Below are 144,179 nucleotides of genomic sequence, written 5' to 3' on the forward strand. Positions count from 1 at the left end.
TAACTTTATACTATAAAACGTAATACGCTATAACGTTATACCCTATAACATATTACGTTATAACGTTATACCATATAACGTATTACGTTATAACGTTATACCATATAATGTAATTCGTTATGACGTTATACCATATAACGTTATAGTATATAACGTAATACCGTATAACGTTATACCATATAACGTTAGACTATAAAACGTAATACGTTATAACGTTATACCAAATAACGTGTTACGTTATGACGTTATACCATATAACGTTATACCATATATCGTTATACTACATAACGTAGTACGTTGTAACGATATACCAAATAATGCATTATGTAATAACGTCATACCATATAACGTTATACCATATAATGTAATACGTTATAACCATTATACCATATAACGAGTTACGTTATAAGGTTATACCATATAACGTTATACTATATAACGTAATACCTTATAACGTTATACCATATTTCGTTATACTACATAACGTAATACGTTATAACGTTATACCATATAACGTATTATGTTATAACGTTATACCATATAACGTTATAGTGTATATCGTCTTACGTTATAACGTTATACCATATAACGTTATACTATAAAACGTAATACGTTATAACGTTATACCATATAACGTAATACGTTATGACGTTATACCATATTACGTTATACGATATAACGTAGTACCTTAGAACGTTATACCATATAACGTTATACTACATAACGTAATAAGTTATAACGTTATACCAGATATCGTATTACGTTATAACGTAATACGTTCTAACGTTGTACTGTATAATGTATTACGTTATAACGTTATACCATATAACGTATTACGTTATAACATTATTCCATATAACGTTATACTATGTAACGTAATACGCTATAACGTTATACCATATAACGTATTACGTTATAACGTTATACCATATAACGTTATAGTGTATAACGTCTTACGTTATAACGTTATACCATATAAAGTTATACTATAAAACGTAATACGTTATAACGTTATACCATATAACGTAATACGTTATGACGTTACACCATACTACGTTATACTATATAACGTAGTACTTTATAACGTTATACCATATAACGTTATACTACATAACGTAATACGTTATAACGTTATACCACATATCGTATTACGTTATAACGTAATACGTTCTAACGTTGTACTATATAATGTATTACGTTATAACGTTATACCACATATCGTATTACGTTATAACGTAATACGTTCTAACGTTGTTCTATGTAATGTATTACGTTATAACGTTATACCATATATCGTATTACTTTATAACGTTATACCATATAGACGTTATACTATATAACGTAATACCTCATAACGTTATACCATATAACGTTATACTACATAACGTAATACGTTATAACGTTATACCAGATATCGTATTACGTTATAACGTAATACGTTCTAACGTTGTACTGTACAATGTATTACGTTATAACGTTATACCATATAACGTATTACGTTATAACGATATTCCATATAACGTTATACTATGTAACGTAATTCCTTATAACGTTATACCATATAACGTTATACTACATAACGTAATACGCTATAACGTTATACCATATAACGTATTATGTTATAACGTTATACCATATAACGTTATAGTGTATAACGTCTTACGTTATAACGTTATACCATATAACGTTATACTATAAAACGTAATACGTTATAACGTTATACCATATAACGTTATACTACATAACGTTATACGTTATAACGTTATACCAGATATCGTATTACGATATAACGTAATACGTTCTAACGTTGTACTATATAATGTATTACGTTATAACGTTATACCACATATCGTATTACGTTATAACGTTATACCGTATAACGTAATACTACATAACGTAATATGTTATAAAGATATACCATATAACGTTATACTATACAACGTTATACGTTATAACGTTATACCATATAACGTGTTACGTTAATACGTTATACCATATAACGCTATACTATATAACGTAATACGTTATAACGTTATACCATATAACGTTATACTATATAACGTTATACGTTATAACGTTATACCATATAACGTGTTACGTTATAACGTTTTACCATATAACGTGTTACGTTATAACGTTATACCATATAACGTATTACGTTATAACGTTATACCATATAGCGTAATACCTTATAACGTTATTCCATATAACTTTATACTATATAACGTAATACGTTACAACGATAAACCATATAACGTATTACGTTATAACGTTATACCGTATAAAGTTATAATATATAACGTAATACGTTATAACGTTATACCATATAACGTTATACCATATAACGTAATACTAAATAACGTAATACGTTACAACGATATACCATATAACGTATTACGTTATAACGTTATACCGTATAACGTATTACGTTATAACGTTATACTATATAACGTAATACGTTATGACGTTATACCATATTACGTTATACTATATAAAGTAGTACCTGCTAACGTTATACCATATAACGTAATACGTTATGACGTTATACCCTATAACATATTACGTTATGACGTTATACAATATAACGTATTACGTTATAGCGTTATACCATATAACGTATAACGTTATAACGTTATACCATATAACGTTATACTACTTAACGTAATACGTTATAACGTTATACCACATAACGTAGTACGTTAATACGTTATACCATATAACGTTATACTATATAACGTAATACCACATAACGTTATACCATATAACTTTATACTACATAACGTAATACGTTATAACGTTATACCAGATATCGCATTACGTTATAACGTAATACCATCTAACGTTGTACTATATAATGTATTACGTTATAACGTTATACCATATATCGTATTACGTTATAACGTTTTAGCATATAACGTTATACTATATAACGTAGTACCTTATAACGTTATACCATATAACGTAATTCGTTATGACGTTATACCATATAACGTAATACTACATAACGTAATACGTTATAACGATATACCATATAACGTATTACGTTATAACGTTATACCATATAACGTATTACGTTAATACGTTATACCATATAACGTAATACTACATAACGTAATACGTTATAAAGATATACCATATAACGTCTTACCTTATAACGTCATACCATATAACGTTATACCATATAACGTAATACTAGATAACGTAATACGTTACAACGATATACCATATAATGTATTACGTTATAACGTTATACCGTATAACGTATTACGTTATAGCGTTATACTATATAACGTATTACATTATAACGTTATACCATATAGCGTTGTACTATATAACGTAATACGTTATGACGTTATACCATATTAGGTTATACTATATAACGTAGTACCTTATAACGTTATACCATATAACGTAATACGTTATGACGTTGTACCCTATAACATATTACGTTATAACGTTATACCATATAACGTAATACCTTATAACGTTATTCCATATAACTTTATACTATATAACGTAATACGTTACAACGATAAACCATATAACGTATTACGTTATAACGTTATACCGTATAAAGTTATAATATATAACGTAATACGTTATAACGTTATACCATATAACGTTATACCATATAACGTAATACTAAATAACGTAATACGTTACAACGATATACCATATAACGTATTACGTTATAACGTTATACCGTATAACGTATTACGTTATAACGTTATACTATATAACGTAATACGTTATGACGTTATACCATATTACGTTATACTATATAAAGTAGTACCTGATAACGTTATACCATATAACGTAATACGTTATGACGTTATACCCTATAACATATTACGTTATGACGTTATACAATATAACGTATTACGTTATAGCGTTCTACCATATAACGTATAACGTTATAACGTTATACCATATAACGTTATACTACTTAACGTAATACGTTATAACGTTATACCACATAACGTAGTACGTTAATACGTTATACCATATAACGTTATACTATATAACGTAATACCTCATAACGTTATACCATATAACTTTATACTACATAACGTAATTCGTTATAACGTTATACCAGATATCGCATTACGTTATAACGTAATACCATCTAACGTTGTACTATATAATGTATTACGTTATAACGTTATACCATATATCGTATTACGTTATAACGTTTTAGCATATAACGTTATACTATATAACGTAGTACCTTATAACGTTATACCATATAACGTAATTCGTTATGACGTTATACCATATAACGTAATACTACATAACGTAATACGTTATAACGATATACCATATAACGTATTACGTTATAACGTTATACCATATAACGTATTACGTTAATACGTTATACCATATAACGTAATACTACATAACGTAATACGTTATAAAGATATACCATATAACGTCTTACCTTATAACGTCATACCATATAACGTTATACCATATAACGTAATACTAGATAACGTAATACGTTACAACGATATACCATATAATGTATTACGTTATAACGTTATACCGTATAACGTATTACGTTATAGCGTTATACTATATAACGTATTACATTATAACGTTATACCATATAGCGTTGTACTATATAACGTAATACGTTATGACGTTATACCATATTACGTTATACTATATAACGTAGTACCTTATAACGTTATACCATATAACGTAATACGTTATGACGTTGTACCCTATAACATATTACGTTATAACGTTATACCATATAACGCATTACGTTATAACGTTATACCATATAACGTTATACTACATAACGTAATACGTTAAAGCGTTATACCATATAACGTTATACTATATAACGTAATACGTTATAACGTTATACCATATAACGTAATACCTTATAACGTTATTCCATATAACTTTATACTATATAACGTAATACGCTAGAACGTTATACCCTATAACATATTACGTTATAACGTTATACCATATAACGTATTACGTTATAACGTTATACCATATTACGTTATACTACATAACGTAATACGTTATAGCGTTATACCATATAACGTTATACTATATAACGTAATACGTTATAACGTTATACCATATAACGTGTTACGTTATAACGTTATACCATATAACGTAATACGTTATGACGTTATACCATATAACGTTATACTATATAACGTAATACGTTATAACGTTATACCATATAACGTAATACCTTATAACGTTATTCCATATAAGTTTATACTATATAACATAATACGCTATAACGTTATACCCTATAACATATTACGTTATAACGTTATTCCATATAACGTATTACGTTATAACGTTATACCATATAACGTTATACTACATAACGTAATACGTTATAGCGTTATACCATATAACGTAATACGTTATGACGTTATACCATATAACGTTATACTATATAACGTAATACCTTATAACGTTATTCCATATAACTTTATACTGTATAACGTAATACGCTATAACGTTATACCCTATAACATATTACGTTATAACGTTATACCATATAACGCATTACGTTATAACGTTATACCTTATAACGTTACACTACATAACGTAATACGTTATAGCGTTATTCCATATAACTTTATACTATATAACGTAATACGCTATAACGTTATACCCTATAACATATTACGTTATAACGTTATACCATATAACGTATTACGTTATAACGTTATACCATATAACGTATTACGTTATAACGTTATACCATATAACGTTATACTATATAACGTATTACGTTATAACGTTATACCATATAGCGTTATACTATATAACGTAATACGTTTTGACGTTTTACCATATTACGTTATACTATATAACGTAGTACCTTATAACGTTATACCATATAACGTAATACGTTGTGACGTTGTACCCTATAACATATTACGTTATAACGTTATACCATATAACGCATTACGTTATAATGTTATACCCTATAACATATTACGTTATAACGTTATACCATATAACGTTATACTATACAACGTTATACGTTATAACGTTATACCATATAACGTGTTACGTTAATACGTTATACCATATAAAGCTATACTATATAACGTAATACGTTATAACGTTATGCCATATAACGTTATACTATATAACGTTATACGTTATAACGTTATACCATATAACGTGTTACGTTATAACGTTATACCATATAACGTATTACGTTATTACGTTATACCATATAACGTAATTCCTTATAACGCTTTCCCATATAACTTTATACTATAAAACGTAATACGCTATAACGTTATACCCTATAACATATTACGTTATAACGTTATACCATATAACGTATTACGTTATAACGTTATACCATATAATGTAATTCGTTATGACGTTATACCATATAACGTTATAGTATATAACGTAATACCGTATAACGTTATACCATATAACGTTAGACTATAAAACGTAATACGTTATAACGTTATACCAAATAACGTGTTACGTTATGACGTTATACCATATAACGTTATACCATATATCGTTATACTACATAACGTAGTACGTTGTAATGTTATACCAAATAATGCATTACGTAATAACGTCATACCATATAACGTTATACCATATAATGTAATACGTTATAACCATTATACCATATAACGAGTTATGTTATGACGTTATACCATATAACGTTATACTATATAACGTAATACCTTATAACGTTATACCATATAACGTTATACTACATAACGTAATACGTTATAACGTTATACCATATAACGTATTATGTTATAACGTTATACCATATAACGTTATAGTGTATAACGTCTTACGTTATAACGTTATACCATATAAAGTTATACTATAAAACGTAATACGTTATAACGTTATACCATATAACGTAATACGTTATGACGTTACACCATACTACGTTATACTATATAACGAAGTACTTTATAACGTTATACCATATAACGTTATACTACATAACGTAATACGTTATAACGTTATACCACATATCGTATTACGTTATAACGTAATACGTTCTAACGTTGTACTATATAATGTATTACGTTATAACGTTATACCACATATCGTATTACGTTATAACGTAATACGTTCTAACGTTGTTCTATGTAATGTATTACGTTATAATGTTATACCATATATCGTATTACTTTATAACGTTATACCATATAACGTTATACTATATAACGTAATACCTCATAACGTTATACCATATAACGTTATACTACATAACGTAATACGTTATAACGTTATTCCATATAACTTTAGACTATATAACGTAATACGCTATAACGTTATACCCTATAACGTATTATGTTATAACGTTATACCATATTACGTTATACCATATAACGTTATACTATATAACGTTATACGTTATAACGTTATACCATATAACGTGTTACGTTATAACGTTATACCATATAACGTTATACTATATAACGTATTACGTTATAACGTTATACCATATAGCGTTATACTATATAACGTAATACGTTATAGCGTTATACCATATAACGTATTACGTTAATACGTTATACCGAATAACGTTATATTATATAACGTAATACGTTATAACGTTATACCATATAACGTTATACTATATAACGTAATACGTTATAACGTTATACCATATAACGTGTTACGTTATAACGGTATACCATATAACGTAATACGTTATGACGTTATACCATATAACGTTATACTATATAACGTAATACCTTATAACGTTATTCCATATAACTTTAGACTATATAACGTAATACGCTATAACGTTATACCCTATAACATATTACGTTGTAACGTTATACCATATAACGCATTACGTTATAACGTTATACCATATAACGTTACACTACATAACGTAATACGTTATAGCGTTATTCCATATAACTTTATACTATATAACGTAATACGCTATAACGTTATACCCTATAACATATTACGTTATAACGTTATACCATATAACGTATTACGTTATAACGATATACCATATAACGTTATACTATATAACGTATTACGTTATAACGTTATACCATATAGCGTTATACTATATAACGTTATACGTTATAACGTTATACCATATAACGTAATACGTTATAACGTTATACCATATAACGTTATACTATATAACGTTATACGTTATAACGTTATACCATATAACGTGTCACGTTATATCATTATACCATATTACGTTAAACCATATTACGTTATACTATATAATGTAGTACCTTATAACGTTATACCATATAACGTAATACGTTATAACGTTGTACCCTATAACTTATTACGTTATAACGTTATACCATATAACGCATTACGATTATAACGTTATACCATATAACGTTACATTACATAACGTAATACGTTATAGCGTTATTCCATATAACTTTATACTATATAACGTGATACGCTATAACGTTATACCCTATAACGTATTATGTTATAACGTTATACCATATTACGTTATACCATATAACGTTATACTATATAACGTTATACGTTATAACGTTATACCATATAATGTGTTACGTTATAACGTTATACCATATAACGTTATACTATATAACGTAATAACTTATAACGTTATACCATATAACGTTATACTATATAGCGTAATACGTTATAACGTTATACCATATAACGTTATACTATATAACGTAATACCTTATAACGTTATACCATATAACGTAATACGTTGTGACGTTACACCGTATAACGTTATATCATATAGCGTGTTACGTTGTAACGTTATAGCATATAACGTATTACGTTATAACGTTATATCGTTATACCGTATAACGTATTACGTTACAACGTTATACCATATAACGTATTACGTTATAACGTTATACCATATAACGTATTACGTTATAACGTTGTAACGTTATACCGTATAACGTATTACGTTATAACGTTATACCATATAACGTATTACGTTATAACGTTATAACGTTATACCGTATAACGTATTACGTTATAACGTTATACCATATTACGTTATACCATATAACGTTATACTATATAACGTAATAACTTATAACGTTATACCATATAACGTTATACTATATAGCGTAATACGTTATAACGTTATACCATATAACGTTATACTATATAACGTAATACCTTATAACGTTATACCATATAACGTTATACTACATAACCTAATACATTATAACGTTATACCACATATCGTATTACGTTATAACGTTATACCATATATCGTTATACTACATAACGTAATACGTTATAATGTTATACCATATAACGTATTACGTAATAACGTCATACCATATAACGTTTTACCATATAGCGGAATACGTTATAACGTTATACCATATAACGAGTTACGTTATAACGTTATACCATATGACGTAATACTAGATACCGTAATACGTTATAACGATATACCATATAACGTATTACGTTATATCGTTATACCGTATAACGTATTACGTTATAACGTTATACCATATAACGTATTACGTTATAACGTTATACCCTATAACGTAATACGTTGTGACGTTATACCATATTACGTTATATTATATAACGTAGTACCTTATAACGTTATACCATATAGCGTTATACTATATAACGTAATACGTTATGACATTATACCATATTACGTGTTACGTTATAACGTTATACCATATAACGTAATACGTTATGATGTTATACCACTTTACGTTATAATATGTAACGTAGTTCCTTATAACGTTATACCATATAACGTAATACGTTGTGACGTTACACCGCATAACGTTATACCATATAACGTGTTACGTTCATACGTTATACCATATTACGTTATACTATATAACGTAGTACCTTATGACGTTATACCATATAACGTAATACGTTATGACGTAATACCGTATAACTTTATAATGTATAACGTAATACGTTATAACGATATACCATATAACGTATTGCGTTAATACGTTATAACATATAACGTAATACTACATAACGTAATACGTTATAACGATATACCATATAACGTCTTGCCTTATAACTTCATACCACATAACGTTATACCATATAACGTAATACTAGATAACGTAATACGTTACAACGATATACCATATAACGTATTACGCTGTAACGTTATACCGTATAACGTATTACGTTATAACGTTATACCATATAACGTTATACCACATAACGTTATACTATACAACGTTATACGTTATAACGTTTTACCATATAACGTGTTGCGTTAATACGTTATACCATATAACGCTTTACTATATAACGTAATACGTTATAACGTTATACCATATAACGTTATACCATATTACGTGTTACGTTATAACGTTATACCATATAACGTGTTACGTTATAACGTTATACCACATAACGTAATACCTTATAACGTTATTCCATATAACTTTATACTATATAACGTAATACGCTATAACGTTATACCGTATAGCGTATTACGTTATAACGTTATACCATATAACGTAATACCTTATAACGTTATTCCATATAACTTTATACTATAAAACGTAATACGCTATAACGTTATACCCTATAACATATTACGTTATAACGTTATACCATATAACGTTATAATACATAACGTAATACGTTATAACGTTATATCATATAACGTGTTACGTTATAACGTTATACCATATAAAGTGTTACGTTATAACGTTATACCATATAACGTATTTCGTTTTAACGTTATACCATATAACGTTAGAATACATAACGTAATACGTTCTAACGTTATACCATATAACGTAATACCGTATAACGTTATTCCATATAACTTTATACTATATAACGTAATACGCTATAACGTTATACCCTATAACATATTACGTTATAACGTTATACCATATAACGTATTACGTTATAACGTTATACCATATTACGTTATACTACATAACGTAATACGTTATAGCGTTATACCATATAACGTATTACGTTAATACGTTATACCGAATAACGTTATATTATATAACGTAATACGTTATCACGTTATAGCATATAACGTTATACTATATAACGTTATACGTTATAACGTTATACCATATAACGTGTCACGTTATAACGTTATACTATATAACGTAATACCTTAAACGTTATACCATATAACGTTATACTATATAGCGTAATACTATATAGCGGAATACGTTATGACGCTATACCATATAACATAATACTACATAACGTAATACGTTATAACGATATACCATATAACGTATTATGTTATCACGTTATACGTTATAACGTTATACCATATAACGTGTTACGTTATAACGTTATACCATATAACGTAATACGTTATGACGTTTTACCATATAACGTTATACTATATAACGTAATACCTTAAATGTTATACCATATAACGTTATACTATATAGCGTAATACGTTATGACGTTATACCATATAACGTAATACTACATAACGTAATACGTTATAACGATATACCATATAACGTATTACGTTATCACGTTATACGTTATAACGTTATACCATATAACGTGTAACGTTATAACGTTATACCATATAACGTTGTACTACATAACGTTACACCTTATAACGTTATACCATATAACGTTATACTATATAGCGTAATACGTTATAACGTTATACCATATAACGTTATACTATATAACGTTACACCTTATAACATTATACCATATAACGTTATACTACATAACCTAATACGTTATAACGTTATACCACATATCGTATTACGTTATAACGTTATACCATATAACGTTATACTACATAACGTAATACGTTATAACGTTATACCACATCTCGTATTACGTTATAACGTAATACGTTCTAACGTTGTACTATATAATGTATTACGTTATAACGTTATACTATATAACGTATTACGTTATAACGTTATGCCATATAACGTAATACCTTACAACGTTATTCCATATAACTTTATACTATATAACGTAATACGCTATAACGTTATACCATATAACGTTATAGTGTACAACGTCTTACGTTATAACGTTATACCGTATAACGTTATACCACATTACGTTATACTATATAACGTAATACGTTATGACGTTATACCATATTACGTTATACTATATAACGTAGTACCATATAACGTTATACCATATAACGTTATACTATATAACGTAGTACGTTGTAACGTTATACCAAATAATGCATTACGTAATAACGTCATACCATATAACGTTATACCATATAATGTAATACGTTATAATGTTATACCATATAACGTATTACGTTATAACGTTATTCCATATAAGGTTATACTATGTAACGTAATACCTTAGAACGTTATACCATATAACGTTATACTATAAAACGTAATACGTTATAACGTTATACCATATAACGTTATACTATACAACGTTATACGTTATAACGTTATACCATATAACGTTATACTATATAACGTAATACCGTATAACTTTATACCATGTAACGTTAGACTATAAGACGTAATACGTTATAACGTCATACCATATAACGTATTACGTTATAACGTTATACCATGTAACGTTATACTATATAACGTAATACGTTATGACGTTATACCATATAACGTTATACTATATAACGTAATACCGTATAACTTTATACCATGTAACGTTAGACTATAAGACGTAATACGTTATAACGTCATACCATATAACGTATTACGTTATAACGTTATACCATGTAACGTTATACTATATAACGTAATACGTTATGACGTTATACCATATAACGTTATACTATATAACGTAATACCTTATAACGTTATACCAAATAACGTATTACGTTATAACGTAACACTACATAACGTAATACGTTATAACGTTATACCATATAACGTAATACCTTATAACGTTATTCCATATAACTTTATACTATATAACGTAATACGCTATAACGTTATACTCTATGACATATTACGTTATAACGTTATACCATATAACGTATTACGTTATAACGTTATACCATATAACGTATTACGTTATAACGTTATACCATATAACGTATTACGTTATAACGTTATACTATATAACGTTATACTACATAATGTAATACGTTATAGCGTTATACCATATAACGTAATACGTTATAACGTTATACCATATAACGTTATACTATATAACGTAATACCGTATAACTTTATACCATGTAACGTTAGAGTATAAGACGTAATACGTTATAACGTTATACCATATAACGTATTACGTTATAACGTTATACTATATAACGTTATACTACATAATGTAATACGTTATAGCGTTATACCATATAACGTATTACGTTAATACGTTATACCGTATAACGTTATACTACATAACGTAATACGTTATAACGTTATACCATATAACGTTATACTATATAACGTAATACCGTATAACTTTATACCATGTAACGTTAGACTATAAGACGTAATACGTTATAACGTTATACCATATAACGTATTACGTTATAACGTTATACCATGTAACGTTATACTATATAACGTAATACGTTATGACGTTATACCATATAACGTTATACTATATAACGTAATACCTTATAACGTTATACCATATAACGTGTTACGTTATAACGTTATACCATATAACGTAATACGTTATGACGTTATACCATATAACGTTATACTATATAACGTAATACCATATAACGTTATACCATATAACGTTAGACTATAAAACGTAATACGTTATAACGTTATACCAAATAACGTATTACGTTATAACGTTATACTACATAACGTAATACGTTATAACGTTATACCATATAACGTAATACCTTATAACGTTATTCCATATAACTTTATACTATATAACGTAATACGCTATAACGTTATACTCTATAACATATTACGTTATAACGTTATACAATATAACGTGTTACGTTATAACGTTATACCATATAGCGTTATACTATATAACGTTATACGTTATAACGTATATACGTTATACCATATAACGTGTTACGTTATAACGTTATACTATATAACGTAATACGTTATAACGTTATATCATATAACGTGTTACGTTATAACGTTATACCTTGTAACGTTATACTATATAACGTAATACCTTATAACGTTATACCATATAACGTTATACCCTATAACATATTACGTTATAACGTTATACCATATAACGTATTACGTTATAACGTTATACCATATAACGTATTACGTTATAACGTTATACTATATAACGTTATACAACATAATGTAATACGTTATAGCGTTATACCATATAACATATTACGTTAATACGTTATACCGTATAACGTTATACTATATAACGTAATACGTTATAACGTTATACCATATAACGTTATACTATATAACGTAATACCGTATAACTTTATACCATGTAACGTTAGACTATAAGACGTAATACGTTATAACGTCATACCATATAACGTATTACGTTATAACGTTATACCATGTAACGTTATACTATATAACGTAATACGTTATGACGTTATACCATATAACGTTATACTATATAACGTAATACCTTATAACGTTATACCAAATAACGTATTACGTTATAACGTAACACTACATAACGTAATACGTTATAACGTTATACCATATAACGTAATACCTTATAACGTTATTCCATATAACTTTTTACTATATAACGTAATGCGCTATAACGTTATACTCTATGACATATTACGTTATAACGTTATACCATATAACGTATTACGTTATAACGTTATACCATATAACGTATTACGTTATAACGTTATACCATATAACGTACTACGTTATAACGTTATACCATATAACGTATTACGTTATAACGTTATACTATATAACGTTATACTACATAATTTAATACGTTATAGCGTTATACCATATAACGTAATACGTTATAACGTTATACCATATAACGTTATACTATATAACGTAATACCGTATAACTTTATACCATGTAACGTTAGAGTATAAGACGTAATACGTTATAACGTTATACCATATAACGTATTACGTTATAACGTTATACTATATAACGTTATACTACATAATGTAATACGTTATAGCGTTATACCATATAACGTATTACGTTAATACGTTATACCGTATAACGTTATACTACATAACGTAATACGTTATAACGTTATACCATATAACGTTATACTATATAACGTAATACCGTATAACTTTATACCATGTAACGTTAGACTATAAGACGTAATACGTTATAACGTTATACCATATAACGTATTACGTTATAACGTTATACTATATATCGTTATACTACATAATGTAATACGTTATAGCGTTATACCATATAACGTATTACGTTAATACGTTATACCGTATAACGTTATACTTCATAACGTAATACGTTATAACGTTATACCATATAACGTTATACTATATAACGTAATACCGTATAACTTTATACCATGTAACGTTATATTATATAACGTAATACGTTATAACGTTATACCATATAACGTTATACCATATAACGTTATACGTTATAACGTTATACCATATAACGTGTTACGTTATAAGGTTATACCATGTAACGTGTTACGTTATAACGTTATATGTTATGACGTTATACCATATAACGTTTTACTATATAACGTAATACGTTATAACGTTATACCAAATAACGTATTACGTTCTAACGATATACCATATAACGTATTACGTTATAACGTTATACCGTATAACGTAATACGTTATAACGTTATACTATATAACGTATTATGTTATAACGTTACACCATGTAACGTTATACTATATAACGTAATACGTTATGACGTTATTCCATATAACTTTATACTATATAACGTAATACGCTATAGCGTTGCACCCTATAACATATTACGTTACAACGTTATACGATATAACGTATTACGATATAACGTTATACTATATAACGTTATACTACATAACGTAATACGTTATAGCGTTATACCATATAACGCATTACGTTAATACGTTATACCGTATAACGTTATATTATATAACGTAATACGCTATAACGTTATGCCATATAACGTGTTACGTTATAACGTTATACTATATAACGTAATACGATATAACGTTATACCATATAACGTGTTACGTTATAACGTTATACCATGTAACGTTATACTATATAACGTAATACCTTATAACGTTATACCATATAACGTTATACTATATAACGTAATACGTTATAGCGTTATACCATATAACGTGTTACGTTGTAACGTTATACCATGTAACGTTATACTATATAACGTAATTCGTTATGACGTTATACCATATAACGTTATACTATATAACGTAATACCTTATAACGTTATATCATATATCGTGTTACGTTATAACGTTATACCATATAACGTAATACGCTATAACGTTATACCATATAACGTGTTACGTTATAACGTTATACTATATAACGTAATACGTTATAACGTTATACCATATAACGTAATACCTTATAACGTTATACCATATAGCGTCATACTATATAACGTAATACGTTATGACGTTATACCATATAACGTTATACTATATAACGTAATACCTTATAACGTTATACCATATAACGTGTTACGTTATAACGTTATACCATGTAACGTTATACTATGTAACGTAATACGTTATGACGTTATACCATATAACGTTATACTATATAACGTAATACCTTATAACGTTATACCATATAACGTGTTACGTTATAACGTTATACCATATAACGTAATACCTTATAACGTTATTCCATATAACTTTATACTATATAACGTAATACGCTATAACGTTATACTCTATAACATATTACGTTATAACGTTATACAATATAACGTGTTACGTTATAACGTTATACCATATAGCGTTATACTATATAGCGTTATACGTTATAACGTATATACGTTATACCATATAACGTGTTACGTTATAGCGTTATACTATATAACGTAATACGTTATAACGTTATATCATATAACGTGTTACGTTATAACGTTATACCTTGTAACGTTATACTATATAACGTAATACCTTATAACGTTATACCATATAACGTTATACCCTATAACATATTACGTTATAACGTTATACCATATAACGTATTACGTTATAACGTTATACCATATAACGTATTACGTTATAACGTTATACTATATAACGTTATACTACATAATGTAATACGTTATAGCGTTATACCATATAACATATTACGTTAATACGTTATACCGTATAACGTTATACTATATAACGTAATACGTTATAACGTTATACCATATAACGTTATACTATATAACGTAATACCGTATAACTTTATACCATGTAACGTTAGACTATAAGACGTAATACGTTATAACGTCATACCATATTACGTATTACGTTATAACGTTATACCATGTAACGTTATACTATATAACGTAATACGTTATGACGTTATACCATATAACGTTATACTATATAACGTAATACCTTATAACGTTATACCAAATAACGTATTACGTTATAACGTAACACTACATAACGTAATACGTTATAACGTTATACCATATAACGTAATACCTTATAACGTTATTCCATATAACTTTATACTATATAACGTAATACGCTATAACGTTATACTCTATGACATATTACGTTATAACGTTATACCATATAACGTATTACGTTATAACGTTATACCATATAACGTATTACGTTATAACGTTATACCATATAACGTAATACGTTATAACGTTATACCATATAACGTATTACGTTATAACGTTATACTATATAACGTTATACTACATAATGTAATACGTTATAGCGTTATACCATATAACGTATTACGTTAATACGTTATACCGTATAACGTTATACTACATAACGTAATACGTTATAACGTTATACCATATAACGTTATACTATATAACGTAATACCGTATAACTTTATACCATGTAACGTTAGACTATAAGACGTAATACGTTATAACGTTATACCATATAACGTATTACGTTATAACGTTATACTATATAACGTTATACTACATAATGTAATACGTTATAGCGTTATACCATATAACGTATTACGTTAATACGTTATACCGTATAACGTTATACTACATAACGTAATACGTTATAACGTTATACCATGTAACGTTATACTATATAACGTAATACCGTATAACTTTATACCATGTAACGTTATATTATATAACGTAATACGTTATAACGTTATACCATATAACGTTATACCATATAACGTTATACGTTATAACGTTATACCATATAACGTGTTACGTTATAAGGTTATACCATGTAACGTGTTACGTTATAACGTTATATGTTATGACGTTATACCATATAACGTTATACTATATAACGTAATACGTTATAACGTTATACCAAATAACGTATTACGTTCTAACGGTATACCATATAACGTATTACGATATAACGTTATACCGTATAACGTAATACGTTATAACGTTATACTATATAACGTATTATGTTATAACGTTACACCATGTAACGTTATACTATATAACGTAATACGTTATGACGTTATTCCATATAACTTTATACTATATAACGTAATACGCTATAGCGTTGCACCCTATAACATATTACGTTAGAACGTTATACGATATAACGTATTACGATATAACGTTATACTATATAACGTTATACTACATAACGTAATACGTTATAGCGTTATACCATATAACGTATTACGTTAATACGTTATACCTTATAACGTTATATTATATAACGTAATACGCTATAACGTTATACCATATAACGTGTTACGTTATAACGTTATACTATATAACGTAATACGATATAACGTTATACCATATAACGTGTTACGTTATAACGTTATACCATGTAACGTTATACTATATAACGTAATACATTATAACGTTATACCATATAACGTTATACTATATAACGTAATACGTTATAACGTTATACCATATAACGTGTTACGTTATAACGTTATACCATGTAACGTTATACTATATAACGTAATTCGTTATGACGTTATACCATATAACGTTATACTATATAACGTAATACCTTATAAAGTTATATCATATATCGTGTTACGTTATAACGTTATACCATATAACGTGTTACGTTATAACGTTATACCATATAACGTATTACGTTATAACGTTATACCATATAACGTTATACTACAAAATGTAATACGTTATAACGTTATACCATATAACGTAATACCTTATAACGTTATACCATATAGCGTTATACTATATAACGTAATACGTTATGACGTTATACCATATAACGTTATACTATATAACGTAATACCTTATAACGTTATACCATATAACGTGTTACGTTATAACGTTATATCATGTAACGTTATACTATGTAACGTAATACGTTATGACGTTATACCATATAACTTTATACTATATAACGTAATACCTTATAACGTTATACCATATAACGTGTTACGTTATAACGTTATACCATATAACGTAATACCTTATAACATTATTCCATATAACTTTATACTATATAACGTAATACGCTATAACGTTATACCCTATAACATATTACGTTATAACGTTATAACATATAACGTATTACGTTATAACGTTATACCATATAACGTATTACGTTATAACGTTATACTATATAACGTTATACTACATAATGTAATACGTTATAGCGTTATACCATATAAGGTATTACGTTAATACGTTATACCGTACAACGTTATTTTATATAACGTAATACGTAATAACGTTATACCATATAACGTCATACTATATAACGTTATACTACATAATGTAATACGTTATAGCGTTATACCATATAACGTATTACGTTAATACGTTATACCGTATAACGTTATACTATATAACGTAATACGTTATAACGTTATACCATATAACGTTATACTATATAACGTAATACCGTATAACGTTATACCATATAACGTTAGACTATAAAACGTAATACGTTATAACGTTATACCAAATAACGTATTACGTTATAACGTTATACCATATAACGTTATACTACATAACGTAATACGTTATAACGTTATACCATATAACGTAATACCTTATAACGTTATTCCATATAACATATTACGTTATAACGTTATACCATATAACGTATTACGTTATAACGTTATACTATATAACGTTATACTACATAACGTAATACGTTATAGCGTTATACCATATAAGGTATTACGTTAATACGTTATACCGGATAACGTTATACCATATAACGTTATACTATATAACGTTATACGTTATAACGTTATACCATATAACGTGTTACGTTATAACGTTATACTATATAACGTAATACGTTATAACGTTATACCATATAACGTGTTACGTGATAACGTTATACCATGTAACGTTATACTATATAACGTAATACCTTATAACGTTATACCATATAACGTTATACTATATAACGTAATACGTTATAACGTTATACCATATAACGTGTTACGTTATAACGTTATACTATATAACGTTATACTAGATAACGTAATACGTTATAGCGTTATACCATATAACGTATTACGTTAATACGTTATACCGTATAACGTTATATTATATAACGTAATACGTTATAACGTTATACCATATAACGTGTTACGTTATAACGTTATACCATGTAACGTTATACTATATAACGTTATACCATATAACGTGTTACGTTATAACGTTATACCATATAACGTAATACGTTATGACGTTATACCATATAACGTTATACTATATAACGTAATACCTTATAACGTTATACCATATAACGTTATACTACATAACGTAATACGTTATAACGTTATACCATATAACGCAATACCTTATAACGTTATTCCATATAACTTTATACTATATAACGTAATACGCTATAACGTTATACCCTATAACATATTACGTTATAACGTTATACCATATAACGTATTACGTTATAACGTTATACTATATAACGTTATACTAGATAACGTAATACGTTATAGCGTTATACCATATAACGTATTACGTTAATACGTTATACCGTATAACGTTATATTATATAACGTAATACGTTATGACGTTATACCATATAACGTTATACTATATAACGTAAAACCTTATAACGTTATACCATATAACGTGTTACGTAATAACGTTATACCATATAACGTGTTACGTTATAACGTTATACCGTATAACGTAATACGTTATAACGTTATACTATATAACGTATTATGTTATAACGTTACACCATGTAACGTTATACTATATAACGTAATACGTTATGACGTTATTCCATATAACTTTATACTATATAACGTAATACGCTATAGCGTTACACCCTATAACATATTACGTTACAACGTTATACGATATAACGTATTACGATATAACGTTATACTATATAACGTTATACTACATAACGTAATACGTTATAGCGTTATACCATATAACGTATTACGTTAATACGTTATACCGTATAACGTTATATTATATAACGTAATACGCTATAACGTTATACCATATAACGTGTTACGTTATAACGTTATACTATATAACGTAATACGATATAACGTTATACCATATAACGTGTTACGTTATAACGTTATACCATATAACGTTATACTATATAACGTAATACCTTATAACGTTATACCATATAACGTTATACTATATAACGTAATACGTTATAACGTTATACTATACAACGTATTATGTTATAACGTTACACCATGTAACGTTATACTATATAACGTAATACGTTATGACGTTATTCCATATAACTTTATACTATATAACGTAATACGCTATAGCGTTACACCCTATAACATATTACGTTACAACGTTATACGATATAACGTATTACGATATAACGTTATACTATATAACGTTATACTACATAACGTAATACGTTATAGCGTTATACCATATAACGTATTACGTTAATACGTTATACCGTATAACGTTATATTATATAACGTAATACGCTATAACGTTATACCATATAACGTGTTACGTTATAACGTTATACTATATAACGTAATACGATATAACGTTATACCATATAACGTGTTACGTTATAACGTTATACCATATAACGTTATACTATATAACGTAATACCTTATAACGTTATACCATATATCGTTATACTATATAACGTAATACGATATAACGTTATACCATATAACGTGTTACGTTATAACGTTATACCATATAACGTTATACTATATAACGTAATACCTTATAACGTTATACCATATATCGTTATACTATATAACGTAATACGTTATAACGTTATACCATATAACGTGTTACGTTATAACGTTATACCATATAACGTTATACTATATAACGTAATACCTTATAACGTTATACCATATCTCGTTATACTATATAACGTTATACTTTATAACGTTATACCATATAACGTGTTACGTTATAACATTATACCATATAACGTTATACTATATAACGTAATACCTTATAACGTTAATCCATATAACGTTATACTATATAACGTTATACGTTATATCGTTATACCATATAACGTGTTACGTTATAACGTTATACCATATAGCGTGTTACGTTATAACGTTATACCATATAACGTTATACTATATAACGTAATACCTTATAACGTTATACCATATAACGTTATACTACATAACGTAATACTTTATAACGTTATACCACATATCGTATTACATTATAACATAATACGTTCTGACGTTGTACTATATAATGTATTACATTATAACGTTATACCATGTAACGTATTACGTTATAACGTTATGCCATATAACGTTATACCATATAACGTAATACCTTATAACGTTATACCATATAACGTTATACTACATATCGTAATACGTTATAACGATATACCATATAACGTAATACGTTATGACGTTATACCATATAACGTTATACTATATAACGTAATACGTTATAACGTTATACCAAATAACGTATTACGTTCTAACGATATACCATATAACGTATTACGTTATAACGTTATACCGTATAACGTAATACGTTATAACGTTATACTATATAACGTATTATGTTATAACGTTACACCATGTAACGTTATACTATATAACGTAATACGTTATGACGTTATTCCATATAACTTTATACTATATAACGTAATACGCTATAGCGTTACACCCTATATCATATTACGTTACAACGTTATACGATATAACGTATTACGATATAACTTTATACTATATAACGTTATACTACATAACGTAATACGTTATAGCGTTATACCATATAACGTATTACGTTAATACGTTATACCGTATAACGTTATATTATATAACGTAATACGCTATAACGTTATACCATATAACGTGTTACGTTATAACGTTATACTATATAACGTAATACGATATAACGTTATACCATATAACGTGTTACGTTATAACGTTATACCATATAACGTTATACTATATAACGTAATACCTTATAACGTTATACCATATAACGTTATACTATATAACGTAATACGTTATAACGTTATACCATATAACGTGTTACGTTATAACGTTATACCATATAGCGTTATACTATATAAATAATACGTTATGACGTTATACCATATAACGTTATACTATATAACGTAAAACCTTATAACGTTATACCATATAACGTGTTACGTAATAACGTTATACCATATAACGTGTTACGTTATAACGTTATACCATATAACGTTATACTATATAACGTAATACCTTATAACGTTATACCATATCTCGTTATACTATATAACGTTATACGTTATAACGTTATACCATATAACGTGTTACGTTATAACATTATACCATATAACGTTATACTATATAACGTAATACCTTATAACGTTAATCCATATAACGTTATACTATATAACGTTATACGTTATATCGTTATACCATATAACGTGTTACGTTATAACGTTATACCATATAGCGTGTTACCTTATAACGTTATAGCATATAACGTTATACTATATAACGTAATACCTTATAACGTTATACCATATAACGTTATACTACATAACGTAATACTTTATAACGTTATACCACATATCGTATTACATTATAACATAATACGTTCTGACGTTGTACTATATAATGTATTACATTATAACGTTATACCATGTAACGTATTACGTTATAACGTTATGCCATATAACGTTATACCATATAACGTAATACCTTATAACGTTATACCATATAACGTTATACTACATATCGTAATACGTTACAACGATATACCATATAACGTAATACGTTATGACGTTATACCATATAACGTTATACTATATAACGTAATACCGTATAACGTTATACCATATAAAGTTAGACTATAAAACGTAATACGTAATAACGTTATACCATATAACGTATTACGTTTTAACGTTATGCCATATAACGTTATACTATTTAACGTAATACCTTATAACGTTATACCATATAACGTTATACTACATAACCTAATACGTTATAACGTTATACCACATATCGTATTACGTTATAACGTTATACCATATAACGTAATTCCTTATAACGTTATTCCATATAACTTTATACTATATAACGTAATACGCTATAACGTTATACCCTATAACATATTACGTTATAACGTTATACCATATAACGTATTACGTTATAACGTTATACTATATAACGTTATACTAGATAACGTAATACGTTATAGCGTTATACCATATAACGTATTACGTTAATACGTTATACCGTATAACGTTATATTATATAACGTAATACGTTATAACGTTATACCATATAACGTTATACTATATAACGTTATACGTTATAACGTTATACCATATAACGTGTTACGTTATAAGGTTATACCATGTAACGTGTTACGTTATAACGTTATATGTTATGACGTTATACCATATAACGTTATACTATATAACGTAATACGTTATAACGTTATACCAAATAACGTATTACGTTCTAACGATATACCATATAACGTATTACGTTATAACGTTATACCGTATAACGTAATACGTTATAACGTTATGCTATATAACGTATTATGTTATAACGTTACACCATGTAACGTTATACTATATAACGTAATACGTTATGACGTTATTCCATATAACTTTATACTATATAACGTAATACGCTATAGCGTTACACCCTATAACATATTACGTTACAACGTTATACGATATAACGTATTACGATATAACGTTATACTATATAACGTTATACTACATAACGTAATACGTTATAGCGTTATACAATATAACGTATTACGTTAATACGTTATACCGTATAACGTTATATTATATAACGTAATACGCTATAACGTTATACCATATAACGTGTTACGTTATAACGTTATACTATATAACGTAATACGATATAACGTTATACCATATAACGTGTTACGTTATAACGTTATACCATATAACGTTATACTATATAACGTAATACCTTATAACGTTATACCATATAACGTTATACTATATAACGTTATACGTTATAACGTTATACCATATAACGTGTTACGTTATAACGTTATACTATATAACGTAATACGTTATAACGTTATATCATATAACGTGTTACGTTATAACGTTATAGCATGTAACGTTATACTATATAACGTAATACGCTATAACGTTATACCCTATATCATATTACGTTATAACGTTATACCATATAACGTATTACGTTGTAACGTTATACTATATAACGTTATACTACATAACGTAATACGTTATAACGTTATACCATATAACGTAATACCTTATAACGTTATTCCATAAAACTTTATACTATATAACGTAATACGCTATAACGTTATACCCTATAACATATTACGTTATAACATTATACCATATAACGTATTACGTTCTAACGTTATACTATATAACGTTATACTACATAACGTAATACGTTATAGCGTTACACCATATAACGTGTTACGTTATAACGTTATACCATATAACGTGTTACGTTATAACGTTATACCATATAACGTTATACTATATAACGTAATACCTTATAACGTTATACCATATAACGTTATACTATATAACGTTATACGTTATAACGTTATACCATATAACGTGTTACGTTATAACGTTATACCATATAACGTTATACTATATAACGTAATACCTTATAACGTTATACCATATAACGTTATACTATATAACGTTATACCATATAACGATAGACTATAAAACGTAATACGTTATAACGTTATACCAATTAACGTATTACGTTATAACGTTATACTACATAACGTAATACGTTATAACGTTATACCATATAACGTAATACCTTATAACGTTATTCCATATAACTTTATACTATATAACGTAATACGCTATAACGTTATACTCTATAACATATTACGTTATAACGTTATACCATATAACGTGTTACGTTATAACGTTATACCATATAACGTTATACTATATAACGTAATACCTTATAACGTTATACCCTATAACATATTACGTTATAACGTTATACCATATAACGTGTTACGTTATAACGTTATACCATATAACGTAATACGTTATGACGTTATACCATATAACGTTATACTATATAACGTAATACGTTATAACGTTATACCATATAACTTTATACTATATTACGTAATACGCTATAACGTTATACCCAATAACATATTACGTTATACCGTTATACCATATAACGTATTACGTTATAGCGTTATACTATATAACGTATTACGTTATAACGTTATACCATGTAACGTTATACTATATAACGTTATAGCATATAACGTTAGACTATAAAACGTAATACGTTATAACGTTATACCAATTAACGTATTACGTTATAACGTTATACTACATAACGTAATACGTTATAACGTTATACCATATAACGTAATACCTTATAACGTTATTCCATATAACTTTATACTATATAACGTAATACGCTATAACGTTATACTCTATAACATATTACGTTATAACGTTATACCATATAACGTGTTACGTTATAACGTTATACCATATAACGTTATACTATATAACGTAATACGCTATAACGTTATACTCTATAACATATTACGTTATAACGTTATACCATATAACGTGTTACGTTATAACGTTATACCATATAACGTTATACTATATAACGTAATACCTTATAACGTTATACCCTATAACATATTACGTTATAACGTTATACCATATAACGTAATACGTTATGACGTTATACCATATAACGTTATACTATATAACGTAATACCTTATAACGATATACCATATAACGTTATACTATATAACGTCATACGTTATAACGTTATACCATATAACGTGTTACGTTATGACGTTATACCATATAACGTTATACTATATAACGTTATAGCATATAACGTTAGACTATAAAACGTAATACGTTATAACGTTATACCAATTAACGTATTACGTTATAACGTTATACTACATAACGTAATACGTTATAACGTTATACCATATAACGTAATACCTTATAACGTTATTCCATATAACTTTATACTATATAACGTAATACGCTATAACGTTATACTCTATAATATATTACGTTATAACGTTATACCATATAACGTGTTACGTTATAACGTTATACCATATAACGTAATACGTTATGACGTTATACCATATAACGTTATACTATATAACGTAATACGTTATAACGTTATACCATATAACTTTATACTATATTACGTAATACGCTATAACGTTATACCCAATAACATATTACGTTATAACGTTATACCATATAACGTATTACGTTATAGCGTTATACTATATAACGTATTACGTTATAACGTTATACCATGTAACGTTATACTATATAACGTAATACATTATAACGTTATACCATATAACGTTATACTATATAACGTAATACGTTATAACGTTATACCATATAACGTGTTACGTTATAACGTTATACCATGTAACGTTATACTATATAACGTAATTCGTTATGACGTTATACCATATAACGTTATACTATATAACGTAATACCTTATAAAGTTATATCATATATCGTGTTACGTTATAACGTTATACCATATAACGTGTTACGTTATAACGTTATACCATATAACGTATTACGTTATAACGTTATACCATATAACGTTATACTACAAAATGTAATACGTTATAACGTTATACCATATAACGTAATACCTTATAACGTTATACCATATAGCGTTATACTATATAACGTAATACGTTATGACGTTATACCATATAACGTTATACTATATAACGTAATACCTTATAACGTTATACCATATAACGTGTTACGTTATAACGTTATATCATGTAACGTTATACTATGTAACGTAATACGTTATGACGTTATACCATATAACTTTATACTATATAACGTAATACCTTATAACGTTATACCATATAACGTGTTACGTTATAACGTTATACCATATAACGTAATACCTTATAACATTATTCCATATAACTTTATACTATATAACGTAATACGCTATAACGTTATACCCTATAACATATTACGTTATAACGTTATAACATATAACGTATTACGTTATAACGTTATACCATATAACGTATTACGTTATAACGTTATACTATATAACGTTATACTACATAATGTAATACGTTATAGCGTTATACCATATAAGGTATTACGTTAATACGTTATACCGTACAACGTTATTTTATATAACGTAATACGTAATAACGTTATACCATATAACGTCATACTATATAACGTTATACTACATAATGTAATACGTTATAGCGTTATACCATATAACGTATTACGTTAATACGTTATACCGTATAACGTTATACTATATAACGTAATACGTTATAACGTTATACCATATAACGTTATACTATATAACGTAATACCGTATAACGTTATACCATATAACGTTAGACTATAAAACGTAATACGTTATAACGTTATACCAAATAACGTATTACGTTATAACGTTATACCATATAACGTTATACTACATAACGTAATACGTTATAACGTTATACCATATAACGTAATACCTTATAACGTTATTCCATATAACATATTACGTTATAACGTTATACCATATAACGTATTACGTTATAACGTTATACTATATAACGTTATACTACATAACGTAATACGTTATAGCGTTATACCATATAAGGTATTACGTTAATACGTTATACCGGATAACGTTATACCATATAACGTTATACTATATAACGTTATACGTTATAACGTTATACCATATAACGTGTTACGTTATAACGTTATACTATATAACGTAATACGTTATAACGTTATACCATATAACGTGTTACGTGATAACGTTATACCATGTAACGTTATACTATATAACGTAATACCTTATAACGTTATACCATATAACGTTATACTATATAACGTAATACGTTATAACGTTATACCATATAACGTGTTACGTTATAACGTTATACTATATAACGTTATACTAGATAACGTAATACGTTATAGCGTTATACCATATAACGTATTACGTTAATACGTTATACCGTATAACGTTATATTATATAACGTAATACGTTATAACGTTATACCATATAACGTGTTACGTTATAACGTTATACCATGTAACGTTATACTATATAACGTTATACCATATAACGTGTTACGTTATAACGTTATACCATATAACGTAATACGTTATGACGTTATACCATATAACGTTATACTATATAACGTAATACCTTATAACGTTATACCATATAACGTTATACTACATAACGTAATACGTTATAACGTTATACCATATAACGCAATACCTTATAACGTTATTCCATATAACTTTATACTATATAACGTAATACGCTATAACGTTATACCCTATAACATATTACGTTATAACGTTATACCATATAACGTATTACGTTATAACGTTATACTATATAACGTTATACTAGATAACGTAATACGTTATAGCGTTATACCATATAACGTATTACGTTAATACGTTATACCGTATAACGTTATATTATATAACGTAATACGTTATGACGTTATACCATATAACGTTATACTATATAACGTAAAACCTTATAACGTTATACCATATAACGTGTTACGTAATAACGTTATACCATATAACGTGTTACGTTATAACGTTATACCGTATAACGTAATACGTTATAACGTTATACTATATAACGTATTATGTTATAACGTTACACCATGTAACGTTATACTATATAACGTAATACGTTATGACGTTATTCCATATAACTTTATACTATATAACGTAATACGCTATAGCGTTACACCCTATAACATATTACGTTACAACGTTATACGATATAACGTATTACGATATAACGTTATACTATATAACGTTATACTACATAACGTAATACGTTATAGCGTTATACCATATAACGTATTACGTTAATACGTTATACCGTATAACGTTATATTATATAACGTAATACGCTATAACGTTATACCATATAACGTGTTACGTTATAACGTTATACTATATAACGTAATACGATATAACGTTATACCATATAACGTGTTACGTTATAACGTTATACCATATAACGTTATACTATATAACGTAATACCTTATAACGTTATACCATATAACGTTATACTATATAACGTAATACGTTATAACGTTATACTATACAACGTATTATGTTATAACGTTACACCATGTAACGTTATACTATATAACGTAATACGTTATGACGTTATTCCATATAACTTTATACTATATAACGTAATACGCTATAGCGTTACACCCTATAACATATTACGTTACAACGTTATACGATATAACGTATTACGATATAACGTTATACTATATAACGTTATACTACATAACGTAATACGTTATAGCGTTATACCATATAACGTATTACGTTAATACGTTATACCGTATAACGTTATATTATATAACGTAATACGCTATAACGTTATACCATATAACGTGTTACGTTATAACGTTATACTATATAACGTAATACGATATAACGTTATACCATATAACGTGTTACGTTATAACGTTATACCATATAACGTTATACTATATAACGTAATACCTTATAACGTTATACCATATATCGTTATACTATATAACGTAATACGATATAACGTTATACCATATAACGTGTTACGTTATAACGTTATACCATATAACGTTATACTATATAACGTAATACCTTATAACGTTATACCATATATCGTTATACTATATAACGTAATACGTTATAACGTTATACCATATAACGTGTTACGTTATAACGTTATACCATATAACGTTATACTATATAACGTAATACCTTATAACGTTATACCATATCTCGTTATACTATATAACGTTATACGTTATAACGTTATACCATATAACGTGTTACGTTATAACATTATACCATATAACGTTATACTATATAACGTAATACCTTATAACGTTAATCCATATAACGTTATACTATATAACGTTATACGTTATATCGTTATACCATATAACGTGTTACGTTATAACGTTATACCATATAGCGTGTTACGTTATAACGTTATACCATATAACGTTATACTATATAACGTAATACCTTATAACGTTATACCATATAACGTTATACTACATAACGTAATACTTTATAACGTTATACCACATATCGTATTACATTATAACATAATACGTTCTGACGTTGTACTATATAATGTATTACATTATAACGTTATACCATGTAACGTATTACGTTATAACGTTATGCCATATAACGTTATACCATATAACGTAATACCTTATAACGTTATACCATATAACGTTATACTACATATCGTAATACGTTATAACGATATACCATATAACGTAATACGTTATGACGTTATACCATATAACGTTATACTATATAACGTAATACGTTATAACGTTATACCAAATAACGTATTACGTTCTAACGATATACCATATAACGTATTACGTTATAACGTTATACCGTATAACGTAATACGTTATAACGTTATACTATATAACGTATTATGTTATAACGTTACACCATGTAACGTTATACTATATAACGTAATACGTTATGACGTTATTCCATATAACTTTATACTATATAACGTAATACGCTATAGCGTTACACCCTATATCATATTACGTTACAACGTTATACGATATAACGTATTACGATATAACTTTATACTATATAACGTTATACTACATAACGTAATACGTTATAGCGTTATACCATATAACGTATTACGTTAATACGTTATACCGTATAACGTTATATTATATAACGTAATACGCTATAACGTTATACCATATAACGTGTTACGTTATAACGTTATACTATATAACGTAATACGATATAACGTTATACCATATAACGTGTTACGTTATAACGTTATACCATATAACGTTATACTATATAACGTAATACCTTATAACGTTATACCATATAACGTTATACTATATAACGTAATACGTTATAACGTTATACCATATAACGTGTTACGTTATAACGTTATACCATATAGCGTTATACTATATAAATAATACGTTATGACGTTATACCATATAACGTTATACTATATAACGTAAAACCTTATAACGTTATACCATATAACGTGTTACGTAATAACGTTATACCATATAACGTGTTACGTTATAACGTTATACCATATAACGTTATACTATATAACGTAATACCTTATAACGTTATACCATATCTCGTTATACTATATAACGTTATACGTTATAACGTTATACCATATAACGTGTTACGTTATAACATTATACCATATAACGTTATACTATATAACGTAATACCTTATAACGTTAATCCATATAACGTTATACTATATAACGTTATACGTTATATCGTTATACCATATAACGTGTTACGTTATAACGTTATACCATATAGCGTGTTACCTTATAACGTTATAGCATATAACGTTATACTATATAACGTAATACCTTATAACGTTATACCATATAACGTTATACTACATAACGTAATACTTTATAACGTTATACCACATATCGTATTACATTATAACATAATACGTTCTGACGTTGTACTATATAATGTATTACATTATAACGTTATACCATGTAACGTATTACGTTATAACGTTATGCCATATAACGTTATACCATATAACGTAATACCTTATAACGTTATACCATATAACGTTATACTACATATCGTAATACGTTACAACGATATACCATATAACGTAATACGTTATGACGTTATACCATATAACGTTATACTATATAACGTAATACCGTATAACGTTATACCATATAAAGTTAGACTATAAAACGTAATACGTAATAACGTTATACCATATAACGTATTACGTTTTAACGTTATGCCATATAACGTTATACTATTTAACGTAATACCTTATAACGTTATACCATATAACGTTATACTACATAACCTAATACGTTATAACGTTATACCACATATCGTATTACGTTATAACGTTATACCATATAACGTAATTCCTTATAACGTTATTCCATATAACTTTATACTATATAACGTAATACGCTATAACGTTATACCCTATAACATATTACGTTATAACGTTATACCATATAACGTATTACGTTATAACGTTATACTATATAACGTTATACTAGATAACGTAATACGTTATAGCGTTATACCATATAACGTATTACGTTAATACGTTATACCGTATAACGTTATATTATATAACGTAATACGTTATAACGTTATACCATATAACGTTATACTATATAACGTTATACGTTATAACGTTATACCATATAACGTGTTACGTTATAAGGTTATACCATGTAACGTGTTACGTTATAACGTTATATGTTATGACGTTATACCATATAACGTTATACTATATAACGTAATACGTTATAACGTTATACCAAATAACGTATTACGTTCTAACGATATACCATATAACGTATTACGTTATAACGTTATACCGTATAACGTAATACGTTATAACGTTATACTATATAACGTATTATGTTATAACGTTACACCATGTAACGTTATACTATATAACGTAATACGTTATGACGTTATTCCATATAACTTTATACTATATAACGTAATACGCTATAGCGTTACACCCTATAACATATTACGTTACAACGTTATACGATATAACGTATTACGATATAACGTTATACTATATAACGTTATACTACATAACGTAATACGTTATAGCGTTATACAATATAACGTATTACGTTAATACGTTATACCGTATAACGTTATATTATATAACGTAATACGCTATAACGTTATACCATATAACGTGTTACGTTATAACGTTATACTATATAACGTAATACGATATAACGTTATACCATATAACGTGTTACGTTATAACGTTATACCATATAACGTTATACTATATAACGTAATACCTTATAACGTTATACCATATAACGTTATACTATATAACGTTATACGTTATAACGTTATACCATATAACGTGTTACGTTATAACGTTATACTATATAACGTAATACGTTATAACGTTATATCATATAACGTGTTACGTTATAACGTTATAGCATGTAACGTTATACTATATAACGTAATACGCTATAACGTTATACCCTATATCATATTACGTTATAACGTTATACCATATAACGTATTACGTTGTAACGTTATACTATATAACGTTATACTACATAACGTAATACGTTATAACGTTATACCATATAACGTAATACCTTATAACGTTATTCCATAAAACTTTATACTATATAACGTAATACGCTATAACGTTATACCCTATAACATATTACGTTATAACATTATACCATATAACGTATTACGTTCTAACGTTATACTATATAACGTTATACTACATAACGTAATACGTTATAGCGTTACACCATATAACGTGTTACGTTATAACGTTATACCATATAACGTGTTACGTTATAACGTTATACCATATAACGTTATACTATATAACGTAATACCTTATAACGTTATACCATATAACGTTATACTATATAACGTTATACGTTATAACGTTATACCATATAACGTGTTACGTTATAACGTTATACCATATAACGTTATACTATATAACGTAATACCTTATAACGTTATACCATATAACGTTATACTATATAACGTTATACCATATAACGATAGACTATAAAACGTAATACGTTATAACGTTATACCAATTAACGTATTACGTTATAACGTTATACTACATAACGTAATACGTTATAACGTTATACCATATAACGTAATACCTTATAACGTTATTCCATATAACTTTATACTATATAACGTAATACGCTATAACGTTATACTCTATAACATATTACGTTATAACGTTATACCATATAACGTGTTACGTTATAACGTTATACCATATAACGTTATACTATATAACGTAATACCTTATAACGTTATACCCTATAACATATTACGTTATAACGTTATACCATATAACGTGTTACGTTATAACGTTATACCATATAACGTAATACGTTATGACGTTATACCATATAACGTTATACTATATAACGTAATACGTTATAACGTTATACCATATAACTTTATACTATATTACGTAATACGCTATAACGTTATACCCAATAACATATTACGTTATAACGTTATACCATATAACGTATTACGTTATAGCGTTATACTATATAACGTATTACGTTATAACGTTATACTATATAACGTTATACTACATAATGTAATACGTTATAGCGTTATACCATATAGCGTATTACGTTAATACGTTATACCGTATAACGTTATACTATATAACGTAATACGTTGTAACGTTATACCTTATAACGTTATACTATATAACGTAATACCGTATAACTTTATACCATGTAACGTTAGACTATAAGACGTAATACGCTATAACGTTATACCATATAACGTATTACGTTATAACGTTATGCCATATTACCTTTGTACCATATAACGTTATACCGTATAACGTTATACCATATAACGTTATACTATATAACATAATACGTTACAACGTTATACCAAATAACGTATTACGTTATAACGTTATACCATATAACGTGTTACGTTATAACGTTATACCATGTAACGTTATACTATATAACGTAATACGTTATGACGTTATACCATATAACGTTATACTATATAACATAATACGTTATAACGTTATACCAAATAACGTATTACGTTATAACGTTATACCATATAACGTGTTACGTTATAACGTTATACCATATAACGTTATACTACATAACGTAATACGTTATGACGTTATACCATATAACGTAATACCTTATAACGTTATTCCATATAACGTTATACTATATAACGTAATACCTTATAACGATATACCATATAACGTTATACTATATAACGTCATACGTTATAACGTTATACCATATAACGTGTTACGTTATGACGTTATACCATATAACGTTATACTATATAACGTTATAGCATATAACGTTAGACTATAAAACGTAATACGTTATAACGTTATACCAATTAACGTATTACGTTATAACGTTATACTACATAACGTAATACGTTATAACGTTATACCATATAACGTAATACCTTATAACGTTATTCCATATAACTTTATACTATATAACGTAATACGCTATAACGTTATACTCTATAACATATTACGTTATAACGTTATACCATATAACGTGTTACGTTATAACGTTATACCATATAACGTTATACTATATAACGTAATACCTTATAACGTTATACCCTATAACATATTACGTTATAACGTTATACCATATAACGTGTTACGTTATAACGTTATACCATATAACGTAATACGTTATGACGTTATACCATATAACGTTATACTATATAACGTAATACGTTATAACGTTATACCATATAACTTTATACTATATTACGTAATACGCTATAACGTTATACCCAATAACATATTACGTTATAACGTTATACCATATAACGTATTACGTTATAGCGTTATACTATATAACGTATTACGTTATAACGTTATACTATATAACGTTATACTACATAATGTAATACGTTATAGCGTTATACCATATAACGTATTACGTTAATACGTTATACCGTATAACGTTATACTATATAACGTAATACGTTGTAACGTTATACCTTATAACGTTATACTATATAACGTAATACCGTATAACTTTATACCATGTAACGTTAGACTATAAGACGTAATACGCTATAACGTTATACCATATAACGTATTACGTTATAACGTTATGCCATATTACCTTTGTACCATATAACGTTATACCGTATAACGTTATACCATATAACGTTATACTATATAACATAATACGTTACAACGTTATACCAAATAACGTATTACGTTATAACGTTATACCATATAACGTGTTACGTTATAACGTTATACCATGTAACGTTATACTATATAACGTAATACGTTATGACGTTATACCATATAACGTTATACTATATAACATAATACGTTATAACGTTATACCAAATAACGTATTACGTTATAACGTTATACCATATAACGTGTTACGTTATAACGTTATACCATATAACGTTATACTACATAACGTAATACGTTATGACGTTATACCATATAACGTAATACCTTATAACGTTATTCCATATAACGTTATACTATATAACGTAATACCTTATAACGATATACCATATAACGTTATACTATATAACGTCATACGTTATAACGTTATACCATATAACGTGTTACGTTATAACGTTAAACCATATAGCGTTATACTATATAACGTAATACGTTATGACGTTATACCATATAACGTTATACTATATAACGTTATAGCATATAACGTTAGACTATAAAACGTAATACGTTATAACGTTATACCAAATAACGTATTACGTTATAACGTTATACCTTATAACGTTATACCATATCTCGTTATACTATATAACGTTATACGTTATAACGTTATACCATATCTCGTTATACTATATAACGTTATACGTTATAACGTTATACTATATAACGTATTATGTTATAACGTTACACCATGTAACGTTATACTATATAACGTAATACGTTATGACTTTATTCCATATAACTTTATACTATATAACGTAATACGCTATAGCGTTACACCCTATAACATATTACGTTACAACGTTATACGATATAACGTATTACGATATAACGTTATACTATATAACGTTATACTACATAACGTAATACGTTATAGCGTTATACCATATAGCGTATTACGTTAATACGTTATACCGTATAACGTTATATTATATAACGTAATACGCTATAACGTTATACCATATAAGGTGTTACGTTATAACGTTATACTATATAACGTAATACGATATAACGTTATACCATATAACGTGTTACGTTATAACGTTATACCATGTAACGTTATACTATATAACGTAATACCTTATAACGTTATACCATATAACGTTATACTATATAACGTAATACGTTATAACGTTATACCATATAACGTGTTACGTTATAACGTTATACCATATAGCGTTATACTGTATAACGTAATACGTTATGACGTTATACCATATAACGTTATACTATATAACGTAATACCGTATAACTTTATACCATGTAACGTTAGACTATAAGACGTAATACGCTATAACGTTATACCATATAACGTATTACGTTATAACGTTATGCCATATTACCTTTGTACCATATAACGTTATACCGTATAACGTTATACCATATAACGTTATACTATATAACATAATACGTTACAACGTTATACCAAATAACGTATTACGTTATAACGTTATACCATATAACGTGTTACGTTATAACGTTATACCATATAACGTAATACGTTATGACGTTATACCATATAACGTTATACTATATAACGTAATACGTTATAACGTTATACCATATAACTTTATACTATATTACGTAATACGCTATAACGTTATACCCAATAACATATTACGTTATAACGTTATACCATATAACGTATTACGTTATAGCGTTATACTATATAACGTATTACGTTATAACGTTATACTATATAACGTTATACTACATAATGTAATACGTTATAGCGTTATACCATATAACGTATTACGTTAATACGTTATACCGTATAACGTTATACTATATAACGTAATACGTTGTAACGTTATACCTTATAACGTTATACTATATAACGTAATACCGTATAACTTTATACCATGTAACGTTAGACTATAAGACGTAATACGCTATAACGTTATACCATATAACGTATTACGTTATAACGTTATGCCATATTACCTTTGTACCATATAACGTTATACCGTATAACGTTATACCATATAACGTTATACTATATAACATAATACGTTACAACGTTATACCAAATAACGTATTACGTTATAACGTTATACCATATAACGTGTTACGTTATAACGTTATACCATGTAACGTTATACTATATAACGTAATACGTTATGACGTTATACCATATAACGTTATACTATATAACATAATACGTTATAACGTTATACCAAATAACGTATTACGTTATAACGTTATACCATATAACGTGTTACGTTATAAGGTTATACCATGTAACGTGTTACGTTATAACGTTATACGTTATGACGTTATACCATATAACGTTATACTATATAACGTAATACGTTATAACGTTATACCAAATAACGTATTACGTTCTAACGATATACCATATAACGTATTACGTTATAACGTTATACCGTATAACGTAATACGTTATAACGTTATACTATATAACGTATTATGTTATAACGTTACACCATGTAACGTTATACTATATAACGTAATACGTTATGACTTTATTCCATATAACTTTATACTATATAACGTAATACGCTATAGCGTTACACCCTATAACATATTACGTTACAACGTTATACGATATAACGTATTACGATATAACGTTATACTATATAACGTTATACTACATAACGTAATACGTTATAGCGTTATACCATATAGCGTATTACGTTAATACGTTATACCGTATAACGTTATATTATATAACGTAATACGCTATAACGTTATACCATATAAGGTGTTACGTTATAACGTTACACTATATAACGTAATACGATATAACGTTATACCATATAACGTGTTACGTTATAACGTTATACCATGTAACGTTATACTATATAACGTAATACCTTATAACGTTATACCATATAACGTTATACTATATAACGTAATACGTTATAACGTTATACCATATAACGTGTTACGTTATAACGTTATACCATATAGCGTTATACTGTATAACGTAATACGTTATGACGTTATACCATATAACGTTATACTATATAACGTAAAACCTTATAACGTTATACCATATAACGTGTTACGTTATAACGTTATACCATATAACGTGTTACGGTATAACGTTATACCATATAACGTTATACTATATAACGTAATACCTTATAACGTTATACCATATCTCGTTATACTATATAACGTTATACGTTATAACGTTATACCATATAACGTGTTACGTTATAACGTTATACCATATAACGTTATACTATATAACGTAATACCTTATAACGTTATACCATATAACGTTATACTACATATCGTAATACGTTATAACGATATACCATATAACGTAATACGTTATGACGTTATACCATATAACGTTATACTATATAACGTAATACCGTATAACGTTATACCATATAAAGTTAGACTATAAAACGTAATACGTAATAACGTTATACCATATAACGTATTACGTTTTTAACGTTATGCCATATAACGTTATACTATTTAACGTAATACCTTATAACGTTATACCATATAACGTTATACTACATAACCTAATACGTTATAACGTTATACCACATATCGTATTACGTTATAACGTTATACCATATAACGTTATACTACATAACGTAATACGTTATAACGTTATACCACATATCGTATTACGTTATAACGTAATACGTTCTAACGTTATACTACATAACGTAATACGTTATAACGTTATACCACATATCGTATTACGTTATAACGCAATACGTTCTAACGTTGTACTATATAATGTATTACGTTATAACGTCATACCATATAACGTTATACTATATAACGTTATACGTTATAACGTTATACCATATAACGTGATACGTTGAAACGTTATACCATATAACGTTATACTATATAACGTAATACCTTATAACGATATACCATATAACGTTATACTATATAACGTTATACGTTATAACGTTATACCATATAACGTGTTACGTTATAACGTTAAACCATATAGCGTTATACTATATAACGTAATACGTTATGACGTTATACAATATAACGTTATACTATATAACGTTATAGCATATAACGTTAGACTATAAAACGTAATACGTTATAACGTTATACCAAATAACGTATTACGTTATAACGTTATACCTTATAACGTTATACTACATAACGTAATACGTTATAACGTTATACCATATACCGTAATACCTCATAACGTTATTCCATATAACTTTATACTATATAACGTAATACGCTATAACGTTATACCCTATAACATATTACGTTATAACGTTATACCATATAACATATTACGTTATAACGCTATACTATATAACGTTATACTACATAACGTAATACGTTATAGCGTTATACCATATAACGTATTACGTTAATACGTTATACCGTATAACGTTATATTATGTAACGTAATACGTTATAACGTTATACCATATAACGTTATACTATATAACGTTATACGTTATATCGTTATACCATATAACGTGTTACGTTATAACGTTATACCATGTAACGTTATACTATATAACGTAATACGCTATAACGTTATACCCTATATCATATTACGTTATAACGTTATACCATATAACGTATTACGTTGTAACGTTATACTATATAACGTTATACTACATAACGTAATACGTTATAGCGTTATACCATATAACGTCTTACGTTATAACGTTATACCATATAACGTTATACTACATAACGTAATACGTTATAGCGTTATACCATATAACGTGTTACGTTGTAACGTTATACCATATAACATTATACTATATAACGTAATACCTTATAACGATATACCATATAACGTTATACCATATAACGTGTTACGTTATAACGTTATACCATATAACGTTATACTATATAACGTAATACCATATAACGTTATACCATATAACGTTATACTATATAACGTTATACGTTATAACGTTATACCATATAACGTTATACTATATAACGTAATACCTTATAACGATATACCATATAACGTTATACTATATAACGTTTTACGTTACAACGTTATACTATATAACGTGTTACGTTATAACGTTATACCATATAGCGTTATACTATATAACGTAATACGTTATGACGTTATACCATATAACGTTATACTATATAACGTTATACCATATAACGATAGACTATAAAACGTAATACGTTAGAACGTTATACCATATAACGTAATACCTTATAACGTTATTCCATATAACTTTATACTATATAACGTAATACGCTATAACGTTATACTCTATAACATATTACGTTATAACGTTATACCATATAACGTGTTACGTTATAACGTTATACCATATAACGTTATACTTTATAACGTAATACCTTATAACGTTATACCCTATAACATATTACGTTATAACGTTATACCATATAACGTATTACGTTAATACGTTATACCGTATAACGTTATACCATATAACGTTATACTATATAACGTTATACGTTATAACGTTATACCATATAACGTGTTACGTTATAACGTTATACTATATAACGTAATACGTTATAACGTTATACCATATAACGTTTTACGTTATAACGTTATACCATGTAACGTTATACTATATAACGTAATACCTTATAACGTTATACCATATAACGTTATACTATATAACGTTATAGCATATAACGTTAGACTATAAAACGTAATACGTTATAACGTTATACCAAATAACGTATTACGTTATAACGTTATACCTTATAACGTTATACTACATAACGTAATACGTTATAACGTTATACCATATACCGTAATACCTCATAACGTTATTCCATATAACTTTATACTATATAACGTAATACGCTATAACGTTATACCCTATAACATATTACGTTATAACGTTATACCATATAACATATTACGTTATAACGCTATACTATATAACGTTATACTACATAACGTAATACGTTATAGCGTTATACCATATAACGTATTACGTTAATACGTTATACCGTATAACGTTATATTATGTAACGTAATACGTTATAACGTTATACCATATAACGTTATACTATATAACGTTATACGTTATATCGTTATACCATATAACGTGTTACGTTATAACGTTATACCATGTAACGTTATACTATATAACGTAATACGCTATAACGTTATACCCTATATCATATTACGTTATAACGTTATACCATATAACGTATTACGTTGTAACGTTATACTATATAACGTTATACTACATAACGTAATACGTTATAGCGTTATACCATATAACGTCTTACGTTATAACGTTATACCATATAACGTTATACTACATAACGTAATACGTTATAGCGTTATACCATATAACGTGTTACGTTGTAACGTTATACCATATAACATTATACTATATAACGTAATACCTTATAACGATATACCATATAACGTTATACCATATAACGTGTTACGTTATAACGTTATACCATATAACGTTATACTATATAACGTAATACCATATAACGTTATACCATATAACGTTATACTATATAACGTTATACGTTATAACGTTATACCATATAACGTTATACTATATAACGTAATACCTTATAACGATATACCATATAACGTTATACTATATAACGTTTTACGTTACAACGTTATACTATATAACGTGTTACGTTATAACGTTATACCATATAGCGTTATACTATATAACGTAATACGTTATGACGTTATACCATATAACGTTATACTATATAACGTTATACCATATAACGATAGACTATAAAACGTAATACGTTAGAACGTTATACCATATAACGTAATACCTTATAACGTTATTCCATATAACTTTATACTATATAACGTAATACGCTATAACGTTATACTCTATAACATATTACGTTATAACGTTATACCATATAACGTGTTACGTTATAACGTTATACCATATAACGTTATACTTTATAACGTAATACCTTATAACGTTATACCCTATAACATATTACGTTATAACGTTATACCATATAACGTATTACGTTAATACGTTATACCGTATAACGTTATACCATATAACGTTATACTATATAACGTTATACGTTATAACGTTATACCATATAACGTGTTACGTTATAACGTTATACTATATAACGTAATACGTTATAACGTTATACCATATAACGTTTTACGTTATAACGTTATACCATGTAACGTTATACTATATAACGTAATACCTTATAACGTTATACCATATAACGTTATACTATATAACGTAATACGTTATAACGTTATACCATATAACGTGTTACGTTATAACGTTATACCATATAACGTAATACGTTATGACGTTATACCATATAACGTTATACTATATAACATAATAAGTTATATCGTTATACCATATAACGTTATACTTTATAACGTAATACCTTATAACGTTATACCCTATAACATATTACGTTATAACGTTATACCATATAACGTATTACGTTAATACGTTATACCGTATAACGTTATACCATATAACGTTATACTATATAACGTTATACGTTATAACGTTATACCATATAACGTGTTACGTTATAACGTTATACTATATAACGTAATACGTTATAACGTTATACCATATAACGTTTTACGTTATAACGTTATACCATGTAACGTTATACTATATAACGTAATACCTTATAACGTTATACCATATAACGTTATACTATATAACGTAATACGTTATAACGTTATACCATATAACGTGTTACGTTATAACGTTATACCATATAACGTAATACGTTATGACGTTATACCATATAACGTTATACTATATAACATAATACGTTATAACGTTATACCAAATAACGTATTACGTTATAACGTTATACCATATAACGTGTTACGTTATAACGTTATACTATATAACGTAATACGTTATGACGTTATACCATATAACGTTATACTATATATCGTAATACGTTATAACGTTATACCAAATAACGTATTACGTTATAACGTTATACCATATAACGTTATACTACATAACGTAATACGTTATAACGTTATACCATATAAAGTAATACCTTATAACGTTATTCCATATAACTTTATACTATATAACGTAATACGCTATAACGTTACACCCTATAACATATTACGTTACAACGTTATACGATATAACGTATTACGTTATAACGTTATACTATATAACGTTATACTACATAACGTAATACGTTATAGCGTTATACCGTATAACGTATTACGTTAATACGTTATACCGTATAACGTTATATTATATAACGTAATACGCTATAACGTTATACCACATAACGTGTTACGTTATAACGTTATACTATATAACGTAATACGTTATAGCGTTATACCATATAACGTGTTACGTTATAACGTTATTGCATGTAACGTTATACTATATAACGTAATACCTTATAACGTTATAGCATATAACGTTGTACTATATAACGTAATACGTTATAACGTTATACCATATAACGTGTTACGTTATAACGTTATACCATATAGCGTTATACTATATAACGTAATACGCTATGACGTTATACCATATAACGTTATACTATATAACGTAATACCTTATAACGTTATACCATATAACGTGTTACGTTATAACATTATACCATATAACGTGTTACGTTATTACGTTATACCATATAACGTTATACTATATAACGTAATACCTTATAACGTTATACCATATAACGTTATACTATATAACGTTATACGTTATAACGTTATACCATATAACGTGTTACGTTGTAACGTTATACCATATAACGTTATACTATATAACGTAATACCTTATAACGATATACCATATAACGTTATACTATATAACGTTATACGTTATAACGTTATACCATATAACGTGTTACGTTATAACGTTAAACCATATAGCGTTATACTATATAACGTAATACGATATGACGTTATACCATATAACGTTATACTATATAACGTTATAGCATATAACGTTAGACTATAAAACGTAATACGTTATAACGTTATACCAAATAACGTATTACGTTATAACGTTATACCTTATAACGTTATACTACATAACGTAATACGTTATAACGTTATACCATATAACGTAATACCTTATAACGTTATTCCATATAACTTTATACTATATAACGTAATACGCTATAACGTTATACCCTATAACATATTACGTTATAACGTTATACCATATAACGTATTACGTTATAACGTTAGACTATACAACGTTATACTACATAACGTAATACGTTATAACGTTATACCACATATCGTATTACGTTATAACGTAATACGTTCTAACGTTATATTACATAACGTAATACGTTATAACGTTATACCATATAACGTAATACCTTATAACGTTATTCCATATAACTTTATACTATATAACGTAATACGCTATAACGTTATACACTATAACATATTACGTTATAACGTTATACCATATAACGTGTTACGTTATAACGTTATACCATATAACGTTATACTATATAACGTAATACCTTTTAACGTTATACCCTATAACATATTACGTTATAACGTTATACCATATAACGTATTACGTTAATACGTTATACCGTATAACGTTATACCATATAACGTTATACTATATAACGTTATACGTTATAACGTTATACCATATAACGTGTTACGTTATAACGTTATACTATATAACGTAATACATTATAACGTTATACCATATAACGTGTTACGTTATAACGTTATACCATATAACGTAATACGTTATGACGTTATACCATATAACGTTATACTATATAACGTAATACCTTATAACGTTATACCATATAACGTTATACTACATAACGTAATACTTTATAACGTTATACCACATATCGTATTACGTTATAACATAATACGTTCTGACGTTGTACTATATAATGTATTACATTATAACGTTATACCATGTAACGTATTACGTTATAACGTTATGCCATATAACGTTATATCATATAACGTAATACCTTATAACGTTATACCATATAACGTTATACTACATATCGTAATACGTTATAACGATATACCATATAACGTAATACGTTATGACGTTATACCATATAACGTTATACTATATAACGTAATACCGTATAACGTTATACCATATAAAGTTAGACTATAAAACGTAATACGTAATAACGTTATACCATATAACGTATTACGTTATAACGTTATGCCATATAACGTTATACTATTTAACGTAATACCTTATAACGTTATACCATATAACGTTATACTACATAACCTAATACGTTATAACGTTATACCACATATCGTATTACGTTATAACGTTATACCATATAACGTTATACTACATAACGTAATACGTTATAACGTTATACCACATATCGTATTACGTTATAACGTAATACGTTCTAACGTTATATTACATAACGTAATACGTTATAACGTTATACCACATATCGTATTACGTTATAACGTAATACGTTCTAACGTTGTACTATATAATGTATTACGTTATAACGTCATACCATATAACGTTATACTACATAACGTAATACGTTATAACGTTATACCATATAACGTAATACCATATAACGTTATTCCATATAACTTTATACTATATAACGTAATACGTTATAACTTTATACCACATATCGCATTACGTTATAACGTTATACCATATAACGTTATACTACATAACGTAATACGTTATAACGTTATACCACATATCGTATTACGTTATAACGTAATACGTTCTAACGTTATACTACATAACGTAATACTTTATAACGTTATACCACATATCGTATTACGTTATAACATAATACGTTCTGACGTTGTACTATATAATGTATTACATTATAATGTTATACCATGTAACGTATTACGTTATAACGTTATGCCATATAACGTTATACCATATAACGTAATACCTTATAACGTTATACCATATAACGTTATACTACATATCGTAATACGTTATAACGATATACCATATAACGTAATACGTTATGACGTTATACCATATAACGTTATACTATATAACGTAATACCGTATAACGTTATACCATATAAAGTTAGACTATAAAACGTAATACGTAATAACGTTATACCACATATCGTATTACGTTATAACGTAATACGTTCTAACGTTATACTACATAACGTAATACTTTATAACGTTATACCACATATCGTATTACGTTATAACATAATACGTTCTGACGTTGTACTATATAATGTATTACATTATAACGTTATACCATGTAACGTATTACGTTATAACGTTATGCCATATAACGTTATACCATATAACGTAATACCTTATAACGTTATACCATATAACGTTATACTACATATCGTAATACGTTATAACGATATACCATATAACGTAATACGTTATGACGTTATACCATATAACGTTATACTATATAACGTAATACCGTATAACGTTATACCATATAACGTGTTACGTTATAACATTATACCATATAACGTGTTACGTTATTACGTTATACCATATAACGTTATACTACATAACGTAATACGCTACAACGTTATACCATATAACGTTATACTATATAACGTTATACGTTATAACGTTATACCATATAACGTGTTACGTTGTAACGTTATACCATATAACGTTATACTATATAACGTAATACCTTATAACGATATACCATATAACGTTATACTATATAACGTTATACGTTATAACGTTATACCATATAACGTGTTACGTTATAACGTTAAACCATATAGCGTTATACTATATAACGTAATACGTTATGACGTTATACCATATAACGTTATACTATATAACGTTATAGCATATAACGTTAGACTATAAAACGTAATACGTTATAACGTCATACCAAATAACGTATTACGTTATAACGTTATACCTTATAACGTTATACTACATAACGTAATACGTTGTAACGTTATACCATATAACGTAATACCTTATAACGTTATTCCATATAACTTTATACTATATAACGTAATACGCTATAACGTTATACCCTATAACATATTACGTTATAACGTTATACCATATAACGTAATACCTTATAACGTTATTCCATATAACGTTATACTATATAACGTAATACGTTATGACGTTATACCATATAACGTTATACTATATAACGTTATAGCATATAACGTTAGACTATAAAACGTAATACGTTATAACGTTATACCAAATAACGTATTACGTTATAACGTTATACCTTATAACGTTATACCATATCTCGTTATACTATATAACGTAATACGCTATAACGTTATACTCTATAACATATTACGTTATAACGTTATACCATATAACGTGTTACGTTATAACGTTATACCATATAACGTTATACTTTATAACGTAATACCTTATAACGTTATACCCTATAACATATTACGTTATAACGTTATACCATATAACGTATTACGTTAATACGTTATACCGTATAACGTTATACCATATAACGTTATACTATATAACGTTATACGTTATAACGTTATACCATATAACGTGTTACGTTATAACGTTATACTATATAACGTAATACGTTATAACGTTATACCATATAACGTTTTACGTTATAACGTTATACCATGTAACGTTATACTATATAACGTAATACCTTATAACGTTATACCATATAACGTTATACTATATAACGTAATACGTTATAACGTTATACCATATAACGTGTTACGTTATAACGTTATACCATATAACGTAATACGTTATGACGTTATACCATATAACGTTATACTATATAACATAATACGTTATATCGTTATACCATATAACGTTATACTTTATAACGTAATACCTTATAACGTTATACCCTATAACATATTACGTTATAACGTTATACCATATAACGTATTACGTTAATACGTTATACCGTATAACGTTATACCATATAACGTTATACTATATAACGTTATACGTTATAACGTTATACCATATAACGTGTTACGTTATAACGTTATACTATATAACGTAATACGTTATAACGTTATACCATATAACGTTTTACGTTATAACGTTATACCATGTAACGTTATACTATATAACGTAATACCTTATAACGTTATACCATATAACGTTATACTATATAACGTAATACGTTATAACGTTATACCATATAACGTGTTACGTTATAACGTTATACCATATAACGTAATACGTTATGACGTTATACCATATAACGTTATACTATATAACATAATACGTTATAACGTTATACCAAATAACGTATTACGTTATAACGTTATACCATATAACGTGTTACGTTATAACGTTATACTATATAACGTAATACGTTATGACGTTATACCATATAACGTTATACTATATATCGTAATACGTTATAACGTTATACCAAATAACGTATTACGTTATAACGTTATACCATATAACGTTATACTACATAACGTAATACGTTATAACGTTATACCATATAAAGTAATACCTTATAACGTTATTCCATATAACTTTATACTATATAACGTAATACGCTATAACGTTACACCCTATAACATATTACGTTACAACGTTATACGATATAACGTATTACGTTATAACGTTATACTATATAACGTTATACTACATAACGTAATACGTTATAGCGTTATACCGTATAACGTATTACGTTCATACGTTATACCGTATAACGTTGTATTATATAACGTAATACGCTATAACGTTATACCACATAACGTGTTACGTTATAACGTTATACTATATAACGTAATACGTTATAGCGTTATACCATATAACGTGTTACGTTATAACGTTATTGCATGTAACGTTATACTATATAACGTAATACCTTATAACGTTATAGCATATAACGTTGTACTATATAACGTAATACGTTATAACGTTATACCATATAACGTGTTACGTTATAACGTTATACCATATAGCGTTATACTATATAACGTAATACGTTATGACGTTATACCATATAACGTTATACTATATAACGTAATACCTTATAACGTTATACCATATAACGTGTTACGTTATAACATTATACCATATAACGTGTTACGTTATTACGTTATACCATATAACGTTATACTATATAACGTAATACCTTATAACGTTATACCATATAACGTTATACTATATAACGTTATACGTTATAACGTTATACCATATAACGTGTTACGTTGCAACGTTATACCATATAACGTTATACTATATAACGTAATACCTTATAACGATATACCATATAACGTTATACTATATAACGTTATACGTTATAACGTTATACCATATAACGTGTTACGTTATAACGTTAAACCATATAGCGTTATACTATATAACGTAATACGATATGACGTTATACCATATAACGTTATACTATATAACGTTATAGCATATAACGTTAGACTATAAAACGTAATACGTTATAACGTTATACCAAATAACGTATTACGTTATAACGTTATACCTTATAACGTTATACTACATAACGTAATACGTTATAACGTTATACCATATAACGTAATACCTTATAACGTTATTCCATATAACTTTATACTATATAACGTAATACGCTGTAACGTTATACCCTATAACATATTACGTTATAACGTTATACCATATAACGTATTACGTTATAACGTTAGACTATATAACGTTATACTACATAACGTAATACGTTATGGCGTTATACCATATAACGTATTACGTTAATACGTTATACCGTATAACGTTATATTATATAACGTAATACGTTATAACGTTATACCATATAACGTTATACTATATAACGTTATACGTTATATCGTTATACCATATAACGTGTTACGTTATAACGTTATACTATATAACGTAATACGTTATAACGTTATATCATATAACGTGTTACGTTATAACGTTATACCATGTAACGTTATACTATATAACGTAATACGCTATAACGTTATACCCTATATCATATTACGTTATAACGTTATACCATATAACGTATTACGTTGTAACGTTATACTATATAACGTTATACTACATAACGTAATACGTTATAGCGTTATACCATATAACGTCTTACGTTATAACGTTATACCATATAACGTGTTACGTTATAACGTTATACCATATAACGTTATACTATATAACGTAATACCTTATAACGTTATTCCATATGACGTTATACTATATAACGTTATACGTTATAACGTTATATCATATAACGTGTTACGTTATAACGTTATACCATATAACGTTATACTATATAACGTAATACCTTATAACGATATACCATATAACGTTATACTATATAACGTTTTACGTTATAACGTTATACTATATAACGTGTTACGTTATAACGTTATACCATATAGCGTTATACTATATAACGTAATACGTTATGACGTTATACCATATAACGTTATACTATATAACGTTATACCATATAACGTGTTACGTTGTAACGTTATACCATATAACGTTATACTATATAACGTAATACCTTATAACGATATACCATATAACGTTATACTATATAACGTTATACGTTATAACGTTATACCATATAACGTGTTACGTTATAACGTTAAACCATATAGCGTTATACTATATAACGTAATACGATATGACGTTATACCATATAACGTTATACTATATAACGTTATAGCATATAACGTTAGACTATAAAACGTAATACGTTATAACGTTATACCAAATAACGTATTACGTTATAACGTTATACCTTATAACGTTATACTACATAACGTAATACGTTATAACGTTATACCATATAACGTAATACCTTATAACGTTATTCCATATAACTTTATACTATATAACGTAATACGCTATAACGTTATACCCTATAACATATTACGTTATAACGTTATACCATATAACGTATTACGTTATAACGTTAGACTATATAACGTTATACTACATAACGAAATACGTTATAACGTTATACCACATATCGTATTACGTTATAACGTAATACGTTCTAACGTTATATTACATAACGTAATACGTTATAACGTTATACCATATAACGTAGTACCTTATAACGTTATTCCATATAACTTTATACTATATAACGTAATACGCTATAACGTTATACACTATAACATATTACGTTATAACGTTATACCATATAACGTGTTACGTTATAACGTTATACCATATAACGTTATACTATATAACGTAATACCTTATAACGTTATACCCTATAACATATTACGTTATAACGTTATACCATATAACGTATTACGTTAATACGTTATACCGTATAACGTTATACCATATAACGTTATACTATATAACGTTATACGTTATAACGTTATACCATATAACGTGTTACGTTATAACGTTATACTATATAACGTAATACATTATAACGTTATACCATATAACGTGTTACGTTATAACGTTATACCATATAACGTAATACGTTATGACGTTATACCATATAACGTTATACTATATAACGTAATACCTTATAACGTTATACCATATAACGTTATACTACATAACGTAATACTTTATAACGTTATACCACATATCGTATTACGTTATAACATAATACGTTCTGACGTTGTACTATATAATGTATTACATTATAACGTTATACCATGTAACGTATTACGTTATAACGTTATGCCATATAACGTTATACCATATAACGTAATACCTTATAACGTTATACCATATAACGTTATACTACATATCGTAATACGTTATAACGATATACCATATAACGTAATACGTTATGACGTTATACCATATAACGTTATACTATATAACGTAATACCGTATAACGTTATACCATATAAAGTTAGACTATAAAACGTAATACGTAATAACGTTATACCATATAACGTATTACGTTATAACGTTATGCCATATAACGTTATACTATTTAACGTAATACCTTATAACGTTATACTACATAACCTAATACGTTATAACGTTATACCACATATCGTATTACGTTATAACGTTATACCATATAACGTTATACTACATAACGTAATACGTTATAACGTTATACCACATATCGTATTACGTTATAACGTAATACGTTCTAACGTTATATTACATAACGTAATACGTTATAACGTTATACCACATATCGTATTACGTTATAACGTAATACGTTATAACGTTATACCAAATAACGTATTACGTTATAACGTTATACCTTATAACGTTATACTACATAACGTAATACGTTATAGCGTTATACCGTATAACGTATTACGTTAATACGTTATACCGTATAACGTTATACCCTATAACATATTACGTTATAACGTTATACCATATAACGTATTACGTTAATACGTTATACCGTATAACGTTATACCATATAACGTTATACTATATAACGTTATACGTTATAACGTTATACCATATAACGTGTTACGTTATAACGTTATACTATATAACGTAATACGTTATAACGTTATACCATATAACGTTTTACGTTATAACGTTATACCATGTAACGTTATACTATATAACGTAATACCTTATAACGTTATACCATATAACGTTATACTATATAACGTAATACGTTATAACGTTATACCATATAACGTGTTACGTTATAACGTTATACCATATAACGTAATACGTTATGACGTTATACCATATAACGTTATACTATATAACATAATACGTTATAACGTTATACCAAATAACGTATTACGTTATAACGTTATACCATATAACGTGTTACGTTATAACGTTATACTATATAACGTAATACGTTATGACGTTATACCATATAACGTTATACTATATATCGTAATACGTTATAACGTTATACCAAATAACGTATTACGTTATAACGTTATACCATATAACGTTATACTACATAACGTAATACGTTATAACGTTATACCATATAAAGTAATACCTTATAACGTTATTCCATATAACTTTATACTATATAACGTAATACGCTATAACGTTACACCCTATAACATATTACGTTACAACGTTATACGATATAACGTATTACGTTATAACGTTATACTATATAACGTTATACTACATAACGTAATACGTTATAGCGTTATACCGTATAACGTATTACGTTCATACGTTATACCGTATAACGTTATATTATATAACGTAATACGCTATAACGTTATACCACATAACGTGTTACGTTATAACGTTATACTATATAACGTAATACGTTATAGCGTTATACCATATAACGTGTTACGTTATAACGTTATTGCATGTAACGTTATACTATATAACGTAATACCTTATAACGTTATAGCATATAACGTTGTACTATATAACGTAATACGTTATAACGTTATACCATATAACGTGTTACGTTATAACGTTATACCATATAGCGTTATACTATATAACGTAATACGTTATGACGTTATACCATATAACGTTATACTATATAACGTAATACCTTATAACGTTATACCATATAACGTGTTACGTTATAACATTATACCATATAACGTGTTACGTTATTACGTTATACCATATAACGTTATACTATATAACGTAATACCTTATAACGTTATACCATATAACGTTATACTATATAACGTTATACGTTATAACGTTATACCATATAACGTGTTACGTTGCAACGTTATACCATATAACGTTATACTATATAACGTAATACCTTATAACGATATACCATATAACGTTATACTATATAACGTTATACGTTATAACGTTATACCATATAACGTGTTACGTTATAACGTTAAACCATATAGCGTTATACTATATAACGTAATACGATATGACGTTATACCATATAACGTTATACTATATAACGTTATAGCATATAACGTTAGACTATAAAACGTAATACGTTATAACGTTATACCAAATAACGTATTACGTTATAACGTTATACCTTATAACGTTATACTACATAACGTAATACGTTATAACGTTATACCATATAACGTAATACCTTATAACGTTATTCCATATAACTTTATACTATATAACGTAATACGCTGTAACGTTATACCCTATAACATATTACGTTATAACGTTATACCATATAACGTATTACGTTATAACGTTAGACTATATAACGTTATACTACATAACGTAATACGTTATGGCGTTATACCATATAACGTATTACGTTAATACGTTATACCGTATAACGTTATATTATATAACGTAATACGTTATAACGTTATACCATATAACGTTATACTATATAACGTTATACGTTATATCGTTATACCATATAACGTGTTACGTTATAACGTTATACTATATAACGTAATACGTTATAACGTTATATCATATAACGTGTTACGTTATAACGTTATACCATGTAACGTTATACTATATAACGTAATACGCTATAACGTTATACCCTATATCATATTACGTTATAACGTTATACCATATAACGTATTACGTTGTAACGTTATACTATATAACGTTATACTACATAACGTAATACGTTATAGCGTTATACCATATAACGTCTTACGTTATAACGTTATACCATATAACGTGTTACGTTATAACGTTATACCATATAACGTTATACTATATAACGTAATACCTTATAACGTTATTCCATATGACGTTATACTATATAACGTTATACGTTATAACGTTATATCATATAACGTGTTACGTTATAACGTTATACCATATAACGTTATACTATATAACGTAATACCTTATAACGATATACCATATAACGTTATACTATATAACGTTTTACGTTATAACGTTATACTATATAACGTGTTACGTTATAACGTTATACCATATAGCGTTATACTATATAACGTAATACGTTATGACGTTATACCATATAACGTTATACTATATAACGTTATACCATATAACGTGTTACGTTGTAACGTTATACCATATAACGTTATACTATATAACGTAATACCTTATAACGATATACCATATAACGTTATACTATATAACGTTATACGTTATAACGTTATACCATATAACGTGTTACGTTATAACGTTAAACCATATAGCGTTATACTATATAACGTAATACGATATGACGTTATACCATATAACGTTATACTATATAACGTTATAGCATATAACGTTAGACTATAAAACGTAATACGTTATAACGTTATACCAAATAACGTATTACGTTATAACGTTATACCTTATAACGTTATACTACATAACGTAATACGTTATAACGTTATACCATATAACGTAATACCTTATAACGTTATTCCATATAACTTTATACTATATAACGTAATACGCTATAACGTTATACCCTATAACATATTACGTTATAACGTTATACCATATAACGTATTACGTTATAACGTTAGACTATATAACGTTATACTACATAACGAAATACGTTATAACGTTATACCACATATCGTATTACGTTATAACGTAATACGTTCTAACGTTATATTACATAACGTAATACGTTATAACGTTATACCATATAACGTAGTACCTTATAACGTTATTCCATATAACTTTATACTATATAACGTAATACGCTATAACGTTATACACTATAACATATTACGTTATAACGTTATACCATATAACGTGTTACGTTATAACGTTATACCATATAACGTTATACTATATAACGTAATACCTTATAACGTTATACCCTATAACATATTACGTTATAACGTTATACCATATAACGTATTACGTTAATACGTTATACCGTATAACGTTATACCATATAACGTTATACTATATAACGTTATACGTTATAACGTTATACCATATAACGTGTTACGTTATAACGTTATACTATATAACGTAATACATTATAACGTTATACCATATAACGTGTTACGTTATAACGTTATACCATATAACGTAATACGTTATGACGTTATACCATATAACGTTATACTATATAACGTAATACCTTATAACGTTATACCATATAACGTTATACTACATAACGTAATACTTTATAACGTTATACCACATATCGTATTACGTTATAACATAATACGTTCTGACGTTGTACTATATAATGTATTACATTATAACGTTATACCATGTAACGTATTACGTTATAACGTTATGCCATATAACGTTATACCATATAACGTAATACCTTATAACGTTATACCATATAACGTTATACTACATATCGTAATACGTTATAACGATATACCATATAACGTAATACGTTATGACGTTATACCATATAACGTTATACTATATAACGTAATACCGTATAACGTTATACCATATAAAGTTAGACTATAAAACGTAATACGTAATAACGTTATACCATATAACGTATTACGTTATAACGTTATGCCATATAACGTTATACTATTTAACGTAATACCTTATAACGTTATACTACATAACCTAATACGTTATAACGTTATACCACATATCGTATTACGTTATAACGTTATACCATATAACGTTATACTACATAACGTAATACGTTATAACGTTATACCACATATCGTATTACGTTATAACGTAATACGTTCTAACGTTATATTACATAACGTAATACGTTATAACGTTATACCACATATCGTATTACGTTATAACGTAATACGTTATAACGTTATACCAAATAACGTATTACGTTATAACGTTATACCTTATAACGTTATACTACATAACGTAATACGTTATAGCGTTATACCGTATAACGTATTACGTTAATACGTTATACCGTATAACGTTATACCCTATAACATATTACGTTATAACGTTATACCATATAACGTATTACGTTAATACGTTATACCGTATAACGTTATACCATATAACGTTATACTATATAACGTTATACGTTATAACGTTATACCATATAACGTGTTACGTTATAACGTTATACTATATAACGTAATACGTTATAACGTTATACCATATAACGTTTTACGTTATAACGTTATACCATGTAACGTTATACTATATAACGTAATACCTTATAACGTTATACCATATAACGTTATACTATATAACGTAATACGTTATAACGTTATACCATATAACGTGTTACGTTATAACGTTATACCATATAACGTAATACGTTATGACGTTATACCATATAACGTTATACTATATAACATAATACGTTATATCGTTATACCATATAACGTTATACTTTATAACGTAATACCTTATAACGTTATACCCTATAACATATTACGTTATAACGTTATACCATATAACGTATTACGTTAATACGTTATACCGTATAACGTTATACCATATAACGTTATACTATATAACGTTATACGTTATAACGTTATACCATATAACGTGTTACGTTATAACGTTATACTATATAACGTAATACGTTATAACGTTATACCATATAACGTTTTACGTTATAACGTTATACCATGTAACGTTATACTATATAACGTAATACCTTATAACGTTATACCATATAACGTTATACTATATAACGTAATACGTTATAACGTTATACCATATAACGTGTTACGTTATAACGTTATACCATATAACGTAATACGTTATGACGTTATACCATATAACGTTATACTATATAACATAATACGTTATAACGTTATACCAAATAACGTATTACGTTATAACGTTATACCATATAACGTGTTACGTTATAACGTTATACTATATAACGTAATACGTTATGACGTTATACCATATAACGTTATACTATATATCGTAATACGTTATAACGTTATACCAAATAACGTATTACGTTATAACGTTATACCATATAACGTTATACTACATAACGTAATACGTTATAACGTTATACCATATAAAGTAATACCTTATAACGTTATTCCATATAACTTTATACTATATAACGTAATACGCTATAACGTTACACCCTATAACATATTACGTTACAACGTTATACGATATAACGTATTACGTTATAACGTTATACTATATAACGTTATACTACATAACGTAATACGTTATAGCGTTATACCGTATAACGTATTACGTTAATACGTTATACCGTATAACGTTATATTATATAACGTAATACGCTATAACGTTATACCACATAACGTGTTACGTTATAACGTTATACTATATAACGTAATACGTTATAGCGTTATACCATATAACGTGTTACGTTATAACGTTATTGCATGTAACGTTATACTATATAACGTAATACCTTATAACGTTATAGCATATAACGTTGTACTATATAACGTAATACGTTATAACGTTATACCATATAACGTGTTACGTCATAACGTTATACCATATAGCGTTATACTATATAACGTAATACGTTATGACGTTATACCATATAACGTTATACTATATAACGTAATACCTTATAACGTTATACCATATAACGTGTTACGTTATAACATTATACCATATAACGTGTTACGTTATTACGTTATACCATATAACGTTATACTATATAACGTAATACCTTATAACGTTATACCATATAACGTTATACTATATAACGTTATACGTTATAACGTTATACCATATAACGTGTTACGTTGTAACGTTATACCATATAACGTTATACTATATAACGTAATACCTTATAACGATATACCATATAACGTTATACTATATAACGTTATACGTTATAGCGTTATACCATATAACGTGTTACGTTATAACGTTAAACCATATAGCGTTATACTATATAACGTAATACGATATGACGTTATACCATATAACGTTATACTATATAACGTTATAGCATATAACGTTAGACTATAAAACGTAATACGTTATAACGTTATACCAAATAACGTATTACGTTATAACGTTATACCTTATAACGTTATACTACATAACGTAATACGTTATAACGTTATACCATATAACGTAATACCTTATAACGTTATTCCATATAACTTTATACTATATAACGTAATACGCTGTAACGTTATACCCTATAACATATTACGTTATAACGTTATACCATATAACGTATTACGTTATAACGTTAGACTATATAACGTTATACTACATAACGTAATACGTTATAGCGTTATACCATATAACGTATTACGTTAATACGTTATACCGTATAACGTTATATTATATAACGTAATACGTTATAACGTTATACCATATAACGTTATACTATATAACGTTATACGTTATATCGTTATACCATATAACGTGTTACGTTATAACGTTATACTATATAACGTTATACTATATAACGTAATACCTTATAACGTTATTCCATATGACGTTATACTATATAACGTTATACGTTATAACGTTATATCATATAACGTGTTACGTTATAACGTTATACCATATAACGTTATACTATATAACGTAATACCTTATAACGATATACCATATAACGTTATACTATATAACGTTTTACGTTATAACGTTATACTATATAACGTGTTACGTTATAACGTTATACCATATAGCGTTATACTATATAACGTAATACCTTATAACGTTATTCCATATGACGTTATACTATATAACGTTATACGTTATAACGTTATATCATATAACGTGTTACGTTATAACGTTATACCATATAGCGTGTTACGTTATAACGTTATACCATGTAACGTTATACTATATAACGTAATACGCTATAACGTTATACCCTATATCATATTACGTTATAACGTTATACCATATAACGTATTACGTTGTAACGTTATACTATATAACGTTATACTACATAACGTAATACGTTATAGCGTTATACCATATAACGTCTTACCTTATAACGTTATACCATATAACGTCTTACGTTATAACGTTATACCATATAACGTGTTACGTTATAACGTTATACCATATAACGTTATACTATATAACGTAATACCTTATAACGTTATTCCATATGACGTTATACTATATAACGTTATACGTTATAACGTTATATCATATAACGTGTTACGTTATAACGTTATACCATATAGCGTTATACTATATAACGTAATACGTTATGACGTTATACCATATAACGTTATACTATATAACGTTATACCATATAACGATAGACTATAAAACGTAATACGTTATAACGTTATACCAATTAACGTATTACGTTATAACGTTATACTACATAACGTAATACGTTATAACGTTATACCATATAACTTAATACCTTATAACGTTATTCCATATAACTTTATACTATATAACGTAATACGCTATAACGTTATACACTATAACATATTACGTTATAACGTTATACCATATAACGTGTTACGTTATAACGTTATACCATATAACGTTATACTATATAACGTTATACGTTATAACGTTATACCATATAACGTGTTACGTTGTAACGTTATACCATATAACGTTATACTACATAACGTAATACCTTATAACGATATACCATATAACGTTATACTATATAACGTTATACGTTATAACGTTATACCATATAACGTGTTACGTTATAACGTTAAACCATATAGCGTTATACTATATAACGTAATACGATATGACGTTATACCATATAACGTTATACTATATAACGTTATAGCATATAACGTTAGACTATAAAACGTAATACGTTATAACGTTATACCAAATAACGTATTACGTTATAACGTTATACCTTATAACGTTATACTACATAACGTAATACGTTATAACGTTATACCATATAACGTAATACCTTATAACGTTATTCCATATAACTTTATACTATATAACGTAATACGCTATAACGTTATACCCTATAACATATTACGTTATAACGTTATACCATATAACGTATTACGTTATAACGTTAGACTATATAACGTTATACTACATAACGTAATAGGTTATAGCGTTATACCATATAACGTATTACGTTAATACGTTATACCGTATAACGTTATATTATATAACGTAATACGTTATAACGTTATACCATATAACGTTATACTATATAACGTTATACGTTATATCGTTATACCATATAACGTGTTACGTTATAACGTTATACTATATAACGTAATACGTTATAACGTTATATCATATAACGTGTTACGTTATAACGTTATACCATGTAACGTTATACTATATAACGTAATACGCTATAACGTTATACCCTATATCATATTACGTTATAACGTTATACCATATAACGTATTACGTTGTAACGTTATACTATATAACGTTATACTACATAACGTAATACGTTATAGCGTTATACCATATAACGTCTTACGTTATAACGTTATACCATATAACGTTATACTATATAACGTAATACCTTATAACGTTATTCCATATGACGTTATACTATATAACGTTATACGTTATAACGTTATATCATATAACGTGTTACGTTATAACGTTATACCATATAACGTTATACTATATAACGTAATACCTTATAACGATATACCATATAACGTTATACTATATAACGTTTTACGTTATAACGTTATACTATATAACGTGTTACGTTATAACGTTATACCATATAGCGTTATACTATATAACGTAATACGTTATGACGTTATACCATATAACGTTATACTATATAACGTTATACCATATAACGATAGACTATAAAACGTAATACGTTATAACGTTATACCAATTAACGTATTACGTTATAACGTTATACTACATAACGTAATACGTTATAACGTTATACCATATAACGTAATACCTTATAACGTTATTCCATATAACTTTGTACTATATAACGTAATACGCTATAACGTTATACACTATAACATATTACGTTATAACGTTATACCATATAACGTGTTACGTTATAACGTTATACCATATAACGTTATACTATATAACGTAATACCTTATAACGTTATACCCTATAACATATTACGTTATAACGTTATACCATATAACGTATTACGTTAATACGTTATACCGTATAACGTTATACCATATAACGTTATACTATATAACGTTATACGTTATAACGTTATACCATATAACGTGTTACGTTATAACGTTATACTATATAACGTAATACATTATAACGTTATACCATATAACGTGTTACGTTATAACGTTATACCATATAACGTAATACGTTATGACGTTATACCATATAACGTTATACTATATAACGTAATACCTTATAACGTTATACCATATAACGTTATACTACATAACGTAATACTTTATAACGTTATACCACATATCGTATTACGTTATAACATAATACGTTCTGACGTTGTACTATATAATGTATTACATTATAACGTTATACCATGTAACGTATTACGTTATAACGTTATACCATATAACGTTATACCATATAACGTAATACCTTATAACGTTATACCATATAACGTTATACTACATATCGTAATACGTTATAACGATATACCATATAACGTAATACGTTATGACGTTATACCATATAACGTTATACTATATAACGTAATACCGTATAACGTTATACCATATAACGTTATACTACATAACCTAATACGTTATAACGTTATACCACATATCGTATTACGTTATAACGTTATACCATATAACGTTATACTACATAACGTAATACGTTATAACGTTATACCACATATCGTATTACGTTATAACGTAATACGTTCTAACGTTATATTACATAACGTAATACGTTATAACGTTATACCACATATCGTATTACGTTATAACGTAATACGTTCTAACGTTGTACTATATAATGTATTACGTTATAACGTCATACCATATAACGTTATACTACATAACGTAATACGTTATAACGTTATACCATATAACGTAATACCTTATAACGTTATTCCATATAACTTTATACTATATAACGTAATACGTTATAACTTTATACCACATATCGCATTACGTTATAACGTTATACCATATAACGTTATACTACATAACGTAATACGTTATAACGTTATACCACATATCGTATTACGTTATAACGTAATACGTTCTAACGTTATACTACATAACGTAATACTTTATAACGTTATACCACATATCGTATTACGTTATAACATAATACGTTCTGACGTTGTACTATATAATGTATTACATTATAATGTTATACCATGTAACGTATTACGTTATAACGTTATGCCATATAACGTTATACCATATAACGTAATACCTTATAACGTTATACCATATAACGTTATACTACATATCGTAATACGTTATAACGATATACCATATAACGTAATACGTTATGACGTTATACCATATAACGTTATACTATATAACGTAATACCGTATAACGTTATACCATATAAAGTTAGACTATAAAACGTAATACGTAATAACGTTATACCACATATCGTATTACGTTATAACGTAATACGTTCTAACGTTATACTACATAACGTAATACTTTATAACGTTATACCACATATCGTATTACGTTATAACATAATACGTTCTGACGTTGTACTATATAATGTATTACATTATAACGTTATACCATGTAACGTATTACGTTATAACGTTATGCCATATAACGTTATACCATATAACGTAATACCTTATAACGTTATACCATATAACGTTATACTACATATCGTAATACGTTATAACGATATACCATATAACGTAATACGTTATGACGTTATACCATATAACGTTATACTATATAACGTAATACCGTATAACGTTATACCATATAACGTGTTACGTTATAACATTATACCATATAACGTGTTACGTTATTACGTTATACCATATAACGTTATACTACATAACGTAATACGCTATAACGTTATACCATATAACGTTATACTATATAACGTTATACGTTATAACGTTATACCATATAACGTGTTACGTTGTAACGTTATACCATATAACGTTATACTATATAACGTAATACCTTATAACGATATACCATATAACGTTATACTATATAACGTTATACGTTATAACGTTATACCATATAACGTGTTACGTTATAACGTTAAACCATATAGCGTTATACTATATAACGTAATACGTTATGACGTTATACCATATAACGTTATACTATTTAACGTTATAGCATATAACGTTAGACTATAAAACGTAATACGTTATAACGTTATACCAAATAACGTATTACGTTATAACGTTATACCTTATAACGTTATACTACATAACGTAATACGTTATAACGTTATACCATATAACGTAATACCTTATAACGTTATTCCATATAACTTTATACTATATAACGTAATACGCTATAACGTTATACCCTATAATATATTACGTTATAACGTTATACCATATAACGTAATACCTTATAACGTTATTCCATATAACGTTATACTATATAATGTAATACGTTATGACGTTATACCATATAACGTTATACTATATAACGTTATAGCATATAACGTTAGACTATAAAACGTAATACGTTATAACGTTATACCAAATAACGTATTACGTTATAACGTTATACCTTATAACGTTATACCATATCTCGTTTTACTATATAACGTTATACGTTATAACGTTATACCATATAACGTAATACCTTATAACGTTATTCCATATAACGTTATACTATATAACGTAATACGTTATGACGTTATACCATATAACGTTATACTATATAACGTTATAGCATATAACGTTAGACTATAAAACGTAATACGTTATAACGTTATACCATATAACGTATTACGTTATAACGTTAGACTATATAACGTTATACTACATATCGTAATACGTTATAACGATATACCATATAACGTAATACGTTATGACGTTATACCATATAACGTTATACTATATAACGTAATACCGTATAACGTTATACCATATAAAGTTAGACTATAAAACGTAATACGTAATAACGTTATACCACATATCGTATTACGTTATAACGTAATACGTTCTAACGTTATACTACATAACGTAATACTTTATAACGTTATACCACATATCGTATTACGTTATAACATAATACGTTCTGACGTTGTACTATATAATGTATTACATTATAACGTTATACCATGTAACGTATTACGTTATAACGTTATGCCATATAACGTTATACCATATAACGTAATACCTTATAACGTTATACCATATAACGTTATACTACATATCGTAATACGTTATAACGATATACCATATAACGTAATACGTTATGACGTTATACCATATAACGTTATACTATATAACGTAATACCGTATAACGTTATACCATATAAAGTTAGACTATAAAACGTAATACGTAATAACGTTATACAACATATAGTATTACGTTATAACATAATACGTTCTGACGTTGTACTATATAATGTATTACATTATAATGTTATACCATGTAACGTATTACGTTATAACGTTATGCCATATAACGTTATACCATATAACGTAATACCTTATAACGTTATACCATATAACGTTATACTACATATCGTAATACGTTACAACGATATACCGTATAACGTAATACGTTATGACGTTATACCATATAACGTTATACTATATAACGTAATACCGTATAACGTTATACCATATAAAGTTAGACTATAAAACGTAATACGTAATAACGTTATACCACATATCGTATTACGTTATAACGTAATACGTTCTAACGTTATACTACATAACGTAATACTTTATAACGTTATACCACATATCGTATTACGTTATAACATAATGCGTTCTGACGTTGTACTATATAATGTATTACATTATAACGTTATACCATGTAACGTATTACGTTATAACGTTATGCCATATAACGTTATACCATATAACGTAATACCTTATAACGTTATACCATATAACGTTATACTACATATCGTAATACGTTATAACGATATACCATATAACGTAATACGTTATGACGTTATACCATATAACGTGTTACGTTATTACGTTATACCATATAACGTTATACTACATAACGTAATACGCTATAACGTTATACCATATAACGTTATACTATATAACGTTATACGTTATAACGTTATACCATATAACGTGTTACGTTGTAACGTTATACCATATAACGTTATACTATATAACGTAATACCTTATAACGATATACCATATAACGTTATACTATATAACGTTATACGTTATAACGTTATACCATATAACGTGTTACGTTATAACGTTAAACCATATAGCGTTATACTATATAACGTAATACGTTATGACGTTATACCATATAACGTTATACTATATAACGTTATAGCATATAACGTTAGACTATAAAACGTAATACGTTATAACGTTATACCAAATAACGTATTACGTTATAACGTTATACCTTATAACGTTATACTACATAACGTAATACGTTATAACGTTATACCATATAACGTAATACCTTATAACGTTATTCCATATAACTTTATACTATATAACGTAATACGCTATAACGTTATACCCTATAACATATTACGTTATAACGTTATACCATATAACGTATTACGTTATAACGTTATACTATATAACGTTATACTACATAACGTAATACGTTATAGCGTTATACCATATAACGTATTACGTTAATACGTTATACCGTATAACGTTATATTATATAACGTAATACGTTATAACGTTATACCATATAACGTAATACTATATAACGTTATACGTTATATCGTTATACCATATAACGTGTTACGTTATAAGGGTATACTATATAACGTAATACGTTATAACGTTATATCATATAACGTATTACGTTAATACGTTATACCGTGTAACGTTATACCATATAACGTTATACTATATAACGTTATACGTTATAACGTTATACCATATAACGTGTTACGTTATAACGTTATACTATATAACGTAATACATTATAACGTTATACCATATAACGTGTTACGTTATAACGTTATACCATATAACGTAATACGTTATGACGTAATACCATATAACGTTATACTATATAACATAATACATTATAGCGTTATACCAAATAACGTATTACGTTATAACGTTATACCATATAACGTGTTATGTTATAACGTTATACCATATAACGTAATACGTTATGACGTTATACCATATAACGTTATACTATATAACGTAATACGTTATAACGTTATACCATATAACTTTATACAATATAACGTAATACGCTATAACGTTATACCCAATAACATATTACGTTATAACGTTATACCATATAACGTATTACGTTAATACGTTATACCGTATAACGTTATACTATATAACGTAATACGTTATAACGTTATACCTTATAACGTTATACTATATAACGTAATACCGTATAACTTTATACCATGTAACGTTAGACTATAAGACGTAATACGCTATAACGATATACCATATAACTTATTACGTTATAACGTTATACCGTATAACGTAATACGTTATAACGTTATACCATATAACGTATTACGTTATAACGTTATACTATATAACGTTATACTACATAACGTAATACGTTATAGCGTTATACCATATAACGTATTACGTTAATACGCTATACCGTATAACGTTATATTATGTAACGTAATACGTTATAACGTTATACCATATAACGTCATACTATATAACGTTATACGTTATAACGTCATACCATATAACGTGTTACGTTATAAGGTTATACCATATAAGGTTATACGTTATGACGTTATACCATATAACGTTATACTATATAACGTAATACGTTATAACGTTATACCAAATAACGTATTACGTTCTAACGATATACCATATAACGTATTACGTTATAACGTTATACCGTATAACGTAATACGTTATAACGTTATACTATATAACGTATTATGTTATAACGTTACACCATGTAACGTTATACTATATAACGTAATACGTTATGACGTTATTCCATATAAATATATACTATATAACGTAATACGCTATAGCGTTACACCCTATAACATATTACGTTACCACGTTATACGATATAACGTATTACGATATAACGTTATACTATATAACGTTATACTACATAACGTAATACGTTATAGCGTTATACCATATAACGTATTACGTTAATACGTTATACCGTATAACGTTATATTATATAACGTAATACGCTATAACGTTATACCATATAACGTGTTACGTTATAACGTTATACTATATAACGTAATGCGATATAACGTTATACCATATAACGTGTTACGTTATAACGTTATACCATGTAACGTTATACTATATAACGTAATACCTTATAACGTTATACCATATAACGTTATTCTATATAACGTAATACGTTATAACGTTATACCATATAACGTGTTACGTTATAACGTTATACCATATAGCGTTATACTGTATAACGTAATACGTTATGACGTTATACCATATAACGTTATACTATATAACGTAAAACCTTATAACGTTATACCATATAAGGTGTTACGTTATAACGTTATACCATATAACGTGTTACGGTATAACGTTATACCATATAACGTTATACTATATAACGTAATACCTTATAACGTTATACCATATCTCGTTATACTATATAACGTTATACGTTATAACGTTATACCATATAACGTGTTACGTTATAACGTTATACCATATAACGTTATACTATATAACGTAATACCTTATAACGTTATACCATATAACGTTATACTATATAACGTTATACGTTATAACGTCATACCATATAACGTGTTACGTTATAACGTTATACCATATAACGTGTTACATTATAACGTTATACCATATAACGTTATACTATATAACGTAATACCTTATAACGTTATACCATATAACGTTATACTACATAACGTAATACTTTATAACGTTATACCACATATCGTATTACGTTATAACATAATACGTTCTGACGTTGTACTATATAATGTATTACATTATAACGTTATACCATGTAACGTATTACGTTATAACGTTATGCCATATAACGTTATACCATATAACGTAATACCTTATAACGTTATACCATATAACGTTATACTACATATCGTAATACGTTATAACGATATACCATATAACGTAATACGTTATGACGTTATACCATATAACGTTATACTATATAACGTAATACCGTATAACGTTATACCATATAACGTTATACTATATAACGTAAAACCTTATAACGTTATACCATATAAGGTGTTACGTTATAACGTTATACCATATAACGTGTTACGGTATAACGTTATACCATATAACGTTATACTATATAACGTAATACCTTATAACGTTATACCATATCTCGTTATACTATATAACGTTATACGTTATAATGTTATACCATATAACGTGTTACGTTATAACGTTATACCATATAACGTTATACTATATAACGTAATACCTTATAACGTTATACCATATAACGTTATACTACATAACGTAATACTTTATAACGTTATACCACATATCGTATTACGTTATAACATAATACGTTCTGACGTTGTACTATATAATGTATTACATTATAACGTTATACCATGTAACGTATTACGTTATGACGTTATGCCATATAACGTTATACCATATAACGTAATACCTTATAACGTTATACCATATAACGTTATACTACATATCGTAATACGTTATAACGATATACCATATAACGTAATACGTTATGACGTTATACCATATAACGTTATACTATATAACGTAATACCGTATAACGTTATACCATATAAAGTTAGACTATAAAACGTAATACGTAATAACGTTATACCATATAACGTATTACGTTATAACGTTATGCCATATAACGTTATACTATTTAACGTAATACCTTATAACGTTATACCATATAACGTTATACTACATAACCTAATACGTTATAACGTTATACCACATATCGTATTACGTTATAACGTTATACCATATAACGTTATACTACATAACGTAATACGTTATAACGTTATACCACATATCGTATTACGTTATAACGTAATACGTTCTAACGTTATACTACATAACGTAATACGTTATAACGTTATACCACATATCGTATTACGTTATAACGTAATACCTTATAACGTTATACCCTATAACATATTACGTTATAACGTTATACCATATAACGTATTACGTTAATACGTTATACCGTATAACGTTATACCATATAACGTTATACTATATAACGTTATACGTTATAACGTTATACCATATAACGTGTTACGTTATAACGTTATACTATATAACGTAATACGTTATAACGTTATACCATATAACGTTTTACGTTATAACGTTATACCATGTAACGTTATACTATATAACGTAATACCTTATAACGTTATACCATATAACGTTATACTATATAACGTAATACGTTATAACGTTATACCATATAACGTGTTACGTTATAACGTTATACCATATAACGTAATACGTTATGACGTTATACCATATAACGTTATACTATATAACATAATACGTTATAACGTTATACCAAATAACGTATTACGTTATAACGTTATACCATATAACGTGTTACGTTATAACGTTATACTATATAACGTAATACGTTATGACGTTATACCATATAACGTTATACTATATATCGTAATACGTTATAACGTTATACCAAATAACGTATTACGTTATAACGTTATACCATATAACGTTATACTACATAACGTAATACGTTATAACGTTATACCATATAAAGTAATACCTTATAACGTTATTCCATATAACTTTATACTATATAACGTAATACGCTATAACGTTACACCCTATAACATATTACGTTACAACGTTATACGATATAACGTATTACGTTATAACGTTATACTATATAACGTTATACTACATAACGTAATACGTTATAGCGTTATACCGTATAACGTATTACGTTAATACGTTATACCGTATAACGTTATATTATATAACGTAATACGCTATAACGTTATACCACATAACGTGTTACGTTATAACGTTATACTATATAACGTAATACGTTATAGCGTTATACCATATAACGTGTTACGTTATAACGTTATTGCATGTAACGTTATACTATATAACGTAATACCTTATAACGTTATAGCATATAACGTTGTACTATATAACGTAATACGTTATAACGTTATACCATATAACGTGTTACGTCATAACGTTATACCATATAGCGTTATACTATATAACGTAATACGTTATGACGTTATACCATATAACGTTATACTATATAACGTAATACCTTATAACGTTATACCATATAACGTGTTACGTTATAACATTATACCATATAACGTGTTACGTTATTACGTTATACCATATAACGTTATACTATATAACGTAATACCTTATAACGTTATACCATATAACGTTATACTATATAACGTTATACGTTATAACGTTATACCATATAACGTGTTACGTTGTAACGTTATACCATATAACGTTATACTATATAACGTAATACCTTATAACGATATACCATATAACGTTATACTATATAACGTTATACGTTATAACGTTATACCATATAACGTGTTACGTTATAACGTTAAACCATATAGCGTTATACTATATAACGTAATACGATATGACGTTATACCATATAACGTTATACTATATAACGTTATAGCATATAACGTTAGACTATAAAACGTAATACGTTATAGCGTTATACCATATAACGTGTTACGTTATAACGTTATTGCATGTAACGTTATACTATATAACGTAATACCTTATAACGTTATAGCATATAACGTTGTACTATATAACGTAATACGTTATAACGTTATACCATATAACGTGTTACGTCATAACGTTATACCATATAGCGTTATACTATATAACGTAATACGTTATGACGTTATACCATATAACGTTATACTATATAACGTAATACCTTATAACGTTATACCATATAACGTGTTACGTTATAACATTATACCATATTACGTGTTACGTTATTACGTTATACCATATAACGTTATACTATATAACGTAATACCTTATAACGTTATACCATATAACGTTATACTATATAACGTTATACGTTATAACGTTATACCATATAACGTGTTACGTTGTAACGTTATACCATATAACGTTATACTATATAACGTAATACCTTATAACGATATACCATATAACGTTATACTATATAACGTTATACGTTATAACGTTATACCATATAACGTGTTACGTTATAACGTTAAACCATATAGCGTTATACTATATAACGTAATACGATATGACGTTATACCATATAACGTTATACTATATAACGTTATAGCATATAACGTTAGACTATAAAACGTAATACGTTATAACGTTATACCAAATAACGTATTACGTTATAACGTTATACCTTATAACGTTATACTACATAACGTAATACGTTATAACGTTATACCATATAACGTAATACCTTATAACGTTATTCCATATAACTTTATACTATATAACGTAATACGCTGTAACGTTATACCCTATAACATATTACGTTATAACGTTATACCATATAACGTATTACGTTATAACGTTAGACTATATAACGTTATACTACATAACGTAATACGTTATAGCGTTATACCATATAACGTGTTACGTTATAACGTTATACTATATAACGTTATACTATATAACGTAATACCTTATAACGTTATTCCATATGACGTTATACTATATAACGTTATACGTTATAACGTTATATCATATAACGTGTTACGTTATAACGTTATACCATATAACGTTATACTATATAACGTAATACCTTATAACGATATACCATATAACGTTATACTATATAACGTTTTACGTTATAACGTTATACTATATAACGTGTTACGTTATAACGTTATACCATATAGCGTTATACTATATAACGTAATACCTTATAACGTTATTCCATATGACGTTATACTATATAACGTTATACGTTATAACGTTATATCATATAACGTGTTACGTTATAACGTTATACCATATAGCGTGTTACGTTATAACGTTATACCATGTAACGTTATACTATATAACGTAATACGCTATAACGTTATACCCTATATCATATTACGTTATAACGTTATACCATATAACGTATTACGTTGTAACGTTATACTATATAACGTTATACTACATAACGTAATACGTTATAGCGTTATACCATATAACGTCTTACCTTATAACGTTATACCATATAACGTCTTACGTTATAACGTTATACCATATAACGTGTTACGTTATAACGTTATACCATATAACGTTATACTATATAACGTAATACCTTATAACGTTATTCCATATGACGTTATACTATATAACGTTATACGTTATAACGTTATATCATATAACGTGTTACGTTATAACGTTATACCATATAGCGTTATACTATATAACGTAATACGTTATGACGTTATACCATATAACGTTATTCTATATAACGTTATACCATATAACGATAGACTATAAAACGTAATACGTTATAACGTTATACCAATTAACGTATTACGTTATAACGTTATACTACATAACGTAATACGTTATAACGTTATACCATATAACGTAATACCTTATAACGTTATTCCATATAACTTTATACTATATAACGTAATACGCTATAACGTTATACACTATAACATATTACGTTATAACGTTATACCATATAACGTGTTACGTTATAACGTTATACCATATAACGTTATACTATATAACGTTATACGTTATAACGTTATACCATATAACGTGTTACGTTGTAACGTTATACCATATAACGTTATACTACATAACGTAATACCTTATAACGATATACCATATAACGTTATACTATATAACGTTATACGTTATAACGTTATACCATATAACGTGTTACGTTATAACGTTAAACCATATAGCGTTATACTATATAACGTAATACGATATGACGTTATACCATATAACGTTATACTATATAACGTTATAGCATATAACGTTAGACTATAAAACGTAATACGTTATAACGTTATACCAAATAACGTATTACGTTATAACGTTATACCTTATAACGTTATACTACATAACGTAATACGTTATAACGTTATACCATATAACGTAATACCTTATAACGTTATTCCATATAACTTTATACTATATAACGTAATACGCTATAACGTTATACCCTATAACATATTACGTTATAACGTTATACCATATAACGTATTACGTTATAACGTTAGACTATATAACGTTATACTACATAACGTAATAGGTTATAGCGTTATACCATATAACGTATTACGTTAATACGTTATACCGTATAACGTTATATTATATAACGTAATACGTTATAACGTTATACCATATAACGTTATACTATATAACGTTATACGTTATATCGTTATACCATATAACGTGTTACGTTATAACGTTATACTATATAACGTAATACGTTATAACGTTATATCATATAACGTGTTACGTTATAACGTTATACCATGTAACGTTATACTATATAACGTAATACGCTATAACGTTATACCCTATATCATATTACGTTATAACGTTATACCATATAACGTATTACGTTGTAACGTTATACTATATAACGTTATACTACATAACGTAATACGTTATAGCGTTATACCATATAACGTCTTACGTTATAACGTTATACCATATAACGTTATACTATATAACGTAATACCTTATAACGTTATTCCATATGACGTTATACTATATAACGTTATACGTTATAACGTTATATCATATAACGTGTTACGTTATAACGTTATACCATATAACGTTATACTATATAACGTAATACCTTATAACGATATACCATATAACGTTATACTATATAACGTTTTACGTTATAACGTTATACTATATAACGTGTTACGTTATAACGTTATACCATATAGCGTTATACTATATAACGTAATACGTTATGACGTTATACCATATAACGTTATACTATATAACGTTATACCATATAACGATAGACTATAAAACGTAATACGTTATAACGTTATACCAATTAACGTATTACGTTATAACGTTATACTACATAACGTAATACGTTATAACGTTATACCATATAACGTAATACCTTATAACGTTATTCCATATAACTTTGTACTATATAACGTAATACGCTATAACGTTATACACTATAACATATTACGTTATAACGTTATACCATATAACGTGTTACGTTATAACGTTATACCATATAACGTTATACTATATAACGTAATACCTTATAACGTTATACCCTATAACATATTACGTTATAACGTTATACCATATAACGTATTACGTTAATACGTTATACCGTATAACGTTATACCATATAACGTTATACTATATAACGTTATACGTTATAACGTTATACCATATAACGTGTTACGTTATAACGTTATACTATATAACGTAATACATTATAACGTTATACCATATAACGTGTTACGTTATAACGTTATACCATATAACGTAATACGTTATGACGTTATACCATATAACGTTATACTATATAACGTAATACCTTATAACGTTATACCATATAACGTTATACTACATAACGTAATACTTTATAACGTTATACCACATATCGTATTACGTTATAACATAATACGTTCTGACGTTGTACTATATAATGTATTACATTATAACGTTATACCATGTAACGTATTACGTTATAACGTTATACCATATAACGTTATACCATATAACGTAATACCTTATAACGTTATACCATATAACGTTATACTATATAACGTAATACCGTATAACGTTATACCATATAACGTTATACTACATAACCTAATACGTTATAACGTTATACCACATATCGTATTACGTTATAACGTTATACCATATAACGTTATACTACATAACGTAATACGTTATAACGTTATACCACATATCGTATTACGTTATAACGTAATACGTTCTAACGTTATATTACATAACGTAATACGTTATAACGTTATACCACATATCGTATTACGTTATAACGTAATACGTTCTAACGTTGTACTATATAATGTATTACGTTATAACGTCATACCATATAACGTTATACTACATAACGTAATACGTTATAACGTTATACCATATAACGTAATACCTTATAACGTTATTCCATATAACTTTATACTATATAACGTAATACGTTATAACTTTATACCACATATCGCATTACGTTATAACGTTATACCATATAACGTTATACTACATAACGTAATACGTTATAACGTTATACCATATAACGTTATACTACATAACGTAATACGTTATAACGTTATACCACATATCGTATTACGTTATAACGTAATACGTTCTAACGTTATACTACATAACGTAATACTTTATAACGTTATACCACATATCGTATTACGTTATAACATAATACGTTCTGACGTTGTACTATATAATGTATTACATTATAATGTTATACCATGTAACGTATTACGTTATAACGTTATGCCATATAACGTTATACCATATAACGTAATACCTTATAACGTTATACCATATAACGTTATACTACATATCGTAATACGTTATAACGATATACCATATAACGTAATACGTTATGACGTTATACCATATAACGTTATACTATATAACGTAATACCGTATAACGTTATACCATATAAAGTTAGACTATAAAACGTAATACGTAATAACGTTATACCACATATCGTATTACGTTATAACGTAATACGTTCTAACGTTATACTACATAACGTAATACTTTATAACGTTATACCACATATCGTATTACGTTATAACATAATACGTTCTGACGTTGTACTATATAATGTATTACATTATAACGTTATACCATGTAACGTATTACGTTATAACGTTATGCCATATAACGTTATACCATATAGCGTAATACCTTATAACGTTACACCATATAACGTTATACTACATATCGTAATACGTTATAACGATATACCATATAACGTAATACGTTATGACGTTATACCATATAACGTTATACTATATAACGTAATACCGTATAACGTTATACCATATAACGTGTTACGTTATAACATTATACCATATAACGTGTTACGTTATTACGTTATACCATATAACGTTATACTACATAACGTAATACGCTATAACGTTATACCATATAACGTTATACTATATAACGTTATACGTTATAACGTTATACCATATAACGTGTTACGTTGTAACGTTATACCATATAACGTTATACTATATAACGTAATACCTTATAACGATATACCATATAACGTTATACTATATAACGTTATACGTTATAACGTTATACCATATAACGTGTTACGTTATAACGTTAAACCATATAGCGTTATACTATATAACGTAATACGTTATGACGTTATACCATATAACGTTATACTATATAACGTTATAGCATATAACGTTAGACTATAAAACGTAATACGTTATAACGTTATACCAAATAACGTATTACGTTATAACGTTATACCTTATAACGTTATACTACATAACGTAATACGTTATAACGTTATACCATATAACGTAATACCTTATAACGTTATTCCATATAACTTTATACTATATAACGTAATACGCTATAACGTTATACCCTATAATATATTACGTTATAACGTTATACCATATAACGTAATACCTTATAACGTTATTCCATATAACGTTATACTATATAACGTAATACGTTATGACGTTATACCATATAACGTTATACTATATAACGTTATAGCATATAACGTTAGACTATAAAACGTAATACGTTATAACGTTATACCAAATAACGTATTACGTTATAACGTTATACCTTATAACGTTATACCATATCTCGTTTTACTATATAACGTTATACGTTATAACGTTATACCATATAACGTAATACCTTATAACGTTATTCCATATAACGTTATACTATATAACGTAATACGTTATGACGTTATACCATATAACGTTATACTATATAACGTTATAGCATATAACGTTAGACTATAAAACGTAATACGTTATAACGTTATACCATATAACGTATTACGTTATAACGTTAGACTATATAACGTTATACTACATATCGTAATACGTTATAACGATATACCATATAACGTAATACGTTATGACGTTATACCATATAACGTTATACTATATAACGTAATACCGTATAACGTTATACCATATAAAGTTAGACTATAAAACGTAATACGTAATAACGTTATACCACATATCGTATTACGTTATAACGTAATACGTTCTAACGTTATACTACATAACGTAATACTTTATAACGTTATACCACATATCGTATTACGTTATAACATAATACGTTCTGACGTTGTACTATATAATGTATTACATTATAACGTTATACCATGTAACGTATTACGTTATAACGTTATGCCATATAACGTTATACCATATAACGTAATACCTTATAACGTTATACCATATAACGTTATACTACATATCGTAATACGTTATAACGATATACCATATAACGTAATACGTTATGACGTTATACCATATAACGTTATACTATATAACGTAATACCGTATAACGTTATACCATATAAAGTTAGACTATAAAACGTAATACGTAATAACGTTATACAACATATCGTATTACGTTATAACATAATACGTTCTGACGTTGTACTATATAATGTATTACATTATAATGTTATACCATGTAACGTATTACGTTATAACGTTATGCCATATAACGTTATACCATATAACGTAATACCTTATAACGTTATACCATATAACGTTATACTACATATCGTAATACGTTATAACGATATACCGTATAACGTAATACGTTATGACGTTATACCATATAACGTTATACTATATAACGTAATACCGTATAACGTTATACCATATAAAGTTAGACTATAAAACGTAATACGTAATAACGTTATACCACATATCGTATTACGTTATAACGTAATACGTTCTAACGTTATACTACATAACGTAATACTTTATAACGTTATACCACATATCGTATTACGTTATAACATAATGCGTTCTGACGTTGTACTATATAATGTATTACATTATAACGTTATACCATGTAACGTATTACGTTATAACGTTATGCCATATAACGTTATACCATATAACGTAATACCTTATAACGTTATACCATATAACGTTATACTACATATCGTAATACGTTATAACGATATACCATATAACGTAATACGTTATGACGTTATACCATATAACGTGTTACGTTATTACGTTATACCATATAACGTTATACTACATAACGTAATACGCTATAACGTTATACCATATAACGTTATACTATATAACGTTATACGTTATAACGTTATACCATATAACGTGTTACGTTGTAACGTTATACCATATAACGTTATACTATATAACGTAATACCTTATAACGATATACCATATAACGTTATACTATATAACGTTATACGTTATAACGTTATACCATATAACGTGTTACGTTATAACGTTAAACCATATAGCGTTATACTATATAACGTAATACGTTATGACGTTATACCATATAACGTTATACTATATAACGTTATAGCATATAACGTTAGACTATAAAACGTAATACGTTATAACGTTATACCAAATAACGTATTACGTTATAACGTTATACCTTATAACGTTATACTACATAACGTAATACGTTATAACGTTATACCATATAACGTAATACCTTATAACGTTATTCCATATAACTTTATACTATATAACGTAATACGCTATAACGTTATACCCTATAACATATTACGTTATAACGTTATACCATATAACGTATTACGTTATAACGTTATACTATATAACGTTATACTACATAACGTAATACGTTATAGCGTTATACCATATAACGTATTACGTTAATACGTTATACCGTATAACGTTATATTATATAACGTAATACGTTATAACGTTATACCATATAACGTAATACTATATAACGTTATACGTTATATCGTTATACCATATAACGTGTTACGTTATAAGGGTATACTATATAACGTAATACGTTATAACGTTATATCATATAACGTATTACGTTAATACGTTATACCGTGTAACGTTATACCATATAACGTTATACTATATAACGTTATACGTTATAACGTTATACCATATAACGTGTTACGTTATAACGTTATACTATATAACGTAATACATTATAACGTTATACCATATAACGTGTTACGTTATAACGTTATACCATATAACGTAATACGTTATGACGTTATACCATATAACGTTATACTATATAACATAATACATTATAGCGTTATACCAAATAACGTATTACGTTATAACGTTATACCATATAACGTGTTATGTTATAACGTTATACCATATAACGTAATACGTTATGACGTTATACCATATAACGTTATACTATATAACGTAATACGTTATAACGTTATACCATATAACTTTATACAATATAACGTAATACGCTATAACGTTATACCCAATAACATATTACGTTATAACGTTATACCATATAACGTATTACGTTAATACGTTATACCGTATAACGTTATACTATATAACGTAATACGTTATAACGTTATACCTTATAACGTTATACTATATAACGTAATACCGTATAACTTTATACCATGTAACGTTAGACTATAAGACGTAATACGCTATAACGATATACCATATAACTTATTACGTTATAACGTTATACCGTATAACGTAATACGTTATAACGTTATACCATATAACGTATTACGTTATAACGTTATACTATATAACGTTATACTACATAACGTAATACGTTATAGCGTTATACCATATAACGTATTACGTTAATACGCTATACCGTATAACGTTATATTATGTAACGTAATACGTTATAACGTTATACCATATAACGTCATACTATATAACGTTATACGTTATAACGTCATACCATATAACGTGTTACGTTATAAGGTTATACCATATAACGTTATACGTTATGACGTTATACCATATAACGTTATACTATATAACGTAATACGTTATAACGTTATACCAAATAACGTATTACGTTCTAACGATATACCATATAACGTATTACGTTATAACGTTATACCGTATAACGTAATACGTTATAACGTTATACTATATAACGTATTATGTTATAACGTTACACCATGTAACGTTATACTATATAACGTAATACGTTATGACGTTATTCCATATAAATATATACTATATAACGTAATACGCTATAGCGTTACACCCTATAACATATTACGTTACCACGTTATACGATATAACGTATTACGATATAACGTTATACTATATAACGTTATACTACATAACGTAATACGTTATAGCGTTATACCATATAACGTATTACGTTAATACGTTATACCGTATAACGTTATATTATATAACGTAATACGCTATAACGTTATACCATATAACGTGTTACGTTATAACGTTATACTATATAACGTAATGCGATATAACGTTATACCATATAACGTGTTACGTTATAACGTTATACCATGTAACGTTATACTATATAACGTAATACCTTATAACGTTATACCATATAACGTTATTCTATATAACGTAATACGTTATAACGTTATACCATATAACGTGTTACGTTATAACGTTATACCATATAGCGTTATACTGTATAACGTAATACGTTATGACGTTATACCATATAACGTTATACTATATAACGTAATTCCTTATAACGTTATACCATATAAGGTGTTACGTTATAACGTTATACCATATAACGTGTTACGGTATAACGTTATACCATATAACGTTATACTATATAACGTAATACCTTATAACGTTATACCATATCTCGTTATACTATATAACGTTATACGTTATAACGTTATACCATATAACGTGTTACGTTATAACGTTATACCATATAACGTTATACTATATAACGTAATACCTTATAACGTTATACCATATAACGTTATACTATATAACGTTATACGTTATAACGTCATACCATATAACGTGTTACGTTATAACGTTATACCATATAACGTGTTACATTATAACGTTATACCATATAACGTTATACTATATAACGTAATACCTTATAACGTTATACCATATAACGTTATACTACATAACGTAATACTTTATAACGTTATACCACATATCGTATTACGTTATAACATAATACGTTCTGACGTTGTACTATATAATGTATTACATTATAACGTTATACCATGTAACGTATTACGTTATAACGTTATGCCATATAACGTTATACCATATAACGTAATACCTTATAACGTTATACCATATAACGTTATACTACATATCGTAATACGTTATAACGATATACCATATAACGTAATACGTTATGACGTTATACCATATAACGTTATACTATATAACGTAATACCGTATAACGTTATACCATATAACGTTATACTATATAACGTAAAACCTTATAACGTTATACCATATAAGGTGTTACGTTATAACGTTATACCATATAACGTGTTACGGTATAACGTTATACCATATAACGTTATACTATATAACGTAATACCTTATAACGTTATACCATATCTCGTTATACTATATAACGTTATACGTTATAATGTTATACCATATAACGTGTTACGTTATAACGTTATACCATATAACGTTATACTATATAACGTAATACCTTATAACGTTATACCATATAACGTTATACTACATAACGTAATACTTTATAACGTTATACCACATATCGTATTACGTTATAACATAATACGTTCTGACGTTGTACTATATAATGTATTACATTATAACGTTATACCATGTAACGTATTACGTTATGACGTTATGCCATATAACGTTATACCATATAACGTAATACCTTATAACGTTATACCATATAACGTTATACTACATATCGTAATACGTTATAACGATATACCATATAACGTAATACGTTATGACGTTATACCATATAACGTTATACTATATAACGTAATACCGTATAACGTTATACCATATAAAGTTAGACTATAAAACGTAATACGTAATAACGTTATACCATATAACGTATTACGTTATAACGTTATGCCATATAACGTTATACTATTTAACGTAATACCTTATAACGTTATACCATATAACGTTATACTACATAACCTAATACGTTATAACGTTATACCACATATCGTATTACGTTATAACGTTATACCATATAACGTTATACTACATAACGTAATACGTTATAACGTTATACCACATATCGTATTACGTTATAACGTAATACGTTCTAACGTTATACTACATAACGTAATACGTTATAACGTTATACCACATATCGTATTACGTTATAACGTAATACGTTCTAACGTTGTACTATATAATGTATTACGTTATAACGTCATACCATATAACGTTATACTACATAACGTAATACGTTATAACGTTATACCATATAACGTAATACCTTATAACGTTATTCCATATAACGTTATACTATATAACGTAATACCTTATAACGTTATACCATATAACGTTATACTACATAACGTAATACTTTATAACGTTATACCACATATCGTATTACGTTATAACATAATACGTTCTGACGTTGTACTATATAATGTATTACATTATAACGTTATACCATGTAACGTATTACGTTATGACGTTATGCCATATAACGTTATATTATATAACGTAATACGTTATAACGTTATACCATATAACGTTATACTATATAACGTTATACGTTATAACGTTATACCATATAACGTGTTACGTTATAAGGTTATACCATATAACGTTATACGTTATGACGTTATACCATATAACGTTATACTATATAACGTAATACGTTATAGCGTTATACCATATAACGTATTACGTTAATACGTTATACCGTATAACGTTATATTATATAACGTAATACGCTATAACGTTATACCACATAACGTGTTACGTTATAACGTTATACTATATAACGTAATACGTTATAACGTTGTACCATATAACGTGTTACGTTATAACGTTATAGCATGTAACGTTATACTATATAACGTAATACCTTATAACGTTATAGCATATAACGTTGTACTATATAACGTAATACGTTATAACGTTATACCATATAACGTGTTACGTTATAACGTTATACCATATAGCGTTATACTATATAACGTAATACGTTATGACGTTATACCATATAACGTTATACTATATAACGTAATACCTTATAACGTTATACCATATAACGTGTTACGTTATAACATTATACCATATAACGTGTTACGTTATTACGTTATACCATATAACGTTATACTATATAACGTAATACCTTATAACGTTATACCATATAACGTTATACTATATAACGTTATACGTTATAACGTTATACCATATAACGTGTTACGTTGTAACGTTATACCATATAACGTTATACTATATAACGTAATACCTTATAACGATATACCATATAACGTTATACTATATAACGTTATACGTTATAACGTTATACCATATAACGTGTTACGTTATAACGTTACACCATATAGCGTTATACTATATAACGTAATACGTTATGACGTTATACCATATAACGTTATACTATATAACGTTATAGCATATAACGTTAGACTATAAAACGTAATACGTTATAACGTTATACCAAATAACGTATTACGTTATAACGTTATACCTTATAACGTTATACTACATAACGTAATACGTTATGACGTTATACCATATAACGTTATACTATATAACATAATACGTTATAACGTTATACCATATAACGTTATACTATATAACATAATACGTTATAACGTTATACCATGTAACGTTATACTATATAACGTAATACGTTATGACGTTATACCATATAACGTTATACTATATAACATAATACGTTATAACGTTATACCAAATAACGTATTACGTTATAACGTTATACCATATAACGTTATACTACATAACGTAATACGTTATAACGTTATACCATATAACGTGTTACGTTATAACGTTATACCATGTAACGTTATACTATAAAACGTAACACGTTATAACGTTATACCAAATAACGTATTACGTTATAACGTTATACCATATAACGTTATACTACATAACGTAATACGTTATGACGTTATACCATATAACGTAATACCTTATAACGTTATTCCATATAACGTTATACTATATAACGTAATACCTTATAACGATATACCATATAACGTTATACTATATAACGTTATACGTTATATCGTTATACCATATAACGTGTTACGTTATAACGTTATACCATGTAACGTTATACTATATAATGTAATACGCTATAACGTTATACCCTATATCATATTACGTTATAACGTTATACCATATAACGTATTACGTTGTAACGTTATACTATATAACGTTATACTACATAACGTAATACGTTATAGCGTTATACCATATAACGTCTTACGTTATAACGTTATACCATAATAACGTTATACTACATAACGTAATACGTTATAACGTTATACCATATAACGTAACACCTTATAACGTTATTCCATATGACTTTATACTATATAACGTAATACGCTATAACGTTATACCCTATAACATATTACGTTATAACGTTATACTATATAACGTTATACTACATAACGTAATACGTTATAGCGTTATACCATATAACGTATTTCGTTAATACGTTATACCGTATAACGTTATATTATATAACGTAATACGTTATAACGTTATACCATATAACGTTATACTATATAACGTTATACGTTATATCGTTATACCATATAACGTGTTACGTTATAACGTTATACCATGTAACGTTATACTATATAACGTAATACGCTATAACGTTATACCCTATATCATATTACGTTATAACGTTATACCATATAACGTATTACGTTGTAACGTTATACTATATAACGTTATACTACATAACGTAATACGTTATAGCGTTATACCATATAACGTCTTACGTTATAACGTTATACCATATAACGTTATACTACATAACGTAATACGTTATAGCGTTATACCATATAACGTGTTACGTTGTAACGTTATACCATATAACGTTATACTATATAACGTAATACCTTATAACGATATACCATATAACGTTATACCATATAACGTGTTACGTTATAACGTTATACCATATAACGTTATACTATATAACGTAATACCTTATAACGTTATACCATATAACGTTATACTATATAACGTTATACGTTATAACGTTATACCATATAACGTTATACTATATAACGTAATACCTTATAACGATATACCATATAACGTTATACTATATAACGTTTTACGTTATAACGTTATACTATATAACGTGTTACGTTATAACGTTATACCATATAGCGTTATACTATATAACGTAATACGTTATGACGTTATACCATATAACGTTATACTATATAACGTTATACCATATAACGATAGACTATAAAACGTAATACGTTATAACGTTATACCAATTAACGTATTACGTTATAACGTTATACTACATAACGTAATACGTTATAACGTTATACCATATAACGTAATACCTTATAACGTTATTCCATATAACTTTATACTATATAACGTATTACGTTAATACGTTATATAGTATAAAGTTATATGGAATAACGTTATAAGGTATTACGTTATATGGTATAACATTATACCATATAACGTGTTACGTTATAACGTTATACTATATAACGTAATACGTTATAACGTTATACCATATAACGTTTTACGTTATAACGTTATACCATGTAACGTTATACTATATAACGTAATACCTTATAACGTTATACCATATAACGTTATACTATATAACGTAATACGTTATAACGTTATAACATATAACGTGTTACGTTATAACGTTATACCATATAACGTAATACGTTATGACGTTATACCATATAACGTTATACTATATAACATAATACGTTATAACGTTATACCAAATAACGTATTACGTTATAACGTTATACCATATAACGTGTTACGTTATAACGTTATACTATATAACGTAATACGTTATGACGTTATACCATATAACGTTATACTATATATCGTAATACGTTATAACGTTATACCAAATGACGTATTACGTTATAACGTTATACCATATAACGTTATACTACATAACGTAATACGTTATAACGTCATACCATATAAAGTAATACCTTATAACGTTATTCCATATAACTTTATACTATATAACGTAATACGCTATAACGTTACACCCTATAACATATTACGTTACAACGTTATACGATATAACGTATTACGTTATAACGTTATACTATACAACGTTATACTACATAACGTAATACGTTATAGCGTTATACCATATAACGTATTACGTTAATACGTTATACCGTATAACGTTATATTATATAACGTAATACGCTATAACGTTATACCACATAACGTGTTACGTTATAACGTTATACTATATAACGTAATACGTTATAGCGTTGTACCATATAACGTGTTACGTTATAACGTTATAGCATGTAACGTTATACTATATAACGTAATACCTTATTACGTTATAGCATATAACGTTGTACTATATAACGTAATACGTTATAACGTTATACCATATAACGTGTTACGTTATAACGTTATACCATATAGCGTTATACTATATAACGTAATACGTTATGACGTTATACCATATAACGTTATACTATATAACGTAATACCTTATAACGTTATACCATATAACGTGTTACGTTATAACATTATACCATATAACGTGTTACGTTATTACGTTATACCATATAACGTTATACTACATAACGTAATACGTTATAACGATATACCATATAACGTAATACGTTATGACGTTATACCATATAACGTTATACTATATAACGTAATACCGTATAACGTTATACCATATAACGTGTTACGTTATAACATTATACCATATAACTTGTTACGTTATTACGTTATACCATATAACGTTATACTACATAACGTAATACGCTATAACGTTATACCATATAACGTTATACTATATAACGTTATACGTTATAACGTTATACCATATAACGTGTTACGTTGTAACGTTATACCATATAACGTTATACTATATAACGTAATACCTTATAACGATATAACATATAACGTTATACTATATAACGTTATACGTTATAACGTTATACCATATAACGTGTTACGTTATAACGTTAAACCATATAGCGTTATACTATATAACGTAATACGTTATGACGTTATACCATATAACGTTATACTATATAACGTTATAGCATATAACGTTAGACTATTAAACGTAATACGTTATAACGTTATACCAAATAACGTATTACGTTATAACGTTATACCTTATAACGTTATACTACATAACGTAATACGTTATAACGTTATACCATATAACGTAATACCTTATAACGTTATTCCATATAACTTTATACTATATAACGTAATACGCTATAACGTTATACCCTATAACATATTACGTTATAACGTTATACCATATAACGTATTACGTTATAACGTTATACTATATAACGTTATACTACATAACGTAATACGTTATAGCGTTATACCATATAACGTATTACGTTAATACGTTATACCGTATAACGTTATATTATATAACGTAATACGTTATAACGTTATACCATATAACGTAATACTATATAACGTTATACGTTATATCGTTATACCATATAACGTGTTACGTTATAACGTTATACTATATAACGTAATACGTTATAACGTTATATCATATAACGTGTTACGTTATAACGTTATACCATGTAACGTTATACTATATAACGTAATACGCTATAACGTTATACCCTATAACATATTACGTTATAACGTTATACCATATAACGTATTACGTTATAACGTTATACTATATAACGTTATACTACATAACGTAATACGTTATAGCGTTATACCATATAACGTATTACGTTAATACGTTATACCGTATAACGTTATATTATATAACGTAATACGTTATAACGTTATACGTTATATCGTTATACCATATAACGTGTTACGTTATAACGTTATACTATATAACGTAATACGTTATAACGTTATATCATATAACGTATTACGTTAATACGTTATACCGTATAACGTTATACCATATAACGTTATACTATATAACGTTATACGTTATAACGTTATACCATATAACGTGTTACGTTATAACGTTATACTATATAACGTAATACATTATAACGTTATACCATATAACGTGTTACGTTATAACGTTATACCATATAACGTAATACGTTATGACGTTATACCATATAACGTTATACTATATAACATAATACGTTATAACGTTATACCAAATAACGTATTACGTTATAACGTTATACCATATAACGTGTTACGTTATAACGTTATACCATATAACGTAATACGTTATGACGTTATACCATATAACGTTATACTATATAACGTAATACGTTATAACGTTATACCATATAACTTTATACAATATAACGTAATACGCTATAACGTTATACCCAATAACATATTACGTTATAACGTTATACCATATAACGTATTACGTTATAGCGTTATACTATATAACGTATTACGTTATAACGTTATACTATATAACGTTATACTACATAATGTAATACGTTATAGCGTTATACCATATAACGTATTACGTTAATACGTTATACCGTATATCGTTATACTATATAACGTAATACGTTATAACGTTATACCTTATAACGTTATACTATATAACGTAATACCGTATAACTTTATACCATGTAACGTTAGACTATAAGACGTAATACGCTATAACGTTATACCATATAACGTATTACGTTATAACGTTATGCCATATTACCTTTATACCATATAACGTTATACTATATAACGTTATACGTTACAACGATATACCATATAACGTCTTACCTTATAACGTCATACCATATAACGTTATACCATATAACGTAATACTAGATAACGTAATACGTTACAACGATATGCCATATAACGTATTACGTTATAACGTTATACCGTATAACGTAATACGTTATAACGTTATACTATATAACGTATTACGTTATAACGTTATACCATGTAACGTTATACTATATAACGTAATACGTTATGACGTTATACCATATAACGCTATACTATATAACATAATACGTTATAACGTTATACCAAATAACGTATTACGTTATAACGTTATACCATATAACGTGTTACGTTATAACGTTATACCATGTAACGTTATACTATATAACGTAATACGTTATGACGTTATACCATATAACGTTATACTATATAACGTAATACCTTATAACGTTATACCATATAACGTGTTACGTTATAACGTTATACCATATAACGTAATACGTTATGACGTTATACCATATAACGTTATACTATACAACGTAATACCGTATAACGTTATACCATATAACGTTATACTACATAACGTAATACCTTATAACGTTATACCATATAACGTGTTACGTTATAACGTTATACCATATAACGTAATACGTTGTGACGTTATACCATATAACGTTATACTATACAACGTAATACCGTATAACATTATACCATATAACGTTATACTACATAACGTAATACGTTATAACGTTATACCATATAACGTAATACCTTATAACGTTATTCCATATAACGTTATACTATATAACGTAATACGTTATGACGTTATACCATATAACGTTATACTATATAACGTTATAGCATATAACGTTAGACTATAAAACGTAATACGTTATAACGTTATACCAAATAACGTATTACGTTATAACGTTATACCTTATAACGTTATACCATATCTCGTTATACTATATAACGTTATACGTTATAACGTTATACCATATCTCGTTATACTATATAACGTTATACGTTATAACGTTATACCATATAACGTGTTACGTTATGAGGTTATTCCATGTAACGTGTTACGTTATAACGTTATACGTTATGACGTTATACCATATAACGTTATACTATATAACGTAATACGTTATAACGTTATACCAAATAACGTATTACGTTCTAACGATATACGATATAACGTATTACGATATAACGTTATACTATATAACGTTATACTACATAACGTAATACGTTATAGCGTTATACCATATAACGTATTACGTTAATACGTTATACCGTATAACGTTATATTATATAACGTAATACGCTATAACGTTATACCATATAACGTCTTACGTTATAACGTTATACTATATAACGTAATACGATATAACGTTATACTATATAACGTTATACGTTATAACGTTATACCATATCTCGTTATACTATATAACGTTATACGTTATAACGTTATACCATATAACGTGTTACGTTATGAGGTTATTCCATGTAACGTGTTACGTTATAACGTTATACGTTATGACGTTATACCATATAACGTTATACTATATAACGTAATACGTTATAACGTTATACCAAATAACGTATTACGTTCTAACGATATACGATATAACGTATTACGATATAACGTTATACTATATAACGTTATACTACATAACGTAATACGTTATAGCGTTATACCATATAACGTATTACGTTAATACGTTATACCGTATAACGTTATATTATATAACGTAATACGCTATAACGTTATACCATATAACGTCTTACGTTATAACGTTATACTATATAACGTAATACGATATAACGTTATACCATATAACGTGTTACGTTATAACGTTATACCATGTAGCGTTATACTATATAACGTAATACCTTATAACGTTATACCATATAACGTTATACTATATAACGTAATACGTTATAACGTTATACCATATAACGTGTTACGTTATAACGTTATACCATATAGCGTTATACTATATAACGTAATACGTTATGACGTTCTACCATATAACGTTATACTATATAACGTAAAACCTTATAACGTTATACCATATAACGTGTTACGTTATAACGTTATACCATATAACGTGTTACGGTATAACGTTATACCATATAACGTTATACTATATAACGTAATACCTTATAACGTTATACCATATCTCGTTATACTATATAACGTTATACGTTATAACGTTATACCATATAACGTGTTACGTTATAACGTTATACTATATAACGTAATACATTATAACGTTATACCATATAACGTGTTACGTTATAACGTTATACCATATAACGTAATACGTTATGACGTTATACCATATAACGTTATACTATATAACATAATACGTTATAACGTTATACCAAATAACGTATTACGTTATAACGTTATACCATATAACGTGTTACGTTATAACGTTATACCATATAACGTAATACGTTATGACGTTATACCATATAACGTTATACTATATAACATAATACCTTATAACGTTATACCATATCTCGTTATACTATATAACGTTATACGTTATTACGTTATACCATATAACGTGTTACGTTATAACGTTATACCATATCTCGTTATACTATATAACGTTATACGTTATAACGTTATACCATATAACGTGTTACGTTATGAGGTTATTCCATGTAACGTGTTACGTTATAACGTTATACGTTATGACGTTATACCATATAACGTTATACTATATAACGTAATACGTTATAACGTTATACCAAATAACGTATTACGTTCTAACGATATACGATATAACGTATTACGATATAACGTTATACTATATAACGTTATACTACATAACGTAATACGTTATAGCGTTATACCATATAACGTATTACGTTAATACGTTATACCGTATAACGTTATATTATATAACGTAATACGCTATAACGTTATACCATATAACGTCTTACGTTATAACGTTATACTATATAACGTAATACGATATAACGTTATACTATATAACGTTATACGTTATAACGTTATACCATATCTCGTTATACTATATAACGTTATACGTTATAACGTTATACCATATAACGTGTTACGTTATGAGGTTATTCCATGTAACGTGTTACGTTATAACGTTATACGTTATGACGTTATACCATATAACGTTATACTATATATCGTAATACGTTATAACGTTATACCAAATAACGTATTACGTTCTAACGATATACGATATAACGTATTACGATATAACGTTATACTATATAACGTTATACTACATAACGTAATACGTTATAGCGTTATACCATATAACGTATTACGTTAATACGTTATACCGTATAACGTTATATTATATAACGTAATACGCTATAACGTTATACCATATAACGTCTTACGTTATAACGTTATACTATATAACGTAATACGATATAACGTTATACCATATAACGTGTTACGTTATAACGTTATACCATGTAGCGTTATACTATATAACGTAATACCTTATAACGTTATACCATATAACGTTATACTATATAACGTAATACGTTATAACGTTATACCATATAACGTGTTACGTTATAACGTTATACCATATAGCGTTATACTATATAACGTAATACGTTATGACGTTCTACCATATAACGTTATACTATATAACGTAAAACCTTATAACGTTATACCATATAACGTGTTACGTTATAACGTTATACCATATAACGTGTTACGGTATAACGTTATATCATATAACGTTATACTATATAACGTAATACCTTATAACGTTATACCATATCTCGTTATACTATATAACGTTATACGTTATAACGTTATACCATATAACGTGTTACGTTATAACGTTATACTATATAACGTAATACATTATAACGTTATACCATATAACGTGTTACGTTATAACGTTATACCATATAACGTAATACGTTATGACGTTATACCATATAACGTTATACTATATAACATAATACGTTATAACGTTATACCAAATAACGTATTACGTTATAACGTTATACCATATAACGTGTTACGTTATAACGTTATACCATATAACGTAATACGTTATGACGTTATACCATATAACGTTATACTATATAACATAATACCTTATAACGTTATACCATATCTCGTTATACTATATAACGTTATACGTTATTACGTTATACCATATAACGTGTTACGTTATAACGTTATACCATATAACGTGTTACGTTATAACGTTATACCATATAGCGTTATACTATATAACGTAATACGTTATGACGTTCTACCATATAACGTTATACTATATAACGTAAAACCTTATAACGTTATACCATATAACGTGTTACGGTATAACGTTATACCATATAACGTTATACTATATAACGTAATACCTTATAACGTTATACCATATCTCGTTATACTATATAACGTTATACGTTATAACGTTATACCATATAACGTGTTACGTTATAACGTTATACTATATAACGTAATACATTATAACGTTATACCATATAACGTGTTACGTTATAACGTTATACCATATAACGTAATACGTTATGACGTTATACCATATAACGTTATACTATATAACATAATACGCTATAACGTTATACCATATAACGTATTACGTTATAACGTTATACCGTATAACGTAATACGTTATAACGTTATACTATATAACGTATTACGTTGTAACGTTATACCATGTAACGTTATACTATATAACGTAATACGTTATGACGTTATACCATATAACGTTATACTATATAACATAATACGTTATAACGTTATACCAAATAACGTATTACGTTATAACGTTATACCATATAACGTGTTACGTTATAACGTTATACCATGTAACGTTATACTATATAACGTAATACGTTATGACGTTATACCATATAACGTTATACTATATAACGTAATACGTTATGACGTTATACCATATAACGTTATACTATATAACGTAATACCTTATAACGTTATACCATATAACGTGTTACGTTATAACGTTATACCATATAACGTAATACGTTATGACGTTATACCATATAACGTTATACTATACAACGTAATACCGTATAACGTTATACCATATAACGTGTTACGTTATAACGTTAAACCATATAACGTGTTACGTTATAACGTTAAACCATATAACGTGTTACGTTATAACGTTATACCATGTAACGTTATACTATATAACGTAATACGTTATGACGTTATACCATATAACGTTATACTATATAACGTAATACCTTATAACGTTATACCATATAACGTGTTACGTTATAACGTTAAACCATATAACGTGTTACGTTATAACGTTATACCATGTAACGTTATACTACATAACGTAATACGTTATGACGTTATACCATATAACGTTATACTATATAACGTAATACCTTATAACGTTATACCATATAACGTGTTACGTTATAACGTTATACCATATAACGTAATACGTTATGACGTTATACCATATAACGTTATACTATACAACGTAATACCGTATAACGTTATACCATATAACGTTATACTACATAACGTAATACGTTATAACGTTATACCATATAACGTAATACCTTATAACGTTATTCCATATAACGTTATACTATATAACGTAATACGTTATGACGTTATACCATATAACGTTATACTATATAACGTTATAGCATATAACGTTAGACTATAAAACGTAATACGTTATAACGTTATACCATATCTCGTTATACTATATAACGTTATACGTTATAACGTTATACCATATAACGTGTTACGTTATAATTTTATTCCATGTAACGTGTTACGTTATAACGTTATACGTTATGACGTTATATAAAATAACGTTATACTATATAACGTAATACGTTATAACGTTATACCAAATAACGTATTACGTTCTAACGATATACCATATAACGTATTACGTTATAACGTTATACCGTATAACGTAATACGTTATAACGTTATACTATATAACGTATTATGTTATAACGTTACACCATGTAACGTTATACTATATAACGTAATACGTTATGACGTTATTCCATATAACTTTATACTATATAACGTAATACGCTATAGCGTTACACCCTATAATATATTACGTTACAACGTTATACGATATAACGTATTACGATATAACGTTATACTATATAACGTTATACTACATAACATAATACGTTATAGCGTTATACCATATAACGTATTACGTTAATACGTTATACCGTATAACGTTATATTATATAACGTAATACGCTATAACGTTATACCATATAACGTGTTACGTTATAACGTTATACTATATAACGTAATACGATATAACGTTATACCATATAACGTGTTACGTTATAACGTTATACCATATAGCGTTATACTGTATAACGTAATACGTTATGACGTTCTACCATATAACGTTATACTATATAACGTAAAACCTTATAACGTTATACCATATAACGTGTTACGTTATAACGTTATACCATATAACGTGTTACGGTATAACGTTATACCATATAACGTTATACTATATAACGTAATACCTTATAACGTTATACCATATCTCGTTATACTATATAACGTTATACGTTATAACGTTATACCATATAACGTGTTACGTTATAACGTTATACTATATAACGTAATACATTATAACGTTATACCATATAACGTGTTACGTTATAACGTTATACCATATAACGTAATACGTTATGACGTTATACCATATAACGTTATACCGTATAACGTTATACTATATAACGTAATACGTTATAACGTTATACCATATAACGTGTTACGTTATAACGTTATACCATATAGCGTTATACTATATAACGTAATACGTTATGACGTTCTACCATATAACGTTATACTATATAACGTAAAACCTTATAACGTTATACCATATAACGTGTTACGTTATAACGTTATACCATATAACGTGTTACGGTATAACGTTATACCATATAACGTTATACTATATAACGTAATACCTTATAACGTTATACCATATCTCGTTATACTATATAACGTTATACGTTATAACGTTATACCATATAACGTGTTACGTTATAACGTTATACTATATAACGTAATACATTATAACGTTATACCATATAACGTGTTACGTTATAACGTTATACCATATAACGTAATACGTTATGACGTTATACCATATAACGTTATACTATATAACATAATACGTTATAACGTTATACCAAATAACGTATTACGTTATAACGTTATACCATATAACGTGTTACGTTATAACGTTATACCATATAACGTAATACGTTATGACGTTATACCACATAACGTTATACTATATAACGTAATACGTTATAACGTTATACCATATAACTTTATACTATATAACGTAATACCGTATAACTTTATAGCATGTAACGTTAGACTATAAGACGTAATACGCTATAACGTTATACCATATAACGTATTACGTTGTAACGTTATACCGTATAACGTAATACGTTATAACGTTATACTATATAACGTATTACGTTGTAACGTTATACCATGTAACGTTATACTATATAACGTAATACGTTATGACGTTATACCATATAACGTTATACTATATAACATAATACGTTATAACGTTATACCAAATAACGTATTACGTTATAACGTTATACCATATAACGTGTTACGTTATAACGTTATACCATGTAACGTTATACTATATAACGTAATACGTTATGACGTTATACCATATAACGTTATACTATATAACGTAATACGTTATGACGTTATACCATATAACGTTATACTATATAACGTAATACCTTATAACGTTACACCATATAACGTGTTACGTTATAACGTTATACCATATACCGTAATACGTTATGACGTTATACCATATAACGTTATACTATACAACGTAATACCGTATAACGTTATACCATATAACGTGTTACGTTATAACGTTAAACCATATAACGTGTTACGTTATAACGTTAAACCATATAACGTGTTACGTTATAACGTTATACCATGTAACGTTATACTATATAACGTAATACGTTATGACGTTATACCATATAACGTTATACTATATAACGTAATACCTTATAACGTTATACCATATAACGTGTTACGTTATAACGTTAAACCATATAACGTGTTACGTTATAACGTTATACCATGTAACGTTATACTATATAACGTAATACGTTATGACGTTATACCATATAACGTTATACTATATAACGTAATACCTTATAACGTTATACCATATAACGTGTTACGTTATAACGTTATACCATACAACGTAATACGTTATGACGTTATACCATATAACGTTATACTATACAACGTAATACCGTATAACGTTATACCATATAACGTTATACTACATAACGTAATACGTTATAACGTTATACCATATAACGTAATACCTTATAACGTTATTCCATATAACGTTATACTATATAACGTAATACGTTATGACGTTATACCATATAACGTTATACTATATAACGTTATAGCATATAACGTTAGACTATAAAACGTAATACGTTATAACGTTATACCATATCTCGTTATACTATATAACGTTATACGTTATAACGTTATACCATATAACGTGTTACGTTATAAGGTTATTCCATGTAACGTGTTACGTTATAACGTTATACGTTATGACGTTATATAAAATAACGTTATACTATATAACGTAATACGTTATAACGTTATACCAAATAACGTATTACGTTCTAACGATATACCATATAACGTATTACGTTATAACGTTATACCGTATAACGTAATACGTTATAACGTTATACTATATAACGTATTATGTTATAACGTTACACCATGTAACGTTATACTATATAACGTAATACGTTATGACGTTATTCCATATAACTTTATACTATATAACGTAATACGCTATAGCGTTACACCCTATAATATATTACGTTACAACGTTATACGATATAACGTATTACGATATAACGTTATACTATATAACGTTATACTACATAACATAATACGTTATAGCGTTATACCATATAACGTATTACGTTAATACGTTATACCGTATAACGTTATATTATATAACGTAATACGCTATAACGTTATACCATATAACGTGTTACGTTATAACGTTATACTATATAACGTAATACGATATAACGTTATACCATATAACGTGTTACGTTATAACGTTATACCATGTAACGTTATACTATATAACGTAATACCTTATAACGTTATACCATATAACGTTATACTATATAACGTAATACGTTATAACGTTATACCATATAACGTGTTACGTTATAACGTTATACCATATAGCGTTATACTATATAACGTAATACGTTATGACGTTCTACCATATAACGTTATACTATATAACGTAAAACCTTATAACGTTATACCATATAACGTGTTACGTTATAACGTTATACCATATAACGTGTTACGGTATAACGTTATACCATATAACGTTATACTATATAACGTAATACCTTATAACGTTATACCATATAACGTTATACTATATAACGTTATACGTTATAACGTTATACCATATAACGTGTTACGTTATAACGTTATAACATATAACGTGTTACGTTATAACGTTATACCATATAACGTTATACTATATAACGTAATACCGTATAACGTTATACCATATAAAGTTAGACTATAAAACGTAATACGTAATAACGTTATACCATATAACGTATTACGTTATAACGTTATACCATGTAACGTTATACTATATAACGTAATACCTTATAACGTTATACCATATAACGTTATACTACATAACGTAATACTTTATAACGTTATACCACATATCGTATTACGTTATAACGTTATACCATGTAACGTTATACTATATAACGTAATACCTTATAACGTTATACCATATAACGTTATACTACATAACGTAATACTTTATAACGTTATACCACATATCGTATTACGTTATAACATAATACGTTCTGACGTTGTACTATATAATGTATTACATTATAACGTTATACCATGTAACGTATTACGTTATAACGTTATGCCATATAACGTTATACCATATAACGTAATACCTTATAACGTTATACCATATAACGTTATACTACATATCGTAATACGTTATAACGATATACCATATAACGTAATACGTTATGACGTTATACCATATAACGTTATACTATATATCGTAATACCGTATAACGTTATACCATATAAAGTTAGACTATAAATCGTAATACGTAATAACGTTATACCATATAACGTTATACTACATAACCTAATACGTTATAACGTTATACCACATACCGTATTACGTTATAACGTTATACCATATAACGTTATACTACATAACGTAATACGTTATAACGTTATACCACATATCGTATTACGTTATAACGTAATACGTTCTAACGTTATATTACATAACGTAATACGTTATAACGTTATACCACATATCGTATTACGTTATAACGTAATACGTTCTGACGTTGTACTATATAATGTATTACATTATAATGTTATACCATGTAACGTATTACGTTATAACGTTATGCCATATAACGTTATACCATATAACGTAATACCTTATAACGTTATACCATATAACGTTATACTACATATCGTAATACGTTATAACGATATACCATATAACGTAATACGTTATGACGCTATACCATATAACGTTATACTATATATCGTAATACCGTATAACGTTATACCATATAAAGTTAGACTATAAAACGTAATACGTAATAACGTTATACCATATAACGTATTACGTTATAACGTTATGCCATATAACGTTATACTATTTAACGTAATACCTTATAACGTTATACCATATAACGTTATACTACATAACCTAATACGTTATAACGTTATACCACATATCGTATTACGTTATAACGTTATACCATATAACGTTATACTACATAACGTAATACGTTATAACGTTATACCACATATCGTATTACGTTATAACGTAATACGTTCTAACGTTATACTACATAACGTAATACGTTATAACGTTATACCACATATCGTATTACGTTATAACGTAATACGTTCTAACGTTATACTACATAACGTAATACGTTATAACGTTATACCACATATCGTATTACGTTATAACGTTATACCGTATAACGTAATACGTTATAACGTTATACTATATAACGTATTACGTTATAACGTTATACTATATAACGTTATACTACATAACGTAATACGTTATAGCGTTATACCATATAACGTATTACGTTAATACGTTATACCGTATAACGTTATATTATATAACGTAATACGCTATAACGTTATACCACATAACGTGTTACGTTATAACGTTATACTATATAACGTAATACGTTATAAAGTTATACCATATAACGTGTTACGTTATAACGATATAGCATGTAACGTTATACTATATAACGTAATACCTTATAACGTTATAGCATATAACGTTGTACTATATTTCGTAACACGTTATAACGTTATACCATATAACGTGTTACGTTATAACGTTATACCATATAGCGTTATACTATATAACGTAATACGTTATGACGTTATACCATATAACGTTATACTATATAACGTAATACCTTATAACGTTATACCATATAACGTGTTACGTTATAACATTATACCATATAACGTGTTACGTTATTACGTTATACCATATAACGTTATACTATATAACGTAATACTTTATAACGTTATACCATATAACGTTATACTATATAACGTTATACGTTATAACGTTATACCATATAACGTGTTACGTTGTAACGTTATACCATATAACGTTATACTATATAACGTAATACCTTATAACGATATACCATATAACGTTATACTATATAACGTTATACGTTATAACGTTATACCATATAACGTGTTACGTTATAACGTTACACCATATAGCGTTATACTATATAACGTAATACGTTATGACGTTATACCATATAACGTAATACCTTATAACGTTATTCCATATAACTTTATACTATATAACGTAATACGCTATAACGTTATACCCTATAACATATTACGTTATAACGTTATACCATATAACGTATTACGTTATAACGTTATACTATATAACGTTATACTACATAACGTAATACGTTATAGCGTTATACCATATAACGTATTACGTTAATACGTTATACCGTATAACGTTATACTATATAACGTTATACGTTATATCGTTATACCATATAACGTGTTACGTTATAACGTTATACTATATAACGTAATACGTTATAACGTTATATCATATAACGTGTTACGTTATAACGTTATACCATGTAACGTTATACTATATAACGTAATACGCTATAACGTTATACCCTATATCATATTACGTTATAACGTTATACCATATAACGTATTACGTTGTAACGTTATACTATATAACGTTTTACTACATAATGTAATACGTTATAGCGTTATACCATATAACGTCTTACGTTATAACGTTATACCATATAACGTTATACTACATAACGTAATACGTTATAACGTTATACCATATAACGTAATACCTTATAACGTTATTCCATATAACTTTATACTATATAACGTAATACGCTACAACGTTATACCCTATAACATATTACGTTATAACGTTATACCATATAACGTATTACGTTCTAACGTTATACTATATAACGTTATACTACATAACGTAATACGTTATAGCGTTATACCATATAACGTGTTACGTTATAACGTTATACCCTATAACGTGTTACGTTATAACGTTATACCATATAACGTTATACTATATAACGTAATACCTTATAACGTTATACCATATAACGTTATACTATATAACGTTATACGTTATAACGTTATACCATATCTCGTTATACTATATAACGTTATACGTTATAACGTTATACCATATAACGTGTTACGTTATGAGGTTATTCCATGTAACGTGTTACGTTATAACGTTATACGTTATGACGTTATACCATATAACGTTATACTATATAACGTAATACGTTATAACGTTATACCAAATAACGTATTACGTTCTAACGATATACCATATAACGTATTACGATATAACGTTATACCGTATAGCGCAATACGTTATAACGTTATACTATATAACGTATTATGTTATAACGTTACACCATGTAACGTTATACTATATAACGTAATACGTTATGACGTTATTCCATATAACTTTATACTATATAACGTAATACGCTATAGCGTTACACCCTATAACATATTACGTTACAACGTTATACGATATAACGTATTACGATATAACGTTATACTATATAACGTTATACTACATAACGTAATACGTTATAGCGTTATACCATATAACGTATTACGTTAATACGTTATACCGTATAACGTTATATTATATAACGTAATACGCTATAACGTTATACCATATAACGTCTTACGTTATAACGTTATACTATATAACGTAATACGATATAACTTTATACCATATAACGTGTTACGTTATAACGTTATACCATGTAACGTTATACTATATAACGTAATACCTTATAACGTTATACCATATAACGTTATACTATATAACGTAATACGTTATAACGTTATACCATATAACGTGTTACGTTATAACGTTATACCATATAGCGTTATACTATATAACGTAATACGCTATAACGTTATACCCAATAACATATTGCGTTATAACGTTATACCATACAACGTATTACGTTATAGCGTTATACTATATAACGTATTACGTTATAACGTTATACTATATATCGTTATACTACATAATGTAATACGTTATAGCGTTATACCATATAACGTATTACGTTAATACGTTATACCGTATAACGTTATACTATATAACGTAATACGTTATAACGTTATACCTTATAACGTTATACTATATAACGTAATACCTTATAACGTTATACCATATCTCGTTATACTATATAACGTTATACGTTATAACGTTATACCATATAACGTGTTACGTTATAACGTTATACTATATAACGTAATACATTATAACGTTCTACCATATAACGTGTTACGTTATAACGTTATACCATATAACGTAATACGTTATGACGTTATACCATATAACGTTATACTATATAACATAATACGTTATAACGTTATACCAAATAACGTATTACGTTATAACGTTATACCATATAACGTGTTACGTTATAACGTTATACCATATAACGTTATACTACATAACGTAATACGTTATAACGTTATACCATATAACGTAATACCTTATAACGTTATTCCATATAACTTTATACTATATAACGTAATACGCTACAACGTTATACCCTATAACATATTACGTTATAACGTTATACCATATAACGTATTACGTTCTAACGTTATACTATATAACGTTATACTACATAACGTAATACGTTATAGCGTTATACCATATAACGTGTTACGTTATAACGTTATACCCTATAACGTGTTACGTTATAACGTTATACCATATAACGTTATACTATATAACGTAATACCTTATAACGTTATACCATATAACGTTATACTATATAACGTTATACGTTATAACGTTATACCATATCTCGTTATACTATATAACGTTATACGTTATAACGTTATACCATATAACGTGTTACGTTATGAGGTTATTCCATGTAACGTGTTACGTTATAACGTTATACGTTATGACGTTATACCATATAACGTTATACTATATAACGTAATACGTTATAACGTTATACCAAATAACGTATTACGTTCTAACGATATACCATATAACGTATTACGATATAACGTTATACCGTATAGCGCAATACGTTATAACGTTATACTATATAACGTATTATGTTATAACGTTACACCATGTAACGTTATACTATATAACGTAATACGTTATGACGTTATTCCATATAACTTTATACTATATAACGTAATACGCTATAGCGTTACACCCTATAACATATTACGTTACAACGTTATACGATATAACGTATTACGATATAACGTTATACTATATAACGTTATACTACATAACGTAATACGTTATAGCGTTATACCATATAACGTATTACGTTAATACGTTATACCGTATAACGTTATATTATATAACGTAATACGCTATAACGTTATACCATATAACGTCTTACGTTATAACGTTATACTATATAACGTAATACGATATAACTTTATACCATATAACGTGTTACGTTATAACGTTATACCATGTAACGTTATACTATATAACGTAATACCTTATAACGTTATACCATATAACGTTATACTATATAACGTAATACGTTATAACGTTATACCATATAACGTGTTACGTTATAACGTTATACCATATAGCGTTATACTATATAACGTAATACGCTATAACGTTATACCCAATAACATATTGCGTTATAACGTTATACCATACAACGTATTACGTTATAGCGTTATACTATATAACGTATTACGTTATAACGTTATACTATATATCGTTATACTACATAATGTAATACGTTATAGCGTTATACCATATAACGTATTACGTTAATACGTTATACCGTATAACGTTATACTATATAACGTAATACGTTATAACGTTATACCTTATAACGTTATACTATATAACGTAATACCTTATAACGTTATACCATATCTCGTTATACTATATAACGTTATACGTTATAACGTTATACCATATAACGTGTTACGTTATAACGTTATACTATATAACGTAATACATTATAACGTTCTACCATATAACGTGTTACGTTATAACGTTATACCATATAACGTAATACGTTATGACGTTATACCATATAACGTTATACTATATAACATAATACGTTATAACGTTATACCAAATAACGTATTACGTTATAACGTTATACCATATAACGTGTTACGTTATAACGTTATACCATATAACGTAATACGTTATGACGTTATACCACATAACGTTATACTATATAACGTAATACGTTATAACGTTATACCATATAACTTTATACTATATAACGTAATACGCTATAACGTTATACCCAATAACATATTGCGTTATAACGTTATACCATATAACGTATTACGTTATAGCGTTATACTATATAACGTATTACGTTATAACGTTATACTATATATCGTTATACTACATAATGTAATACGTTATAGCGTTATACCATATAACGTATTACGTTAATACGTTATACCGTATAACGTTATACTATATAACGTAATACGTTATAACGTTATACCTTATAACGTTATACTATATAACGTAATACCGTATAACTTTATACCATGTAACGTTAGACTATAAGACGTAATACGCTATAACGTTATACCATATAACGTATTACGTTATAACGTTATGCCATATTACCTTTATACCATATAACGTTATACTATATAACGTTATACGTTACAACGATATACCATATAACGTCTTACCTTATAACGTCATACCATATAACGTTATACCATATAACGTAATACTAGATAACGTAATACGTTACAACGATATACCATATAACGTATTACGTTATAACGTTATACCGTATAACGTAATACGTTATAACGTTATACTATATAACGTATTACGTTATAACGTTATACCATGTAACGTTATACTATATAACGTAATACGTTATGACGTTATACCATATAACGTTATACTATATAACATAATACGTTATAACGTTATACCAAATAACGTATTACGTTATAACGTTATACCATATAACGTGTTACGTTATAACGTTATACCATGTAACGTTATACTATATAACGTAATACGTTATGACGTTATACCATATAACGTTATACTATATAACGTAATACCTTATAACGTTATACCATATAACGTGTTACGTTATAACGTTATACCATATAACGTAATACGTTATGATGTTATACCATATAACGTTATACTATACAACGTAATACCGTATAACGTTATACCATATAACGTTATACTACATAACGTAATACGTTATAACGTTATACCATATAACGTAATACCTTATAACGTTATTCCATATAACGTTATACTATATAACGTAATACCTTATAACGATATACCATATAACGTTATACTATATAACGTGTTACGTTATAACGTTAAACCATATAACGTGTTACGATATAACGTTAAACCATATAACGTGTTACGTTATAACGTTATACCATGTAACGTTATACTATATAACGTAATACGTTATGACGTTATACCATATAACGTTATACTATATAACGTAATACCTTATAACGTTATACCATATAACGTGTTACGTTATAACGTTAAACCATATAACGTGTTACGTTATAACGTTATACCATGTAACGTTATACTATATAACGTAATACGTTATGACGTTATACCATATAACGTTATACTATATAACGTAATACCTTATAACGTTATACCATATAACGTGTTACGTTATAACGTTATACCATATAACGTAATACGTTATGACGTTATACCATATAACGTTATACTATACAACGTAATACCGTATAACGTTATACCATATAACGTTATACTACATAACGTAATACGTTATAACGTTATACCATATAACGTAATACCTTATAACGTTATTCCATATAACGTTATACTATATAACGTAATACGTTATGACGTTATACCATATAACGTTATACTATATAACGTTATAGCATATAACGTTAGACTATAAAACGTAATACGTTATAACGTTATACCAAATAACGTATTTCGTTATAACTTTATACCTTATAACGTTATACCATATCTCGTTATACTATATAACGTTATACGTTATAACGTTATACCATATCTCGTTATACTATATAACGTTATACGTTATAACGTTATACCATATCTCGTTATACTATATAACGTTATACGTTATAACGTTATACCATATAACGTGTTACGTTATAAGGTTATTCCATGTAACGTGTTACGTTATAACGTTATACGTTATGACGTTATATAAAATAACGTTATACTATATAACGTAATACGTTATAACGTTATACCAAATAACGTATTACGTTCTAACGATATACCATATAACGTATTACGTTATAACGTTATACCGTATAACGTAATACGTTATAACGTTATACTATATAACGTATTATGTTATAACGTTACACCATGTAACGTTATACTATATAACGTAATACGTTATGACGTTATTCCATATAACTTTATACTATATAACGTAATACGCTATAGCGTTACACCCTATAATATATTACGTTACAACGTTATACGATATAACGTATTACGATATAACGTTATACTATATAACGTTATACTACATAACATAATACGTTCTGACGTTGTACTATATAATGTATTACATTATAACGTTATACCATGTAACGTATTACGTTATAACGTTATGCCATATAACGTTATACCATATAACGTAATACCTTATAACGTTATACCATATAACGTTATACTACATATCGTAATACGTTATAACGATATACCATATAACGTAATACGTTATGACGTTATACCATATAACGTTATACTATATAACGTAATACCGTATAACGTTATACCATATAAAGTTAGACTATAAAACGTAATACGTAATAACGTTATACCATATAACGTATTACGTTATAACGTTATGCCATATAACGTTATACTATTTAACGTAATACCTTATAACGTTATACCATATCTCGTTATACTATATAACGTTATACGTTATAACGTTATACCATATCTCGTTATACTATATAACGTTATACGTTATAACGTTATACCATATCTCGTTATACTATATAACGTTATACGTTATAACGTTATACCATATAACGTGTTACGTTATAAGGTTATTCCATGTAACGTGTTACGTTATAGCGTTATACGTTATGACGTTATATAAAATAACGTTATACTATATAACGTAATACGTTATAACGTTATACCAAATAACGTATTACGTTCTAACGATATACCATATAACGTATTACGTTATAACGTTATACCGTATAACGTAATACGTTATAACGTTATACTATATAACGTATTATGTTATAACGTTACACCATGTAACGTTATACTATATAACGTAATACGTTATGACGTTATTCCATATAACTTTATACTATATAACGTAATACGCTATAGCGTTACACCCTATAATATATTACGTTACAACGTTATACGATATAACGTATTACGATATAACGTTATACTATATAACGTTATACTACATAACATAATACGTTCTGACGTTGTACTATATAATGTATTACATTATAACGTTATACCATGTAACGTATTACGTTATAACGTTATGCCATATAACGTTATACCATATAACGTAATACCTTATAACGTTATACCATATAACGTTATACTACATATCGTAATACGTTATAACGATATACCATATAACGTAATACGTTATGACGTTATACCATATAACGTTATACTATATAACGTAATACCGTATAACGTTATACCATATAAAGTTAGACTATAAAACGTAATACGTAATAACGTTATACCATATAACGTATTACGTTATAACGTTATGCCATATAACGTTATACTATTTAACGTAATACCTTATAACGTTATACCATATAACGTTATACTACATAACCTAATACGTTATAACGTTATACCACATATCGTATTACGTTATAACGTTATACCATATAACGTTATACTACATAACGTAATACGTTATAACGTTATACCACATATCGTATTACGTTATAACGTAATACGTTCTAACGTTATATTACATAACGTAATACGTTATAACGTTATACCACATATCGTATTACGTTATAACGTAATACGTTCTAACGTTGTACTATATAATGTATTACGTTATAACGTCATACCCTATATCGTTATACTACATAACGTAATACGTTATAACGTTATACCATATAACGTAATACCTTATAACGTTATTCCATATAACGTTATACTACATAACGTAATACGTTATAACGTTATACCACATATCGTATTACGTTATAACGTAATACGTTCTAACGTTATATTACATAACGTAATACGTTATAACGTTATACCACATATCGTATTACGTTATAACGTAATACGTTCTAACGTTGTACTATATAATGTATTACGTTATAACGTTATACCATATAACGTTATACTACATAACGTAATACGTTATAACGTTATACCACATATCGTATTACGTTATAACGTTATACTATATAACGTAATACGTTATAAAGTTATACCATATAACGTGTTACGTTATAACGATATAGCATGTAACGTTATACTATATAACGTAATACCTTATAACGTTATAGCATATAACGTTGTACTATATTTCGTAATACGTTATAACGTTATACCATATAACGTGTTACGTTATAACGTTATACCATATAGCGTTATACTATATAACGTAATACGTTATGACGTTATACCATATAACGTTATACTATATAACGTAATACCTTATAACGTTATACCATATAACGTGTTACGTTATAACATTATACCATATAACGTGTTACGTTATTACGTTATACCATATAACGTTATACTATATAACGTAATACTTTATAACGTTATACCATATAACGTTATACTATATAACGTTATACGTTATAACGTTATACCATATAACGTGTTACGTTGTAACGTTATACCATATAACGTTATACTATATAACGTAATACCTTATAACGATATACCATATAACGTTATACTATATAACGTTATACGTTATAACGTTATACCATATAACGTGTTACGTTATAACGTTAAACCATATAGCGTTATACTATATAACGTAATACGTTATGACGTTATACCATATAACGTAATACCTTATAACGTTATTCCATATAACTTTATACTATATAACGTAATACGCTATAACGTTATACCCTATAACATATTACGTTATAACGTTATACCATATAACGTATTACGTTATAACGTTATACTATATAACGTTATACTACATAACGTAATACGTTATAGCGTTATACCATATAACGTATTACGTTAATACGTTATACCGTATAACGTTATATTATATAACGTAATACGTTATAACGTTATACCATATAACGTTATACTATATAACGTTATACGTTATATCGTTATACCATATAACGTGTTACGTTATAACGTTATACTATATAACGTAATACGTTATAACGTTATATCATATAACGTGTTACGTTATAACGTTATACCATGTAACGTTATACTATATAACGTAATACGCTATAACGTTATACCCTATATCATATTACGTTATAACGTTATACCATATAACGTATTACGTTGTAACGTTATACTATATAACGTTTTACTACATAATGTAATACGTTATAGCGTTATACCATATAACGTCTTACGTTATAACGTTATACCATATAACGTTATACTACATAACGTAATACGTTATAACGTTATACCATATAACGTAATACCTTATAACGTTATTCCATATAACTTTATACTATATAACGTAATACGCTACAACGTTATACCCTATAACATATTACGTTATAACGTTATACCATATAACGTATTACGTTCTAACGTTATACTATATAACGTTATACTACATAACGTAATACGTTATAGCGTTATACCATATAACGTGTTACGTTATAACGTTATACCCTATAACGTGTTACGTTATAACGTTATACCATATAACGTTATACTATATAACGTAATACCTTATAACGTTATACCATATAACGTTATACTATATAACGTTATACGTTATAACGTTATACCATATCTCGTTATACTATATAACGTTATACGTTATAACGTTATACCATATAACGTGTTACGTTATGAGGTTATTCCATGTAACGTGTTACGTTATAACGTTATACGTTATGACGTTATACCATATAACGTTATACTATATAACGTAATACGTTATAACGTTATACCAAATAACGTATTACGTTCTAACGATATACCATATAACGTATTACGATATAACGTTATACCGTATAGCGTAATACGTTATAACGTTATACTATATAACGTATTATGTTATAACGTTACACCATGTAACGTTATACTATATAACGTAATACGTTATGACGTTATTCCATATAACTTTATACTATATAACGTAATACGTTATAGCGTTACACCCTATAACATATTACGTTACAACGTTATACGATATAACGTATTACGATATAACGTTATACTATATAACGTTATACTACATAACGTAATACGTTATAGCGTTATACCATATAACGTATTACGTTAATACGTTATACCGTATAACGTTATATTATATAACGTAATACGCTATAACGTTATACCATATAACGTCTTACGTTATAACGTTATACTATATAACGTAATACGATATAACTTTATACCATATAACGTGTTACGTTATAACGTTATACCATGTAACGTTATACTATATAACGTAATACCTTATAACGTTATACCATATAACGTTATACTATATAACGTAATACGTTATAACGTTATACCATATAACGTGTTACGTTATAACGTTATACCATATAGCGTTATACTATATAACGTAATACGCTATAACGTTATACCCAATAACATATTGCGTTATAACGTTATACCATATAACGTATTACGTTATAGCGTTATACTATATAACGTATTACGTTATAACGTTATACTATATATCGTTATACTACATAATGTAATACGTTATAACGTTATACCATATAACGTAATACCTTATAACGTTATTCCATATAACGTTATACTATATAACGTAATACGTTATGACGTTATACCATATAACGTGTTACGTTATAACGTTAAACCATATATCGTTATACTACATAATGTAATACGTTATAGCGTTATACCATATAACGTATTACGTTAATACGTTATACCGTATAACGTTATACTATATAACGTAATACGTTATAACGTTATACCTTATAACGTTATACTATATAACGTAATACCTTATAACGTTATACCATATCTCGTTATACTATATAACGTTATACGTTATAACGTTATACCATATAACGTGTTACGTTATAACGTTATACTATATAACGTAATACATTATAACGTTCTACCATATAACGTGTTACGTTATAACGTTATACCATATAACGTAATACGTTATGACGTTATACCATATAACGTTATACTATATAACATAATACGTTATAACGTTATACCAAATAACGTATTACGTTATAACGTTATACCATATAACGTGTTACGTTATAACGTTATACCATATAACGTAATACGTTATGACGTTATACCACATAACGTTATACTATATAACGTAATACCTTATAACGTTATACCATATAACGTTATACTACATATCGTAATACGTTATAACGATATACCATATAACGTAATACGTTATGACGTTATACCATATAACGTTATACTATATAACGTAATACCTTATAACGTTATACCATATCTCGTTATACTATATAACGTTATACGTTATAACGTTATACCATATAACGTATTACGTTATAACGTTATGCCATATAACGTTATACTATTTAACGTAATACCTTATAACGTTATACCATTTAACGTTATACTACATAACCTAATACGTTATAACGTTATACCACATATCGTATTACGTTATAACGTTATACCATATAACGTTATACTACATAACGTAATACGTTATAACGTTATACCACATATCGTATTACGTTATAACGTAATACGTTCTAACTTTATATTACATAACGTAATACGTTATAACGTTATACCACATATCGTATTACGTTATAACGTAATACGCTCTAACGTTGTACTATATAATGTATTACGTTATAACGTCATACCCTATATCGTTATACTACATAACGTAATACGTTATAACGTTATACCATATAACGTAATACCTTATAACGTTATTCCATATAACTTTATACTATATAACGTAATATGTTATAACGTTATACCACATATCGTATTACGTTATAACGTTATACCATATAACGTTATACTACATAACGTAATACGTTATAACGTTATACCACATATCGTATTACGTTATAACGTAATACGTTCTAACGTTATACTACATAACGTAATAATTTATAACGTTATACCACATATCGTATTACGTTATAACATAATACGTTCTGACGTTGTACTATATAATGTATTACATTATAATGTTATACCATGTAACGTATTACGTTATAACGTTATGCCATATAACGTTATACCATATAACGTAATACCTTATAACGTTATACCATATAACGTTATACTACATATCGTAATACGTTATAACGATATACCATATAACGTAATACGTTATGACGTTATACCATATGAAGTTATACTATATATCGTAATACCGTATAACGTTATACCATATAAAGTTAGACTATAAAACGTAATACGTAATAACGTTATACCATATAACGTTATACTACATAACCTAATACGTTATAACGTTATACCACATATCGTATTACGTTATAACGTTATACCATATAACGTTATACTACATAACGTAATACGTTATAACGTTATACCACATATCGTATTACGTTATAACGTAATACGTTCTAACGTTATATTACATAACGTAATACGTTATAACGTTATACCACATATCGTATTACGTTATAACGTAATACGTTCTGACGTTGTACTATATAATGTATTACATTATAATGTTATACCATGTAACGTATTACGTTATAACGTTATGCCATATAACGTTATACCATATAACGTAATACCTTATAACGTTATACCATATAACGTTATACTACATATCGTAATACGTTATAACGATATACCATATAACGTAATACGTTATGACGCTATACCATATAACGTTATACTATATATCGTAATACCGTATAACGTTATACCATATAAAGTTAGACTATAAAACGTAATACGTAATAACGTTATACCATATAACGTATTACGTTATAACGTTATGCCATATAACGTTATACTATTTAACGTAATACCTTATAACGTTATACCATATAACGTTATACTACATAACCTAATACGTTATAACGTTATACCACATATCGTATTACGTTATAACGTTATACCATATAACGTTATACTACATAACGTAATACGTTATAACGTTATACCACATATCGTATTACGTTATAACGTAATACGTTCTAACGTTATACTACATAACGTAATACGTTCTAACGTTATACCACATATCGTATTACGTTATAACGTAATACGTTCTAACGTTGTACTATATAATGTATTACGTTATAACGTTATACCGTATAACGTAATACGTTATAACGTTATACTATATAACGTATTACGTTATAACGTTATACTATATAACGTTATACTACATAACGTAATACGTTATAGCGTTATACCATATAACGTATTACGTTAATACGTTATACCGTATAACGTTATATTATATAACGTAATACGCTATAACGTTATACCACATAACGTGTTACGTTATAACGTTATACTATATAACGTAATACGTTATAAAGTTATACCATATAACGTGTTACGTTATAACGATATAGCATGTAACGTTATACTATATAACGTAATACCTTATAACGTTATAGCATATAACGTTGTACTATATTTCGTAATACGTTATAACGTTATACCATATAACGTGTTACGTTATAACGTTATACCATATAGCGTTATACTATATAACGTAATACGTTATGACGTTATACCATATAACGTTATACTATATAACGTAATACCTTATAACGTTATACCATATAACGTGTTACGTTATAACATTATACCATATAACGTGTTACGTTATAACGTTATACCATATAACGTGTTACGTTGTAACGTTATACCATATAACGTTATACTATATAACGTAATACCTTATAACGATATACCATATAACGTTATACTATATAACGTTATACGTTATAACGTTATACCATATAACGTGTTACGTTATAACGTTAAACCATATAGCGTTATACTATATAACGTATACGTTATGACGTTATACCATATAACGTAATACCTTATAACGTTATTCCATATAACTTTATACTATATAACGTAATACGCTATAACGTTATACCCTATAACATATTACGTTATAACGTTATACCATATAACGTATTACGTTATAACGTTATACTATATAACGTTATACTACATAACGTAATACGTTATAGCGTTATACCATATAACGTATTACGTTAATACGTTATACCGTATAACGTTATATTATATAACGTAATACGTTATAACGTTATACCATATAACGTTATACTATATAACGTTATACGTTATATCGTTATACCATATAACGTGTTACGTTATAACGTTATACTATATAACGTAATACGCTATAACGTTATATCATATAACGTGTTACGTTATAACGTTATACCATGTAACGTTATACTATATAACGTAATACGCTATAACGTTATACCCTATATCATATTACGGTATAACGTTATACCATATAACGTATTACGTTGTAACGTTATACTATATAACGTTTTACTACATAATGTAATACGTTATAGCGTTATACCATATAACGTCTTACGTTATAACGTTATACTATATAACGTTATACTACATAACGTAATACGTTATAACGTTATACCATATAACGTAATACCTTATAACGTTATTCCATATAACTTTATACTATATAACGTAATACGCTACAACGTTATACCCTATAACATATTACGTTATAACGTTATACCATATAACGTATTACGTTCTAACGTTATACTATATAACGTTATACTACATAACGTAATACGTTATAGCGTTATACCATATAACGTGTTACGTTATAACGTTATACCCTATAACGTGTTACGTTATAACGTTATACCATATAACGTTATACTATATAACGTAATACCTTATAACGTTATACCATATAACGTTATACTATATAACGTTATACGTTATAACGTTATACCATATCTCGTTATACTATATAACGTTATACGTTATAACGTTATACCATATAACGTGTTACGTTATGAGGTTATTCCATGTAACGTGTTACGTTATAACTTTATACGTTATGACGTTATACCATATAACGTTATACTATATAACGTAATACGTTATAACGTTATACCAAATAACGTATTACGTTCTAACGATATACCATATAACGTATTACGATATAACGTTATACCGTATAGCGTAATACGTTATAACGTTATACTATATAACGTATTATGTTATAACGTTACACCATGTAACGTTATACTATATAACGTAATACGTTATGACGTTATTCCATATAACTTTATACTATATAACGTAATACGCTATAGCGTTACACCCTATAACATATTACGTTACAACGTTATACGATATAACGTATTACGATATAACGTTATACTATATAACGTTATACTACATAACGTAATACGTTATAGCGTTATACCATATAACGTATTACGTTAATACGTTATACCGTATAACGTTATATTATATAACGTAATACGCTATAACGTTATACCATATAACGTCTTACGTTATAACGTTATACTATATAACGTAATACGATATAACTTTATACCATATAACGTGTTACGTTATAACGTTATACCATGTAACGTTATACTATATAACGTAATACCTTATAACGTTATACCATATAACGTTATACTATATAACGTAATACGTTATAACGTTATACCATATAACGTGTTACGTTATAACGTTATACCATATAGCGTTATACTATATAACGTAATACGCTATAACGTTATACCCAATAACATATTGCGTTATAACGTTATACCATATAACGTATTACGTTATAGCGTTATACTATATAACGTATTACGTTATAACGTTATACTATATATCGTTATACTACATAATGTAATACGTTATAGCGTTATACCATATAACGTATTACGTTAATACGTTATACCGTATAACGTTATACTATATAACGTAATACGTTATAACGTTATACCTTATAACGTTATACTATATAACGTAATACCTTATAACGTTATACCATATCTCGTTATACTATATAACGTTATACGTTATAACGTTATACCATATAACGTGTTACGTTATAACGTTATACTATATAACGTAATACATTATAACGTTCTACCATATAACGTGTTACGTTATAACGTTATACCATATAACGTAATACGTTATGACGTTATACCATATAACGTTATACTATATAACATAATACGTTATAACGTTATACCAAATAACGTATTACGTTATAACGTTATACCATATAACGTGTTACGTTATAACGTTATACCATATAACGTAATACGTTATGACGTTATACCACATAACGTTATACTATATAACGTAATACGTTATAACGTTATACCATATAACTTTATACTATATAACGTAATGCGCTATAACGTTATACCCAATAACATATTGCGTTATAACGTTATACCATATAACGTATTACGTTATAGCGTTATACTATATAACGTATTACGTTATAACGTTATACTATATATCGTTATACTACATAATGTAATACGTTATAGCGTTATACCATATAACGTATTACGTTAATACGTTATACCGTATAACGTTATACTATATAACGTAATACGTTATAACGTTATACCTTATAACGTTATACTATATAACGTAATACCGTATAACTTTATACCATGTAACGTTAGACTATAAGACGTAATACGCTATAACGTTATACCATATAACGTATTACGTTATAACGTTATGCCATATTACCTTTATACCATATAACGTTATACTATATAACGTTATACGTTACAACGATATACCATATAACGTCTTACCTTATAACGTCATACCATATAACGTTATACCATATAACGTAATACTAGATAACGTAATACGTTACAACGATATACCATATAACGTATTACGTTATAACGTTATACCGTATAACGTAATACGTTATAACGTTATACTATATAACGTAATACCTTATAACGTTATACCATATAACGTTATACTATATAACGTTATACGTTATAACGTTATACCATATCTCGTTATACTATATAACGTTATACGTTATAACGTTATACCATATAACGTGTTACGTTATGAGGTTATTCCATGTAACGTGTTACGTTATAACTTTATACGTTATGACTTTATACCATATAACGTTATACTATATAACGTAATACGTTATAACGTTATACCAAATAACGTATTACGTTCTAACGATATACCATATAACGTATTACGATATAACGTTATACCGTATAGCGTAATACGTTATAACGTTATACTATATAACGTATTATGTTATAACGTTACACCATGTAACGTTATACTATATAACGTAATACGTTATGACGTTATTCCATATAACTTTATACTATATAACGTAATACGCTATAGCGTTACACCCTATAACATATTACGTTACAACGTTATACGATATAACGTATTACGATATAACGTTATACTATATAACGTTATACTACATAACGTAATACGTTATAGCGTTATACCATATAACGTATTACGTTAATACGTTATACCGTATAACGTTATATTATATAACGTAATACGCTATAACGTTATACCATATAACGTCTTACGTTATAACGTTATACTATATAACGTAATACGATATAACTTTATACCATATAACGTGTTACGTTATAACGTTATACCATGTAACGTTATACTATATAACGTAATACCTTATAACGTTATACCATATAACGTTATACTATATAACGTAATACGTTATAACGTTATACCATATAACGTGTTACGTTATAACGTTATACCATATAGCGTTATACTATATAACGTAATACGCTATAACGTTATACCCAATAACATATTGCGTTATAACGTTATACCATATAACGTATTACGTTATAGCGTTATACTATATAACGTATTACGTTATAACGTTATACTATATATCGTTATACTACATAATGTAATACGTTATAGCGTTATACCATATAACGTATTACGTTAATACGTTATACCGTATAACGTTATACTATATAACGTAATACGTTATAACGTTATACCTTATAACGTTATACTATATAACGTAATACCTTATAACGTTATACCATATCTCGTTATACTATATAACGTTATACGTTATAACGTTATACCATATAACGTGTTACGTTATAACGTTATACTATATAACGTAATACATTATAACGTTCTACCATATAACGTGTTACGTTATAACGTTATACCATATAACGTAATACGTTATGACGTTATACCATATAACGTTATACTATATAACATAATACGTTATAACGTTATACCAAATAACGTATTACGTTATAACGTTATACCATATAACGTGTTACGTTATAACGTTATACCATATAACGTAATACGTTATGACGTTATACCACATAACGTTATACTATATAACGTAATACGTTATAACGTTATACCATATAACTTTATACTATATAACGTAATGCGCTATAACGTTATACCCAATAACATATTGCGTTATAACGTTATACCATATAACGTATTACGTTATAGCGTTATACTATATAACGTATTACGTTATAACGTTATACTATATATCGTTATACTACATAATGTAATACGTTATAGCGTTATACCATATAACGTATTACGTTAATACGTTATACCGTATAACGTTATACTATATAACGTAATACGTTATAACATTATACCTTATAACGTTATACTATATAACGTAATACCGTATAACTTTATACCATGTAACGTTAGACTATAAGACGTAATACGCTATAACGTTATACCATATAACGTATTACGTTATAACGTTATGCCATATTACCTTTATACCATATAACGTTATACTATATAACGTTATACGTTACAACGATATACCATATAACGTCTTACCTTATAACGTCATACCATATAACGTTATACCATATAACGTAATACTAGATAACGTAATACGTTACAACGATATACCATATAACGTATTACGTTATAACGTTATACCGTATAACGTAATACGTTATAACGTTATACTATATAACGTATTACGTTATAACGTTATACCATGTAACGTTATACTATATAACGTAATACGTTATGACGTTATACCATATAACGTTATACTATATAACATAATACGTTATAACGTTATACCAAATAACGTATTACGTTATAACGTTATACCATATAACGTGTTACGTTATAACGTTATACCATGTAACGTTATACTATATAACGTAATACGTTATGACGTTATACCATATAACGTTATACTATATAACGTAATACCTTATAACGTTATACTACATAACGTAATACGTTATAACGTTATACCATATAACGTAATACCTTATAACGTTATTCCATATAACGTTATACTATATAACGTAATACCTTATAACGATATACCATATAACGTTATACTATATAACGTTATACGTTATAACGTTATACCATATAACGTGTTACGTTATAACGTTAAACCATATAACGTGTTACGTTATAACGTTATACCATGTAACGTTATACTATATAACGTAATACGTTATGACGTTATACCATATAACGTTATACTATATAACGTAATACCTTATAACGTTATACCATATAACGTGTTACGTTATAACGTTATACCATATAACGTAATACGTTATGACGTTATACCATATAACGTTATACTATACAACGTAATACGTTATGACGTTATACCATATAACGTTATACTACATAACGTAATACGTTATAACGTTATACCATATAACGTAATACCTTATAACGTTATTCCATATAACGTTATACTATATAACGTAATACGTTATGACGTTATACCATATAACGTTATACTATATAACGTTATAGCATATAACATTAGACTATAAAACGTAATACGTTATAACGTTATACCAAATAACGTATTACGTTATAACGTTGTACCTTATAACGTTATACCATATCTCGTTATACTATATAACGTTATACGTTATAACGTTATACCATATCTCGTTATACTATATAACGTTATACGTTATAACGTTATACCGTATATCGTGTTACGTTATAAGGTTATTCCATGTAACGTGTTACGTTATAACGTTATACGTTATGACGTTATACCATATAACGTTATACTATATAACGTAATACGTTATAACGTTATACCAAATAACGTATTACGTTCTAACGATATACCATATAACGTATTACGTTATAACGTTATACCGTATAACGTAATACGTTATAACGTTATACTATATAACGTATTATGTTATAACGTTACACCATGTAACGTTATACTATATAACGTAATACGTTATGACGTTATTCCATATAACTTTATACTATATAACGTAATACGCTATAGCGTTACACCCTATAACATATTACGTTACAACGTTATACGATATAACGTATTACGTTCTAACGTTATACTATATAACGTTATACTACATAACGTAATACGTTATAGCGTTATACCATATAACGTGTTACGTTATAACGTTATACCCTATAACGTGTTACGTTATAACGTTATACCATATAACGTTATACTATATAACGTAATACCTTATAACGTTATACCATATAACGTTATACTATATAACGTTATACGTTATAACGTTATACCATATCTCGTTATACTATATAACGTTATACGTTATAACGTTATACCATATAACGTGTTACGTTATGAGGTTATTCCATGTAACGTGTTACGTTATAACGTTATACGTTATGACGTTATACCATATAACGTTATACTATATAACGTAATACGTTATAACGTTATACCAAATAACGTATTACGTTCTAACGATATACCATATAACGTATTACGATATAACGTTATACCGTATAGCGTAATACGTTATAACGTTATACTATATAACGTATTATGTTATAACGTTACACCATGTAACGTTATACTATATAACGTAATACGTTATGACGTTATTCCATATAACTTTATACTATATAACGTAATACGCTATAGCGTTACACCCTATAACATATTACGTTACAACGTTATACGATATAACGTATTACGATATAACGTTATACTATATAACGTTATACTACATAACGTAATACGTTATAGCGTTATACCATATAACGTATTACGTTAATACGTTATTCCGTATAACGTTATATTATATAACGTAATACGCTATAACGTTATACCATATAACGTCTTACGTTATAACGTTATACTATATAACGTAATACGATATAACTTTATACCATATAACGTGTTACGTTATAACGTTATACCATGTAACGTTATACTATATAACGTAATACCTTATAACGTTATACCATATAACGTTATACTATATAACGTAATACGTTATAACGTTATACCATATAACGTTATACTATATAACGTAATACGTTATAACGTTATACCATATAACGTGTTACGTTATAACGTTATACCATATAGCGTTATACTATATAACGTAATACGCTATAACGTTATACCCAATAACATATTGCGTTATAACGTTATACCATATAACGTATTACGTTATAGCGTTATACTATATAACGTATTACGTTATAACGTTATACTATATATCGTTATACTACATAATGTAATACGTTATAGCGTTATACCATATAACGTATTACGTTAATACGTTATACCGTATAACGTTATACTATATAACGTAATACGTTATAACGTTATACCTTATAACGTTATACTATATAACGTAATACCTTATAACGTTATACCATATCTCGTTATACTATATAACGTTATACGTTATAACGTTATACCATATAACGTGTTACGTTATAACGTTATACTATATAACGTAATACATTATAACGTTCTACCATATAACGTGTTACGTTATAACGTTATACCATATAACGTAATACGTTATGACGTTATACCATATAACGTTATACTATATAACATAATACGTTATAACGTTATACCAAATAACGTATTACGTTATAACGTTATACCATATAACGTGTTACGTTATAACGTTATACCATATAACGTAATACGTTATGACGTTATACCACATAACGTTATACTATATAACGTAATACGTTATAACGTTGTACCATATAACTTTATACTATATAACGTAATACGCTATAACGTTATACCCAATAACATATTGCGTTATAACGTTATACCATATAACGTATTACGTTATAGCGTTATACTATATAACGTATTACGTTATAACGTTATACTATATATCGTTATACTACATAATGTAATACGTTATAGCGTTATACCATATAACGTATTACGTTAATACGTTATACCGTATAACGTTATACTATATAACGTAATACGTTATAACGTTATACCTTATAACGTTATACTATATAACGTAATACCGTATAACTTTATACCATGTAACGTTAGACTATAAGACGTAATACGCTATAACGTTATACCATATAACGTATTACGTTATAACGTTATGCCATATTACCTTTATACCATATAACGTTATACTATATAACGTTATACGTTACAACGATATACCATATAACGTCTTACCTTATAACGTCATACCATATAACGTTATACCATATAACGTAATACTAGATAACGTAATACGTTACAACGATATACCATATAACGTATTACGTTATAACGTTATACCGTATAACGTAATACGTTATAACGTTATACTATATAACGTATTACGTTATAACGTTATACCATGTAACGTTATACTATATAACGTAATACGTTATGACGTTATACCATATAACGTTATACTATATAACATAATACGTTATAACGTTATACCAAATAACGTATTACGTTATAACGTTATACCATATAACGTGTTACGTTATAACGTTATACCATGTAACGTTATACTATATAACGTAATACGTTATGACGTTATACCATATAACGTTATACTATATAACGTAATACCTTATAACGTTATACCATATAACGTGTTACGTTATAACGTTATACCATATAACGTAATACGTTATGATGTTATACCATATAACGTTATACTATACAACGTAATACCGTATAACGTTATACCATATAACGTTATACTACATAACGTAATACGTTATAACGTTATACCATATAACGTAATACCTTATAACGTTATTCCATATAACGTTATACTATATAACGTAATACCTTATAACGATATACCATATAACGTTATACTATATAACGTTATACGTTATAACGTTATACCATATAACGTGTTACGTTATAACGTTAAACCATATAACGTGTTACGTTATAACGTTATACCATGTAACGTTATACTATATAACGTAATACGTTATGACGTTATACCATATAACGTTATACTATATAACGTAATACCTTATAACGTTATACCATATAACGTGTTACGTTATAACGTTATACCATATAACGTAATACGTTATGACGTTATACCATATAACGTTATACTATACAACGTAATACGTTATGACGTTATACCATATAACGTTATACTACATAACGTAATACGTTATAACGTTATACCATATAACGTAATACCTTATAACGTTATTCCATATAACGTTATACTATATAACGTAATACGTTATGACGTTATACCATATAACGTTATACTATATAACGTTATAGCATATAACGTTAGACTATAAAACGTAATACGTTATAACGTTATACCAAATAACGTATTACGTTATAACGTTGTACCTTATAACGTTATACCATATCTCGTTATACTATATAACGTTATACGTTATAACGTTATACCATATCTCGTTATACTATATAACGTTATACGTTATAACGTTATACCGTATATCGTGTTACGTTATAAGGTTATTCCATGTAACGTGTTACGTTATAACGTTATACGTTATGACGTTATACCATATAACGTTATACTATATAACGTAATACGTTATAACGTTATACCAAATAACGTATTACGTTCTAACGATATACCATATAACGTATTACGTTATAACGTTATACCGTATAACGTAATACGTTATAACGTTATACTATATAACGTATTATGTTATAACGTTACACCATGTAACGTTATACTATATAACGTAATACGTTATGACGTTATTCCATATAACTTTATACTATATAACGTAATACGCTACAGCGTTACACCCTATAACATATTACGTTACAACGTTATACGATATAACGTATTACGATATAACGTTATACTATATAACGTTATACTACATAACATAATACGTTATAGCGTTATACCATATAACGTATTACGTTAATACGTTATACCGTATAACGTTATATTATATAACGTAATACGCTATAACGCTATACCATATAACGTGTTACGTTATAACGTTATACTATATAACGTAATACGATATAACGTTATACCATATAACGTGTTACGTTATAACGTTATACCACGTAACGTTATACTATATAACGTAATACCTTATAACGTTATACCATATAACGTTATACTATATAACGTAATACGTTATAACGTTATACCATATAACGTGTTACGTTATAACGTTATACCATATAGCGTTATACTATATAACGTAATACGTTCTGACGTTCTACCATATAACGTTATACTATATAACGTAAAACCTTATAACGTTATACCATATAACGTGTTACGTTATAACGTTATACCATATAACGTGTTACGGTATAACGTTATACCATATAACGTTATACTATATAACGTAATACCTTATAACGTTATACCATATCTAGTTATACTATATAACGTTATACGTTATAACGTTATACCATATAACGTATTACGTTATAACGTTATACCATATAACGTTATACTATATAACGTAATACCTTATAACGTTATACCATATAACGTTATACTATATAACGTTATACGTTATAACGTTATACCATATAACGTGTTACGTTATAACGTTATACCATATAACGTGTTACGTTATAACGTTATACCATATAACGTTATACTATATAACGTAATACCTTATAACGTTATACCATATAACGTTATACTACATAACGTAATACTTTATAACGTTATACCACATATCGTATTACGTTATAACGTTATACCATATAACGTAATACGTTATGACGTTATACCATATAACGTTATACTATATAACATAATACGTTATAACGTTATACCAAATAACGTATTACGTTATAACGTTATACCATATAACGTGTTACGTTATAACGTTATACCATATAACGTAATACGTTATGACGTTATACCACATAACGTTATACTATATAACGTAATACGTTATAACGTTATACCATATAACTTTATACTATATAACGTAATACGCTATAACGTTATACCCAATAACATATTGCGTTATAACGTTATACCATATAACGTATTACGTTATAGCGTTATACTATATAACGTATTACGTTATAACGTTATACTATATATCGTTATACTACATAATGTAATACGTTATAGCGTTATACCATATAACGTATTACGTTAATACGTTATACCGTATAACGTTATACTATATAACGTAATACGTTATAACGTTATACCTTATAACGTTATACTATATAACGTAATACCGTATAACTTTATACCATGTAACGTTAGACTATAAGACGTAATACGCTATAACGTTATACCATATAACGTATTACGTTATAACGTTATGCCATATTACCTTTATACCATATAACGTTATACTATATAACGTTATACGTTACAACGATATACCATATAACGTCTTACCTTATAACGTCATACCATATAACGTTATACCATATAACGTAATACTAGATAACGTAATACGTTACAACGATATACCATATAACGTATTACGTTATAACGTTATACCGTATAACGTAATACGTTATAACGTTATACTGTATAACGTATTACGTTATAACGTTATACCATGTAACGTTATACTATATAACGTAATACGTTATGACGTTATACCATATAACGTTATACTATATAACATAATACGTTATAACGTTATACCAAATAACGTATTACGTTATAACGTTATACCATATAACGTGTTACGTTATAACGTTATACCATGTAACGTTATACCATATAACGTGTTACGTTATAACGTTATACCATATAACGTAATACGTTATGATGTTATACCATATAACGTTATACTATACAACGTAATACCGTATAACGTTATACCATATAACGTTATACTACATAACGTAATACGTTATAACGTTATACCATATAACGTAATACCTTATAACGTTATTCCATATAACGTTATACTATATAACGTAATACCTTAGAACGATATACCATATAACGTTATACTATATAACGTTATACGTTATAACGTTATACCATATAACGTGTTACGTTATAACGTTAAACCATATAACGTGTTACGTTATAACGTCATACCATGTAACGTTATACTATATAACGTAATACGTTATGACGTTATACCATATAACGTTATACTATATAACGTAATACCTTATAACGTTATACCATATAACGTGTTAGGTTATAACGTTATACCATATAACGTAATACGTTATGACGTTATACCATATAACGTTATACTATACAACGTAATACCGTATAACGTTATACCATATAACGTTATACTACATAACGTAATACGTTATAACGTTATACCATATAACGTAATACCTTATAACGTTATTCCATATAACGTTATACTATATAACGTAATACGTTATGACGTTATACCATATAACGTTATACTATATAACGTTATAGCATATAACGTTAGACTATAAAACGTAATACGTTATAACGTTATACCAAATAACGTATTACGTTATAACGTTATACCTTATAACGTTATACCATATCTCGTTATACTATATAACGTTATACGTTATAACGTTATACCATATCTCGTTATACTATATAACGTTATACGTTATAACGTTATACCGTATATCGTGTTACGTTATAAGGTTATTCCATGTAACGTGTTACGTTATAACGTTATACGTTATGACGTTATACCATATAACGTTATACTATATAACGTAATACGTTATAACGTTATACCAAATAACGTATTACGTTCTAACGATATACCATATAACGTATTACGTTATAACGTTATACCGTATAACGTAATACGTTATAACGTTATACTATATAACGTATTATGTTATAACGTTACACCATGTAACGTTATACTATATAACGTAATACGTTATGACGTTATTCCATATAACTTTATACTATATAACGTAATACGCTATAGCGTTACACCCTATAACATATTACGTTACAACGTTATACGATATAACGTATTACGATATAACGTTATACTATATAACGTTATACTACATAACATAATACGTTATAGCGTTATACCATATAACGTATTACGTTAATACGTTATACCGTATAACGTTATATTATATAACGTAATACGCTATAACGTTATACCATATAACGTGTTACGTTATAACGTTATACTATATAACGTAATACTATATAACGTTATACGTTATAACGTTATACCATATAACGTGTTACGTTGTAACGTTATACCATATAACGTTATACTATATAACGTAATACCTTATAACGATATACCATATAACGTTATACTATATAACGTTATACGTTATAACGTTATACCATATAACGTGTTACGTTATAACGTTAAACCATATAGCGTTATACTATATAACGTAATACGTTATGACGTTATACCATATAACGTAATACCTTATAACGTTATTCCATATAAATTTATACTATATAACGTAATACGCTATAACGTTATACCCTATAACATATTACGTTATAACGTTATACCATATAACGTATTACGTTATAACGTTATACTATATAACGTTATACTACATAACGTAATACGTTATAGCGTTATACCATATAACGTATTACGTTAATACGTTATACCGTATAACGTTATATTATATAACGTAATACGTTATAACGTTATACCATATAACGTTATACTATATAACGTTATACGTTATATCGTTATACCATATAACGTGTTACGTTATAACGTTATACCATATAACGTGTTACGTTATAACGTTATACCATATAACGTTATACTATATAACGTAATACCTTATAACGTTATACCATATAACGTTATACTACATAACGTAATACTTTATAACGTTATACCACATATCGTATTACGTTATAACATAATACGTTCTGACGTTGTACTATATAATGTATTACATTATAACGTTATACCATGTAACGTATTACGTTATAACGTTATGCCATATAACGTTATACCATATAACGTAATACCTTATAACGTTATACCATATAACGTTATACTATATATCGTAATACGTTATAACGATATACCATATAACGTAATACGTTATGACGTTATACCATATAACGTTATACTATATATCGTAATACCGTATAACGTTATACCATATAAAGTTAGACTATAAAACGTAATACGTAATAACGTTATACCATATAACGTATTACGTTATAACGTTATGCCATATAACGTTATACTATTTAACGTAATACCTTATAACGTTATACCATATAACGTTATACTACATAACCTAATACGTTATAACGTTACACCACATATCGTATTACGTTATAACGTTATACCATATAACGTTATACTACATAACGTAATACGTTATAACGTTATACCACATATCGTATTACGTTATAACGTAATACGTTCTAACGTTATACTACATAACGTAATACGTTATAACGTTATACCACATATCGTATTACGTTATAACGTAATACGTTCTAACGTTGTACTATATAATGTATTACGTTATAACGTTATACCGTATAACGTAATACGTTATAACGTTATACTATATAACGTATTACGTTATAACGTTATACTATATAACGTTATACTACATAACGTAATACGTTATAGCGTTATACCATATAACGTATTACGTTAATACGTTATACCGTATAACGTTATATTATATAACGTAATACGCTATAACGTTATACCACATAACGTGTTACGTTATAACGTTATACTATATAACGTAATACGTTATAAAGTAATACCATATAACGTGTTACGTTATAACGATATAGCATGTAACGTTATACTATATAACGTAATACCTTATAACGTTATAGCATATAACGTTGTACTATATTTCGTAATACGTTATAACGTTATACCATATAACGTGTTACGTTGTAACGTTATACCATATAACGTTATACTATATAACGTAATACCTTATAACGATATACCATATAACGTTATACTATATAACGTTATACGTTATAACGTTATACCATATAACGTGTTACGTTATAACATTATACCATATAACGTGTTACGTTATTACGTTATACCATATAACGTTATACTATATAACGTAATACTTTATAACGTTATACCATATAACGTTATACTATATAACGTTATACGTTATAACGTTATACCATATAACGTGTTACGTTGTAACGTTATACCATATAACGTTATACTATATAACGTAATACCTTATAACGATACACCATATAACGTTATACTATATAACGTTATACGTTATAACGTTATACCATATAACGTGTTACGTTATAACGTTAAACCATATAGCGTTATACTATATAACGTAATACGTTATAAAGTTATACCACATAACGTGTTACGTTATAACGTTATACTATATAACGTAATACGTTATGACGTTATACCATATAACGTTATACTATATAACGTAATACCTTATAACGTTATACCATATAACGTGTTACGTTATAACGTTATACTATATAACGTAATACTATATAACGTTATACGTTATAACGTTATACCATATAACGTGTTACGTTGTAACGTTATACCATATAACGTTATACTATATAACGTAATACCTTATAACGATATACCATATAACGTTATACTATATAACGTTATACGTTATAACGTTATACCATATAACGTGTTACGTTATAACGTTAAACCATATAGCGTTATACTATATAACGTAATACGTTATGACGTTATACCATATAACGTAATACCTTATAACGTTATTCCATATAAATTTATACTATATAACGTAATACGCTATAACGTTATACCCTATAACATATTACGTTATAACGTTATACCATATAACGTATTACGTTATAACGTTATACTATATAACGTTATACTACATAACGTAATACGTTATAGCGTTATACCATATAACGTATTACGTTAATACGTTATACCGTATAACGTTATATTATATAACGTAATACGTTATAACGTTATACCATATAACGTTATACTATATAACGTTATACGTTATATCGTTATACCATATAACGTGTTACGTTATAACGTTATACCATATAACGTGTTACGTTATAACGTTATACCATATAACGTTATACTATATAACGTAATACCTTATAACGTTATACCATATAACGTTATACTACATAACGTAATACTTTATAACGTTATACCACATATCGTATTACGTTATAACATAATACGTTCTGACGTTGTACTATATAATGTATTACATTATAACGTTATACCATGTAACGTATTACGTTATAACGTTATGCCATATAACGTTATACCATATAACGTAATACCTTATAACGTTATACCATATAACGTTATACTATATATCGTAATACGTTATAACGATATACCATATAACGTAATACGTTATGACGTTATACCATATAACGTTATACTATATATCGTAATACCGTATAACGTTATACCATATAAAGTTAGACTATAAAACGTAATACGTAATAACGTTATACCATATAACGTATTACGTTATAACGTTATGCCATATAACGTTATACTATTTAACGTAATACCTTATAACGTTATACCATATAACGTTATACTACATAACCTAATACGTTATAACGTTACACCACATATCGTATTACGTTATAACGTTATACCATATAACGTTATACTACATAACGTAATACGTTATAACGTTATACCACATATCGTATTACGTTATAACGTAATACGTTCTAACGTTATACTACATAACGTAATACGTTATAACGTTATACCACATATCGTATTACGTTATAACGTAATACGTTCTAACGATGTACTATATAATGTATTACGTTATAACGTTATACCGTATAACGTAATACGTTATAACGTTATACTATATAACGTATTACGTTATAACGTTATACTATATAACGTTATACTACATAACGTAATACGTTATAGCGTTATACCATATAACGTATTACGTTAATACGTTATACCGTATAACGTTATATTATATAACGTAATACGCTATAACGTTATACCACATAACGTGTTACGTTATAACGTTATACTATATAACGTAATACGTTATAAAGTAATACCATATAACGTGTTACGTTATAACGATATAGCATCTAACGTTATACTATATAACGTAATACCTTATAACGTTATAGCATATAACGTTGTACTATATTTCGTAATACGTTATAACGTTATACCATATAACGTGTTACGTTGTAACGTTATACCATATAACGTTATACTATATAACGTAATACCTTATAACGATATACCATATAACGTTATACTATATAACGTTATACGTTATAACGTTATACCATATAACGTGTTACGTTATAACATTATACCATATAACGTGTTACGTTATTACGTTATACCATATAACGTTATACTATATAACGTAATACTTTATAACGTTATACCATATAACGTTATACTATATAACGTTATACGTTATAACGTTATACCATATAACGTGTTACGTTGTAACGTTATACCATATAACGTTATACTATATAACGTAATACCTTATAACGATACACCATATAACGTTATACTATATAACGTTATACGTTATAACGTTATACCATATAACGTGTTACGTTATAACGTTAAACCATATAGCGTTATACTATATAACGTAATACGTTATAAAGTTATACCACATAACGTGTTACGTTATAACGTTATACTATATAACGTAATACGTTATGACGTTATACCATATAACGTTATACTATATAACGTAATACCTTATAACGTTATACCATATAACGTGTTACGTTATAACATTATACCATATAACGTGTTACGTTATTACGTTATACCATATAACGTTATACTATATAACGTAATACTTTATAACGTTATACCATATAACGTTATACTATATAACGTTATACGTTATAACGTTATACCATATAACGTGTTACGTTGTAACGTTATACCATATAACGTTATACTATATAACGTAATACCTTATAACGATATACCATATAACGTTATACTATATAACGTTATACGTTATAACGTTATACCATATAACGTGTTACGTTATAACGTTAAACCATATAGCGTTATACTATAGAACGTAATACGTTATGACGTTATACCATATAACGTTATACTATATAACGTAATACCTTATAACGTTATACCATATAACGTGTTACGTTATAACATTATACCATATAACGTGTTACGTTATTACGTTATACCATATAACGTTATACTATATAACGTAATACTTTATAACGTTATACCATATAACGTTATACTATATAACGTTATACGTTATATCGTTATACCATATAACGTGTTACGTTATAACGTTATACTATATAACGTAATACGTTATAACGTTATATCATATAACGTGTTACGTTATAACGTTATACCATGTAACGTTATACTATATAACGTAATACGCTATAACGTTATACCCTATATCATATTACGTTATAACGTTATACCATATAACGTATTACGTTGTAACGTTATACTATATAACGTTTTACTACATAATGTAATACGTTATAGCGTTATACCATATAACGTCTTACGTTATAACGTTATACCATATAACGTTATACTACATAACGTAATACGTTATAACGTTATACCATATAACGTAATACCTTATAACGTTATCCCATATAACTTTATACTATATAACGTAATACGCTATAACGTTATACCCTATAACATATTACGTTATAACGTTATACCATATAACGTATTACGTTCTAACGTTATTCTATATAACGTTATACTACATAACGTAATACGTTATAGCGTTATACCATATAACGTGTTACGTTATAACGTTATACCGTATAACGTGTTACGTTATAACGTTATACCATATAACGTTATACTATATAACGTAATACCTTATAACGATATACCATATAACGTTATACTATATAACGTTTTACGTTATAACGTTATACTATATAACGTTATACGTTATAACGTTATACCATATAACGTGTTACGTTATAACGTTATACTATATAACGTAATACGTTATAACGTTATACCATATAACGTTTTACGTTATAACGTTATACCATGTAACGTTATACTATATAAAGTAATACCTTATAACGTTATACCATATAACGTAATACCTTATAACGTTATTCCATATAACTTTATACTATATAACGTAATACGCTATAACGTTATACTCTATAACATATTACGTTATAACGTTATACCATATAACGTGTTACGTTATAACGTTATGCCATATAACGTTATACTATATAACGTAATACCTTATAACGTTATACCCTATAACATATTACGTTATAACGTTATACCATATAACGTATTACGTTAATACGTTATACCGTATAACGTTATACCATATAACGTTATACTATATAACGTTATACGTTATAACGTTATACCATATAACGTGTTACGTTATAACGTTATACTATATAACGTAATACGTTATAACGTTATACCATATAACGTTTTACGTTATAACGTTATACCATGTAACGTTATACTATATAAAGTAATACCTTATAACGTTATACCATATATCGTTATACTATATAACGTAATACGTTATAACGTTATACCATATAACGTGTTACGGTATAACGTTATACCATGTAACGTTATACTATATAACGTAATACGTTATGACGTTATACCATATAACGTTATACTATATAACGTAATACCTTATAACGTTATACCATATAACGTGTTACGTTATAACGTTATACCGTATAACGTTATACTATATAACGTAATACGTTATAACGTTATACCTTATAACGTTATACTATATAACGTAATACCGTATAACTTTATAACATGTAACGTTAGACTATAAGACGTAATACGCTATAAAGTTATACCATATAACGTATTACGTTATAACGTTATGCCATATTACCTTTATACCATATAACGTTATACTATATAACGTTATACGTTACAACGATATACCATATAACGTCTTACCTTATAACGGCATACCATATAACGTTATACCATATAACGTAATACTAGATAACGTAATACGTTACAACGATATACCATATAACGTATTACGTTATAACGTTATACCGTATAACGTAATACGTTATAACGTTATACTATATAACGTATTACGTTATAACGTTATACCATGTAACGTTATACTATATAACGTAATACGTTATGACGTTATACCATATAACGTTATACTATATAACATAATACGTTATAACGTTATACCAAATAACGTATTACGTTATAACGTTATACCATATAACGTGTTACGTTATAACGTTATACCATGTAACGTTATACTATATAACGTAATACGTTATGACGTTATACCATATAACGTTATACTATATAACGTAATACCTTATAACGTTATACCATATAACGTGTTACGTTATAACGTTATACCATATAACGTAATACGTTATGATGTTATACCATATAACGTTATACTATACAACGTAATACCGTATAACGTTATACCATATAACGTTATACTACATAACGTAATACGTTATAACGTTATACCATATAACGTAATACCTTATAACGTTATTCCATATAACGTTATACTATATAACGTAATACCTTATAACGATATACCATATAACGTTATACTATATAACGTTATACGTTATAACGTTATACCATATAACGTGTTACGTTATAACGTTAAACCATATAACGTGTTACGTTATAACGTTATACCATGTAACGTTATACTATATAACGTAATACGTTATGACGTTATACCATATAACGTTATACTATATAACGTTATACGTTATAACGTTATACCATATAACGTTATACTACATAACGTAATACTAGATAACGTAATACGTTACAACGATATACCATATAACGTATTACGTTATAACGTTATACCATATAACGTAATACGTTATGACGTTATACCATATAACGTTATACTATACAACGTAATACCGTATAACGTTATACCATATAACGTTATACTACATAACGTAATACGTTATAACGTTATACCATATAACGTAATACCTTATAACGTTATTCCATATAACGTTATACTATATAACGTAATACCTTATAACGTTATACCATATAACGTTATACTATATAACGTTATACGTTATATCGTTATACCATATAACGTGTTACGTTATAACGTTATACTATATAACGTAATACGTTATAACGTTATATCATATAACGTGTTACGTTATAACGTTATACCATGTAACGTTATACTATATAACGTAATACGCTATAACGTTATACCCTATATCATATTACGTTATAACGTTATACCATATAACGTATTACGTTGTAACGTTATACTATATAACGTTTTACTACATAATGTAATACGTTATAGCGTTATACCATATAACGTCTTACGTTATAACGTTATACCATATAACGTTATACTACATAACGTAATACGTTATAACGTTATACCATATAACGTAATACCTTATAACGTTATCCCATATAACTTTATACTATATAACGTAATACGCTATAACGTTATACCCTATAACATATTACGTTATAACGTTATACCATATAACGTATTACGTTCTAACGTTATACTATATAACGTTATACTACATAACGTAATACGTTATAGCGTTATACCATATAACGTGTTACGTTATAACGTTATACCCTATAACGTGTTACGTTATAACGTTATACCATATAACGTTATACTATATAACGTAATACCTTATAACGTTATACCATATAACGTTATACTATATAACGTTATACGTTATAACGTTATACCATATAACGTTATACTATATAACGTAATACCTTATAACGATATACCATATAACGTTATACTATATAACGTTTTACGTTATAACGTTATACTATATAACGTGTTACGTTATAACGTTATACCATATAGCGTTATACTATATAACGTAATACGTTATGACGTTATACCATATAACGTTATACTATATAACGTTATACCATATAACGTTATACTATATAACGTTATACGTTATAACGTTATACCATATAACGTGTTACGTTATAACGTTATACTATATAACGTAATACGTTATAACGTTATACCATATAACGTTTTACGTTATAACGTTATACCATGTAACGTTATACTATATAAAGTAATACCTTATAACGTTATACCATATAACGTAATACCTTATAACGTTATTCCATATAACTTTATACTATATAACGTAATACGCTATAACGTTATACTCTATAACATATTACGTTATAACGTTATACCATATAACGTGTTACGTTATAACGTTATGCCATATAACGTTATACTATATAACGTAATACCTTATAACGTTATACCCTATAACATATTACGTTATAACGTTATACCATATAACGTATTACGTTAATACGTTTTACCGTATAACGTTATACCATATAACGTTATACTATATAACGTTATACGTTATAACGTTATACCATATAACGTGTTACGTTATAACGTTATACTATATAACGTAATACGTTATAACGTTATACCATATAACGTTTTACGTTATAACGTTATACCATGTAACGTTATACTATATAAAGTAATACCTTATAACGTTATACCATATAACGTTATACCATATAACGTAATACGTTATAACGTTATACCATATAACGTGTTACGGTATAACGTTATACCATGTAACGTTATACTATATAACGTAATACGTTATGACGTTATACCATATAACGTTATACTATATAACGTAATAGCTTATAACGTTATACCATATAACGTGTTACGTTATAACGTTATACCGTATAACGTTATACTATATAACGTAATACGTTATAACGTTATACCTTATAACGTTATACTATATAACGTAATACCGTATAACTTTATACCATGTAACGTTAGACTATAAGACGTAATACGCTATAACGTTATACCATATAACGTATTACGTTATAACGTTATGCCATATTACCTTTATACCATATAACGTTATACTATATAACGTTATACGTTACAACGATATACCATATAACGTCTTACCTTATAACGGCATACCATATAACGTTATACCATATAACGTAATACTAGATAACGTAATACGTTACAACGATATACCATATAACGTATTACGTTATAACGTTATACCGTATAACGTAATACGTTCTAACGTTATACTATATAACGTATTACGTTATAACGTTATACCATGTAACGTTATACTATATAACGTAATACGTTATGACGTTATACCATATAACGTTATACTATATAACATAATACGTTATAACGTTATACCAAATAACGTATTACGTTATAACGTTATACCATATAACGTGTTACGTTATAACGTTATACCATGTAACGTTATACTATATAACGTAATACGTTATGACGCTATACCATATAACGTTATACTATATAACGTAATACCTTATAACGTTATACCATATAACGTGTTACGTTATAACGTTATACCATATAACGTAATACGTTATGATGTTATACCATATAACGTTATACTATACAACGTAATACCGTATAACGTTATACCATATAACGTTATACTACATAACGTAATACGTTATAACGTTATACCATATAACGTAATACCTTATAACGTTATTCCATATAACGTTATACTATATAACGTAATACCTTATAACGATATACCATATAACGTTATACTATATAACGTTATACGTTATAACGTTATACCATATAACGTGTTACGTTATAACGTTAAACCATATAACGTGTTACGTTATAACGTTATACCATGTAACGTTATACTATATAACGTAATACGTTATGACGTTATACCATATAACGTTATACTATATAACGTTATACGTTATAACGTTATACCATATAACGTTATACTACATAACGTAATACTAGATAACGTAATACGTTACAACGATATACCATATAACGTATTACGTTATAACGTTATACCATATAACGTAATACGTTATGACGTTATACCATATAACGTTATACTATACAACGTAATACCGTATAACGTTATACCATATAACGTTATACTACATAACGTGATACTAGATAACGTAATACGTTACAACGATATACCATATAACGTATTACGTTATAACGTTATACCATATAACGTGTTACGTTATAACGTTATACCATATAACGTAATACGTTATGACGTTATACCATATAACGTTATACTATACAACGTAATACCGTATAACGTTATACCATATAACGTTATACTACATAACGTAATACTAGATAACGTAATACGTTACAACGATATACCATATAACGTATTACGTTATAACGTTATACCGTATAACGTAATACGTTATAACGTTATACTATATAACGTATTACGTTATAACGTTATACTATATAACGTTATACTACATAACATAATACGTTATAGCGTTATACCATATAACGTATTACGTTAATACGTTATACCGTATAACGTTATATTATATAACGTAATACGCTATAACGTTATACCATATAACGTGTTACGTTATAACGTTATACTATATAACGTAATACGATATAACGTTATACCATATAACGTGTTACGTTATAACGTTATACCATGTAACGTTATACTATATAACGTAATACCTTATAACGTTATACCATATAACGTTATACTATATAACGTAATACGTTATAACGTTATACCATATAACGTGTTACGTTATAACGTTATACCATATAGCGTTATACTATATAACGTAATACGTTATGACGTTCTACCATATAACGTTATACTATATAACGTAAAACCTTATAACGTTATACCATATAACGTGTTACGTTATAACGTTATACCATATAACGTGTTACGGTATAACGTTATACCATATAACGTTATACTATATAACGTAATACCTTATAACGTTATACCATATCTAGTTATACTATATAACGTTATACGTTATAACGTTATACCATATAACGTGTTACGTTATAACGTTATACCATATAACGTTATACTATATAACGTAATACCTTATAACGTTATACCATATAACGTTATACTATATAACGTTATACGTTATAACGTTATACCATATAACGTGTTACGTTATAACGTTATACCATATAACGTGTTACGTTATAACGTTATACCATATAACGTTATACTATATAACGTAATACCTTATAACGTTATACCATATAACGTTATACTACATAACGTAATACTTTATAACGTTATACCACATATCGTATTACGTTATAACATAATACGTTCTGACGTTGTACTATATAATGTATTACATTATAACGTTATACCATGTAACGTATTACGTTATAACGTTATGCCATATAACGTTATACCATATAACGTAATACCTTATAACGTTATACCATATAACGTTATACTATATATCGTAATACGTTATAACGATATACCATATAACGTAATACGTTATGACGTTATACCATATAACGTTATACTATATATCGTAATACCGTATAACGTTATACCATATAAAGTTAGACTATAAAACGTAATACGTAATAACGTTATACCATATAACGTATTACGTTATAACGTTATGTCATATAACGTTATACTATTTAACGTAATACCTTATAACGTTATACCATATAACGTTATACTACATAACCTAATACGTTATAACGTTATACCACATATCGTATTACGTTATAACGTTATACCACATAACGTTATACTACATAACGTAATACGTTATAACGTTATACCACATATCGTATTACGTTATAACGTAATACGTTCTAACGTTATACTACATAACGTAATACGTTATAACGTTATACCACATATCGTATTACGTTATAACGTAATACGTTCTAACGTTATACTACATAACGTAATACGTTATAACGTTATACCACATATCGTATTACGTTATAACGTAATACGTTCTAACGTTGTACTATATAATGTATTACGTTATAACGTTATACCGTATAACGT

The sequence above is a fragment of the Bombus flavifrons genome, chromosome 13 (assembly GCF_040668555.2).
Source record: "Bombus flavifrons isolate JBK064 chromosome 13, iyBomFlav1_principal, whole genome shotgun sequence".
Taxonomy (NCBI): Eukaryota; Metazoa; Arthropoda; class Insecta; order Hymenoptera; family Apidae; genus Bombus; species Bombus flavifrons.